General features: G+C 42.8%; 2 protein-coding genes and 1 pseudogene across 4 annotated transcripts; 1 reads left to right on the top strand and 2 right to left on the bottom strand.

Moving 5' to 3' along the window:
* Positions 1-30,913: 30,913 nt before the first annotated feature.
* On the top strand, positions 30,914-44,694 carry ZFAND5 (zinc finger AN1-type containing 5). The gene is made up of 6 exons (XM_075931714.2): positions 30,914-31,311; positions 35,644-35,801; positions 36,232-36,340; positions 36,918-37,018; positions 42,638-42,763; positions 43,052-44,694. The coding sequence occupies exons 2-6, from the start codon at positions 35,651-35,653 to the stop codon at positions 43,198-43,200; spliced, it is 636 nt and encodes a 211-aa protein (XP_075787829.1). The 5' UTR covers positions 30,914-31,311; positions 35,644-35,650; the 3' UTR covers positions 43,201-44,694.
* Positions 44,695-73,032: 28,338 nt separating this feature from the next.
* GDA (guanine deaminase) lies at positions 73,033-143,335 on the bottom strand. Of its 3 annotated transcripts, none has more exons than XM_075931713.2 (14): positions 142,910-143,335; positions 117,639-117,727; positions 113,049-113,220; positions 110,852-110,939; positions 101,424-101,529; positions 99,108-99,135; positions 95,710-95,817; positions 92,549-92,656; positions 90,980-91,077; positions 87,558-87,625; positions 86,415-86,561; positions 81,234-81,352; positions 80,465-80,492; positions 73,033-79,697 (listed from the first exon to the last, which is right to left on the bottom strand). In XM_075931713.2, exons 3-14 carry the CDS (start codon positions 113,208-113,210, stop codon positions 79,627-79,629), a joined length of 1,131 nt encoding a protein of 376 aa, XP_075787828.2. In that variant the 5' UTR covers positions 113,211-113,220; positions 117,639-117,727; positions 142,910-143,335; the 3' UTR covers positions 73,033-79,626. The 3 variants fall into 3 exon arrangements, with proteins under 3 accessions (XP_075787828.2, XP_075787827.2, XP_075787826.2); XM_075931712.2 differs by lacking the exon at positions 142,910-143,335 and adding an exon at positions 131,534-131,870; XM_075931711.2 differs by lacking the exon at positions 142,910-143,335 and adding an exon at positions 130,681-131,503.
* LOC112543835 (U5 spliceosomal RNA) lies at positions 76,601-76,663 on the bottom strand (annotated as a pseudogene).
* Positions 143,336-144,179: the final 844 nt, after the last annotated feature.

The raw sequence follows: 144,179 nt of genomic DNA, 5'->3' as shown, positions 1-144,179 counted from the left end.
TTCAGCAAATGTCATGTATGTAAAATTAGGCATTCAAAGGCACTAAATCTCAGCTGGTGTAAACTGGTGTCCAGGAAGCTGCACCAGTTTACACCAGTTGAATGTCTGGGCCTTTGAATGTATTAGGCTATGTCTACACTGCGGAGCTATTATAGCTATTCCATGTCTTTTGAGCAAGCTCGTTATTTCGAAATATAACAAGCTCACTATTCCGACGTCCCTGTAAACATCATTCCATGAGGAGTAAGGAATGTTTCAGAATAGTGCTCTATTTTGAAATTAACTCAAAATATGCCACACAAGTTGCTTAGCTCAAATTGCATAGTTTATTTCAAGCTCCAGATGCAGTGTAGAAGCACCCTTAGAAATCAGCCATAAACTTCTAATACACTATTAGGCCCAATCAGACAAGTACCACTATGTGGGTGATTCGTGCACCCTTAATGAGCTCCATTGACCATTTGGACAAAGAAGTCTGTAGCTGCAGAGGCACTTGCAGAACCAAAGTCCTAGAAGATGACCATTCAACTACATATATAATGTCATTCAAAAGGTAATTTTCATGTCTTCTATAAAACATGACTTCTATAAAACACACAGAGAAGAAAAAGGTAATGCTTTTGTTTTCTACAGCTGCTAGATATTGATAATGTAAGTTGATACATTATTATTATTAAAATGGTCAAAATCCACACACGGGTGCTGTGTAGGCATCAAACTGCCCACAAATCAGTAGTCTAGTTTAGCAACTTGCAGCGCTAGTCCGTTTACATAGATAGGGCACTGATGTGGTCTCCTTTGCTGTAGAGTCTATGCAACTATGCTGATGAAATAATCACATTCCAAGCCTGACATAATTATGATAAAAGTTTTAAATGTAGATTAAGCCTAACACCCAGTTCTTGGGCTTTTGGGCTATCATCCCTCATGTCACTCTCACCAGCATTTCACTCCCAGGGTATGTCTACACTACAGTGTTATTTCGAAATATCTTATTTTGAAATAATGCATCTACACACAAAATGCATTTCGAAATAGCGTTTTGCTATTTCGAAATAGCGCATCCACTCTCTGAGTGCATTTAAGGCCGGCCGGAACCAGGTCCAGCAGGGCATCAGGTCAGGAGTTACTTTGTGTGGCTGCTGCCTGAGGCTATCTGAGGCCTGTGCTTAAAGGGGCTCCCTCTCCCCCCTGGACAGCCAGTTCTCAGGTTTCCCTTCTTGCTTGCCTACCTCAATATGGGACAGCAAAGCATTTTGTCTCTGCGTGCTCTGGTTACCCTCACTCAGGACACGACAGTACTCTGCAACATGGAGACAGACCTGCCCCTGGGTACTCTGGTGCTTCTCTTGGATGCGTTGCTGTGAGCCTGGCTGCACTTTCTGCAGGCTGCCATCCGGGAGGTCCATCGGGGGGCTGTCAGTATCCAGGAGGCCCTGTGGGAGAGCTTCCACCCTGAGGAGCACTCAGAGCCTCCCTGATCTGCCCCACCAGGGGCTTATGCCTCATTCCTCCCTCACATCCTTCCACTTTCCCCTCCTTAACCCCCCTTCCTGATGTAAAATAAAATACATGTATTTTTATGAACACAAACTCTCTTTATTTAACAAAACGGGGGGAATGAAACTCTGGTGAGACAGGGGAAAGAAGGCGGGAGAGAGTGGGAGAGAGGAGAGGGAAACCTGGAAGGAGGGAGCTGGAAAGGGGAAGCAAGGGGAAGAACGGGGACGGGAAGCTCAGGGCTCGGGGTGGGGGTCTCGACGGACCAACTTGATTTTCATGGAAACCTGCTCCTGAGTTTGCATGTGGCCTTTGGTGGCCACGCTGGCAGCTATCCTGCCATAGGTGGCCGCATTCCTCCATCTAGTGCGGAGATGATGGACGTTGGGGGCATCCCCCCCAAACCTGAATAAGGTCCATGATCTCCACCCTGCACCAGGAAGGCGCCTGCCTTCTCCGGGCCCTGGCAGGATCTTGGGAGCTGGCAGACTGCTCCTGGGCTATTTCAAATTTGGTGTTATTCCTCGTGAAATGAGGTTTACCCAAATTTGAAATAAGCGTCCGCTATTTCAAATTAATTTCGAAATAGCGGTTTGGTTGTATCGACGCTAGTAAAGTTATTTCAAAATAACGGCTGTTATTTCGAAATAACTTTGCTGTGTAGACGTACCCTCAGGATGCTATCTTGCTAATTGCTGGCATTAACTGGGCTCAGGGGGGGTGAAGAGTCTGCCCACATGGAGCAACTTTTGTGGAATCGGGGCCTTTGTTTCTTTCCTTATTTTTTGCCCCCTGCAGATCATCACAGGATGAATGATGATTTCCATAAGCATTCCTGGAGCATTTTTTATAGATTCATCACATACACTCTTGATTTGAATTACAAGCAGTAAAACTGAATAGTATATTCCCTCTGCCATCCCCAAAGAATTTTTCTTCAAAGGTTTGTAGGTTTTGATTTTTAAAATATGTTGTTCTTCCTCTGAGCCTTTTAAAATGACTGTGTGTTAAAAACAACATTATCTTAGCCTGTCTCCAGGATTTTGTTTAAAAGTTAATTTCTTTTGTCTCTACATATTTTTCATCAGAGAAATATGTTCTCGTTTACCCCACACAAACCTGAACCTATGAGAAGATCAGCAACTCCTGCAATGTGCTAATACTCAGCTCCTTATAGGAAGTACTGAGCACCTTGATGGATTGAGCCCGACCTCAATACTAGTGAGCATAATTTTGAGGAAAGCTGCATGAATAGTTCAGAAAACTAGGAATGGGTGAATAGACACCATGGGAACAAATGAGGTATAAATTCATAAATTAAATTAACTCCTTTTGCCTAATTTGAAACTACTCAAGCCTCACTGGTTTGGAAATTTGATTCAGAGTTGAACACCACAATATTCGTGTTCTGTTTAAGGAAGGATTTTGAAGGTGAGAGAAGAGAGGAAAACATTCTAAAGGAAAAAGAGATACATTGTATTGTAGATGATGCAGGTGGTGATGCCTATAGTTAAGGTTGCCCAAGAAATTGCATTTTAACACTCTCTTTTCAATTGCTTTTAATTTCACACTGAAACAATTCAAGCATCTTTTACTCCGTTGTCTCAAATGGTAGAAGACGATGCTGCGGTTCTAAAGAATTTCAGCTCTGCTGATGATAGGCCTGTATGCAGTGGGGGTGTGAAGGGTGTGAATGCACACATCCCCTATGGTTCTCCACATAAGCGTGAGGCTGGGGTGGTGCATTGCCCCAGCCTCCCTCCCTCCAAGTCCCTGCTGGCCAGGGAAAGGCAGAAGCATCATGTTGCCCCAGCCTCCCTCCCCCTTAATCCAGCCAGCCAGGGGAAGGTCAGGGCTGATTCTCCCAGGAGTGAGGCCAGGGGTGGGGCTAGGCCATGGGGGCAGCCACCAAACTCTCCCAGGGCTAACAACCTCCCCCCGCCCCTAGAAATGTCAGCATATAGGCCTGGATGACCTATGAGTAGGAGCCGAGATCGTTCCACATTCTGATAGGTTTGATCCCGGAGATCCCCTTGAGACTGTCACCTGATGTGCTGATCATACCACTCAGCCCATGTCGATGCCCTCTGCCCCCTTCCCCTCGCCACCCTAGCCTGCTGGGCCAGATGGTCTGGTCTCTCTAAGCAAAAGCACAGAGTTGTGTAACAGCCCCCCAGCAGAGTAACAGAAATGCTGATAACCACTCAGCTCAAGGAAGGGTCAGTTAGAGGAACTTGTCAGCACTCAGGAGCAGAGCCCCAAATAAATCCATCTTACTCTGTAAAAGTTTTGCAGAGAGCAAGCTCACAAAGATGTTTACCTCCTTTATCAGTGAGAGATATGCACAGTGGTAAATAACCCCCTAGACATTATTTACACTGTGTTTGATAATAAACAAAAGTGTTTGATTAAATATAAAAAAGTAGTATTTACTTGATTGCAAGTGAAAACAGATCAAAGTAAATTACTCAGGGGGGGAGGGAAGCAAAATGTGCCACCTAAGCCTAATACATTAAGCAAAGTTGTTGCAAATCATATTTCTCATCCTAGTTCTTATCTCAGATGCAATTTTTCACAAGCCAGAGCTGAACTTTTTTTCTAACCTGGTCCCAGTAATGCTCCTTCACCCTTCCTATCAGAGTTCTATTTTTTTCAAGGTGTTCTTGTGTATCTCCTAAGATGGGGAGACAACTTTCAAAAGCCAGCTGAAGACAATCCTTGTTTGCTCCCTCTTCCTTAAATAGAATCTCCTCAAGGTGGGAATCTTTTGTTCAATTCTCCCCAATCCTATGGAAAAATATCAAATTCAAAATGGAGCCCAACACCAGGTGGCATGGTCACATAACTTTGTAGGATCAACTGCAGTTTGGGTTTACAGGAAAAACAAAGCCATGTTCAGATCATTACCTTTAGCCTTGGGCAAGTAAGTCCCTTAGGTATCATTAATGGCTTTCACTAGAAATTCTAGATTAATAAGCAGACTGATACAAGCATACAAACAGAGGCACACATTAAAGGGACTATAGGCTCTTGAATGATACGGTACTTTTCCTGTTTTGTATAAAGCATATTCAATTTTACATATTCAAAAAAATCCATAAAAACATGGGGGCACAGCATCACACACATGATGACATTTTTGAAGGTGGAGGGTTCTTCAATTTTTAAGGTTTTACAAATTTTAGGAAATTTATATTCTCCCTTCTAATCTCTCCACAAACAAACAAAAACACCCAACTAAATGTAAATTAAAAGAACATTAATAGTGCAGTGTCAAGCATTCAAAAGCTTGCCAGGGAAGAATTTCCTATGGGAAAAAATAGCATGTGATCATGTAATTAAAGAGTGTTTATGCACAAAGGGGATGAATTAAGGTTGCACCAGCAACCTGAGTTCTGGCATTTCCTAGCATTAAAGTCCAAAATTCTGCAAGCTTAATACACCTTTAATACTGTGTTTTGTTGAGTTGGATTTATTTATTTATGTGTGTTTGTTTGTTTGTTTTGTTTGTTTGTTTTTTGATGCAATATGTTTACCACAGGGCACCTACTTCTGTCAGTCTTGCTTGAGGGGGTATGTGAAAAGCAGAGGCCTCTCTTCGAAAAACATACTCAGACACATGCTTGAAAAACATGGATGTTAAAAATAGTCTGAATCATTATTGTACAAAAAAAATACCAAAATATACAACACTACAGTAACAACTCCAATTAGTTTGCAAAATCTCAAAGTGCATGAGGCTCACCTACTCCTAAAGTTTGCCCCAAAGTTAACATAATGCCTATTGCTGATGTTAAACTAATGATTCCCTTTTCTAATTTTTGAAAGCCAATGCAGAACTGTTCTTTTTGTAACTGTTCTTTTTTTTGTTATGCAAAATATGCAGTCACTTGGATGATATCCTGGGCAAGGGTCTCCAGAATTAGAACCTCAATTCTAAATTTTTATTTAATTAGTTATCACAGTAGAATTTTGCTAATCTACAGTTTGCTAAACTGCACAATATAATCATCACAAAAATTGGTGGTCTCTGCTCTAAGCAGAGACAGATATCAGCTGTATACTAGAAACTTTTGACAGCATAATAGTGTCATTTGGAGGTATGATTCATGATATCAGCAAAAAAATTCAATGTAGATGCAATTATACCCGACCAAAATATTCTTTTGCTGGTGTATGGTTTTTCTTTAGCTGCGGTATCTATACTGATAGGCCCTTTCTAGTGCAGAAAAGATTTTAGTATCAAATACTGTAGTGAGATCCCATACTACTAAAATGTCATGGCTTTTTATAAAACATAAAACAATGCACTTGCTACTGTACCCTGAATTATTATCTTAATCAGATACTGCTAACTTTTGTTTTAATTAACTGAGGTACTGCCCACTACAGCCCTGTAGTCTTCAATAGCTAAACCAAAAACAAGTACTAGGATCAAAAAATATTCATATACTGACCAAAGGAAAGAGAACCACTGAAGGAAATCAGACACACAAATGGGAATTTATCACTGCTGCGGTATCTAAAATATAAAGCTCGTCCTCTACAAACTCTGGAAAGCTTTTAAAACAAGTAAACCCCAAAAGGTCAAAGTGTCTGAATGCAGCCACAATACTATGTCATTTGTCACTGAATTGGGAATGTTGTTGTAACAGCTGGTTGACCTCAGGCAATACTGTACACAATCAGCCTTCTTCAAAGATAACCTTTTAATGTAATGAGGCTGACTTTCTGCCGTATGAAGTACTAAAAACAGACTTTCAGCAGGTAAAACCAGCTGCAATCTACTTTAATAATTGACAGTTACTTCATCCTCCAAAATGTTAAACTACGGTAATACAATCACAGTGTTTTGTGTATATTTAATGATGGCAGCACACAAATGTGATATCATGATGCAAAAAGTATAGCCTTTGAATTCCCCTCTTGTCAGCAGTTTTGAGCTTGTTTTGGCACTAGTAGTCCACAGAGTACTGATTTCCTGTGAGCAAACCCACCATCCAGAATAAAACCTACCCAAAGCCACTGAGTTGACAACAGTACTTACAAGCATGACTAATTTTGCACTTGAAATAAGAAAACACCCTCCCCCCGCACACAAAATTGTGGAAAGCCTTCACAAAGCAGAACTTTTTGGCTAGATCTACACTACAACTTTTTCCAAAAAAAAAAAATTTTTTTTGGAAGAGGCTTTTCTGAAATTTGGCCTGTCTACACTGGGCCAAATTTTGGAAAATCCCCCTCTTTTGGAAGAGCCCTTCTTCCTCGTAGAACGAGGAAGACAGGACTTCCAAAAGAGCGCATTTGCTCTTCCACAAAAAAAAGTGGAAGAGCCAGCGCATTCCCTGGACACGGCGGTATCCCGGAAAAACCCCGCAGTCTAGACATACCCCTTGAAAAGAAGCCATGTACAGGCAAGCCCTGCCCCTTGTTTTCATTTGTTCCTAGGAACACTCACAGGCACCACTATGTTGACTAAGGGGTTGGTTGGTTGGTTGGTTTTGCTGGCATAGAAATAGTTTAATTGCAGTCATGTAGTTTCAAAATATAGCCTGGGATATCATTTCTAGGCAGATGACAATCACCGTTACCTTTTTATTTTTAAAATTCATCTTACTCAAATAAATCCACCCTCTCTTCATTCTTTGATTCTATCAATACTTACCTTCATCTTCACTTTTGTCATGACAGGCCTAAGCTTGATAATGAGCACACAGTTCACATAACTGAACGGTGTGCTCAAAGCAACTCAAATGAGGCTGAGGACCACGTTAAATCTTTAACCCCAACGTCTGGTAACTAACAGCACCTGATGTATAGGCCCGTTGATAAGAGGTGTAGCAAATGCGACCTGCACAGCCCTACCAGGTATAACGGCAAGTGGATCATGTAGTTTATGAACTCGCTGGCCAATCCCCCATCAATCTGCTCCCCATGTGCTGTGACACATTAGCCACTGGGTCTCTGGAGCCCCTGCCCATGGGTTCCCACCATCTGGGGAGTCCCGAGAAAAATCCACCATCCAGCAGCTGGAGCATAAAGGTTAGGTCCATCAATGGCTATTAGCCAGCATGGGCAGGGATGGTGTCCCTAGCCTCTGTTTGTCAGAGGCTGGAAATGAGAGGGATCACTTGATGATTACCTGTTCTGTTCATTCCCTTTGAGGCATATGGCATTGGCCAATGTCAGAAGGCAGGATACTGGGCTAAATGGATCTTTTGTTTGACCCAGTATGGCCGTTCTTATGTTCTTATGCACCAGGTTTGGGGCCCCACTGCATGTGGGGGGCAGAGGGGGCACAAATTTTGCCTTTGCCCCCGGGCACATAACATTCGCGACACCTCTGAGTTACTAGACTTAGAAAAAGTTCACACAAATATAATTTCAACTTCTTGTTATATTTTTAGACATAGATTTCTCTTTTACCATCAAAGACAGAAATCATGAAGTTGTCCCATTTTCAGACTTTCTATTTACTTTGTATACTTATGAGATTTATAAATAACAATTGTAATAACAGTATTTATACACAGAATTGCCTTTGTCTTGGCAAAATCAGTTTATTTGGAATGGTGGTAGAGGGAAAGATACTGCTCACAATAACATGCAGCACTCTGAGGTTTGTAACTCCATTCTGCCTTTTAAATGTTTATGTGACAGATCATCTGGATGCAGTGGAAGAGTTAGTGAGTGTTGATGAATCTGATTGATCTGTTCAGCTTCCCCCCAAAAGATGTCAGACCTGAACTAGAGGGAATGTGTCATATCCAGAAGAGAAGAATGTCTGGGCCTTTAATTATCCATTGAAAATGTCACATTTATGGGTAAGTAACAGGCTAGTGAATGAGCTTCCCCCAAGAAGAGAAATCTTGAGCACATTGAAAAAGAGGGGTTATTGGGTAGACATCATATTGTCGTGTTTGGTGGTGTAGGATGGAGTACAACACTTTTGTTAAATCTGATAAGCTTCAGAGAAGTATCCCAAGGGCATCTACCTTGTTTAGAACCTCTGTGGTTTACAGATCATTAGTCTTACGATGAGAAAGTCTTCTAGAATAAAACGTAAGTCTGTGGACAGAAAGTTAACCAGAGTTATGTTAACTAAGAAAACACAACACGAGAAGTAGTGCGAAAAGTTCAAAGATGAATTAAGGAAATAAAATGACGTTCAATCAATGAAAGATAAAAAGGATAAAAAGAGGGAGTAAATAAAAATGCTCAACAGAATGCAGGAAGCAAAGACAGACAAGATAAGTACAGAAGCTTCAGGGGTAGCCTAGTTAATCTGTACAGAAAAAAACAACAAATGGTTTGGTAGCACTTTATAGACTGACAAAACATGCAGATGGTATCATGAGCTTTCGTGGGCACAGCCCACTTCTTCAGATGACTGGAGTTTTGAGTTTAAGATGTGCAGACCCAAAATAATTAGGAGAGAAGCGGGGGTAGGAAAGAAAGGAGGAGTGTGGCAGACAGGGAGCAGAGGGTATAGAAAATCAGGTAGGTAGAGAGAATCAGTAAATATTTGAAGATTGGGCAGTTAAAACAAAAGGAGATAAGAATAAAAGTCGATTGATAGAATCCTTCCTGACATAAGAATCTACACAAAGAGCTGTTTGCAACCTTCATTGACTGTTAGGTTGATAGTGTCCCAACCAACCTTCATGATAAGTACAGTAAACTTGCCTAAAGAACTGAGGTGAAAGTAAGGTCTTGGTGCGCTGCTCTGGTAAGATAGCTGCACTCTGGCAAGAGCCACTGGAGCGCTTGAGCCAGAACAGACAATTTAAAGGGGCTGGCTGGGGGCACATTGTAGGGGAGCTGTGCCAACGGGAAGGGCTGGCAGCAGCCCCCATCAAGCCCCGGCAGCCCAGCCCCAGCCCCGCTCCTGTGGAGGATGATGGAATCTTCCTCCATCCCGCGGCAGCTGTCAACCCCCACCTCACTCCTGCCAGGGAGAGAAGGGTGGAATAGGCCCTTGTCCAGAGCGGGAAGGCAGAATCATCCCTCATCTGGGTGCCACAGTCTGTCCCTGACTGCCCTGATCCTGGGGCAGGCCGCCCAGACTGCCCAGTGAATGCCTCAGCATCCTGGCCCCAGTCACCCTCTGGCCACAGTGGCCTGACATTGACTCCTATCTGGCCCAAATCTGGCCAAGGGAGCGACTGGCGGAGGCACCCCTCCTGCTGCAATGGGGATATTAGGGGTGGCAGAATTGGCCCCATTCGGCCACGGCGATCCTGCCCTGGCCCCTCATCCAGCCATGACTGCAGCTGCAGTGACCCAGTTCCAGCCACGTAAAGTAACCGGCCCCAGGCCCCCACACACTCCATTCCTCACCGTTAGCCCCTGACCTGCCTCCTGCACCCCTCCACACACCACAACCCTTTACCCTGAGCCCCTCATATACCTCAACCCTAACTCCTGCACCCTCCACATCCTCAGCCTCTGACCTACGTCCTGCATACACCCCCCCTCCTCCCCCAGCCCTCTGCCCTGAACCCTCCACACTCCACTCCACACTTAAATTTCTTACAGGTATTGTTGTATGTGGTGATCCCTTCCCCCACCTCCCACCCCCACTGTAAACCCCAGCCCCAAAAGAGGAGCAGGTTGTGATAGGACAGTACCTGTAAGAAATTTGAGTTACTTTCACCCCTGAAGTAAATACCAGCCTCTTTTCTACTGATAACACAAAAGGGCATTTTGTTTTGTTTGACTTTTGGGATGTTTATTTTACAAGAAAATGAATTTGCTTTGTCAGGCTGAACAATACAAAGCATGCAAAAGAGGTATGGTTAGACCATGGCAGACCCAGCCTAAACTTCCCTGGGGGTTCCTGGAACTGTTTAAGAAAGAATCAGTAATTTAAATTAGGATTGAAAGACATGGCGCTAACTTACAAGGGAGATTCTTTCTGTACTTCAGACTGCTATAATGGCTTTTGAAATCTGAATTACAAAGCAATCAAATTTACCTAATGGTACAATAACTAAGGGCATGTCTACATTGGGGAGTTATTTCAAAATAATTCCACCTTTTTCAAAATAACAGGGCAAGTGTCCACATGACCAAGTCTGTTATTTTGAAATAATAGATTTATTTCAAAATAATAACACCTGTTTGTGAAAAGCAATAAACTTATTCTGAAATAGATATTTTAGGAGTTCATGTTTCAAAATAATTTCTTTCAAAACAACCTGAAGTGTAGCCACAGCCCAAGCTGTCAATTAACTTAAGATCAGGATAGTATAAATAGTGATCCAACATTATCAAGAGTCACATTTGGAAGGGCACATTTTCTGGAGATTGTCTATACATAGATTTGGTGAGTGAGTGTAGACTGACATGGATTGTCTGGGCTAATGTTTCATTTTAAGGAGTAGCATAGTCATAGAAGCCGTATTGTCTTAGGACACATCTCTGGGCATCAAGATTTCTGGATTTTCTTCCTGACCTTGCCACACACATTCTGGCTGCCTTTGGGCAGGTGATTTAGATCAAAATATTCAAGACTGGGTGACTGGTAGGTGAATGAATCCATATTTAGGCACTTAAATAAAAGGGACTTCTTTTTGGAAGTTTAAAACAGAATTCCTACTTCTACTGGCAGGGGAATCGCTGCAGCCAAGGAGGTGATAAATGGATTTTTCCCTTGTAATAGGCTTGTTTATTAAAGACGTCATAAAATAAAATATATAAACTACTAAATTATGAAACGACTATGTAAGTAAAATCTCAGTGAAAAGGTCACTAATGCGGTTGCTATTTTTTGATTATTTCGTGGGCCAGACCCACTTCCTCAGATCAAATAGTGGAAGAAAATAGTCACAACCATATATACCAAAGGATACAATTAAAAAAATGAACACATATGAAAAGGACAAATCACATTACATTATATCATTAACTCACAGGCATTTACCTTCCCTTCCCCCCGCCCCCCGCCCCCCCCCCCCCCCCCCCCCGCATCCTCCCTCTGTTCTGTAATGTGATTTGTCCTTTTCATATGTGTTAATTTTTTTTAATTGTATCCTTTGGTATATATGGTTGTGACTATTTTCTTCCACTATTTGATCTGAGGAAGTGGGTCTGGCCCACGAAAGCTCATCGTCTAATAAACCATCTTGTTAGTCTTTAAAGTGCTACATAGTCCTGTATTTTGTTATAAATGCTGAGAGATGGTGTGACAACGCGTTGGGGTTCCCCCGCCTCCTGCACCCCCAGAATGGCACGGACAGACTCCACCAGCCGGTAGAATAGAGGTGGTTTATTGCTTCTCCAGCATACAGCACAGCACAGATGTCATCAGGTTACAGGGCAGGCCTAGGATGCCTCAGCCCCCCTTGATATGGGGGGGGTCTCGGCTTCTAAACCCCCCAGCCTGTTGTTGCGGCTGCTTCCTCCATTCTCCCAGACAGAAACTAAACTAACTCTCCTCCAGTCCTGCCCCCCAGCCAGGGCAGCATCCACCTTCCTTTGTTCCTCTCCATGGGGGTTAGCTGGTCGGACAGGTTGAGACACCCTCTTTGCATATTGACTCATCGCCAGTCTTGCTCCGTGGTGCTACAGACAGTGGCCAGTGAGTGAGCAAGTTCCCCCCACTACGTCACAGATGGATGGGAAAGTTAAAATGATGTTTTTCTAGGCTTGTTCCTTTGGTGTGTACTAAGGCAACTGCTTGGCCTGGTTTGCTAACGTTACATATTCATCATCTGTCACACTATACAGGAGAGCTTTGTGGAAGCTCTTTTTAAAAAGTATCTTATCTCTGAAAATGTAATGTGACCGATATTCTTAGAAGTGCTAGTGACAATTTTTTTTCAATCAGAGCTTAAAGTAGGCTGGGTCATGCGGGGTTACTGACTAGCCAAAACAGTAGGTTCTTCTGAGGTAGGACTAAAATAAACTTATGAGTGAAGAAGCATTGTTAATGTTTTCAAATCCACTGCTATCATGATCTTATAGACAGAAAAATGGTCTAGGAGTCAGGAGCTGATTGTTTTAGAGGGGCCAAGAACCCCCAAAATTCCAGATTAAAGGGATTTTGAAAAGGCTGCAAGAGACCAAAGTTCTATTGGTGGGCAGTGGTCTCTTGAGCACACATCAAGGACCTGGGGGTCTTGAACACTGGCCAACACAGGGCTTTTAAGCCTTAATATGGTCCAACTGGCTGTGTAGTGGCTTGCTAATAGTTAGTAAAAGAGGTACTGAATTCTGATTGATGACTGCAGTCCTGGGATCTGATTGGCAGAATGATGGAAGACCTGATTGGTTCCCAGCTTCTATTTAAACCAAGCATAAAAACAGGAAACCAGCTGTGCCATTGGGCCCTCTCTGATTAGAGCTGCTTCCCCCAAGTGATCTCCTGGTAATCTGACTGTGCCTGCCTCTCAGTTTACCCTTTGGCCTGTCTTGGATTCTGAATTCCTAGTATCTGACCCAACCTGACTCCTGTTCTGACCACTAGGTTAGACTTCTCGTGCCCGAGTCATGATGGCAAGTCATTTATGCTAAGTTTTTTACTTCTGTTTGTGTGTCCCGTTTTTTAGAGGCTGACCATGAGGCATTTGAAGGTAACTGGTTTTCCAAGTGTAGGTGCTGAGAAAATTCTGAAAATCAACACTTTCAAGATATCTCAGGTAAGGCACCTCAGTTTTGGAGTGCCCACAGTTGCTACTTATTTTTGAAAATGTAATCTTAATCTGGGCCTCAGTTTCCACTGTAAACAATGGTGATAATAATGCTTACTCACTATTGTAAAAGTCAATATTAAAAGTGCTAAATATTACAAAATTAGTTTTTTTATGAACTAGTTAGATTCTGTGTAATGACACACATAGCACTGCTCTGCAACCATATTAAGTTACACTTACATTTGTAACAAGTTTTACCAGACTATGCCAACAATTTCACTTAGAGTAAGTTAAAATGTGAATATTGTGTATTTCAAATGGCACATTCAATTAAACTCTGTTCAATAAATAGACTATTATATCTCATAAGTCTTACCATTTTAATTTAAAAAAGATGTGGGTGGCATATGCTGTCAACTTCTGTGCTGAACAACTTCAGTATTGGTGCTTTTGAAGATTAACATGCATTATACAATATAAGCCAAATTTTCAATTGGCTTTAACGATCCCAGAAAAAAAATCATCATAAAAACCTATGTTTGCAGAGGGAAACTATGTGAATGGATTTTTTTTCCCCTTCATCTAATTTGCATGCACAAATTTTGCAGGTATAATCTTAGGTGCCTCATTGAAAGTAGGGTCCCAAATTAGGGATGCAAATGGTTAACTGGTTACCTAGTAAGCATTCATGTTACCAGCATGCTTACTGGAGTAACTGGTTAACCAGTACCCTGCCAGACCTGAGCAGCCCCAACCTGGGGTGCAGTGCTACAGGCCCAGCCTTGCCACAAGTGGGAGTCTGCACCAGGGGCTCCCCCACCTGCAGCGTGACATGGAAGGACAGTTAACTGGTTAAACATAGTTTAACTGGTTAACATTTTAAATGGCATTTTACATCCCTACCCCAAATGTAAAATTTATTTGTAAGCAGGTAATACAACAGTATCATCTCCATTCATTGGAAAAGTGTGATTAATCAAAATTAATGGAGTGTATCAAGTGAAACCCCTATGCCACTTCTTTCCCCTTCCCCTTTTCTTTCCCTTTTCTCAGTTAGCTAGAGGTTACTGGATCAGTCTTTTCCAGGCTTTGCCAGTCTAATGTTTTAAATCAATGGAGGTGTCACCCCAGCCATTCCCATACACAGTCTATCCATTGTTTTCTTGCCTGTGGCCACTCTTGTCTCTGCCTGCAAATTCTAGTCTCAAATGCCTTCCAGTTCCAAACAGGTTTCCCGCATCCATCTTCCTCTTTTACAGCTGCTCTATGATACTGTAGACCAGGGTAGGGTTACCAGATGGTATAAAAAAAAACCCAGAAACACTTGATCTCAGATGGGGGGTGGCAACCGGCCCCATCCACCTCCTCTCTACTGCATAATTGCGTATTGCCTGGCTGGTAGACACACTCACGCAGCATGAGCGTGTCTACCAACCAGGCAGTATGCAACTACATACTGATACTCATGATGATAATAATAAAAACTTAATTAGAAAATACTGGACATTTATATGTCCAGTATTTTCTCAATTTGTTTTCCAGAGAGAAAGCTGAAATACCAGATTGTCTGGTTCAAAACCGGACACCTGGCAACACTAGACCAGAGGTGGGTAATATTTTTTGCTGGGGCCACTTCAGAACTTTCGAAGTGGCCCCAGGCTGTACCAGAAGAGGTGGGGCCAGGATATGTCTGGGGATAGAGGAGCACATGAAGTATTTGCATCCCGCCAGATGTTCTCCCTAGGTGTCCATGCCTCCGGCAGTGGGAGGAGATTTTGTGCACTTCCCCGTCAGCCTCCAGGCCAATCAGGGCTTGGGGGTGGGGGAGCGCGCAACGTCTCCTCCCACCCTGCCAGCAGCACGTGGAAACTTCATGTGCTTCCCCCGCTCCCAGACCCTAATTGGCCTGGGAACAGGGGAGCAGCAGAGCCTTGGTGGGCCAGATCAACCCACTTGGCAAGTCGGATCTGACCCACCGAGGCCCTTTTGCCCACCCCTGCTGTAGATCTTTGTCTCACTCCTCTCATATGCTTTATCCAAATCAGGGAAAGCTCAACCATCCTTTCCCTCCAACTTTTTTTCCACCAATTGTCTCACAGTGAACTTACCATCTGCTATTCTTTTTTTCCTTTCTAAAACCAAGCTGCAGTTTTCCTGTAATGGCCTTCATTGTTCAGTGAATGCAGTTATTTATGACTCTAACAGTTTCAGGCTCTGAAACAGCATCTTAATACCCCAGTACTTTGAACAGTCATGCAAGTCACCTTTTTATTTTATATAGCAGTACAGGTTGGACCACTTTTGTCTGGCACTGTCAAGACCTGACCAGTCCCAGAAGAGGGAATTTGCCAGACAACGGAAGGTCCCCTGATACCAGCCCCTTAGCCTACTGTCCCTCCCTGCTGCCGGCTCCTTCAGCCCAGTAGAACTGTCTGCAGGCCAGCCCCCACCCTGGCTCTACTGCTGGACAGCTGGGCTGCTCCAACCCCACTGACATAACAGCATATTGCCTGATCAGGCTGCCACAGCCCCAACCCCACTGCCAGGTGGCACGTTGCCCCAGCCATGCTGATTCTGCCAGGCTGCCATGGTTGGCTTTCCCTCCTGGGCTGCTGTGGCTGCAGCCCCAGCTCCACTGCTGGGCAGCAGACAGTCCCACTTCCACTGCCACCGCTACCGCTGCCCGGGCTGCTGCGGCCTGCCTCCCAAGCTGACATGGACGGATTCCCCTCTTGGGCTGCTGTGGTCCCAGCCCCACTGCCAGGCGGTGGACAGGCCCAATCGCACTCTGCCCAGGCTGCTGCAGTCCCTCTGCTAGCAGACTCATAGGGTTGCACCAGGCCTCCAGCTGCTGGCCCTCCTGCCCCAAGTTCCTTTCATCCAGGAACATCCGTGGTCATGTCGGACCACTGATTTTGCCAGATGAGAGAATCCTGGATTTGAGAGGTGCAACCTGTACTAGCAAGGACTTTCTCCATTGTCTTGGGATTTTCTTCCCTCGCCCATCTCTGCACAGGGCTCACGTGAGCCAGTATACTCCAGTCTTTTTCAAGGATCTTATCCTTTCCACCGTGCTTTTTTCCAGATCAGCTGTGTTTCCAGATGTCATCTTCAGCAGTGTAGCTTTGTGACACAAAATTTGCTTTCACATATCAGATGTAGATATCATTCACTTCATGTTGTCTTGATTTATCTCTCATAACATTAAAGTTTTTTCTCTGGTCCAGGATTACGCAAGTTGCTGTGTACTCTCAAGTCCCATTGAAATCCATCTAGTAATACCTGGTTATTGGTAATAAACAACATTTCACCCTCTGCAGAGGGTTATACCAAAGTCTATGCACCAATGAAATGCTATATAAGGGCAGTTTTGAGAACTTCGATAGGATGTATATTTTGCTTAGGCCTTATCTGACCCTCTGCACAGGGGGTGAGTTTCACCCTTAGGGTACATCTACACTACACGCTTATTTTGAAATAAGCTATTTCAGAATAAAAACTCCTGAAATGGCTATTTTAAAATAGCACAGAGCTATTTCGAAATAGAGCGTCCACATGCATTGGAGGCTGAATTGCATTTAACGCCCCCCCCCCCCCCCCAGAAGTACTTTGGGCAGGGAATCTGGACAGCAATCACTTCCTGTAGCTGCCGCCTGAGGCTATCTGAGGCTTGTGCTTAAAGGAACCCCCTGCACAGTCATGTCTCAGGCACTTCTCCTTTGCCTGCCTCCTTGAGGGACAGCAAACTCATCTCACTGCATGCTCTGGTTGCCCTTGCGGATGCCACAGCAATCCCAGCCTTAGAGCCGGACCTGCTGGAACGCAGTTGCTGGCTCTTAGAACTGCTGCTGCACCTCCTCTCCTCTATCCATATGATGCTCATGCAGCACAACCCCTCCCAACCTCCTCTGTACACCATGCACCACCACTTCTGGTAATGGGACACCAGTTCTGACTGGTGGGACTGCATCATCATGGAGCAGTGGGACGACCAGCAATGGCTCCAGAATTTCCACATGCAGAAGGACACCTTCCTGGAGCTGTGCAAGTGGCTCGCCCTTGTCCTCAGGCAATCGTATCACCCACATGTGACCCGCCACCCCCTTCCAGAAGCAGGTGGCCACTGCACTGTGGAAGCTCGCCACACCAGACCACCATGCTCTATTAGGAACCAGTTCAGTGTGAGGAGACTGACCATTGAGGCCATGCTCATGCAAGTATGACTCTCTTACTATTGTCCTAGGAGAGTGGTGAATTACTAGAATGGTGTTCCCTAGGAAAGGGAGGCGGGTGGAAGCTTCCTCACCAGAAGGTTTTTCAGTCCCACCTTCACAAAGCCCGGCCAGGGGATGGAGTAATTAGGGGTTGGTCCTGAGTGTGGGACGGGGGGTTGTGCTCGGGGATCTTCTGAGGGCTCTGGCAACCCTGTGATTCCCTGTTTGTCTCCTCCTACAGGTGGTGAGGGCCATCAGCACCATCCTGCTGTACAGAGTCATCATCCTGGGCGATGCTGACCCCATTGTTTCTGGCTTTGATGCCACGGGCTTCCCCAACTGTGGGGGGACCACTGATGGCACCCACATCCCCATCCGGGCCCCCCAACCACTGGACCTCTGATTAAATTGAAGGTGTACATTTCAATGGGGCTACAAGCCCTCGTAGACCACCAAGGCTGCTTCATGGACATTAACAAGGGGTGGTCGGGGAAGGCACACAATACCCGCATCTTCAGGAACTCCAGCCCATTCCAGAAGCTGCATGCTGGCACATTTTTCCCTGACCACACCATCAGGGGCGGGGACATGGACATGCTGATGTGCATTGTGGGAGACACAACTTACCCTTTTCTCCCCTGGCTAATGAAGCTCTACATGGGACACCTGGACCCCACCAAAGAAGGTTTCAATGGCAGGCTCAGCAGAACATGCACCATGATGGAGCGCACCTTCTGGTGTCTGAAGGGGAGGTTCCATTGTCTCCTCACCCATTTGGACCTCCATGAATGGAATGTCCCTCAGCTGGTGGAGGCCTGCTGTGTCCTGGGTTAGATGTTCCTGCCGGGGGGGGGAGGGGTCGGGAGAGGCTGAGTGGCTCACAAGGGCCTGTGAACAGCCATGCACTGCTGCCATCCAGCAGGCCCATCAGGGAGTTGTGCGCATTCAGGAGACCCTGAGGGAGAGTTTCAGACAAGTACACCTGTGACACTCGGCCCTGGGCCTCCCCACAAGGACCTCTGCATTGCCCCTCTGTGCCTTTCCTCCCCTACCCCACCTTTCCCCTTGCTTTCCCTCCTCCCCTCCCCCCAATACAATAAACTGGACATTTTGTTTTGAAAGAAAAAACTAGGTTTTTGTTTTATTTGGGTAAATGTAACTGAGGAGGGATTGGGGAAAGAAACTGGGAGGGAGAAGGTGGGAAGTGGAAGAGAGAGGAAGGGAAGGAGAGGCTCGGGGTGGAGCTGGTACTGGTGTCTGCCTTGGGTGGTCCCACTGAGCCCTTGGTGGCCATGGGGGAGCTAGGAGGAGAAGCTGGAGGGGCAGGGACTGGAGCTGGAGTGGGAGCAGGAGCGAGATGGTGGGCTGCTGGATTGCTCAATGGTGGCCACCAAGCTGTCAGCAGTGGTAATGTATGCCACACACATGCTCTGGGAGTCCTGGGCCAGCTCCTGCCACGTGGTGCAGCACAGCTCCTGGTCAGCATGGCACTCCTCCAGATTGGCATCCACCTTCTGGTCCTACCACTCCAGAAACTGCTGCAGAGCACACAGGCAGCCAACATGTTCCCACTGCAGGTTTCCCTGGGGTTGTCTGCAATGGCAGCGACTTTCACGGGGTCGTGAGGCTGGCACGGGAGGTGAGAGACACGCCTCACTTGCAGCAGGTCTAGTTGTGAAGAACAGAGAGACGGGCAGTCATCCCAGGAGACAGGGTGCCTGAAGCCTAGCCCTTATATGTGAGCAAAGCCATCTGTGGCCCAGACAGAGGGCACTGTCCTGCAGGGGAATGGATGTCTCAGGAGAGCCTTGCTACTCCCATGTCTAGGGGACAAGCAGTCATGAGAATGTGCCGGCCAGGCCAGGAGCCTGCAAGTGGGAGGGGACGATGGAGTGGCTGGGCTTCCCTCCGTGCCACACACATGGGGGCTACGTCTAGACATTATTTTCCGCAAATGCTTTTAATGGAAAAGTTTTCCGTTAAAAGCATTTGCGGAAAAGAGCGTCTAGATTGGCTCGGACGCTTTTCCGCAAAAGCACTTTTTGCGGAAAAGCGTCCGTGCCAATCGTGCTTTTGCTCAAAAAAGCCCCGATCGCCATTTTCACCATCGGGGCTTTTTTGCGCAAAACAAATCTGAGCTGTCTACACTGGTCCTTTTGCGCAAAAGCTTTTCCGCAAAAGGACTTTTGCCCGAACGGGAGCAGCATAGTATTTCCGCAAGAAGCACTGATTTCTTACATGACATCGTCAGTGTTCTTGCAGAAATTCACGTGGCCAGTGTAGACAGCTGGCAAGCTGCTTTTGCGGAAAAACTTGCCAGTCTAGACACAGCCATGCTGTGTCTGGCAATGGCGGCATCCCACAGGGAGAAAAGTTGTATCACTGCCCGCTGGAAGAGAGGGGGGCAGTGTTGGGAGAGATGCCACTTGCCGGGGAGGGCGGTACTGGGGTCCCCTCCACTTCTTCCCTCCCGACAGGTTCGCATGCAGAGGATAAGTCTCTTCGTCTTGTCATTCTGGCTCAAGAGTGGATGCTGCCCCAGGAGTGTGGGCATGAGCCTGTGCCATGTATAGCACTGCTGTGTGTGTCCATGACCCCCATCCTCCTTCGTGGTGGCTTGTGGTGGGAAGGTATCCCGCCGCGGGGTTGGGAGTAAGTCAAGCCTGTGCAGGAACCCTGTAAGCAGGAGTGCAAGGTTCCTGTGTGGAAACCTCATTGCATCTGTGTGCTCTGGACTGAGACTCCATGTGCACCCACATGCACAGGGCTGCTATGTGATCCCCAGGCCGAGAAGGCCAGGTAAGGAGCGCGCAGTCCCTCGCCACCCACTACCTCCCCCCAAGTGAGTCTAAGGAAAATAATAGAACTCACCTGATGAGCTTTCCCTGGCCTCGTTCAAACCCTGGGTGACATCCTGGGAGGGGGGTACCGGCTCCAGGGACAGGCTGACCTCCTAGCTCTGGGAGGCTGATGACGGATGTCTCCAGCCCAGAGTGTATAACAATGGGGGAGGGAAGGGACTGATCCCCCTCCCAGGATGCAGTGGAGCTGTTCATATTACTGGTATGACTGGGGTGCCGCTCTGGAGCGGGAACTGCAATCCCTGGCTTTCTTGTAGGCCTGCCTCAGCTTCCTGACTTTGATGTGCACATGTGGCCCTTCTGGCCTGGCTGTCGGCCATCCAGCCGAAGATGTCGGCATTCCTGCTCCTGGTGCGGAGATCCTGGAGCTTAGTCTCCTCTCCCCAAATCTCAATGAGAACCAGGATCTCTACACTAGAACAGAGTGGTCCTTCCTCTTCTGCCCCCAGACAGGGGCTTGGGAGCTGGCTGCTGGCTCACGTGCAGCTGTGGGGAGTGAGATGGGAGCGCTGGGGTCTGCCATGGTAACAGGGAAGGCAGAGCAAGGCACTGCTGTGCAGCACGATATTAGCAGGGCTCGTGCCATACCACAGACTGTTTCCCCTATGCCTGCACCTTTAAAGGATGCAGGGGAAGGGGAACTGTATAGTTCTGATGACTGTAGACAGAGGCTACATCTGCATAGTCACTTTTTATTGGAAAAAGGCATACCTTTTTCCGTTAGTTTTGTCGGAAGAGGCTTTTCCAAAATTTGGCCTGTCTACGCAGGGCCAAATTTCAGAAAAACTTCCTCTTTCGGAAGAGCCCTCCTTCTTCGTGGAAGGAGGAAGACAGGGCTTCCGAAAGAGTGTGTCTGCTCTTCCGCAAAAAATGTCAGACGAGCAGACGCATTCCCTAGACATGGCGGAGTTGGTATTAAAATGTTCCAACAGAACAGGGAACTGGCAATACTGTGACCTAAATGTTCAATCAAAACTCACCAACAGTTCTTGAATTTAAAATATTTACAAGAAATTGCTCATGAATGATTAGCTGCTCAAGATTTATTCATTAAAACTATTAAATGAATAGTTTTGAATGGCAAATAAACTTGCGAATCTAATTTCATGACAGCATTCACCAACAGACTGATTTAAAGTACAGTGTATTTAAAGTAAAGTGTAGTGACATTTTTAATCTCTCTCTCTCTCTCTCTCTCTCTCTCATATCAATATAATGAAAAATGTCTTCAGCAGACTGTCCATCCTGTACCTCATGTTTTTTCATAAGCAGGAGGAAGAATGACCTTGTGATTAAGACATAATGGGGAGTTTGGAGTTCTGGGATTTATTTCCAACTCTTCTGCAGACTGCTATGTGGTCTTCAGCAAGTTACTTAACCCCTCTTTGCTTCACTTTCCTTTCTCTGTTAAACTGGGATAATAATACTTCAGAGGAGTGCTGTGAAACTGAACTTCATTCATATTGGTAAAGTGGACTGAAATCTTCAAATGGAAGGCACTATGTACATAAGTGCATGTCATTTTGTTGTGTTGAATTATGATTATTGTTATACGAGGAAGGATTATATGGTTATGTGATATATCTGCAGATATACGTATCAGACAGAAGTGGTTCATAAATGTTGTTGGTCACTTAATTTTTTTCTTTTATCCATGCCATTTATAATATTATTTATACACCCAAGAGGCAGCGCTGTTCCCATTAATGGCAGTGGTAACACCTCCATTTACTTCAATAGGAGTAAGACCTAGCACAGTAGTACAGGCAGTCCCCGACTTACGTGGATCCGACCTACGTCGGATCCGCACTTACGAACGGGGCTTTCTCGCCCCGGAGGTCGAGGTGGCGGATTGCTACCTGCGAGCTCCGGGGCGAGAAAGCCCCATTCGTAAGCTGCTCCGGTGCCCCTGGTCTGCTGGAGACCGTCTCCAGCAGACCAGGGGCACCAGGCGGGTTCCCACACTTCTGAGGCTTTGCCAGAGCAAAGCCTCAGAAGCGCGGGAACCCGCCGCTGCTGCGGCTTCGGTCCCGATGCCTGTGGTCTGCTGGGGACGGTCCCCAGCAGACCACAGGCACTGGGACTGAAGCTGCAGCAGTGGCGGGGTCCCGCGCCTCTGAGACTTTGCCAGAGCAAAGCCTCAGAGGCGCGGCACCCCGCTGCCGCTGCGGCTCTGCTCCCCGTGTCCCTGGTCTGCTGGGGGGGGGGGCGCAGCTAGTGTGCTCCCCCCCCCCCAGCAGACCAGGCTTTTGTTTTGGACCCTGGGGCAGAGCAGGTGGGGCGCTGCCGATTGGTCCTGCAGCGCCGCTCTGGGCACTACTGGACCAACCCAGCAGCACCCCAGCTGCTCTGCCCCAGGTCCTGATTCAGCCGCTGCTGGTCAGTTTCAGCAGTGGCTGAATCAGGACGCCTGGGGCAGAGCAGCTGGGGTGGTCCAGTAGCGCCGAGGAGCGAGGAGCGGTGCTACTGGAGCAACCCAGCAGCACCCCAGCTGCTCTGCCCCAGGCGTCCCCAAGTCAGCTGCTGCTGAAACTGACCAGTGCTGACTACAGGAAGCCCGAGGCAGAGTTGCTCTGCCCCAGGCTTCCTGGAATCAGCCGCTGATCAGTTTCAGCAGCAGCTGACTTGGGGACGCTTGGGGTTCTTAAGTTGAATCTGTATGTAAGTCAGAACTGGCGGTCAGTTTCAGCAGCGGCTGAATCTGAACGCCAGTTCCGACTTACATACAGATTCAACTTAAGAACAAACCTACAGTCCCTATCTTGTACGTAACCCGGGGACTGCCTGTATATTAGATTTTTGAATTCTGATGGAAAGGAAACTAGCCTCAGTCTATCAAATCATTGTTAGAGCAGGATTTTATTTGAACTTGACAAATATAGGTTGTGTGAATGAAACTCCTGAACATATGTGCTTTGTGATGAATAAACAGGGCAAAGGTCACAGCTGTTCAGCAGGGAAAAGACGACAAATGGGAGTAAACCAAACAATCTCTTATTGTTCATATCTCAGTTCCCTTTTTCCATTCATTTTGCATAATAGTTACAATTTTGAGCACTGAAAAAATATATATGTTTCATTTACCCTGAAAGTGCAGTAAAAGCAGATAAGGACAATTGAAGTTATTTCTATTATTCATTCAAACATGACTACAGATGAATGGTTCAGTGAAATAAATATGGGTTTGTGACAGAAAGAAAACATTAATAGAAATCAGGGAATGTGTTGATTTCAATGGGAGCAGAAGCAGGTCTGCATTTCTTCTATTTGATTCATTCTTTTTTAATTTAATTGTGACCTCTTCCCTGACCAAAAAAATCAGACATTCAGGATTGTGTAACATAACTTAAGTACGCCAAAATGATTTCTGTATGTCATAATTAGATGTGTTTTTTAAAATGAAAAACCACAATTAAAAATGGTAGAGTTTTTTTTACGTTTTACAAGATTTGAAATTGACACTTTTTCATGTTTTCTCAAATTGTATTGAGATTTATATTAAAATCGTTATCAAAATGGTTATCAAAATATTTCATTTACTGAGAACTGAGCAATCAATAACAAAATTGTCTATAACCATTTCTCTAATAATTTAAATATTTTGACAATGATTTTGATAAAATGTTCACAATATTTTTAAAATGCCAAGTTTTTATGAATATTTTTGTTTTGCTTTTTAAATGCTGTTTTGTTGTGAAATTTTTATTTCAATCGCTTCTACTCTTAATATAACATTTGTACACAATCTAGCACAGAATGAATGTTTTAGAAGCCAAATAGATAGTTATATTGCTAGCAACTTTATATAGCTTATGCAATGTATAGTAATGTATTTTTAAATATGTTTCAGGCACAAAGTATTTTATCTGCTCCTGCCCGTGGACACAAACAGACCACGCTGAGGTACAGGCAGACCATATCTAATCCACACCAGTCTAGCACAGTTCCTGTCAGTAACAGACTGATAGGACAACTGTATTACAAGATTTAGAAAGGTGCCCAGCTATGGAGCTGCAGGCTATGAATTAATAAAACATTGTTCTACATCTAGAATTGTATAGAAACTATTTGCTATTCAAACTTATTGAGAAGCTGTGGAAGCTACCCTAGTATTCAGACTAGCTGCGGCTGTGAGCAGTATCTTCTGAAACATCAGCGGACACAGCATGGAGTATCAGAGAGCAATCCTTGGATACAGTTCATGACAACTAAGCGCAAGACAGATAGGCAAAGCAAATGGAATAAGAGGAGAGACAGAAAAGAGACTTTCCAGACTTCAGTCTTCACGGCTGAGGATGTTGGGGAGATTCCTGAATCTGCACCATCCTTTGTGGGTGATGAATCTGAGGAACTGTCCCGGATTGAAGTGTCATTAGAGGAGGTTTTGGAACAAATAGAAAAACTTAATGTTAACAAATCTCCGGGACCGGATGGCATTCATCCAAGGGTTCTAAAAGAACTTAAATGGGAAATTGCTGAGCTATTATCTGTGGTTTGTAACCTATCCTTTAAATCGTCTTCCGTACCTAATGACTGGAAGGTAGCCAACGTGACACCAATATTTAAAAAGGGCTCTAGAGGCGATCCTGGCAATTACAGACCGGTAAGTCTAACTTCAGTACCTGGCAAATTAGTCGAAACAATAGTAAAGAATAAAATTGTGAAGCATGTAGAAGAACATAATTTGTTGGACAAAAGTCAACATGGTTTCTGTAAAGGGAAATCCTGTCTTACTAATCTATTAGAGTTCTTTGAAGGGGTTAACAAACATGCAGACAAGGGGGATCCAGTAGATATAGTATACTTGGATTTTCAGAAAGCCTTTGACAAGGTCCCTCACCAAAGGCTCTTGTGTAAATTACATGGCCATGGGATAAAAGGGAAGGTCCTTTCTTGGATTGAGAACTGGCTAAAAGACAGGAAACAAAGGGTAGGAATAAATGGTAAATTTTCAGATTGGAGAGGGGTAACTAGTGGTGTACCCCAAGGGTCAGTCCTGGGACCAATCCTTTTCAACTTATTCATAAATGATCTGGAGAAAGGGGTAAGCAGTGAGGTAGTAAAGTTTGCAGATGATACCAAACTGTTTAGGATAGTCAAGACAGAAGCAGACTGTGAGGGACTCCAAGAAGATCTCACCAAACTGAGTGATTGGGCAGCAAAATGGCAAATGAAATTTAATGTGGATAAGTGTAAAGTAATGCACATCGGGAAAAATAACCCCAACTATATGTACAGTATGATGGGGGCTAATTTGGCTACGACAAATCAGGAAAGAGATCTTGGAGTTATCGTGGACAGTTCTCTGAAAACTTCCACACAGTGTGCAGCGGCGGTCAAAAAGGCAAATAGGATGCTAGGAATTATTAGGAAAGGGATAGAAAATAAGACCCAGAACATCTTACTGCCCCTGTATAAAACTATGGTACGCCCACATCTTGAATACTGTGGACAGATGTGGTCTCCTCACCTCAAAAAAGATATTTTGGCCTTGGAAAGGGTTCAGAAAAGGGCAACTAAAATGATTAGGGGTTTGGAACAGGTCCCATAGGAGGAGAGGCTAAAGAGACTGGGACTTTTCAGTTTAGAAAAGAGGAGACTGAAGGGGGATATGATAGAGGTCTATAAAATCATGAGTGGTCTGGAGAGGGCTGATAAAGAAAAGTTATTTTTTAGTTCCCATAATAGAAGAACTAGAGGACACCAAATGAAATTAATGGGTAGCAGGTTTAAAACTAATAAAAGGAAGTTCTTCACACAGCGTGTTGTCATCCTGTGGAACTCCTTGCCAGAGGAGGCGGGGAAGGCTAGGACTATAATAGAGTTTAAAGAGAAGCTGGATAAATTCATGGAGGTTAGGTCCATAAAAGGCTATTAGCCAGGGGATAAAATGGTGTCCTTGGCCTCTGTTTGTCAGAGGCTGGAGAGGGATGGCAGGAGACAAATCGCTTGATCATTGTCTTCGGTCCACCCTCTCTGGGGCACCTGGTGCTGGCCACTGTCGGTAGACAGGATACTGGGCTAGATGGACCTTTGGTCTGACCCAGTACGGCCGTTCTTATGTTAGGTACCCACCAGATTCTGCAAATGAGACTGAATCCAGACAAGACTAAGTTAATAGTGGTATAGTGGAGAAACAAACCTGAAATATTGGCTGGGTGATAATGTCATCCTTAACTGAGACAATGTGTCTGCCAATTGTTGCAAAAGTCTACAAGAACAAGGACTACTCTTGGATGTTCAGATAACATCCATAGCCAAGAATACTTTTCCTTTCTGTGCCTGATGCAGAATACTGTTTCTGTCAGATGCAAACATTGCAACAATTACCCATGTTTTGACTACTAGATCATTGTAAGAGGCTATCTACCTTGAGACTGCTCCAACCCAGAAATGAGTGCAAAATGTTTGAATGGCTTTTCACCATTATTGACCATTGCTCTGTAATCTGCACTGGCTACTGATTAGGTACCAAAGATATTTCAAGGTGTTGGGGTTGGTTGTTTTTTTTTTTGTTGGTTTTTTTTTTTTTTTTGACATCTAAAGACCTAAATGGTTTAGAACCTGATTACCCAAGAGACCATCTCTCTCTCTGTATGATACTTCATAGCTCTGATAGCAGAGATTTTTTAATTAGAGTGTCTTCTGCTCAAATGAGAGGGGACTGGCAACAGGATATTCTCCATGAAGCTCACTCACTCTGGACCTTACTCTATATTCATCAGCCCCCAGTTTTGTTAACCTGAATACATTGCAATGCCCATCTGCTGCCCCAGCACTGTGATATGGTGCTTTTAATAGGTTGTGGAAATTGGATAACATTATGGTCATTATCTTTAGATGATTGTGACCCAGGGAATCATCCAGAGCCAAATGGCAGAAGGCACACCATTACACAACTCACATCAGGCCTTCCTCTCTTATTGCCCCAACACACTGTTGTCATAATCTGTATCTAAAAGATGTTGTGACCTGTGAGGTATCATATGCAAACTGGTAAACACACTGGTCATTAATATAAGTGTGTTATATGTCTAGGTGGTGTATAAAAGTTAGAGATGTGCAATGAAAATACATCTTTACATGGTTTGCAATTAGTGCCTCTGCCCACTGTTCTAGACAATGGAATAGTGTCCTCCTCTGTCTCCAATATAAATTGAGCCAGGTTATAGCTCCAGAGGACAATGAGAAGTACATTCATATATAAGAAAAACAACCAAGCTTTGCAAAGGGGGGGAGAGGGGAGAGACGACTGCTTACCAATCACAGTGGGGGATAAATCTTGCTTTCTGACTCTTGAAGCAGACCCTATAGATTTTGGGAAATACAAACAAAGGCAGAAAGCATCCATCACTGGATTGACGAAAGAGAGCTTTTGCAATCTGAAAAAGACAGATCCTACAGATAAGGGAATAGAAGTCTCTGAGAACTGACTCTAGGTGAGAAAACTGTTTAGACAAAGGTAGCAAATTGATGACGTTACATTTTAGGCAATAGACAGCATGTTTTGTTTTGTTTGTAACCTATTCTCTGTTAATTACTCTTGGGGAAATTCTACACCACTGCAGGTGTGCAGAATTCACATCCACTGCAGACTTCCTTGCTTCCCCACAGAAAAATTATTTTCTGAAAGGGAAGCAGCAAGAACAGTCTTGTGCTCCTCTCCAATTGGCTGGCATTTCATTTTGGGTGGAAAGATAATTCTCTGCTGAGGGTGGGAGGAATCAAATACCTTGTTGTGGGCCAAGTTAGATCATTGGCCCATACCTCACCATTATGCAGAGAGCCCCCTCTACCAAGCCTTATCTAGAGTCCTCTTGCACCTAGAACCCCCTGCCAAGCCCCACTCTTCCTATACCTGGGTCTTCACAACCAATAGTTCTTATGCTGTGCCAGGCTCAGCTGCCAATCGTGGTTGGGCTGAGGGTGGAGAAAGAGTACACATCCCCTGAAAGGAGTGGCCAGGTCAGATCTACCCCCAGAAATCTTCCTTGGGTCCATGCACACCCCCTTGCTTCCTACCCCTATCACTCCTCAGCCACCTCGGGAGTGGTCACTGTATGGGGAACTGCTGTCAAGTCCACTCAAGCCCCATGTATCCAGTCCCTCCCAAACTCAGACTGCCCTGACAAATCCCTCACTCATCACACACCTGGTCCTACCTGTTGAGCTCCAATCCCCCACATCTGGACCCCTGGAACCTTTCCCCTATGTATCTGGACTCCTACACCCAAACCCAGACTCCCTTGCAGCTATCTCCCCCTGCCAAACCCTTCCCACATCTAGAACACTACTCCCTGCTGATACTCACCCCTTTGAAACCAGAGCCCTCTGCACCTGGAGCTTTCCTGTTGAGCCCTTTAACTAGCAGCCAGACCACCCCACACTGATCCCCCTGCACTGCAACCCATACCTGTTGAGTATACTTGATCTCATCTCACTTCCTGCACCTGAACTTCCAGTCCACTGAGCCCCCAAACAGCTGCACTTGATCTCACCCCACACCTTTCCCCTCACATTAAGCCATTCCACATTTGGACGCTGTTGGGTTGATCCTGCCTACCCACATTTGGTGCACCTGCTGTGGAGAGGCAGACCTCTGAGGTATTTTGGGGGCAAGCCAGGTACCTGCAGTCTGTGGGGGGTACAGCCCCATTGCCAAGTCTGTCCTCCAGGGAGTTGGGTTGGAGGCTGCAAAGTGATCTGCAACCTCTGTGCAACCAGAGTCCTGTGTTCCCCATGGCCAGGCTGGAGCCTTCACAGTCATTTATTGACAAAATTAGCAGAACTTTAAAATATTGTGAGCAGAATTTTTTTCATGCAGATTTCCCTCAATAGTTAATAATGTATATTAAACTGATGATGGATCCTCAGTTAAACTAATAGGCAGGGAACTTAATAAATTGTGACTACCCAGTGAGAGAAACTGGATATTGCAGGGGAGACAATAATAATTTTTGGGGAAACTCAGGATTGAAAGAGCTGTTGTTGCTACCCTTCAAGGAGAATCTAGGCTGGTGAAAGTCAGGGTAAAGCCACTGTACTGTGAGCAGGCTCCTAGTCTCAAGACTTTGAGCCAAAGCTGCACAACCCAAAAGCATCTACGGTTAAAGGGCAGGCAGTGAATGAGTCCCTAGCTGGTGTAGGTGAATCCCCAAGGATCCAGTGATATTCTTCAGTTTTTACATGGTTCTGTCTGGGTAGCTCATTTCTGTCATAGTTTATGCATTGTTGTTGAGCACCTATATGTGCTTTATAAATTGACATAAATATTTGAAAGAGTAGTACAAGTATTTTCATTAAACTAAATACAGAAAATATAAATTTCCCTTTGAGCTCTCTTGCATGTTTAATTTTATAAACTGTTTAGACTAACAGAGAAAATAGCAAAAAAAATTGTCTGTTTCTAAATGTCATGGGAATATCATTACATTTTAGCATGACATATTTTACTTTATTTTTTCTAGTAGGCCTCTATGACAGAGTATTTTAAGAATCAATTATTTTTGTATCATCAAAAATGTAATTTATTATTAAGAAGGACTAACAATCTTTCCAGCAGTTTATTACTTCATATTAAATATTTATTAGGAAAAAATTAGAAGTAATAAGCACATACATTCTGTTTCAATAATAATGAATTATAGTATAACTGAAGTTAATTTTTTACAAACTAGAACTAGAAATGCTTATTAAAACTGATCCTTGAAGCAGAGGCCTTCAACATTGCAGCACCAACTGTTACAGCTTGAACCACAGAACTAATAACAAATAGTTCTGCAGCGCCTTAGAGACTAACAAAAAATGGAGATGAACCCACTTCTTCAGATGAATGGCATAAGGGGTCCAGGGTACCCCATTCATGTGAAGAATGGGTTATACCCACAAAAGCTCATGATACCATTTCCATTTTTTGTTAGTCTCTAAGGTGCGGCAGAACTATTGGCTGTTTTTTACGTTTTTTTCAGTTACAGACTAACAAGACTACCCCTCTGAGAACCAATAACATTAGTGGCGGGTATAAGGCAGTTTTGGGGAGGGAAGAATGGGCTGCTGCTAGGTCTGCGAGCAACTCATGATGACATTAATCACTTGCTCTCTCTTCCCTACCTGGGAATTGGGATTTTGGGGAAGATGCTCCCCTGGAGAAAGAGGAAAACTGGACTGCAGCCACAAATCTACTCCTGTCCCATTCACTGTGCACACCCGGTGCCTTCATCACTCCACCCAACTGCCCCTATCGCTGACTTTGTATATGTACATAGCCCTCGCTGCCCTGATCGATGCACCCCGCCCCTCCCCCTACTGCCCCATGCCCATGCATACCCTGCTGCTCCTGCCCCATGCACACCCTGCCCCCGCCCCAGGCACTGCACACACCTCGCTCTGCTTCCCACGCCCTGCTATACACAACCCGCCTCCGTCCCGCGCACTCTGCCAACTCTGCTCCCCATCACTGCCCCCCCCCCCTTCCCCTTACTCTGAGCAAGGCTGACCCCGCCCCTACCCCGGGAAGGAGGGGGGGGGGGTGACCGTGACGGTGACTATGAGATGTCTATTCCGCCACTCTGCACACGGCCCCACCGCTCTCCCAGGCCCTACAGTTCGGTGACGTCACGGGGAGCCCCGCCCCTTCCTGCCTCCGCTTCTCTTCCTCCCTCCGCCCGCGCGCCACTGATTCTGGAGAGCGCGCGGCGGCGGCAGCAGCAGTAGTGTCGCTACCTCCGAGCGGCCGCTTCGCGTGCAGCCGCCCCCACCCCCCCCCCTCCCGGAACAGCGCGCGCGGCGGCGGCCGTACAGTCCGAGCGACACCCGCGCGCCGGTTTGTGCGCGTGCAGCGGCGCTTCGGTCGGGTCCGGGGGCCTCGCGGCGCAGCAGCGCGAGTCCGGCGCGCGCGGAGCGTCAGGATCCGCTTCGCCCCCTCCCCCCCGCCCGCTCTTCTCGCGCCTGGCTCCGCGCGCCGCTGCTAGAAACAAAGGAGAGGAGCGGCGGCGGCGCGAGCTCCTCCTCGGGCCGGGACTCGCCCCGCTCGCGCCGGGACAGCCACCCGCCCCCTCCCCCCCGCCGCCTTTGTCTGGACCGAGCCCCCCTCGCCAGCAGGTCAGTGGCGCCCCGCGGGCCTTTGTGTCTCCGCCGACCCCCCCCCCCCTTCGCGTGGGCGGGTGGGAGAGGGACGGAGCTGCGGGGGGGGGGAGGGAAACGCTCGGGTCCGTGCGCCGAGTGGAAGGGCCCGTTATCTCCCCGCCCCGCCATGGGTCGCGGGGGGCCGGCGCGCGGAGCCCTTGGCAGCCGCATCCCCGCCGCCGGGCCTGAGGCAGGCTCCGGGGTTCGCGGGCCGCGGCTGCGGGCGAGAACAAAGGGCCGGACGGGCCCCTGCTGGGAGCGGGCGGCGGGGCAGCGTGACTCAGGGATTTGAGAAGGGCCCAGGCCTGGGGCGGCGAAGGGCCCGGCGAGGAGCGAGGCACCTGGCAGCGCTCCCTGGCCTGTGGCGAGGGGCTCCTGCCGGCTAGAGGCGCCCCCTTTCCTTTTGTGTCTTTCGCCGCCTCGGCTCGACTGTGCCCTTGTCCAGCGCGAGCCATGTTCCCCGGCTGTCGGGGGGGGGGGGGCGCAACCTCCGCACCCCCTTGCTAAAGCGCCAAATTCCCGCGGTCAGGCCGGTTTCTGGGGTCTGCTTTCTGCAGAAGGATGTCAGGATAAATAAGGATTTAGGATAAATAAATCCTGCCCGTTCTGCCCCGCCACTGACGCAATTCCCATGGATTTAGTATTGATTTAGGAATAGCTTTGATTTTTCTCATCTTTTTTTCTTAAGTCAATTTTAAAACGTAAATTTATTTGGTGTTCATATTTTAATGAATAACAAAGTGCTCTTATGTGGCGTTCGTTGCTGCTTTTTGTGTTATGTTAAGCCCGCTTCTGAATTCACTGTTAATTGTATTATTGAAGGGCCCTTAAGTTTAGCTGTAATTCACATAAAAATACTTCATATATGGTCTGCAGTTGCTTATCTATAGCTATCAAGTATTTTTCTCCCCTTGTTTAACATGTGTAACTAGTAGCTATCCAGATTACTGTAATAGAATATCTAGCTGAGCTAATGCAAGTTGCAAAACATAGTTTCTTCTGTAATGGGAATTAACAGAGTTCAACTAGAATAACCAAATCTTTTAGTCAGTCTCTTCCTTCCACCTAAAAAGGAACAAACTGGTGCAGGCAAATTCTTCTGTTGAAACAATACACCCAATCCCTCCCAAAAAACAATGCTGAGTATTGTGTATGTGTATGCAACAGTCATTTTTTGGGGCCTCAGATAACACTTCTGTATGTTAAAAATGGTAATGGCTGTTTTGAGATGACTAGCCCATGATGCTGCATTTTCTAAGTAGAATTTAAGAATGTCTCCCTCTCTCTTCAGAGAGGAAGCTGTAAGCATCCTGTTAATTGGATTTTATATTTCTCCATTACTGTGGGTGTATGCTTTGCTGCTTCAGTTCTGTGGGTTGTGTAGGAGTTGGCAACCTTTTGAGATATAAATAGAAGCTGATTTCAGAGGCCTCTGTTGATGAGGTTTTGTGTCTGAGCCTCTAGCTCAGCCTGTCACATTGCAGCCTTGTGACAGGCGGAAGCTAATGCATTCACCCATATGACCTAAGCTTCTGAGAAATATTAAGGAAAGCAAGCACACATGTGATACTACTATAATCTGGCTTTCTAGAGGAAAGCCATCTCTGAATGCATGAATTGAAGTGGGTGACTGCTAAATTATGAAGCCCCATCCTAGCTGGTGCCTGCTGATGTGTGTCAAGCAAAACACTCCTGTTTTAAAGGGCTTGAAACAATTAGGTTTAAGAAACCCATAGTCATTTACACTTCCCCAGTATATTAATTCAAAGGTACAAGAGTGTACTTTAGTTTCTGGTTGATACTACTGATTGATGGTATATTTATCTTTATGCTTTTCAAAGGAAATGGTTAGTCAGGTGATAATTTGGACCTGGTACAAGAAAAATGAAACAGCACAATAACAACTTGCCCTTTTAATTAGGGACACATTTCTAATACTGACATGAGCTGTGAAGGTTTTTCTATTTACATGATATCTAAAAACTATTCAGAACCTGAAAATAGGTTTTAAATAGTAAGTGCTGAAACATGCTTTACAACGTTTGTTTTTACAGAAGAGCAAATTGAGCTACTGGAGACTCATAATGGATGCTGACATCCTTAGAATTAAAAGGGACTCCATTCAAAGTCTGCACTCTTATTCTCTGAATATCTGATTTGTGAAGCCTGAAATTACAATGGGTTAGAAGAAAATATTTTCTGTATGTTTAGTTCATCTAGCAGCATTTCGTATAGTCCGCTGTCTGTATTGTGTAGCTGATTGGTTCCAACTGCATAATATAAAATAAGAAAGTTGTAAAATCATAGTTTGGTAGGAGTCTGTGGCACTTGAAAATCAAGTCTAGTCAAACGACCAAACTATCTAGATCAAGAGATGTCACAAACTACATGAGTGACCTTGGGCAAATCACTTAATTTATTTGTCACAGTCCCAGATCTGCAAAAGGAGCATGTGATTACCCTTCTCTGCCACCTTGGTATGCCTTGTCTAGCTTGTACATTTTCTAGGTCAGGGATTGTTTCTGTTGTTATAGCACTTGCTATAATAGACCCTCAGTCTCTTTTGGTGCTATATGGTGATTGATACTCTAGAGAAGTTTCAGCTACTGTAGTGTATCTCTAAGACCTATTGCTCATGGAAGATGCAGATCTTAATTTACAGAGTGTATGTTGGTCCATAGCAAGCACTTGTCTATTGAGTTGCTATGAACCTTAATCTAGTCTTTTCAAATACCTGTAATTAATTTGGGAAGTTATTAAAGGAGACCCTACATGCCCCAAAAAGTATATTGTTTTAAAATATCTGATCTGAGGAAGTGGGTCTGGCCCACGAAAGCTCATCATCTAATAAACCATCTTGTTAGTCTTTAAAGTGCTACATTGTCCTGCATTTTGCTTGTTTTAAAATGTTTCTACTGGCAGAGTATAACATTTTAACTTGTCCTCAGTTTGTAGTAGATAACTTAGTTATACTGTGCCAGTTAGTAGTAGTGTCCTTGGGAGCAAAGGATTCATTGTTGTAGCAAGTTTTCTACTAAACTTGCATTGCAGAGAAACCACTAGTGAAGGTGAGATTTATATTGCTAATTTTTACTCTTCATGTTATGCAGAGGATGAGAGGTTTTATTATGCAATGCCAGATATGGATACCTAGATATAAACTTGTGAGCCCGAGTACTTAGTTATGCATATGGAAATAAGTAGGTAATGTAAGTGGGTGTAGGTTAGCAGCAAAATGCATCAGTTCTTTCAAGAGATGTGCTCTAACTTGTTGTAAATGCGAGTTTTTTAAAGCACTAAAATTCATGAAATTTCAGAAATGCAAGTTGATGCTGCAAACTGTAGGTTTTGCACACATGTTGCTGCCACAGTTAAGTGTCAGCTTCCGTGCACAACAAGACAAATTTGTTTTGGAAACAACATCTGTAGTTAAATGATTGATTTCAGTATGTCCTTTTACTAGTACTGGTGGTAGACTTCCCTCATTTGGCTTCATTTGTGGAATTTCTGAATATTGAGGCTACATGTACACTGCAGCTGTAATTGACACCCAGAGATCGATGTACCATCAGTCGATTTGGCAGGTCTAGTTAAGATCAGCCAAATTAACCACAGCCCACTCTCCATTTGACTCCCTTACTCTACCCTGACAGTTGATGGGTTTTCTGTTGACATCCTTCCCTCTTTTTTCCCCTTTACTCCCCCCAGTGGCTGTAGACCCTGCAGTAACTTTGGACCAATGGTCCATTGACTAAGATACCTTAGGTTAATATAGTGCCATAGTATAGACCACCCCTGACATAATTAAAGATCCACATGTCATATAAGCAGTAAAAGCCATTTATTTGCTGTTTAGTCCACTATAGATTAATCAATTCTGGAAATTAATGTAATGTACAAAGATCTGGTGTGGCTTATCCAGCAGATTTTACTTCAGGAATAGAAAATAGCCAAAGCGCGTAACAGGTAATACATTCAGGTGTTTGTGTTTTTGTTTTTGTTTTGTTCTGATCAGTGATGAGTAAAGTGAATCTGTTCAAAAAGTTGCATTATTATTTGTACTCTTCTTACAATATGTGGTATAACAACATGTGGTATAACTGAATTTTTTTGGGTGGAGGGATTTTATAATGGCATAATATCAATGCTTTCCATTACTGCAATTTTATGTAACACAAGTAAATAATAGCCTTTGTTAAGAACTCTGACCTAATTTGTAGCAAAAAAGGATACTAATGCCCGTACCAACTGAGATTGATTTTTGATGATGTGCCAGCTTCTAATACAGTTTTCTGGTTTTTCTTACAGTACAGAGATGGCTCAGGAGACGAACCAAACCCCAGGGCCCATGCTATGTAGTACTGGATGTGGATTTTATGGGAATCCTAGAACAAATGGAATGTGCTCTGTCTGCTACAAAGAGCATCTTCAGCGACAGCAGAATAGTGGCAGAATCAGTCCAATGGGTAAACTTTTATTAGGAGAAATCTTGTCTGAGAAGATGGCAGGAATTGTAGGACAAATGTTGGAGGCAGGGACATCTGCAGTGACTGTATTGGAAACCAGCAGTAATTGGAGGGGGGGAGGGGATGGTGAAGAATGTCAAAGGAAATAATGCTTACGTGGTTGGCGAGGAATAAAACTGTTCGTACGTTCTGGACAACTATACTTGCTTCCCCGCCTCATGTCTCTGCTGAGCACTTGATCCGTATATTTAGATGATCGTTTTAGCTGTGTTTCACTGGCATGCAATTTTAAAGACACATGAAGCAATCTAATCAAATATCAAGTAATTGGGTGAGGACAGCTAAACTAATTATACAGAAGTGTTCTTCAATAGTTGATTTTTAAGTAAATGTGTAGAATATAAATAACTTTCATATTTTTGTTGCATAGGAACAGCCAGTGGTTCAAGCAGTCCTACCTCAGACTCTGCATCAGTACAGAGAGCAGATACTAATTTAAACTGTGAAGGTGCTGCTGGCAGCACATCGGATAAATTAAGGTAAGTTGTAGATTAGTGTTATGAACGTACACTGAGTTACATCCATAAAACAGAGGGACTGTAATGAAAACAGTCATGGTGTAAGCATACTGATATTACCACATTAGTTTCTGAAGGAATATGTGCCTGCTGGAGAACTGTCCTCAACAAATGCTTTGAAGTTATAGTGGTAGCATTTGAGAATTCTTGTGTAAGTAGTATACAGTGCTTTAGCTTTGGAATGCTAGACATTACAAGAATACTTTCTTGACTCTTAGCTGAGTAGCAGTTGGCTTCTAGAGCAGTATTTCTCACCTCTTTTGATACCAGGAACCAGATTGCTGCCATCCTAAATTGTGTCTGGGAAATCTCTGGGACCAGTGCTGATCCACAAACGAGCTGTTGAGGGAACCCTGTTGCATAGTGAAGGAATTATTAAAAGAAAGTAATGAAAGAATTCTTTTTATAAGATGGAAGCTACCTCTAATGTTAAACCTAGTTTCAAGAACTGAGAAGTCCAAGCTCTATGCAGGTCAACACATGCGTTTAGTATAAACTTAAAACTAACTTGAATTGCTTTTCTCATTGAACGTAACAGAAATGTGCCTGTTGCTGCCTTGCCCGTTACACAGCAAATGACAGAAATGAGCATTTCAAGAGAGGAAAAAGTAACACCGAAAACAGAAACAACAGAGCCAGGTGTGCCTTCAAATTAACTATGAATACAACTAGTGCCTTAACAGAAGTTGACAGTTTGTATTTTACCTTCTCTTCCCTCACCATCATAATACTGTCAAAGAAAATTAATAAAAACCAAAGGTCGTTCTGAATATTTAAGTGTTTGTAAGGCTAAATTTGGCCTTCGGATACAAACACAATTCCCATTAGACAGGAGGGCAAGTTTGGCTCTTAAACTTTTGGTTCAAATTTGGAAATACTTAGTACACTATCTTTGTTTTAGAATTGTAAGCAAAAAGAACCAGGGTGGTAAAATTAAATGATTGAAACTTCTGTTGAAAATCTAGGAGTAGCTTTGTCTCAAATGTCTGTTGGTGTGGGCAAGAATATGGCTTCTTGTTTTCAGATGTATTAGAGAAGGAAATGTTTTTAAGTGCAGCTTTACAGAGGATAAATATTACTTGAACTTACTGGCTAAATAGTTTTAAGTATATTTTTCTTTAACAGTGACCCAGTGCTATGATTAGTCTAATGCCTGTGACACAATCGAAAGGACAGACTGATCAAATGCCTATGTGTATAATTAATCGGTTCTTGAATTGGAGTGAATTTCATAGTTTAGGTCCTTACGTTTATAATGTAAGCAGACTTAAGTTCTACTTGTGTTGGGATAGGTTGCACATACCTTAAAATGGTATTTTTACATTAAAATTGGAGCAACTCTGTGCTCTGTGAAAAGGTCTACACCAACAGCTACGAAATCCTTGAACCAATGTGTTTAAAAAAACACACATTGGTTCAAGGATTTTGTAGCTGTTGGTGCAGACTTTTTCACAGAGTACTGCTTAAATTTTAATGTAAAAATACCATCTCCTACAAGTTTGAGTAATGTGTACAATCTATAGCAGCTAACATCAATGTTGTCTCTTTCCTTTCTCCTGTTTAGTGTGGCTACTTCAAAATATTTGATTTAAATACTTTTATAAACACCAATTTTAGAAATGCTGCCACTGTTTTACAGGAAACTTTTCTGTGATACTTAAACAAAATTACCACTTTTGGAAACTGGATAAACCCAGAGGTGAAGAGTTGAAGAAACATTAAATTGAGTCGCTTATTGCTATCTGTGTGGGGGTTTTTTTTTTTTGTTTTGTTTTGGTTTTTTTTCTCGTTTTGAGCAGCGATAATGGCTTGTATTCATACTTAGGCTCCTGCTACTGGGGATGTAAAAAAGGTGTATCAGTAATATGGTTCTGTGACCTGGATTGATGCATACAAGTGTATATATTGTATACATCCCAAAAACATCAGTACACAGTTTAGGGAGACTTTTTATAAGTGTTTTTTTATCTTCTATAATTCAGTCTTGTGCCTTCTTTAAAAAAAAAAAATGCATGAGGTCATACATGCGTGCCAGTGAGGAAAGAAATAGAACATGCAAAATATGGTGGCAATAGGTGACAAGTGATTTTAACTATTAACAAATTAATAGTTAACTATTAACTAATTAATTTTAACTATTAACAAGAATTTTCAGTTACCACGTTGCAGAATTTGTCTTTGAAGTTGGTAAGTTGTAAGCTTCTGGACTCCTTGGTGACAGATGACTAATTGATGTAAAAAAACCTATTATGTAAAATAGTACTCTAGTGTTTCCAATTCTAACAAGCTGCTTTGTTAGTAAATGCCTCTGGAACTTAAAACTCCAGGTTTATGGCAGTTTAAATGCAAAGGAACAAACTGCATATTGGAAGTCCGTGTAAATACAGTTTAACCTCTATAATCCGGGTTTCTAGTCTGGCAACACTGCCAGACCAGAGACTGTGGGTGCCGGGAGCAGAGCTGTGAGGCTGGCAATGATGTCCCTTGGGCTGGCAAACTCCCTCTTTTGTGATGTGCCAGATTCTGAGTGTGCCAGACCAGGGAGGTCCAACTGTACCTGGAAAACCATAGTTTATTTCCTTCTCCCACCCCTACTTTGAGATCTTTTACTGGCACTCTTCTGACACATTTGGATCTTTAAGAAAACTGCTGTCCTGTGCGTGTGGTTTTTTCTTTCAGTTCATATGCCATGAACTTCACATATGGCCACTCAACAGGTAACTTGAAGCCAGTTTTGCCAGATCATAGAATCTAGCCTCTAATTTTATTATCGTGTTCTTATATTGTGCCTGCTAAAGTGGTGTCTGAGCACTTTCCGAAGTTGAATAACTCCTGTGTAGGCTATTCATAACTTTCTTCTCTTCCATTCACCGGATTTAGGATTTCTTCTTGGAAATATTCTTATGGGGAAAACTAAATCAAGGAGGAAGGATTTGTTCATCTTAAGTCATGTCAAAATTTAGGGTCACTGCCATTCGCTGTTAAGAGAACATGAGTGGGCAGGCTTGCTGAAAAGGCTCTGGCTGCTCCCCTTCTCACTTTAATTTTGTCCTATTTGATTTTGATAGTCTACAGATATCACAGTTTGGAGAGGCCATGATCACAAAGGAAAAGGGTCTTCTGAACCAACTTGATCAAAGCCAATTTAGCATCTTGAAGATAAATACTAGAACTTTGATCCACGTGCCTTGGTCTCAGACCAAGAGAACTAATGTATGTCCTTAAACTTGTATCACATGCATTTGTGGGTGTGTACCCTGATAAAACAGTGTGGTGGTTACAAATACATGGAATATGATGACTTGGGTCAGAGTTGGAATGACAGGCGCAGTCTTCTGGCCAGCTGTACGTAAGAGTGCTTTTCTTGCTCCTGTTCCTTTGGCGGTCCAGTATCACGAGTCCAGAACAACATGCAATTTTTGTGACAGTAGGAAAGATGTCCTCTAGGGGTGTGTCTAGACTAAATTCCTCTTTCAAAAGAGGAATGCAAATGAGGAGAAATCAAATGCAAACGAAGCTCTGATTTGCGAATCTCGCACTTCATTTGCATCATCTCTTCCAATTGCTTTTTCGGAAGATATTTTTTTTGGGGGGGGGGGGGGGAAGCGGTGTAGACGCAGTTCATTTGAAAAACATCATTTTTTCGAAAGAACCCTATAAACTTTTTTAAGGAGTAACGGTTCTTTTGAAAGGGTTTTTTTGGAAGACCCCTATCTAGACTGCTTTTTTTATTGGAAAAAATCTCTTCTGAAAAAGCGATTGGAAGAGATTATGCAAATGAAGCGTGAGATTTGTAAATCAGCGCTTCATTTGCATTTTCAGTTTCTCTCACTTTCATTCCTCTTTCGAAAGAGGAATTGGTCTAGATGCACCCTAGGGAAAAAAAAATTGATCTTCTCGTTATTTCTCTTCAACCGCTATCACTTCAGTTTTCCCAAGATTGAACTGTCAGCTGCTCCTCTAGAAATATTCCTAAGTAGTGTAGCCATTTAATAGCTTTGGAGTGAAGATTTGAGAATCCTGTATCATAGCCTTGACAAATTATGGCACCTGGCAAGCCCAGAAACGTGTAGATCTCAGAGTTGGGGAGAGAATGGGTAACACTTTTTAAGCAGCCTATCAAGAAAGGGTAAGCAAATGGGGCTTACCTGCTTCTACATGTCCTAGTATTTCATGTAAAACTTACCTGGTAGTTCAATCTGTTTTTTGTCACATCTCTAGATTGTAAACTATTCATGGCAGGGACTGAACATGATGTTGCTTAGCATGTTTTCAGATGTCTGTAAAAGTCAAAACAGACCTTCAGAATTACTCTGAAGAGGAACTTTAAACTGTTTTTAAACTTTGATTAAACTTGTCTTTCAAGTAGCAGTCTTAATGCTCATAAAACTACAATTCACTTCTGAACATACAACTCAAACTTCTTAAATGAAATTAGGCTCAACTGGGACCCCTAATTTTCATGGGAGAAACTGAAAACTAGCTTTAGAATGGGTCAGTATCTATCGTACCTCTACTGTCATACTAAACTTGCTGTAATACATGAATGTCTGGGTTCAGGATAAATGTGGGCTGTTTCTCATTTCTAAATTGTAGGAGTGCTTATATAGGAAAGTGGAGAGCACTCGTACGCAAAGGTAACTCTTCTCTGACTGAAAATAGAGCTCACAGCAGGGAACAGTGAACAATTGGTGTAGTAATTCAGAAATTCAACTGTGTTGCAGTCTTAGACCTGGCCTTGACTATACATGTTACTCTGACATGACAAATCCTTACTCCCATACAGCGTAGTTAAGCAACCTAAGTCCTTGTGTGGACATTAGTAGGTTTGTCAATTTAGCTATGGTCTCTTGGGGAGATGGATTATTTACACTGACAAGAGAATCCTTCCCCTTGCTGTAGGTAGTATCAACACTGAAGTACTACTGTCTCACCTGGCTGCTATTAGATTGGAAACCCCATATTCATCTCATTATTACAAATAGTAGTGCTTTACTCTGCATTGTGTTAATTGTGCAGTAAGTATTGTATAGATCAATGCTTTCTGTGTGGTTTTTATTTCAAATATAAAATGAGATTACAATTTAAATTGTTCAAAAACCAAGTGATCAAAATGCTCTACCTATTAGATCTCCTCTTCTCCTCCCATTTAAGGAGTAAGGAATACTAAAAAGCAAAAGTCACGTTATTTATCATGTGACCTTAAATTTTCCAGTATGCATGGATATTGAGAGTAGGCCTTATGACTACATAGTACTTACTAGGAATGTGAACAACTAATCGACTATCCAATAAGCAAATGTTTATTGGATAGTTGACCTGCTAGTCGACTAGTCACTCTCCTCCTTCCTTCTCCCCTCCCCTGGCTGCCTCTATCAGAAAAAAGTAGCGTGGGGGCTGGGAGAAGGGGGCGCTTCAAAGCGGCAGCGCCTGGGCTCCCTGCAGCATTTCAAAGCAGCAGCACTGCAATGAGCCCAGGGTCAGCTGGGGATTAAGTCTCTAGCTTTGCTTTGAAATGCCATGGGGAGCATGGGGACTGCTTGAGTTTCCTGCTGTCCCCGTGCTCCCTGCAGCGCTTTTGCCTTTGAAGTGTAGCAACAGCACTGGGGCTGTTGGTATACTTCAAAGACGGCGGCTTACTGACTAGTCAATGCAGATTGCACTGATTCTTCGATTAGCCAGTGAATCTAACTTTAACATCCCTAATACTTTGCACTTAATGGCACTTTGCATTCCTAGACTTTTCAATTTTTCATGGAAGTATATTATATAACACTTAGTTTCCATTCCCTTCATATTTTTTTTGTATCTACATGATGAAGTGGCCATATTTCTGACTTGCAGTCGTGCAGTTGATTGTACTCGTCATAGCTGTAAGTTTATAAAGGAACAGCTTAAAGACAGAAGTAGAAATATAAAATAACCTTACTCATATTGTAGATGGTACCGTGCTTTTGTGGGCACAGCCCGCTTCAGATGTATCATGAGCTTTCATGGGCACTTCATCTGCATATTCCTGATTAGTCTCTATGGTGCTGCAGGGACTACTTGGTGTTAGTTTTTTCAGCTAGACTAACGCAGTTACCCCCTGAAACTCATTATATTCTGCATATTATGAATTTTGCATAGCTTCTGGGAAAGGAATACAGTGTCTTGGGCTGTACCTAAATTCTTGAATACATGTCTGAACTATTTGAAATTAATCTGGCACTCATTTCAGTTTACATCTTTTGGTTTTCTTTTTTTCTTTTTCCATAGTGGTTACTCAACCAAGTCCATCAGTATCTCAACCCAGTACTTCTCAGAATGAAGAAAGAGCTCCTGAATTGCCCAAACCAAAGAAGAACAGATGTTTCATGTGCAGAAAGAAGGTTGGCCTTACAGGTATATGGAACGGATTTATCAATAAACAGCTTTTGTTGGCTAGCACTTCCATTTACAAGTTCTCTAGGTTGAACTTTGTATTTATTTTATAAAACTCACTTTGGATACAAACAAAACTCATTGGTATGAAACCCTGTGAAACAGCTGTTCTGAAATCCATGGAATCTTTGTTCTCCATACACTGTTCACAGAATAGTTGTAAGCATTTGGGGTATTTTGTAGTGACTAAGATTTAAAATCATAGCTTTGCTGGCGATGCAATGACACTGCTTCCTTTTGTCTGTACAGGGTTTGACTGTCGATGTGGAAACTTGTTTTGTGGACTTCACCGTTATTCTGACAAGCACAACTGCCCATATGATTACAAAGCAGAAGCTGCAGCTAAAATCAGGAAAGAAAATCCAGTTGTTGTGGCTGAAAAAATCCAGAGAATATAAACTAACCTACTTGTGAAAAGACTGACTTCGTTTTTATTTTAATATATCCTAGGAAAACATTAAAGAGCAGATGCATGGCCATTTTCTTTTGATGTTCTCCAGAGTTTTACTTTAGTCTTGTCTGTCTTATTGATATTCAGGATGTTTGGGTGTTTGTTACAGGCAGAATTGGATAGATACAGCCCTTTTAAAATGTATATGCCCTCCCCAGAATAAAATTAGATTACTTAAGACCTGCACAGGAAGATAGAAATGCACAGAGGACAAATTGTCTAGTTCGCATGTGCCAAATCTGCATGTCTGCAGCAGATCTGCCTTTTGGAAATGTAATTAAGGTATATCATCTTTGGCTAGTGTTATGTGCCTGTTTGGGGGGAAAAGCTACACCGAAAAAAAGCTGGCAGTCTACTTCTACCATAGTTAAATCTACTCCTAATTTTAATTTCCACAATTCATTTTTGAATCAGAATGTAAGCTTATGTAGGACCCACCTTTCATTGAGGAGAGTTGGTGCTATACTTAAGATATAGTTAAAGTTGCTTAATACATGCAGCAGGAAAAGTGAGAATTTCTGAGACCATGGGTGAACAGTCCTGGAAATGACTACATTAAATAGTTCAGAGTAACCAGAGCAGGTTCTCTAAGGAAATGTCCTCTTAGAAACTTCATGAACTAGCCTGCAACAGAAGGTTTGCCTGCTTTACTCTTGCATACCTAAAAATGTTGTGTAGCACAATGCTGAAAGATCTTTATTTATAAAAGAAAAAAGCTATTTTTAGATTTCACAGCAGTTCTATCAAGTAACAATATGTTTGAATATAAGTTGCAAATAATTGAGCAGTTTAATTTGTCATGTGTCTTCATGTTGAGTTCAAGAGAAATAAGAGCTTTTTTATTTCATAGTTCTTAAAAATGTAATAAGATGGCACCATTCTGCATGGAAAATCATACCCAACATGGCTGCTGTAGACTTAAGTGGTACTTGGCACCACTCTGAGGGCTGCTTTATCATTTTTAATTGTATTGGATGTAGGACTGTAGTGTTCTTGGGTGTATTGCATGGGCTGCATTATCTACAGCATTGTACAATAACTCTAGAAAAGGCAGTATACTTCACTGATGCTTGTCTGGTAATATCACTTCTGTGTTATAATGGAAGTTTTTTTGTGATGTATGAAACTTGTGTTTTTTATATAAACCAGTACAGTTTAGACTAGTGTTGTGGTAATGCCTGTTATCACCTGTAAATAGTTAACTGTGTACACAGGGCAATACTGATTTTTTTTTTTAAATTCTATTGCAGTGTTCAGTCTTAGTTTTTACTTCACTATTAAAAGCATCAGCTTTTTTGCTTTAACTTTGTCCTTCAGTTCTGAGTTATTAGATATGCAAATGTGTACAGATAGTTCATATTTATGTATTGCACATCATGCTACCCAGCATTTATGCTATATTGTATTATGTAAATAATAAAATCATGTACAGAGGGAAATATTCCTTTTTGTTATAGTTTATTGTGTAACTGGAGGCTGTCTCATGGATGTGGGGCTGCAACTACTTAAGTATGTGAATATTTGTTTTCTATATGCCTGAAGTCTGCATAGTCTAACCCATTTGGCTTTCATTTACCAATTTTTAAGATGGCTTCTTTGAGTGGAAAGCATGGCAGATGGAATACAAACTAATTTTTCTTGATGGCCAGATAATTTCAGCAAATAACATGGCTACAGGGAAGAAGGAGAGCATTAGCTGTGAACTTCAGGCTGCTTTCTTTTTTGCTGCTTTGCCTACACCTCTATTGCCAATGGATATCTGGGACCAAATAAGTAGTATACTGTACCACACCATTCTATCCTCTGAAAGCAGGACCATTTGCAGTGGGCCCCTCCATGGGATCTGTATCTAAATGTGGATTTTTAAATATGGGGCTGTGCATAGCCCTTCCTAAGTACGACAAGGAGCAACAGGTGGGTGTGCATGGCACATGGTAACTTGTTGGAAAGCAGGAGCCTTCACCAATGGATAAAACTATTGAAACTTCACCTAATGGAAACAGAGCTGTCGTCCGTCCAGTCTACTGGCTCTGAATGTGCTTGCTTATTGTCATTGCTCAGTCATCCGACATGGAAAAAGTGCTTGTTTTGGAGTTTCACACGCCAAGATTCATATTGGTATCCGCCAAAAGGAACCACACTAAAGCCGTGAAAGTACTATTTCTCCAGTCCTGGAATTTAAAGTAGAAAACATAATGAGATCTGTTACCTTCTGATCCTAAGAAGTAGAGATTTGCAGATGGATATTTGAAGAGAATTCAGGTGGGCGCTGGGTAGGGAATCTTATTGATGCCATCAAGGACAGTTTATGAAAATGTTGGTAATATGGGTTAGTATGACTTTGGGATCATCCTTTCGACTTGTAGGATGACAAGTTACAATTTATAAGGGAGTGTAGTGGAAGAGGAGTAAAAATCCCACTCGCTGCTCCATTGAATCATATTTAAGAATCTTACAGGTGGAGTTGGAGTATGTATGAACATTACATTGGGTGTGTTTTAATTCTTTGGACTTGAATCTTAAGCAAATAAGCGGGTTAAGATACCATCTCACATACAATTAACTGCAAACCAAAGTGCTTCCCCAGTGGATGCTGAACAGATCCTGAAAAGCAGTTACAACATTGTGTAAACTTCTCAAGTCATGTGAATTGGTGCTATAAAACAATTCACCCAAAGCTTTCCATTACATGAGAGTCTGGGAGGTGAATATGGCTACTTAACTCTCCTCTCCTCCTCTGTCCTGCCTCACTGCAGTAGCTCAAGCTGCTGGATGCTAGGCTGTAGCAGGTAGTTGTACCAACTGAGGAAATCCTCAGTACTGCTGGAAGCATCAGTTTCTTTGCTATTTTTGGAATAAGGGATAGGGTGTCTCATCTGGTCGACTGATGAAAGACATTCAGGTATATGGGATATTCTGTATTAGGACCCCTTTATTTGGATTGTACAAGTACTGAAATAACCATAATGCTGACTTTTAGAGCAACAATACCACTTAGAGCTGTCCATTAAGAGACTAGCTTTCATTTCATTTTCGCAGTGTATCTTATTTGTGGCGTCAAACTGATTTTCACAAGTATGAATATCTATATTCCAGCAAGGCAATCAATAGAATACTTGAACTATAGGTGAATTAAGGCTAAAGCTATAGGTGAATTTTTATGGTAGGTATATTCATTATATACTTTGCCTAATCATACAGGTTAAACTCTAAATTCAGAAGACAAACGTCAAAGCGAGAGGAAGAACTGTTTAACATGCAATATTACTTGGAGTATGTAATTGTCTAATTCTACTAGTGTAGATACCAAGGATAGGGAAAGTGAATTTAAGTTGTCATGAATGGTACAACAAAGAAAAGGTAACATCTTACATGAACTTACTAATAATCTCAGTACTCTTACAAAGAAAATAGTGGCAATTCATTGCCTGAGGCCTTAAAATTAATCTGGATAAATGGCTAAATGTATTATTGAGTAATCTGGTATTGGCAAAGGTATGACAGTTGATGCTTTGGATTTAAAGTGGCAAATAGTGACAAAGGAAAAACCTGCTAAGAAACCTGATCACTTGATACTAGACCTCATTTAACGTTAGACAACTATGCTGACCTGTTTTAATTAACTGGAGAATGCAATATACAGGGCTCGACAAACTGCGGCGAGAGCCACTTGCCAGCCCCGCACTGTGCATGCATGCGCCAGTGAATGGGGTGCACGGAGCAACTAGCTGAAATCCACTCGCCGTGGGTGAGTAGAAACAGCGGTTTGTCGAGCCCTGGCAATATAAATATGCTGCCTTAGAGAAGAGTTCTTTTTAAATGCCCAGTGATCAGTTTACTTTGATAGTGACTAACACTTGCTAATGCGGTGCAAAACATGGGAAAATACAGAGGGGAATGTGTAAGCATAAATCTAAGTGGTCAGGTTGTCCAGTGCAGATATATATTTTTTTATTACTATTTTGAGAGCTCTAGGTTCCTAAAAATCCACATGATGTGAAGGGGTTAGGGATTTCTGTAGTTTTCCCCTGGCAAGCTCTGCTATCACCTAGATGGAAGGGACAGGACAGACCCCTACAACACTCCTTTCCTAGTTGCCAAAGGAGTACAGGCTGCTACTGACTTGTGACACTATCGGTTATTGGGATAGCATTGCAAGTTGGGGGCACCGTGCACGTTGTAAACGTGGGGCTTCTGCTATTACAGAAAAGGTCATAAGCACGGGGGGTGGTAAATTGGGCTGTCATAAAGCGGGGCCCTCCTGTTTCTTTCCTAAACCTTCAGTGATTGCTAGCTGGCTTGTTGGCCCTTTAGGGCTCCTAGGTACAAAACAGAACTGCGAAGTGCTGATTAGCTCCTAGTAACCCCTCTTCTGTACTTGGTGCTTTGGAAATGCTTCTTTTAAGTAGGGATGTTAAGGACTAGTTGACTGACAAGTTGTGCGGTGCTGCCCCTTTAAAACACCAAAGCACTGTGGAGCCCGGGGTTAACTGGGGACTCCCCAGAACCTAGGATCAGCTGTGCTGCAGCTGCTGCTTTGAGACACGGAGGCAGCGTTTCCAAGTGGCAGTTGTGGAGCCTGGGTTCCAGGGAAATGCTGTGTGGGACCTGTGGTTAGCTGGTGAGTCCTCAGCTGATCCTGGGTTCCATTGAAATGCCATGTGGAACTCAGGTTCGTCTGAGGAGTCCCCAGCTGACCCTGGGCTCTGTGGCTTTGAAACGTACAAGAGCCCCTGCTGAGGACTCAGGCTGCATATGGGTGCCTGCTTTGAAACATACAAGAGCCCCACCTGCGGATCTTGTATATTTCAAAGGAGGAATGCGGAAGTGCCTATTGACTAGTAGAATAATGGATGGAAATTCCATCGACTAGTCTATTAACTGCAATTTAACATCCCTACTTTTAAGTAGAGATTTTAGGAAAACTACATTAGTCATGAGTAAAACATGTACACTACAGCACACTTTTGTGTATTCTGTACACATTCCTTATGCTCATTTAACCAAAGATTAGTTACAGGATGTCTATTATATAATGTGAGACGTGATGCAGAAACAAACTCTGACAGTTGCTCAGCATTCTTAAGAAATCTGACAATAGCAAACCAGCATGGGTGTTGGAGGAAGGAAATACACTCTGGCCAAGTTCATCTATTTCTGCTTAAAATATCCAAGTGTGTTAGAAATTGCTCCATGAAACTTAGGTAGGAGGAGCTAATGAGTTATAGCCTCACAAAACTTCAATGTACTCTATATAATGGGCAATATAAAATTACTACTCAACACTGAAAATAATAAATGGCAGATCTGAAGAGTCTACTAGCACAGCAGTCTAAAAGGATGACTAATGTGGAGTAAGGGAAGGAATAAGAATGTCAGGGAGTTTCAGAAATCAAAGTAGGGAAAGTGCAGTTAGCATCAAGTATTGTAGTGATAGGGATCAAAAACCAGAAAAAAATTCTATATAATCTTATTCCTTGGAATATTGATATAAATTTTTTCTCCCTGGCATTGTATTATATACACTTCAGCAGAATATGTTGGCCTTCAAATTGCCAATTGAACTTGCTAGGGGACTAGAAGTCCTAATTTTGTTTTAATGTTATTGTTCTGTTGAGGGTAATATAGAAAAACTTGTGCTCAGCAAATTCTCTAAGGAGACAACTGTGTGACTAATGGTAAACAAGGAGCATCACCAGCAAGGAAACAATACCAATGTTCAAATTCTTCCCTCACCCACCCGTACTGCCAAACTAGTTCAATGGGAAAAGCAGGTGTTGATGTGTGAGAATGAAAGTCAACAGAATTTTGCCTGAGGCGGTAATAAAATATGTGGTGAATGATTAAGGAAAAGGAGATAGTCCAAATGCTTTAAAGGCTCAGGCCGATTAGGAGGACTCAGTGTTATCACACTGTAGACAGGCTGTAGCAAATACAACTTGCATTTAAGACTATGTGCTGGGTAACACTAGAGCTGTGATGAGGAGGCTTGCTATCTAAGGGAAGAGAGTTGTGAAAAATTTAAAACCTCTTGTGAGAATAAACAGCTGAAAACTGATCTAAAATGGGAATAGTGATACAGAAGGAAAACTCAACACATGTACTATACATTCAGAATCATGGCTAGAGGGAAGAAATGTCATCCAGTGCATATTACTCGCCAGTAAATCAGCATTCTATGGGTTTAGGATTATTCATGAGACAATGAATCATAGCAGTAATCACTTTGCATGAATTAGCTGGGAGAGTGCCCAGAGTGTGCTTTTCTTGCATAAATTACTAGTTCTATTATACATTGTTTTTGTTCTGAATATTTTCCTTACAGGCCCTGCTGGAGCATAGTGGAGGATTCCTAAAGCAAGCAGGCAGCTGAAAATGTGATGATTTGAGTATTTAAGTGCTGTATTGATATATTACATCTCTATTTTTTTAATGAAATATTGATGATTTTCAAAAGGAAGCAGCTCATACATTATTGAAACCCTGATTTTCCTGATGTCTGTTTTTATATGCATCAGGATGTACACTATGTAAAGAATTTTTTAATGGCCTTTGTCTGTAAGCCCTAAATAACCAGAAATGTCTATATCAGGCCAGAAGTTTGGGTTGTGGCAGAAACTACCTTTTTCACAAACGACACATGGAATGTGTGGGTTAGGGAATGGTTCCCTCATGCTTCATTTGTAATCTGTGTGTGTGTGTGTGTGTGTGTGTGTACACGTACACACACACACAGATACATTTTTTCCTGAGATGACAGTGATGTCATGATGTCACTCTGTATCCCACTTGCCTCCTTCCTTCCTCCCTCACCTTTCCCCAGTGCTTGGCTGCTGTGCAGGGTCTGAGGAGGCCCCAGAGTGGCCTTCCTCCCCATAGGGGGCTGAAGCTGCGTGTCCTTTTCTCTCTCCACATTCCCTGGTGTTCTGGGAAGGGGTTGAAGCCAGGAGCTGCATGCCTTTTCCCCTCTTCCTCTCCCTGGTGCTTTGGGGGGGGGGGGGGGGAAGGTGAAGCCACAGGCCTGGGAGCCATGCTGCCTTTCCTCTCCCCAATGCTTGGGGAGTGAAAACTGTGTGAGAGACAGCCTTTCCCCTTCCCTGTCCCCCTGGTGCTCAGGGAGGAGGGGCCACACACCCTCTTCCCTTCTCCCTTCTCTGGTGATCCAGGGGGGCAGGAGTCGCACCTCCTTCCTGCACCCAAGTTCTATCACACACATCCGAGGGAAAGTCAGGATAGCCTTGCCCCAGCTCCCCTCCCTGGCAGCCGGGGGAGGGAGGGGAGGAAAGAGTCAGGCCGGTGGGTGGGGATGGAAGAGGCTGTGGAGGGGTAAGAGCAGGAAGGCAAGAGCTGGGGTTGGGGCAGCCTCGGCCCCTCCTGGGTGGGCAGAGCTTAGCCTCAGCCCACCCCGGCAACCAGAGGAAGAGAGCCAGGCCTGGGTGAGTAGAACTGGGGCTGGCCTGACCTTGCCTGGCCTGGGGGGGAGGGGACTGATGACAGTGGAGAGAGAACCAGGGCAGGCTAGGGCTGTCATGCCTTGGGCTGGCCCTCCTTGGACTTGGGGGAGGGGAAGCAAGCCAGGGCTAGCTACCCCCAAAGAGGGGGGGTTGGCAAGTATAGTGAGCAGGAGGCACCGTCCCCTAGTTTCATTAAATCTTTTTTAATCGTGTGTCAAGAATTGTTAAACAGTTTTTCATCCTGCTTTTTTACATAGGTGTCTTGTCTCAATTTTCAACAGCGGCTAATGATTTTGGGTGACTTAGTTGTTGAATAACCAACTTGATACTAGAAAGGGGCCTGGCTTTTCAGAATGTGCTGAGCCCTGCCCTCTAAAAATCCTTTTATGGTGTCTCAAGTTTCCCAAAAATTGAATCATCCAAAGCTAGACACACCTGAAAATTCTGGCCATATAATATGTTTTAGCTCTTTTCCAGTTATCACATATAGATAGTCTAGGTAGGACCTGAACTTAATAAATTATAAAACATTTCTGGCCCTCTTTGTATATCTAACAAAAACAAAAAAACACAAGGATTTGGGAGTGTATGGGGGCAGGTGTTCTGCACATCACTTGTAACTTCTTCTTCAGGTTCACTCTCACATAGTTTCAGGCTTTTCCTAAAGCACTGTCTGGTTTCATAATGAAACTAGCGGGTGATGGAGGCAGTATGCCCAAAAGGAGAAGCCAAAAAACTAGACTGGGGTTCAGTTTTTAAACTTATTGTATGATGTTAGAAAAATCACTTCTGTGCGCTTCATCTTCCCTATCTGTAAAAATGAAGATTATGGTGCTTCAGTATTTTTAAAAAAGTCTATCTAATGAAAAATGTGCTATAAATGTTAGTATTTAAAATTATATATACACACTTGCTATTAAGACTGCTGTCAATTTTGGGATTGATTTCACTTCACATTTAAAGTTTATGGACTATAGTTTTTCTCACATTTTATTTATCACATTTCTTTAAAGGTTTTTTGTTTTGTTTTTTTCTGTTTGACAGTTTGTGGGTGAACAGAGCACATGGGAAAGAGAAGAACTAGCAGCACAAACAAAAGCTAAGTACAATGCAGATAGGGACTGTGAAAGCTTCCCTACATGGCTTTGGCCAGGCACCTTAATCTGGACCTGCAATACCTTGGTTTTCACACCAAATTGTGTTGTGATTTTGCAATGTAGAGAAAAATTAGAATGAGACCACCCAGTTCATCTTCACTTGTAATTATCAGTGAGGATTTGAGCCTAGAATTTCACAGATGAAAACCTAATTCATGAAGCCATTGTTCCTCCTTTATATACTTGTTACAATATCCTGATCACCCTCTTTAAATGGAAGGATTTCAGTGAAGGATTTAGAGCTTTATTAAACACTTCCAGCCAGCCTAGATATATCGCTAGAACTGACTGTAGAGAACATTCCTAAGTATCTTGTCCCAGGATATGTTGGATTTAATTTAAAACCTGAGATTGATTCTTCAGGGTTGATTGGCCTGAAGTCCTAGTCAAGAACTTCCCTGTATATGAGTCTACTTTGGCCTTTTTTAAAATAGATATAATAGGTCAGCAGGATGAGTGGCATACTCCTTTGCCACAGGTTCCCAAGCACAAAGGAGTATAGAAAATATAATGTGAATAGAGCATTTGAACTTCAGCATTTCTGGAAGACCAGCTCAGATTAGATTTAGATTAGAAAAAGGTGTTTTTGTTGTCCTACTTGAAATAACATAGGGTTTAAAGAGGGGAAAAGAAAGTTTATGACCCTGGATAATCCTTGATCCCTCTTAGTTTTCAGGCCTTGGTGTAAAATGGAGATGGAGTTTTCAGGCCTTGGTGTAAAATGGAGATGGAGTTGGGCTATCTGGCTAATCTCTTCCTAGCCACAGACCAAGCAATTGATCCATGTTGAATCTTTAATTTGTCAACAGCCTGATACCATTGACCATCATATTTTGTGGAGTGGGTGGTATCGCGTGTGAATGGTTCTGTTCCACCCATCTAGACAGAGCTCATAGAGTGGTGTTTGCAATTGCTCATCAACTCATGGGTCTCCTCAGTAGGAATTGGAAAGTTCTCCTTTGTAATCTCTCATTAAGAAGAGGGGAAGGCAGTGAGGTGATTTGAGTTATAATGCCCTCACTGTGTAGATGAAACAGCTCTGTGCCTCTTTGTCATCAAACCGAGGGGTCTGCAATGTAAGTGTGCTCATCCCAGCTGTTCCCGTAGTTCCAGGCTGTATCAGGAGCTATGATTGCTGGTTTCTATTGGCACTCCTCGCTGACTGACACTATTTTTTCCTCATCTGTGGATCTTGCTATTATCTTCCATTCCTTTCTCACCTCTGTCATTAGATTACTGCTAGGTATTCTATATGGCAGTGTTTCCCAAATGTTGTTACGTGGAACTCCAGGGTTCCATGAAGTGAAAATAAGGGTTCCGCGAGATAATTCCATTGCAATAACATTTTATGATTTAAAAATATTTAAGCATTTATTAATTTTATTGAAAACAATTTTCATTTGTGTTTTCCATGATAAGTGTCCCTGTGTAATGCCAGCTTAGCCATATACTGGGGACGATGATGTCACTACTTAGCGCTGTGCGTGCAGCGCAGCCAATGGTGCAATCACCTGTTATATACCACCATAAATCCCCATACTTGCTCTCAGGGAGCGTGGATCACATGGGTGACTGAATACGAATATACTAGTGTCACGTCAGACAATCAAAGCTTCAGCTGTCAAACCAGTTGCTCATATGGGAGTGCGCAGGCCGTGCTCTCGTGAATCACTTCAGTATAGTCGCATGATTTCTTGTATTTAAAAATTTAACCATGACACACATAAATTGACTATGATAGATTAATCTACATATCTACAATACATCATAATAATACTTATTTGTGGTCTACTTTTTCAGCTCCAAAAATAAGATTGTTATTAGGGGTTCCGCAAAATTCTTTCGAGTTTAAAAGGGTTCCGTGGCCAAATAAAACACTGCTGTATGGTATGAACTGCGAAGCACATGCAGAAGATACAGTTTAAAGAGAATGTAGCTTAATGGGGCTGGCTGAGGAAGCACATTACACCAGCATTCCACACATTGCACTGGATCCCTATAAGCTTCTAAGTGTGTTGATCTTTCAAACATTATCACGTGAGCCCAGATCCTCAGAGCCGTTGAGGCATGTCCCTCCCACTAAAAACAAGGGGCCTGAGGGGGGTCCCTAAATACTTCTGAAGAGCTTGTTCATGGTGCCTAAGAGACTGTCTCCCCTTACCCTAGATCACAAACAGATAACATCTAATGAGCTGGGGCTGCTGCTATATGGGAGTGGTGGTAGGCAACTTTGGATAATGTTCCATTCTCCCATTTGTTTCAGATAACTTAAGTCCACTGATCTCTAGAACGTATCTTCTTTTCCTTGGCTTTTGCTTTAGGCAGTGGAGACAATAGGTACCAGTCTTATGTTTACCTTTGATTCTGAAAACTTCAGAGGGATAACTGAGTTAGTCTGTAACTGGAAAAACTTTTTAAAAAAAATATTGTTTTTTTATTTGAAGTTGGCATTTGTAGCTGACTTAGTCTGACTAGGGTTGTTGGTTGTTCTTTTTAATGTATATGCACCCAAATTCATTTGGGACATGTGCTCTGTTATTAATATAACTATAAACAAATGATTGATAAGAGGAATGAAAATGTTTCTTTGCTTAGATTTTGTACATCTTTCGTGTGTCTCTCATTGGGAACGTACATTGTGAGAAAATGGCCCCAAAGAGTTGTGATAACATACATGCTCAGTGTAAACAGTGATTGTACATTTAGCATTGCATCATGTGGTGGCAGAGAGGAGCCAGCCAACCAAACAGATACAATTTCTTAGGGTGGGCAAGCCCGAGCAAGAACTGACATTTAAATCACATATACAGACCAGAAGGAAACTGAATGGCCAAGCAAGTGAATAATACTTAGTGTTTATATAGCTCTTTTCAGCTGTATGTTTTTAAGTGCTTTGAGACGAGGTAAGCATTATTGTCCCTGTTTTAGGAATATGGAAGCAGTGGTTAACTTGCTTCAGCGTACACAGCACTTTATTGCTAGAATTGGGACTCCAACCCAGCTTTTCTGGCTTGTAGTGTTACCCCATCCATGAGGCCACATATAAATTTACATAGCTATCAGCTGTCATGGCTACCGCTGATCTGATTTCCTCAGATACCTATATTAAAACAAATTACCACCACCCTCTAGAAATACCCAGAATTCCACTGTTCCCTTCAAGGCACCACACTCCACAGATCCATCTTCCTCCAAGCTAGGGCAAAACAGCAGCTACTTTTCAAGGTAAGAAAGGGATTCTATTCGATTTGGTTGTACACTACTTGTTGCCACAGAGCAGACCTCTAAACTGCAAGTCATGCTTCCAAGACAGGCTGTAAATAGATAAATTGTAGCCTAGATGCAATGCTCCCTGTTAAGCAGAAAGTATACTTTCCATTCTGTCTCACCAAAAATATCCATTGGCTCCAATGTTCTTGAATGAAGACTGAAGGTGTGTTCTTATTCCACCTCTCCCCCAAATATGTCTGAGAATAACCTTCAGTTGTGGCATTTGTTGTACAGGAAATGACTACACCACACCCCCCCAAATAACAATGAAAACCACATTTAGCAGCTCTCTTACCCTTGAGGTTTTTGTTTGTCTCAAATTCCCTCCCTCTACCCTTTCCCAAAAATGTCCATCTGTGCCCAGCCTGTTTTCCTGCTTGTCCTGTTTGTGCTTTACTCTGCTGTTCAGAGCTCCTCAGTAGCAGATTAACAGGATCTGGAGCAAATTTGCCAAGACTTATTTAAAGCAAGCAGACATGTGGTTTGAAAAGCTGCTGAGTGGGTTTATTTTTTAACTAATGAAACAGAAGCAGAAGATTGCCAGGAACACATCTTTATAAAATTGATTAGTACTGGAGAATATATGTATCACTTGCTTCTGAGTATAAGTAGAATGCTATTTTAAGCTATAAATACCAAGCTACTTAAAAATAAACTGACAGAAGAAAATCATTAGTGGTGGTAAATACCAAGTGATTTCTTTTTGGTAGCATCCCTTTAATGTATAATGTGAACATTTTTTACTGGTGTTTCTTAATACTTTGGTAGATTTTTGTCTTGTTTTTCAACCGAATATAGTTTTTGCTTTATGTAATACAAAGTGTGCAAACATGAGTCCATATAGTCTCCTGGAAAAAAAAAACCAAATGTTTCCTATTTCTTCTTGTTAATTGATTAAAAAATGTGTGCATTATCTCTCTGTTGCTGTAGTGCTTGTCTTCCTCCACTTATGGGGTAGTTCTAGATTAACACGAGTATTGAAAGCCCCTTTCTGTTTCAGACAATAGTCTTTCTACTCTCTCTATCGATTCTCATTGCTTCCTACAGAGAGCTAAATCACTGGAGTTCAAAGTTCAAATGCACTTTGTAGCTTTTCATAGAACTTTCCTGTGCCATGTGTTACAGCTGTTTCTGGCTGGAGGAATCTTTGCAATTGGCCACGCTGCTTCTCTGCACAAAGGGGAAAAACAAAATCAGAGCAGAGGCCTGACAAGCTAAAATAGCTCCCTTGTGACTGGTTTGTTGCTTCTGTAATTCCACTGACATTTTTAAGGGTGGAATTGAAGCCTTCTTGGGGGCAGATGCTGAGGTGATTGTATGACAGGGTTGCCTGGGATAGCAGGAGACTGAACCCAGTGTGACCCAGAAGGTACTTCCAGTCCTGTATTTCTGTGTGTTTTCAGTTGCCCTGGGGACATAGGCAACTTTCTGTCACCACCTCCTTTTATACTGTGGTACAAGTTAGTGCAGGCTTAAGGCTGTTCTAACTTGCCCTGGTTGAAAAAGTCCTCTGTGGAATGTTCTGCTAGACTTAACGAGCATTGCAATCTTTCCCCTTCTTATCATTGTACCCCTTGGTGAGAAGTGCGGCAGAGTCTAGAGCTAGGGCCAAAATATTCATCACAGACCACGTTTTTAAAGGTATTTAGGATGAAGATAGCTTTCAAGTGGGATTTTCAAAAGTACCTAGACATCTAATTCTCAAGGAATCACTCACTCCTGATCACAAAGAGCCAGGTATCTAGGTGCTTTTGAAAATCCCCGTAGCTGTCTATCTGCAGCTTTAGGTGTCTAAATACCTTTAAAAACCTGGCCCTAAGGACAGAAGGGAGGTCTAATTCACTCTCTCAGCTGTTGTACAATTGGCATAATTCCATGGAAGTCAGTCCGGAGAGCACCATTTGATCTTGTGCCATTGGCTGGGCGGTTTGTCTGCACAAGACAAATCAGTTTAAACAACATGACAGTGAGTTTGAATCATCACCACAATGATTCATTCTTAACTATTTCCTCCAGCAACTTGCAAGCAGCCCCAGTGCCTGCAGCCTCTGAACTTAGCCCATGGCACCCTAGTTTAGGAGAAGAGCTTTTTATTTACACCAGAACTGAAATGAAAGAAGACAAATGTGATTCATGACTTTTACCACAACTGCATGGTAAATACAAAGCTGACCAGCTTGCTTATCAATTAAATTGGCCTAGAATAAAACCTGTAATTCCTATTTATCAAGATGTATCAATCAAAAACAAGCAAATATGCTTGTGTATATTCAGGTTTGATGCAAGGCCAACTAGGGTTGCCAGGCATCCGGCTTTTGCCCAGACATGGTTTTTTTTCTCAGACGGAAGGCTGGCTGGGACATTCTTCCCCTGCTGCATCTGGCAGGTGCGAGGGGAATTCAGAGCGTGGGGATTTAAAAGTGCAGTGACTTTTTTTTCCCGCTCAACCAATTTTTCCCCCTGCCATGTTCGGGATTTTTTGTGAAAGTATCTAAGGCCAGCCCCCAATATTACTAAGTCTGTACACTCCTGTACCTACTTGAATCAGCAGAGGAAATTCAGGGAGGCAGGACAAACTTGCCTGAGCTGAAATCGAACCAGAATGTCAGGTTTATACAATTACTAAAATTGGTTCCAACCTTTTGTTCTACCTGCCATTCAAAAACCAGCAACCCTAGCATGTTATGCTCCCTGACACTAAGCTGATTTGTTACTGCTGACTCAGAGGGAAGAGTGCCACCTACTGAATCACTAATCTAAGTGCATGTAATTCTATAGAGTCGCCCCCCCCCCCCCCATCATCTAATGTACATGGAAGTAATCAAAACATTTGGCACTATTATATACACAATTAACCTTTCAGAAACCTAACTAAATATTCACCCCCCTCCCCAGTGTGATCATTTACTAGGAAGTTACAATCAGTCCGTGAGATCTCCAAGCACCATGGGCTGTGTTGGAACAGTCAAGGGGGAATAATTCCCTTTGCATAAATCATAATAGCAAAATAAGTTTAATTAGGGCAGCAAAGTTATTAATTTCTCCCCAAAATAGCTTAGAAATTTAAGATTAGAACTGTACTCTGTTATACAGAATAGGAAAAAAAATGTATAGCAATGCTAGTTATTCTGCTCTAGGCCTGATCCAAAAAGCACTTACTGATTATGATTATTATTAGTTGTCTTTATTGTGATAGTATCTAGGAGCCTTAGTCATGGAATATGATGCCATTGTGCAAGGCATTGTACAAACAGAGAAGAAAAAGATGGTCCCTGCCCCAAAGAGCTAACTGTTTGTTAACCATGGGTTAAATGAGACTATTCAGGCATGTATATTTAAAGTTAGTACAGTACAGTAATAAGGTAAGCCATAGTACTCCTAACAAGGGACTTGATTCTATAGCCTGTACTCATAGAAGCCCTACTGAAATGAATAGAGCTTTTTGTGTGGGGAAGGGTTGGAGGACTGGGCTGTAATACTGGACACTGAAAAGTAATTATAGGATCCTATCCTTGTTACACTCTACTATAATGCAATTAATATCTATGTATGTCTGGGTCGATCCTCCTCAGGCCTGTCACTATGGTCTGAGGGTTCTTGCCTATGTGTGCTTTTGGAGGATAATTTAGAAAACAAAATGTAATCAATGCACGTGTTGGTGTGAATAATGATCTGAGGCAATCTATTTGTATTTTGTTCATCTATAGGAAATTAACTGCTTTAATAGAAAAACATAATGCTGTTCTTTATTAGAATGACAGCTCACCGAGAAAATGATGTATTGTTTCATATGCTTTGAGTTACTCTAAAAGATAAGACTATATTTTGGCTAATTCTGAGAATGGTACATGAGGCACAGTGAGTGGCTATAGTCATGAGGTTTATAAAGTTAAGGGGAACTAGTTAAGTGTGTGCAATTTTCACTCTTACACTCATTTCATCATCATCAGAATGAATGTAGCATCATTTTCATTACATTCTTTGTCACCAAACAGGGGTCATATTTTTACATCAAAGAGGTAAATATTAAGTAGGCTTTATATAGGGAATGTGCATGCGGAAGACAAATTCACTTGCTGACTTTGAGATCACTGTTAGGGGCTGCAGCTCAGCTCTCTTCCTCACAGCTCCTCTTTCAGTCTATGCACTAGATAAAGCATACTTGGTTGCTAGACGTTACAGAGCAACTAAGATAAACAAATTAAAACCCAGAGAAAAGACTCTGGGCACAGAGCTAGATGGTAAATGGGGAGGGGAGGCATAGATTCACATAGAGCAGTTCAAACCAAACCACAAAATAAAGATTACCATGAACATGACTAGATTCATTTTTCCACATACATACTTTCACTTTTCTCTTTGTTCAGTGCTGAGTAAAGCACGAAATGCCTTTATCAGTATGAATAACATCTGGAAATCCTCAAAGTACAGCGTGCGCACTAAGCTGAAACTATACAACAGCTGTGTTCTTCCAGTGCTTCTCTATGGAGCAGAATGTTGGCGCATGATACAATGAGACCTTACTAAATTGTCTACATTCCATACCAAGAATCTTAGAAGAATAATCAGGATATTTTGGCCAAATAAAATTTCCAACGAAGATCTACTGTCTCAGTGTAAACAAGAAGACATGGCCACTATAATTATGAAAAGACGCTGGCGATGGATAGGTCATGTGTTACGAAGAGAGGACGGATCTATTACGAAAATTGCACTCCACTGGAAACCAGATGGGAAGAGAAAGAGAGGAAGACCAAAAGCAACCTGGCGCCGAACGGTAGAACAAGAATTAAAAAACCATCATCACACTTGGGGAACAATAGGCGCTTTGGCCTGTGACCGACAGAAGTGGAAGGACTTTGTTGCTGCCCTATGCGCCATTGGCGTAACGGGCAGTAAGTAAGTAAGTAAGTTTGTTCAGTCCACTCCCATGCCACAAGTTCCTTGGAGGCCTGGTAGTCCTGCCTGGGTTTAAATCATTCTGTCTCTCTCAACTCCTGGTTTTTCTCTCCCACACAAAGAAAGCAGGCAAGGAATCTATATCCAATTCAAATTTCATCCTTCTATCTCGATTGGTTCTCCCGCCCCCCTGGCCAACACCTTTGCTAGCTACCTGAGTTTAACCCCTTCATCACCAGCTGCTGGTCAGCACTCCTCCTGTCCATTACAGTCTAGGACAATCGTGGGCAACCTGCAGCCCACTGGGGTTCCACCTGTGGCCCATGGACCCCAATTCTGCTCCTCTTCTCCCCCCCTCCCCCCATGCATTGGAGTACTTGAACATGGAACTTTCTGAATCTGATGCCAAATTTCACCAAATTCACCCCGGTCTCTGAGTCCTGGCAGGGTCTGCTCAAAGATTTTTGCAGTGGCAGGCAAACTGGAAATTGTCTCCCCTCTTGTACAACTATCACAAAGCTTTCTGAGGTGCCTAACTGCTGCTGAGGACTCCTGTCTGCTCTGCTTGTGTGGCAGAGATGGCTGTTACTCCATGTCTAATACGGGAATGAGCTCATTTCACTTCATTTTTGCTGATCTGGATTCATGAGTTTCTTTCCTAGCTGAATTGCAACACTACAGTATGAAAACACCCTTTTGCTAAATCCAAATCAAACTTTGACAAATCCAAAATATTCGCAGTATTTCCTTGCAGCTGATTTCTTCCCAAAGTGAATGGAGCTGTACAAACTGGTTCATGTTGCACTAGTGTGTCAAATCTTAATTCTCAGTGTAAAGGGGTAAAACTATAAACAAAATTGTCTTCCTGGAGTAATGAGCTGGTGTCACTTAAAACCAATTCTTTTAAAACCAGTTGTTTGGCTAAAGGAGATATTTGTTGATGTTGAAATGTGAAAGTGCCAAACTGGTCAGATTGGTGGTTGAAGTCCCCTACTTATTACCAGATGAAGTACAGCATAGGCATCAGTAGCAAAAAATCAGAGGGGTAGCCGTGTTAGTCTGAATCTGCAAAAGCGACGAGGAGTCCTGTGGCACCTTATAGACTAACTGAAGTGTAGGAGCATAAGCTTTCGTGGGCAAAGACCCACTTCGTCAGATGCATGTAGTAGAAATTTCCAGAGGCAGGAATAAATATGCAGGCCAGGATCAGGCTGGAGATGACCAGGTGGATCCAATCAAGGAGGATGAGGCCCACTTCTAGCAGCTGATCTGGAGGTGTGAATTCCAAGAGAGCAGAAGCTGCTTTTGTAGTTAGCAAGCCATTCACAGTCTTTGTTTAATCCAGAGTAGATTGTGTCAAACTTAAAGATGAACTGTAGCTCAGCAGTCTGGTCCTGAAGTTTTTTTTTGCTGCAGGATGGCTACTTTTAGATCTGCAATTTTCCTGGACACACAATTGCAGATCTAAAAGTAGCCATCCTGCAGCAAAAAAACTTCAGGACCAGACTTCAAAGAGAAACTGCTGAGCTACAGTTCATCTTTAAGTTTGACACAATCAACTCTGGATTAAACAAAGACTGTGAATGGCTTGCTAACTACAAAAGCAGCTCCTGCTCTCTTGGAATTCACACCTCCAGATCAGCTGCTAGAAGTGGGCCTCATCCTCCTTGATTGGATCCACCTGGTCATCTCCAGCCTGATCCTGGCCTGCATATTTATTCCTGCCTCTGGAAATTTCCACTACATGCATCTGACGAAGTGGGTCTTTGCCCACGAAAGCTTATGCTCCTACACTTCAGTTAGTCTATAAGGTGCCCCAGGACTCCTCGTCGCAGTAGCAAAAAAAGACACCTCTGCAATTGCTCTGGGCACTCTGACACTTGATCTTATAACAGCATAATACATCCAGTTGAGTTAGTTTAAAAAAATCAGTAAGAACAAGGCCACTGAACAATCATCAAGATGGCAACAACTTTTGGTTCCTGACAGCCAAGGTTAGCTTCAAACGGATAACCTAGATACAAAAGTCTTTATAGTTTAGCACCAAGCCCTGAAATCACCCAATCACTCCTGAACAGCTGAAGAATGTGGCATGTTGATAGGCTTCCAGATCAAAATGAAACATGTAAAAAGCAGCATATTAGTTGTGAGCAGATTGCTGCTGACTAATGTGCCGACGCTGTGGAAGGGCCAGTGTTGGAAAGGAATTCAGTAATTAGTCACCTGTTTGTCTCCTTTTTCCTCCCGTTCTATCAAGAGGTGAACTGGAGTTCCATCTTGAACTACCCAGGCAGAATTCCTGGCAGAAGTTTCAAATTGGCAATGGCTTTCCAAAGATGAAACATTCTGCTTACTTACTGATGTGTATATGACAGAGTGTAGGTCAAAACCTGAAAACTTGAGTGTAGTATCTTTGGTATCTCAAAGCTTTTTTATCTCTGTCTATGAAGAGAGTTAACATCAGATACTTCTATGACCAAGATGCATATACCTGATCACACGGTGCTCAACATTTTGCTCAGTGATTGATTTCTAGCAGTTGTTAGAAATGCAGAGGGTCTTTTTGGTTGCAAATGGCATGCACCGTGTGTCAACATCTTCGGGTGGCCATATTGTTTTTAAAAAATGGCACACTTTTGTGGCAACACTTTGCAGTTTCATGAAATAATCAGACCAAAAAAAAGTACACATTCTAAAAATATGTGTGATGGGGTTTCTGCCAGCTTCTGACTCAACAATGACATGGGCATATTTCTCAGATAAGAGGATTTTTTTTGCCAGCGAACTGGTGCTCTGAATGAGTTTTTCAGGCAACACTGAACAAGTATCATTAACAGTCACCTTGAGAGAAAAACAAAAAAAAACTGAGAGTGGCGATTCCGATTTTCTCCTAATCATTCATCCTATGGAACCCTCGATGATCCCAGGGCGCATTAATGTATCACTGAGTATTAAACTAATAGTTTGTAAAATAAAACAGACATGATTAGTGAGATGAAAACTTGGGGCATTTCTGGTAATCTCAGTAAAGTTCTTGGAACTCTGGTACTACATATGAAAACCTAAAACTGTCCAAGTACAACTGGGACCAGGCCCAGATTAACTCTTCTAGAATGCAGGACAAGGGTGGGGTATGGGGGCTTGGCAGGACGTAGGGTGTGGGAGATGGCCAGGGTTTGGGGTGCCTACCTGGCACAGCTCTTGGGCTCACAGGAAATAATTCCTGGCCAGTGGGAATGGCTGGGATGGAGCTTACAGGCAAGCGCTATGAAGAGCAATGCACACAGCTCCAGCTGTGGGGGGGAGGGGAGTTGAAACCACAATGCACAGAGCTGCTTTTCCCCCCACACACACGCCGGCAGGCAGAGATGTAGCATGCAGGGGCTTCAGTGGCTGCATCCCACGGTCCCTGGCTGCATCTACTAAAGCTGCTTTGCTTTCATAGTCTGGTCCTTATGGGGACATGTGGTCACTTTACCCAATCTCCCCGATCTCTGCCAGAGTTTAATTAACATGTGCATGCAGCTGCGGCAGCATGAACCTTCATGAAACATTTTCTAAATTTTTTTTTCCTGAATTTGGACAAAGAGACTTTCTAAACAGAGATTTATTTGTGGCCTTTTGTGGAAGATACTATGGGAGGACCAGGAAATGCCAGACATTTGAATTTGTAGAACTTTCTCTCTGAATCATCCAGTCAGGGGATGGGTTACAGCTTTTCCCGCCATCAAATGATCAGATGCAAACTTCCCTTAATCCGCAAATACCACAAGAGCCATGGGGAAATTCCATAGATCTCAAGGCATCTGAAGAGTGCTGGTGCATTGGTCTAGAGCTGTGGTCACCAACCAGGAGATCGCGATCTACCGGTAGATCTCAGGGGCTCTAAGAGTAGCTCTTGAGCCCTCTCTGAACTGCGCACCTGCACAGTACATTTACATTAGATTTCCTCATGTAATGTAGGCGGGGCTTCAAGGAAGGGGCGGGGCAGTAGATCTTCACCTGTTCTGAGACTTAAAAAGTGATCTTGGGTGTAAAAAGGTTGGAGACCACTGGTCTAGAGGCCTAATCTCCCCATACTACTGTTCAGCTGCCTCTGACTTCCTGGAGCAGCAAACGTAACTCAAACTCTGCTCTCATTGATTCCATGCTCTGCCACCTCATCCTCACAAGGAGGGTGAGACTCTAGGGCACAGCTGTGAAAAATACCTCGCAGACTGTAAAATAAGTCCTTTTTGTGAAACCGGCTCTTCCCAGTCCAGCTGAACTAGCAGCTTTACGGAAGGGACAGACCTTGTCCTTTCCCTGCCCCGGCATGATGGAGGAAGGCCAGACCACCTCCACATACAGCTCAGACGTGTGTGTGGGACACCCTCACGACAGTGCTGCAGCAGCCCCCGAGCAGGGGTTGGGGTGCCAGGGCTCAGGGCTTCTGCCCCCCTCAGCTCCTGCCTGGGCTTGAGACTGCTCACTTCCCCTCCTCCAGCTCCTGCTTGGACTCAAGGCTCAGGTTGGGACATCCACCCCATGCCTCCTGCCAAAGCTTGGGGTATCCATTTTTCAAATTGCTCGGTCCCACATGTTCATCTGCCACAGTGACTAGGAGCTAGGAGACCCTGGCTGAGGTGATTCCAGCAGCACTGGGGAGATCAGATCTACCACTACCTCCAGGAGCCTCCTCCAGCTCCACAGCACTTCAGTGAGGGTGGAAGTTCTGCGATCCCCCTACAATAGCTGTGGTACCCCGGCACAAACCCCTTTTGCGCTGGGACCCCTGCAGTTACACCTTCAATCTTCAGATTTGAAATTGGGGGAGGAAGTGGGGAGGCGATAGACTTGCTGGGCCCCTGGGCAAGGTTAGCAGGGCTGGCTCCATGCTCCTGGAAGGGGGCAGGGCTTTGGACTGAAGGAGCCAGCTGGATCAAACAGACTAGGGTAACTGCCCCCTTTCCCTTCCCATTGGTGAACCTGCGTGAAACTAACCAATTAAAAAAATCCTCTGTCCATGAAATTAACCCATGCATTTGGTAGGGACCTTTTCTGTAACAGAGAAGTGGAGTGACCCATGTGAGTTTGGACAGGGATTGTCTCCTGGCCCTGTCCAGTGCGCCCTTGTAAACCACAAAGCCCCACTGCTATCAGCAGACATCTCAAGGTAGAGTTTCAGAAGAAGGAAGGTCTTAATGCTACATTAACCTAAAAAAAAAGAAGAGGCCAAAGTATGGGTTTGCTTTCATCCCCTGAGGGACAAAAGGAAGGAGAGAGTATTTTCTGGCTCTTAGTACAGAGAGGATATGAAGTGAGGCGCTTGGCCTTGATACTGAACTTTTTTTTTTTTTCACACGGAGAGTGAGCTAGAGACGATAACTTGGTACCTGACACACATTGTCCTTCATCGCCTGAATGTACAATGTGTCTGTGTAAATAGCACAGCTGTTTTCTGCAGTTCCTCCCCTCTTCTGGAGAGCTGCTTTCAGTGACCTCTCTAGTATTGTTCCCTTTCAACTCCAGCTCATCTGGTGGCAGTGAACCAAGGAGCAGGGAATGTTCTGAACAGTTCCAGTGTGCACTGTGTGTTTTCTTACATGCATCACAGCCTTCTCATCAGTTGAATAATGTGCTATAACACAAATGTGTTTGCCTGGCTCATTCCCATTTTCCACAGTCAATTTTTTTTTACTTTGCCAGTAATGTCTGACCCTCTTACACAATCAGCTGTGAGAAAACACAGACAGCTTGCATTATTGCTGGTCATCAAGCATGGCAACTAAAGTTACCACTGCCAACATTAAAATCAGATGCCCTTTATTTGTCTTTGGAAGTGAGACACACACACACACATCTAAGGTGTATAAAAAGATGTAGGGATGATTTACTGGAGACAGTTACCATGTCTGTGGCTTGTTTGAAAATCAGCATTTATGGGTAAGTGACATCTCTCAGTCTCCCTCTTGTTCTCAAACCTGCCTTTGCCACTGTCAGATGTTTCTTATTTTATTTTAAATCGTAATTAAGTCATACAGCGTTTTAAAAGTTTCAAAGGCGTAGCTGTGTTAGTCTGTATCTTTAAAAACAATGAGTAGTTCTGTGGCAACTTAGACTAACAAATGTATTAGATCATGAGCATTTGTGGGTAAAACCCACTTCATCAGATGTGTTGGAGTGGAAAATACAGAATCCAAGGGGTGGGTGTGTGTGTGTGTGTGTGTGTGTGTGTGTGTGTGTGTGTGTGTGTGTGTACACACACACACACACACACACACAACAGCAAAAGCAGTCACCTTTCAATTGTAGGACCTGTGTTAATGAAGTGAATTAAGTAGATTGAATGTGTCCTATTCATAGCAATTGATGTGAAAATGTGAATATCAAAGGCTGGAGAAATTGGCTTTGTGGTGCGTTAACCAGTTAAGATCTTTGTTCAAGCACAAGTTTACAGTGTCAAACTTGTAAATGAATTCCAGTTCAGCAGGTTCCCTCTGTAACTGTATGATAAAATTCTTTTGTAGAAGAATGGCTACTTCCAAATCCATTACTGAATGTTTAGGGAGGTTAAAATGTTTCCCTACAGGCTTATATGTGTTACCATTCCTGATGTCTGAATTGTATACATTTTATCCTTTGTCACAGAGATTGTCCAGTATACATGGCAGAGGGGCATTGCTGGCATTTGATGGCATATATCATCATGTTAGAGAATGTGCAATTGCATGAGCCCCTGATGTTGTGGCTTATGTAGTTAAGTCCTATGATGCTATCATTTATGTGGAGAGTTGGCAACAGGGTTTGTTGCAGGTGTAGGTTCCTGGATGAGTGTATTAGGGGTGAGGTGTGTGGCTGCTGGTAAGTATTTATTCAGGTTGGGGGAGGGGTGGGCTATCTGTAGGCAAGGATGGACCTGTTTCCGAAGATCTGTGAGTGAGGGTTCATTTTCCAGGATAGGTTATAGACTGTCAGTCATGCACTGGCAGGGTGTAAGCTGGGGGGCTGTAGGTGATCACTGGTGTTATGTTATTTACCTTGTTGGGCCTGCATTGAAGTAGGTGACTTCTGGGTACTATCTGGCTCCTTTAATCTGTTTCCTCACTTCCCTGGATACGTATTTAAGTTTTAAGAATGCCTGATAAAGATCTTGTAGGTGTTTGTCTCTGGTGGTGGTATTGGAGCAAATCCATTTGTATCTTAGAGCTTGGTTATGGACAACAATCATATGATGTGTCCTGGATGGAAACTAGAGGCATTTAGGTAAGAATAATGGTCAGAGGTTTCCAGTATAGGGTGGTGTTTGTGACAATAATGTATTTGTAGTGTCAAGGAAGTGACTCTCTTGTGTGGACTGCTCCAGGCTGAGTTTTATAGTGGTGTGGAAACTGTTGAAATCCCTGTGGAATTCTTCAAGGGTCTCCTTCCTTTGGGTCTATGGGATGAATATGTCATCAAGGTAGTGTAAATAGGAAGGGTGCTAAGGGACGAGAGCTGAGGAAATGTTCAAGGGCAGCCATAAAAATGTTGGCATATTGTGGGGCCATGCATGTACCCATAGCAGTGCCACTGACTTGAAAGTATAAATTGTCTCCAAATCAGAAATAGTTGCGGGTGAGGACAAAGTCACAGAGCTCAGCCACCCCGTGTGCTGTGGCATCACTGAGAATCACGTTGCTGATGGCTTGTAGTCCATCCTGGTGTAGAATGTTGGTGTAAAGAGCATCTACATCCATGGTGGCCAGGATGGTGTTTTAGGAAGATTATTGATGGTCTGTAGTTTCCTGAGGAAGTCATTGGTGTCTCAAAGACAGCTAGGAGTGCTGGTTGTATAGGGTCTCAGGAGAGAGTCAACATAACTGCTATAAGGATGCCAATGCCTGAGATGATGGATCATCTGGGATTTATAGGTTTATCAATCTTGGATAGCAGATAGAATACTCCTGGTTGGGGTTCAGGGGATGTAGTTGTGTGGATTTGATTCTGAGCTGTAGCAGGTTGTTTCTTGAGCAGCTAGTGTAGTTTCTTTTGGTATTTCTCAGTGGGATCAGAGGAAAGAGGCTTATAGAATGTGGTGTTGGTGAGTTGTCTGGCATCCTCCTCTTTGTAATCTGACCTATTCATGATTGTAAAAGAAACCATTTAAAAAGAAATCTTACAGACTGCTATCATTTCCATACTATTAGCTGGAGCCAAAGCTCTGTCTTCGTTTCCCTGTTAAAAATCTTCTGCATAAATTTCTCATGGGTATGTCTAAACTACATAGCTCCCTTGACGGAGCCATGTAGATTTGTTTTTTTTTTTTGGCAAAGGCAAATGAAGCTGCGATTTAAATGATCGCGGCTTCATTTAAATTTACATGGCTGCCGCGCTAAGCCGACAAACAGCTGATCAGCTGTTTGTCGGCTCAGCGCACTAGTCTGGACGCTCCCCTGCCGACATCAAAGACATTTGTCGGCAGCCCTGTTATTCCTCGTGGGATGAGGTTTACCGGGGCTACCGACAAAGGGCTTTGATGTCGGCAGGGGAGCGTCCAGACTAGTGCGCTGAGCCGACAAACAGCTGATCAGCTGTTTGTCGGCTCAGCGCGGCAGTCATGTAAATTTAAATGAAGCCGCGATCATTTAAATCGCGGCTTCATTTGCCTTTGCCTATCTGTCTAATCTACATGGCTCCATCGATGGAGCCATGTAGTCTAGACACAGCTATACTGAAACTAATGGGAACCAAAGCATGAGCAATTTATAGCTGGATGCATAATACTGTGGTGCTGGTAACAATGAACTCCAAAGCTACATTTAAGTAGCCTTAGGAATAAAAACACTAAAACCCAACACTCTGAAACAGTTTTAAAGATGAACTGCAAAGGAGTGTTTGTCGCTCCCTAGCACTCCACCCACTCATGGCACCTTTTGAGATGGGATTTGCAAATCCCTTGTATGCTCAGACAATTACTTTATTGTTCTCTCCACTCCTGGAAAGTCAGAAGTCAGTTTTCTTCCCCTCCCCCTCTCCCCCCCCCCCCTCGCTCTCCCTAAGTTAATAGTTTAAACAACTAATCCTGAAATTCAATCAAAGTTTACTGGTGGAAATAGAAAATCACAAAATAAGAGTCAAACACAAATACACCTTAGAGTAATGCTGCTGAATACTGCACGTTGGTGGCAGAGTCAGAAGTTTAGGTTACAAAGTATGGCTCTGAGCCTGCAAAGGCTGCTATACAAACTTTACACAGGCACTGAAGTCACATACACAAAGTTAAGCATGTGTCTAAGTCTTTCCAGGACTGGGGCCTATGACACTGTTGCTTGATGTATCTTTTGCTTTTTACACAACAGACACAAACTAAAGAACCCCATGAGCACAGTGAGGACCAAATAACTATGTTTATTAATTACAGGCTATTTTCAAATCCTGGTTACTTCTATACATTGCTTCTCGGGCGGCCTTTTAGGGCTTCTAAAGCACAGAACACAGTGAATGCCACTAGAGGGCTGGCAAACTATTGGCAGGGGTTATTATCCAATTACTATTACCTAAAATTCTCAGTCATTTTCTAGACTAGATTTTCAGCCACTGGTTCAGCTGTAGGGCATGCACGCTCCCATAACCTTGCAGTTTTTAAAAGAAAGATCTGTAAACTTTCGGTAGCAGATATATATTTCTTCTAAGATACTGCTTATGTATCTTTGTGCACCATTCATGTGAGGATTTAAAAGTGCTCTACAAACATTAATTCCCCATAATGCCATTATGAAGTAAGGTAGCATAAACTTTATTTTGCGGCTAGGGAAGTAGAAGCCCAGAGAGATTAAATGAATGGGCATGAATCTCATGACTTCCAATACCCTGCTCTAACCATAGTCCTTATTGTCTTCTGATAGCTGTTTCACATTTAAAGTCAAGCAGAGCAGAAATAATCCCCTCACTGTGGATTCCACATTCACCATGACAGGTATGTTCCAAGTTTCAGAAAGAGACTCTTTACTTGTGAGGGGCAGAGGAAACAACCCTTTGGTTCTAACCCTTGCCGTAGCTTCCTAAATATGCTGTCCTAAATAATACGGAATAGATGAGCCCAACACTATATGAAGAAAAAGAACAATTTCTTCTGGGAGGCAGTGAGCTATTTTTTTTTTCATATTCAGACAGCACAGATAAGAAGTTCCCAGGGTTTATTGGCTGCCAGCCAAGGAGCCCCAGAATACACTAATGCAAGCTGTTGTGCCACCAGGTGGAGTGAAGTAATTAAAATCACGGGAGCAAGCCATTAATTAAACTGTCACATGCAGAAATCTCATCCAAGAGTCACACGTAGCCCAATAACCTGGTTGTCCTCCAGATGCCTTCACATAGTCCATCATAATTGAGTTCCTTGCAAAAATAATATATTCATGCAGCCGAAATCTAAGAACCAGTCCTCCCAAAGAGCTTGAGATACTTTCTAGTAGGGGAAAAAGTGAGGGAAAGAAACTGTAATAATTAAGTATACAAAATGCACATCCAAATATAAGCAGTGGGCTTCAATTCTGAACTGCAGCTGAGCTAAGCTATGTTTAACTTGGGGATGGGAGCACAGGTTCTATCTTTATGGTCTTTGGGAATGGCTGGTTCAGTCCTTGTTGTAAGTTAGGGAAGCCAAAGGGTTTGTATTATTAGGCGCTATGCTTTGGCTACTCTTGGTCTTTTCTGGCCAAAACAGCGAGAGGGGCAGCCAGCTCCCCAGCCATGTCTTCTCCCCACAGAACACCTCCTCAGCAGTCCCCTATTCCAGGGAATTGGGGGGGGGGGGGATGAGACGAGGGATCAAAATGTTTTTTCCAGAAGCTCTGGGCTGTCCAAGGAAGCCACTTACCCAGGGGTATGTACCAGAGCCCAGATCTAATTTAAAGGGGTTATAACAAAGGCCTAAACTTGAGCTCTGAGTCTTCAATTTGGACTTGAGAGGACAGAAGTTGGAGCCTGATTTGGATCACGTTCAGAACCTAGAGGACAGATGCTGTCAAGATAACCTACAGCAGTGGTTTTCAAGCTACAGGTCACGACCCAGTACGGGGTTGTGGAGTGCCTGACACTGGGTCTCATTGCTGCAGAGGGATCAGGCTCTAAGGCAGGCTACCTGCCTGTCTGGGCACAACAGACTGTGCTGTGCCCCAGAAGTGGCTGGCAACTGGCCCAGCTCCTAGGTGGGGGGAGAATACACAGGGCTCCATGTACTGCCCCTGCCCTGAGCACTAGCTCCGCACTCCCATTGGCTGGGAACCTGCAGTAGGCTGCTTCTGAGATGCAGCCTGGTCTGAGGCAGCCTATCTTAGCACCCTCCCCGCCCCCGCACTGCTGAATGGAAGCTACTCATTGTAAATCCCGCCTGCCCCAGCCCTAACACATACACCCCAAAGTCAGAGTCCCCTCCTCCACCTCAAAGCATTCATCCTCATCCCTATCCTGGAGCCCACACTCCAGTCAAATTATGTTGGTGCACGGGCATCAACAATTTTCTTCAATTGGGTCATGAGAAAAAACGTTTGAAAACCACTGACCTACAGCACACAGGGAACTACCGAGTTCTGTACAACTTTTGTAGACATCAAAAACTTTGGAATTAGATGCTTAAGTGACTTGTGGCTGCTACATGTAACATCTAAAAGGTGCATTACGCCATCCAGTGTATGAAACACACATATCCATTCCAAATGCAAGAAGCAACATTTGCTGTCCGTGACATACCTTGTTATGGAACGTTAACGCTTGATTGCTTTTGAAGCCATATAAAATCCTGCTACCCTGTTCTTTCATAAGAATCAGTAAGAAATATTTTATTACATGATCTTGTTCTGCTCCCTTCCTTTTAATTTTGGGGGAAGCCTTTGCTACTAGATATGCTGATACGTAGTCCGACCCCGATAGCACCAGCCAAGCCAGAAATTTGTTGGTTAAATTAGAAAGACATACTGGGGTTATTTATTTCTCCCATTCAGTTTTTTGTTTTGGTAATGGGAATAGTTTTATAACTGAACTATAATAAAGTCTGGGGAAATGAATGTAGAGCGAGAGAATGGCACATACAGCAGGGGACCCTCAAAGCAGCAGTATGGAGCAATAATTTTGGCTTTATTTTCCTGCCAAGAACACAATGCAGCAGATGCCTGATCATAAACATGCTTGAATCTCTCTGCTCAGCTGGGTATGCATTTGTGTGGAGAGCTGTGCACCTCCAGCAAACATTTAGTAAATCAGTTATTGCAACTATTTTTAAAAATGAAGCATTTTCAGAAGCAGAATTCCTGTACTACAAAGTTTCAATGGGCCTTTTTATTGAGAACTGTAGGAAATGAAAGCATTTTGGTTTCAGTATTTTTCTGACCAGTTTGCATTACTTCCGTTGACAAGCTGTTTGATTTTTTTGGGGGGGGAGGGTGGGGAGGAAGATTCATCTGCACATAACTTTGCATATTTTAGTAATCACTTGTGCATAATTTTCAAAACCTTGATATAGAATTCTTCAGAGTGTAATTAATAGTTCTCCTGAGGGATTTTTGGTTTAAGGAAATCCATGTTGACTGTGCTTCATAGCTGCTGAAATATGAAACTCTTTTACGCCTAAATGTTGCAAAATTATAAAATGAAGAAAAATAAATAAAAAAGTGACTCTTTGTATATTTGCTGCCAAATGCATGAAAGAGGCAGTTCAGATTGGTATAGTGAAGCACAAAATAATAAAAGTGTCAGTGAAGCAGTTATATTGATTTATCAAGCCTGTAAACTTGGTAATAGTCACATAAAGCACAACTAACATTTTGATTCTAAACAAAGAGATTGATAGCGCCCATAAGAACAAAGTTATATTATTAAGAGGGTTTCACCGTTTACTTGTAAGGTATAAGTCAGAGATCCATAGGGCAAAATGTAACTTCTGTGCACCTCACTAATAGTCTGCACTGTACTATGATCCTCATGGTGTAAGTTTCACACAGTGAGCTAGCAAGTTTATCAGTCAAACACTGGATCACATGGTGATTAATGTAAACACAAGGCCTCTTTATTTTATTTCAGCAGTACATGGGTGCTCATTCAGCACATCAGAAACAAGCAGAATAGTGCAAAAAGCAATTACCATTATTCCAAATACTCTCTGAGACATACACAATTAGAACACAAAGGAGGAACCAAACAACATCATTTGTGTCGGGTGTTTTCCTCAGACTCACTTGCAAAGAGAGAACTGGGACCTATGTACAACAGGATCCAGGCAGACAGAACCATTGGCCAGTTTGGGTGAAACTCCCCCAACAATGTATAAATTACATGCTGGGGAGGAAAGGGTGTGTTCTCTATGGCAGTATTGCTACCACAAGCCTCTCTCTCTAGGGTCTTGCCAACAGCTTCAGTTGCACTAGAACTTCCCCAGCAGGACCCTTTGAGGGGATGTGCTGAAGCAGCACATTGCCCCATGTGCCCAGCACTGCTGCTTGTGCTGCCTGTGGCTGCTTCAGCCTCGTAGAGGCTGTACGATGCTTTGCACAGCTTCAGCCTGGTCACCTAATGTAAGCCACGTACTCTGAGGCTTGTGGCAACACAGGTCAGAGTCACCCTGGAATGAACCTTACCCACTAGCTTGGAACCTTACTGGACATGGAACGGGAACGTAAAGGTGGATAGTCTCTGTGCAGATCCTCTGGGATAGGAATACACCTTACAAAACCCACGACCATTCCCTGCGGGCCATCTTAGCAGACAAGCCGTTGAAGGCTCATCTGCATTAGAAAGTGGTGTGTTTCAACAGGACTGGAAACACTTGAGTTAGATGTGATGATAGTGGTTAGCATAGGCTAGGGCAAGCCACGCTAGAGCACTCACCTAAGATGTGGGAGACCAGAGTTCAAGTCACTGCTCTAAAGACTACCACAGGAGGAACAATGTCAGCAAGAGAAAATGTCCCCTAGCTCAGGGCACTCTGGGTTCATCTACACAGCAACGTTATTTCGGAATAACATCTGTTATTCCCAAATAAATTTGCGAGCATCTAAACAGCAGTTCCATTATTTCAAAATAATATTGAAATAACAGACTGCTTATTCTGGATTCTGTAAACCTCATTCCACGAGGAATAATTCTTCTTCTGAAACAGCTATTTCAGAATAGCTGTAGTATCGATGCTCCACTGCAGCTATTTCGAAATATTTCCTCCCCCAGGCCATTCAGAGTAATTACTCCCCAGTGCTTCCTGGGGCTTTAAATTAAGGTAGTGCATTCACATCAGGGAGCCTGCCTTGGACTAATTTTGAGGCTTCCCTGTAGTGTAGATGTGCTATTTAAAATGAACTATTTGGAGTATTTCTTCTGGAATAGCTTACAGTATTCTGAAATAAGTGTGCAGTGTAGACTAGCCTCTGTGATACCCAAGTTAAAATCTCTTTTCCACATCAGGCATAGAGGGGAATTGAACCTGAGTCCTCCCCAACCCAGGTGAGTACTAACAAGTCTGCTAAAAGTTATAAGGAGGGCACTCCCACTGCCACCTTCTGCTCCTGCAATCTAAAGCATATTTTGTGACTTTATCCCTTTAAAAATATCTGAAACAAAACATAATTACATGGATTTTTTTACTCAACATTTTTTGAACATTCTGGGTTTGGGTTGACTCAAATGCAGTTCTTTTTATTTTTCAAAACTGCCAGGAATCAGTTATTCATCCACTGCTAATTATAACTCTGGATATTCCTGACAGCTATATAAATGTCCAGTCCCTTTTTTAATCTTGTCACGTTCTTGGCCTGAGTGACTTCTGTTTCACAAAGTATACAAAGAATTTCATTTTATCTTTTATGAACATCCCACATTTTAATTTCACTCAATGTCCCTTTGTTCTTGTGTTATAAAATAGGGAGAAGTTCTTTATATACCTTCTCAGTGCTATTCATTATTTTATATTCTGTTAGCATTTTCGCTCTTGCCTCCTTTCTATGGAAAATAATCCCATGTTTTTCAGTTTCTCATCATGTGAGTTTTTCTAGGCCCTTGATCATTCTTGTTGGTCCTCGTTTCTAATTCTGCAATATCCTTCATGAGAGGAGATGACAGCACTGCATACAGTATTTAGATGAAACTGTACCATTGATTTATTCAAAGCTGCACATCCCGTCATGAATTATTGATTACCTATGGGAACATTTAAGACTATCCATGTTTTGAAGGACTTGTCTGGTTATGCTGGCAATGTCTTTGATTTTTAGACCTGAAATACTCTTTAAATAAACTCTAGTTTTACTTTTATCCATTTCTGTTGTGCTTCGCTGTCCACAATACAGGCTAAATTTAGTTTCCACAGAACTTTTCTTTATTCATATCATATTATTTATAAATGCATTAAAGGCCCTTCCCCTCATTTCCCCACAATCTTCACTTGAGCATAAACAGTTCATTAAACTCTAACAATAAAAACGTTCAGTACAAATGAACAAATACAGAATCTCTCTCCCCAGTCTACAATGCTTTCTGTTCGCAAAAATCACGGAGTAACTATAGACATTTGGCCAAGGCAACATTTTTAAGTGCAAATCACCACTTGCTTCACATTAATAATTCTGCATAAAGCATAGGCAATATTTAGTAGCAATTTCATTAAGAACCAAAGTTAAAACAAGTGACACAGTAAGATAAAGACAGATAAACTTTCAAATAGATTCCCTTTATAATAAATAAAAAGTGCTGGTCTTAACATAGTGCACATAAAGCATATTGGCCCAGTAAGCTAGCCTCCTGCAGCCCATCCTTTTTTTCTGACTTGCATGCTGTCATTGTACGTACATGAAAGATGCAAACAACACAAAGATTCCATTGAGAGTCTAGGTAGACAACTGGCAGCAGTTGGGTATATGTGTTCCCAAGGTTTTTGCCTATTTGTACTTTTTTGGGGGCAGATGCTCAGCAGAAGTTGAGGATCTGGCCACATTCTTAGTTCTGTTTCCCTTTATACCTTGTGGCCAACTCATATTTTGCTTCGTTTTTATTTTTTGTGGGGGTTTGGTGCTTTGATTTGTCTTCATTTAGGCAATTTTGTGCAAATGGGGAGGGGTTCATAGAAAGACTTTGTGAGGAATAAAATTATACAATAAGATCCTCAATAACTTTTCCCAAATTGTTCTACTGTTGTTTGGCAGCTATATCTTGCAGATCTTTAGGGTTCCTCTAAGGCACAAAGCCTTCCACGTTGAGTCCCTCTCTCTGAACTAACTCCATGGGGCACCTGGAGAAGCTCCAGATACAACTCCTCTTTTCTGGCCTTGAGTACTGCTATTTTGCTCCCCTCAAGTCTATTCAAAATATTGCTGCTAAAATAATCACTGTGCTTGTCAGGAACCTCATCAACTTCCCTTTTGAGTTTTTGTGCTGGTTTCCCCCCAACCTCTCGTCTACCTGTAAGGCTTTTCCCATCCTGCCTAATTTTAACCTCTGCTCCCCACCCGTGTGCAGAATGTCTCCGCTTGATGTGGGTCTGAGCATGTTGTTGCAGGGACTACTCCCCCACATCCTTATGCAGGAAGAGGGGATCTACAGGCAGTCTTGTTCCTCTGTGGGACAAGCCGTGGTCAATTTCCATGGAAATCTTTAGTAAAGGGCGAAAGATTTATATGATTTGAAAAGAAACCAATTTGGTGTCTGCCAGCAAGTAGTCAGATGTTACAAAGGGCTTAATCCAGAGGTGGGCAGTAAAAAAGCAGCAGCCCACCAGGATTAGTCCCTGGCGGGTCACTGCTCTGTTTACCTGTGGTGGTGCAGCTATCAAATGATCGCAGCTGTTTGTGGACCAAGACACCACTCTCATTGGCTGTGAGCAGCAATCTGTGGCCAACAAGAGCTCCGATCACCTGATACTTGCAGAGGCAGAGGTAAACATTGGCGGGGGGGGGGGGGGGGGCACCAGGGTCTAACCCTGACAGATCTGGCCTGTGGGCTGGTATTTGCTCACCCAGTGTTCCCTTTAAGATTGCCACAGCACAGCTTCACAGGTGACTAATCAGCCCCACCCAGTCAGCCAGCTCCTGAGCCTCTGACTGGGACCACCCTGCCCACCCCTGGCTTAATCAGTTAGCAGGTTCCGCATGTTGTGCCTGAACTTGCTGAGGTACCACAACCAAGTCTCAAAGTGGAACACTCACTGGCAGTAGCTTGTAGTGGAGAGCCTCCCAGTAGCTAAGCCAGCTCAGTGTCATGTTAGGTTCCTTTCATTGTATTTTATATCTCTAACATCTAGTACAAGTAAACATTAAAAGAAGAGCTAATTTCCACTGTTAGTTGCACTAGCGCAACTACACAGAAGGCCAGAGAGGTATAATCAAGGGCAGTACTTTGCCTATGGCTTAACAGAAGTGCTTCTTTAGTCCATAACTCAGACAGGATAAAAGTGCCGAATAAAACTGTGTGTCACTTGGTACCCATGTAGTCAATCTCTAACCTAGAATCCATTCTTATGGGGCAGCCACAGCTGCAGACCACACATTTTCCTAGAGATTGCCTCAAACAATAGCTAGGTAGATTGATTTAACTGGCCTTATTTCTCCCTTTCAAAATCAAAGATTTGTGAGGAAAATGTTTCAATGTTAAAAACAGTGGGGAAAAAAGCTACCTGAATCAATCCAGGTATCAAGGCGCTGTCTTGGCCAGGAAAATGTTTGTGTGGGAGATTGGAGCACAGGAAAAACAGAACTTTACATGTTCTAGGAGTACCTGCTAGAGTGGAGAGTGAAAAATGTTAATCACTTTCAAGACTAGCTACAACTAAACCTGATCCCTTTGATTCTCAGTGCCAACTGAGCACTCTGAAACCCAAGTAATTTAAATTGGAGCATATCTATTATCCGCAATATTGGTTGTAATCCATCTCTTAGAACAAACTGTGTGATGAGATATGGGTCTCCCCAAACCACTGAGGACAGCTTCTCTGTGGCATCAAGCAATGAACTAAAGTTCTGTTCCAAGATTACAAAAAAGATTTGATTTTTTCAAAGGGGTTTGGATTATGCATGAAAACCATTAGTGAACAATTTAATTTATTCAACAAGCGTTGTCTACAAGGGTCTGGCTACACTTAAAGCTCTGCTGGGGTGCAGGTGCACTGCATCAGTGAAGACACTACCTATGGCAATGGCAGGCTTCTCCCATCAGTGTAGGAACTCCACCTCCCCAAGAAGCAATAGCTATGTCAACAGGGGATTCTGTTAGCCTAGCGCTTTATACGCCTGGGGATTTTTGCATACCCTTTAGCAACATAGTTATACTGACCTAATTCGTAGTATAGACCTGGCCTGAGAGGAAAGGTCTCTGAGGGCATTTAAGTTCAAGTACACTTCTACTGTGCTACAAAGCAAACAGAAGCAAAATGGCTACGCTAAAACACAGGGAAATGTGATCTTGAAGGGAGGAGTTTAGTCACATAGCGTTTTTTTTTTTAAACAAAAACAAAAAGGTCAGCTTTAAACTGGAAGCAAACCAGATTGGGATTATGCCTGTCTTTGTGCTCAAACAGTGTTACTGACAAATATTTGCAGGAACAAGTAAATTCTGTAAATTTAGACTGCTCTGGGTTTGCTATTAAAAATCCATCTCCGTTCAAATCACTACGGCTTTTGCCGGAAGAGGCTATGCAAACAAAGCGCTGATTAGCATTTTGTCTCACTTCATTTGCATAATCTATTCTGAGCCATATTTGTGCAAGGGGTTTTTGCGCAAAAACAAGCAGTGTGGTCGTGGCCATTTTGGGCAAAAACCCCTTTTTGGGCAAGATCCGTATGCCTCCTCCATTTGCATAGCCTCTTCCGGCAAAAGCCTTAGTGCAGATGAAGTCTAAAGGTATAATAAATACTGTGACTAGACAAGGATAATCTGTGGATCCTTTGTTTTCTAGCTACTCGTTTTTTCTGAATTAAAAAAAGGAGAGAGCTTTTTGTACAAAGCTTCTAGATCATTTGGAAGCTCTGACATTTTGGGTGGGAGAACTTTCCTTTTTCTGGCCTTCATCTACTCATTTTCTTTACCAAAACTTGGTTCATGCAGAAATCATGGGACTTGAGTCTGATCTCTCACCAATTTAAATCAGGAGTAACTGCACTGAAGTCAATTCAGTTCACTGGTATAAATTGTTGTGTGCAAAGAGAATCCGGCTCTTGGGTTCTAGGTTTGTAATAGAATTAAAACCATGAAAGGTTTGAATTCCATTTGGTTTCAGCAACCAGTGAGTGCCAAACAGCAGCATGTTTTTTTTTATTTGGAACCTCTGACAGGGTACGGTCTAGAATGCAAGTGAAGATGTGATTATAGCGCACACAGGTATGCTGCACTAGCTTTAATCTAGCTGCCCCTGCTTTCTCTCCTTCCGCTGCTCATGGATGTGATTTGTGAAGATGGACTTAAAAATCTTTTTCCTTTACAAATCTGATCATCTTGGTAAGGTAATCTTGTAATCTCACAAGGCTCATAACGGTTTTGCAAATTCATAGCATTAAACAAAGAAAGAGAGGTGTCGCTCTTGACAACGAGGCACTGCATTTAACCAATCCGTTCCCACTCAAATGCAGAATGATCCATAGAATGTTTTGCACAAAAGAAATGAAATTATACTGAGCTTGAAAAAGGAACCACTTGCTTGCCTGCCACATATACTTCACTAATATTCCGATCATCACCTGAAAAAACAAAGCCAAAAGATTTTATTGCAGAAATCTATATGTCTTATGGCAATTAGCATAAGTGACACAATACTCAATATCAGATCTGGAACTGATCACTTCCACAGCCTGTGGAAAACACACCCTCTTAGATTGGCAAAAGGTTCATATGGCAAGCGCCTTCTATTCACAAGAATTCCCAACCTTCCCATAAATCTTACAAGAAAGAAATTGGCAATGCTAGTCCTGTAGAACTAAAGGCTGGTCTACACTCAGTTTTTCCACTGACCGAACAATTTGGCTATTCAAATAATTTCATTAAATTGATGCCAGAAGTAAGCGTAGGCTTGCCCTTAGTCCAGCCAATCCCATGGAAAGCATGTGTATGTTCTCATGAGAAGTGACTGTTCTGAATGAAGGCATGTTAGTGACCAACTCGTGAACGGGTGTTAGGTTTTATATAGACTGGGCAAGTGCTTTATGTTTTAAAAAAGTGTTAGCATTAATACCTTGTTAAATACCACTGAGCTCAAATGTAGACACAAATAGTCATGGTTAAAAATCTGCTAGTTGGTTGGATTAATCTTAATCAAGCAGAAAACAGGATATTGTATAAAACATTTTAACCATATAAACATAACACAAATGCTGTACAGTACTTCTTGATTCTTATTTAAACATTTGTTTTAAAAACAACAAGGAAAAGCAGTCCAGCTCTATGTTTGAAGATTATCTAGATAAGTATGAGATAAGAAATTTTCCATATAATGAAAATTGAGACTTACCTAGATACAGGAACTTCTGGATAATATCCTGAAAATATGGAAAAAGAACACACTTCAGAAAGCCATTCCCGCCTTCCCAAAATACAACTGTATGAAACTAGAAGAAGACTGCAAAAACAAATTCATACAACACATGCTTTTAACTGAAAAAATAAAATTTGTCTATTTGCTAATAACTGTGTTAGTCAAGAAAAGAGCCAATATAAGAGAAGAGCCAATATCAGAAAAATGTGGCACTGTAAGTTAGCGAATACTTCACAGGTACATTGGTCAAGTCATAATATTTCCCTCTCCCCACTTGTTTGTCTTCCCACTGATCATCTAATAACCTTGTTTAATTCTGTTGAATAAAATCTTTGTTCTTTTCTCTTTACTGAATAAACCCAGCTAAAAGATTGCTAGCATTAAAATATAAGTTTTATGTCACTGGGATCAACAGGTTCAAATTCATGTCACTAGATTTCAGTGGAACAGACCTAGAGATTAATGTGGCTTATTGTTTTTACCAGAGGTAATGGGACCATGCGAGCATTCAGGAGCAACTGGTCATTAAGAACTCATTGAGCTGAGCATCACCAGTATTGTCACTGAGTTGTGTGGCTGATACACTGTAAGGTGCAGTACCCTAACTGTCACTTAAGTACTCCCAGAAGGACTGGTGTTGCTTCAGCCCCTAAAGACTACAGAACCCCCATCTACTTCTCAGATCTATAGCTTGTTGTTTACAGAAGCTTTCTGGAGCATTTCAATAACTCAATGCTTTGATTACCTCTGAAGTGTCTGCAGCAAATAAGTCAAAAGGACTGTCTGAAGCCTTGGGGTTGATCAGCAGTGCATCAAATTCTTTTCCAACTTCAAAGTTTCCAATCACATCATCTAATCCTAGGACTGTGAAACAAATGTAGTTAATAAATGAGCCTCTGGCCTTCTGCACATTCCACTGTGTACAAGCATCTGGCAACTTGTTTGAGAGCTATGTCCAGATGGAAACCTGCAGGTGTTTAGATTGCTATCAGAAAAGCAGGCCTTTAAAAAGTGGAATAACATAACCTCTGAATTCTTAGGAGACTTTTTTTCATAAAAATGTGTTGCTTGTTATTAGAGAGAAATGATAGGCAAATAAGGCAAGTGAGAATGAAATTTATATCACCTTCTTAAATTTAATCAAATGTCTTTTTGTATTGCCTTTTTAATATTATCCTTAGTGTAGGTTCCACTGTGTCACAAAGTGATTGGTTGTTAATTTTAAACACCAAGAGTAAGTGATCTCTTATATTTCCAAAAGTCTCTTCATCCTGAAGAATCCTAATGCACTTTAAAATTAGATACTTACACCAAAATGCATCCACTTATGGGGATAACATGGGAATAATAATTGCCTGCTCTGCAATTATTATTCATTAGTTCATTAATGTCTGTAAAGCCCTTGAAGGCTGAACTTTTCTGACAGGTTATATAGACTAGAAAGTATTTATTAAAACTATAATTTAGGTGTATATATTATTATTCTGGGAGGTATAACAACCAATAAGCACTCAGAATATTACAATTAGCAAAAATTTTAGGCCAGGACAAAGGAGCACACCCCCTACTTTTTCATTTAAAAATGTCACGGGATGTCTAATGTCCACACAGAGAAACTGTTTCACTTCATTTTATGTAACATGAACCCACTCAAGCATCATAGATGCAAATGTTTGTTTTCAAAAATGGAATGACTCTTGCAAGATCGTGGTCTTAAACCACAAATAAAAATTGATCTGTATAGTCAGACTAGCTCGGCAAACCCTTCTCCCCCAAAAACTGTCTGAAAGGCTTGCACAACCTCACACTTCAGAAGGTTCACCCAAGCTCGATTTTTTTTTTTCTCTTCAAGTTTTGATCTCCCAAATCCTCACAAAGTCAGATCATGAACTGTGAGGGAGGAGTGCCATTAAATGGCAGCTGAAAGTGCTGAGTACCTCACAAAAGGGCGTGGAGCTCTTAAATCTCTAGCTTGAAGAGTGTAGAGCTCAACTGACCCTGCCAAGATTTGAACATGTGGTGTGAGTAGTGTAGCTAATGCAACCCCTGAACTCAAACACAGCGTGGCCTCAGTCCTGAACCTAGATCTGCATGGACAATGCCTGCATACAGCCCCACTGCCTCGCTACGTCTAGACTGGCATGATTTTCCTCAAATCCTTTTAATGGAAAAGTTTTTCCGTTAAAAGCATTTACGGAAAAAAGCATCTAGATTGGCACGGACGCTTTTGCGCAAAAGCACTTTTTGCGGAAAAGCGTCTGTGCCAATCTAGACGCGGTTTTGCGCAAGAAAGCCCCGATAGCCATTTTCGCCATCGGGGCTTTTTTGTGCAAAACAGTCCTGAGCTGTCTACACTGGCCCTCTTGCGCAAATGTATTTGCAAAAGAGGGCTTTTTCCCCGAACGGGAGCATCATAGTATTTGCGGAAGAACACTGACAATCTTACATCAGATCGTCAGTGTTCTTGCGCAAATTCAAGCGGCTAGTGTAGACAGCTGGCAAGTTTTTCCACAAAAGCAGCCGCTTTTGCGGAAAAACTTGCCAGTCTAGAGCTATTTGCAGGATTGGAGTCTAAGCCTTCTCTAGATAAATCATGGACAAATTCCAGTCGTTTAGTTATTACTTTTTGCCTTTACTTTATAGTGCCAATCAGATAAAGTATTCTTCACTAGAGGCTAATTCAAAGTGTGATGAAGCCAATGAAAAGACTCAGCTTGACTTTAATGGGCATTGGCTTAAGCCCCGTAGTTTCAATGAAAGGTGTCTAGATAGATTGTAATTAAGGTAGGCATGTGTGCAGACTGCTTTGAGATCTCTGGATGAAAATGCTCTTTACAGAGTAATTGGCTGTCAAATAACACAACGAAAATTTTGTTGGGAGGTTATAGAGTCTGCTACCAGTTTATATTTTTCTGGTTCTCACATTCTGCTCATTCACTGAGTTGGGTGAATATCACAAGAAGGTGCCAGATATGAATCTTTGCTGAAAAGAAGCTCCAGAGTCATTAAAGCTGTACGCTGGCTACAGAACTGTTCTTTTCACTTGGATCGCAGGGCAGGAAGTGAAGGCCAAATAGAGGGCAGTGAAGTTTGTTTTATTTGTCACCAGGCTCCTTCCCTTCCCTTTTTTTCTTCTTTATTATTTTGAACCTTGTACAGTAATATAAAATGCCAGCCCTTTGGGTCTGATTTGTTCAGAAGTGCTGAGCATCCATGATACCTGCTGAAGTTACTAGGATTTGCTCGGTATCTCTAAAAATCAGGGCTTTTGTCATTTCAGTGGCCTTTGAAATGATCCCGGATACTTTTATGTTTGGATGAATAATATGTAAAGTGAAATAAACTTTACAAACACCCCCAAATCTTAGAAGTCCCTGGGCATTGGAACTGCATCAGGTGTAATTACGGAGACAGAATTTACTCTTGTCTTTTTAATAGTTAACAGATGGTCATGGAATTTCAGTGTCTGAAGGAATTTGAGAGCCACTGGCATTTCACAGCATTAGATAGCTGCTTTTTAAAAATATCAGAAATGATAAAACATCAACTTTGCAGAACATGGTTTTGGATGTAATTAAACACACCTAGACAGCTACTAGACACCTGCAGCTGGCTTTTGCCAGCCAATTCATCTCATGAGACTTATGCTGCAAGATCATTTTAAGTGCACTATAGATGTCCATGTTCAAGTTGCAGGCCAGGCTTTAGGGTGGATCTCAGAGCTCCAGCTGCACCAGAAGCTCAGAGGTCTATGCTGAAATGAAACAGCCCTGAGCCCTGACATCGGCCAGCTGTGAGTTTTTCTCTGCAGTGCTGACACAATCCTAGTTCACCTGAAAGGGTATAGAGAGATTTTTCTCTAGTGTGCCTTGTGCAGTTTCTAATCTAAACACAAGAGGGTGTTGAAAGATCAGTAGTCACAGCAGGCACACCTAATAAGAGACAGTAGCTTATGTCAGCAAAAAGAAATCGAAATACTCTGGAGTTTCCCAAATTACAGGTGTTTGAAAGATAGTGGGAGGTTGTGTAAATAATTTAGAAATGAGAAAAAGATACATCAATATGTAACCATGAGCCCTATAATTATGACCCTACCAAATTCACAATCATGAAAAACACGTCTTCCCCCATGAAAACTGATGTTTTGTGAGCTTCTCTCCTATTCTGGATAGATAGCTTGAGGGGAAAGCAAGCATTTCTCAAATTGGGGGTCCTGACTCAAAAGGGAGTTGCAGGGGGTCACAAGATTATTTTGGGGGCAGAGGTACTTGCAGTGTTGCCACTCTCACTTCTGCATTGCTGCCTTCAGAGATGAGTGGTCGGAGAGCGGCAGCTGCTAGAAGAGAGCCAACACTGCAAAAAGCAGCGCAGAAATATAGATAGCAATGTCATACAATGCCATCCTTCCTTCGGAGCTGCTGCTCTCCAACTGCCCAGTGCTAGGCAGCACCACCACCAGCAGCAGCAGCAGAGCAGAAGTAAGGGTAGCAGTACTGTAACTCTCCATACAATGACCTTGCGTAACAGCCCCCTTCCCATACAATGACCCCTCCTGTTTGGGACAGGACCCCTACAATTATGCACTTTCCCTTAGTTTCAATGATGGGTTTCTGGATAAACTAAGGCTGGGTCTAGACTACATCCTTTTTCTCGAATAGTAAATTTCACTTCGAAATTGCAAATGAAGTCGGGATTTTAATTTCCCTTGTTTCATTTGCATTTCAGAAAAAAACGCAGCTGCTATTATGCAAATGAAGTACGGGAAATTTAAGTCCCGGCTTCATTTGCAATTTCGAAGTGTCATATTTACATTCCTTTTTCGAGAAAAGGGATGTAGTCTAGACACAGACTAATTAAGATGGACATGTGTGCAGACTGCTTTGGGATCTCTATGTGAGACTACACCACCATGACATTTCAGATTTAAAAAGCTGAAATAATGAAATTTACTATTTTAAAAATCCTATGACCATGAAATTGACTAAACTGTGATGTGAATTTGGGAGGGCCCAACCTATCATGGTGTATCTCCTTAAAGACAAAATATTGCTGGAACCTGAGAACCTCAGTTAGTGGCTAAATGTAGACTAGTGCCGGATGTGACAGAGGAGAGTGCCTCTACTGGTTAAGCAGTACTAAATCTGTACTATTTGCTTTCCATTAAACAGCAAAAACTATATTAAAACCTTATTATAGAAAACATGAAGTATAAGTATGCATTCAAAATGTATCATTAACTGGAACTCTGGATGTGCTGGCTATATTGCTACAGGTTAATGTCACTGTCACTGTGTCTCAAAAAACATGTGCCATATGTTGTGTTTACTTTTCTGGAGCTCAGGTTTGGCTGAGAAGTGATTTGACAAGAACTGTTTTGTGAAAAAGATTGTGACAGTTTGTCCCAATAAGAACTCAAAAAGGAGAGAAAGAAAGTATGACTGACAAATATAAGACACATGGTTATGATTGTGCAATGTTTTGAAGTGTTGGCTGCTAAGAATACAAAGCATTTTAAGCTATTGCAACAATAAACATCCATCATCTGCCAGTGAAAGAAAAGTCTGAGCATTTTTTTTTAAGTAAAGCATTTAGAAATTAACAAGGTTCAGTTACTCAAACTGGCAATGAAAATATCAATGCCCTTCTGTCAAAATATGGTGTCTCCGTGAATCATCTACCAGTACCTAGTCCACCACTGCAGAGAATCTTCTCTTTCTCTGCACAATAGATGTGACTGTAAAAGTTAGAGCCTAAAACAGAGGACAAACTGAAAGCAAGGCAGCTACCAAATAATTCCATGTTGGTGCCACAAGTTTTACAATGGAGGGACCCTAAAATCTGGCTCCATTTTGAGGACAGTATATGGCAAAGTTTTAATCAAAGCATCACATACATGTTTTAAAGAATGGAAAAAAAATTTCTTTACCTTCGCTGCCTCCAAGAGTTGCTAGTCGGAAAGCTTCTTTAAGGGTTAAGCCTGTCTCATTTACTTTATTGAATTTAAGGGTATTAGAGGCAGACATTGATCTCCTGATAGCATCAAGCATGGAAGCTGAATACCCACCAGCAACATCTACAATAGATCAAAATATTAAAACTTTGCTTTTGGGGACAATTTGTGAGTGGAAACTGTATGAGCTTTCATTTAATAATACATAATGGCAGGCAAGATAACTAGGGAAAAGTTCATCATCATGCCCGTCTTCAGACTCTATTGAAGAGGTGGGCAAAAGGGTCTCCGTGGGCAGGATCAGGACTGCCAAGCCAGTTGATCCAGCCTGTGGAGGCCCTGCAGTTCCCCCGCCCCCAGGCCAATTAGGGCCTGGGGGTGGGGGAAAGGGCACAAAATTTCCTCCCTCCCTGTCAGGAACATGGGGCGCTTCTAAGTGCCACATGCTCCTTGCAGGGTTGGGACAGGGTGGAGGAAACTTTGCGTGCCCCTCTTGCCCCCAAGCCCTGATTGGCCTGTGGGCAGAAGGGGGAGCATGCAAAGTCTCCTCCCACCCCAGGGGCATAGGCACCTAGGAGGAACCTCTGGAGGGGGGCAAAGACTTCACGCGCTCCCCCAACCCCAGACCAATCATGTTCTGTGGATGGGGAAGCAGGGAATATCCTGGCCCTGCCCCTTCCAGTGCAGCCCAGGCCACTTCAAAAAATTTTCTAATGTATGAAATCAGCGCTTCTTGCGCAAGAACCCAGACCCCCAGCAAAAAATTATTGCACACCTCTGGTCTATTGCCTAATTCCCAAAAGACGGTTTTATTATATCTGTGTGAGCATCTGTATAAGGGTAACACAGTTCATATACAGAATAATATGTCTTTCTACAATCTAGAAATAATTCCAGACCCCACTCTTAGTTGTTTTGGGGCTAATGGAACCAAACTATCCTCATTCACTTTCAAAACATTTCTCTAGAGTGAGTTTGTGTTTGGGTCTATGGTTTGTTTTTGTTTTTTGGCTATTTCTAGATCCAAGACAATGGAAAATCAGGCACACTGGTTGGGGGCATGTTAATGTGAATATGTGGCTAGACCTTATTACAAAGGGTCTAAAATAAATTACTAACCTGTGCCAAGACCAACCTTCACATTGTGCTTCAGAACATTTTGTACGTTTAAAATGCCACTGCACAACCTGGATTGGAAAGAAACAGATCCTCCGTGACACACACACACACACACACACAAAAAGATTTAAGGCTCATTCCTGCATTCAAGCAGTATGTTGCCAAGTTGCCTCAGGGACAACTAAAACAGTTTCATGCCAAGATCTTTTCCGTATACAAAGCATTCCCCAAAATGTATATAACAGATGATGCCTCCACAATCGAAATAAAAAATGTATGTTCATTAACCTGAATTATAAAATCTTCATAATTAAAAGGATAAAGTAATTTTAAAATAAAAACTCACTATGACACTTCTGTGGCCTCATATTCACTGATTGCCTCCCTTACTGAAAATCAGAGCCTTAATATATTCAAGAAGGAAGATGGCAAAGAAGGCCAAAGATCTAAAGCAGAGATGAAGCAATGTACATTACATATTGGTCAAGTGGAACTTAATGCCATAAACGAATCAGCTGAGCAGGAAGGGAAGGGTCCATAGCAGTTGGAAGGTGGTTGGTGGGGATTAGTCGGTGTCAGACACGGACAGGATTGCTTGGATGATGGTATACTTGGCATGCTACCAGGGACTGTTTCGGGGTCGAGATTGGTGACCACAGCTCTCCATGAAGGGATGATGGTTACATAACACAAGATGGCAGGAGGCAGAAGAGAGTAAGTGGTGGGAGAAGCAACTGAGGAGGCTATGAATTAAGGCAAAGATGGAGGTTAGATTCCCTGCTTGTTTAACTTGCATGCCCTTTCAGCCTTTGGCATGAAAATAATACCAGCACAGACTTCTTTAGGACCCAAGTCTAACCTTGCTTACACCAGCATAAGTCAAGAGTCAATAGGAGTAGTTGTGTGCTTTGGAAAATCAGGTCACTTGTTTAGGTACCTAAATAGAGCCTAGCTTTTGGCTTCCATTTTTAATATCTTGGCCTCCTTTTTTGTATTATATATAAAGTGCTGTGTTACTGTAGAAAGTCAAAGATGGTTGATTTATAAATATGAAAAATAAACAAAAACTAAATCCATGTTATGATAAAATCTATTTCAGGAGAGCAGTTGTAACAAATCTGGGATTCCTTATTAAGCCAATTAATTGAGATTGTTGGGCTTCAAGGCTTGATTAGTTGGAAAATTATGCAAAGCTCTAATGTAGAGAGCACTGCACAGGAGCAAAATGGAGCTTATCCCAGCGTGACTTCCCTCGGGCAAGTCACACCTGTGTAAACCCAAATATAAACAAGCATGGTATTAGAGATGTGCAATAACTAGAATTTCTGTTTTCATTCCAAATAAGAACGTAATCAGAAAACTGATAAATTTCTTGCAAAATATGTTTGAGTCAAACATTTTTGTTCAACTGTTGACATTGGTTTTTATTTTGTATATATTTATCTATTTATTTTACAGTGCATTTTGAAACAAGGTTGCTTTGAAGTGAGAAATAAAAACATCCCATTCCAATGAGAACACTGTCAGAATGTCTTGTTTCAATTTTTTACAAAGAAATTTAATCAATCGATAAATTCAGAAAACTTCCATTTTGATGAAACTGCATTTTTCAAATGAAAAGACTCCATTGGAAAAATGTTGGTCATTTCTACGTAACACATAATTCACTAATTTAGACAAGCTCTTGGTATGCAACATTCTTCCCTCCCTCACCCCGTACTTTCTCAAAACTGTTTGTCAGCTGGGTTCTATTGAGTCCTACAAGGAATATGAGGAAGGAATAGGAACGTATATCTGAGGCCTGGTCTACACTAAGGCTACGTCTACACTGGCCGTGAGTTCTTGCGCAAGTACACTGACGTTCTAATGTATGAAATCAGCACATCTTGTGCAGGAACTCTGACGCTCCCACTCAGGAATAAGCTCTTTTGCGCAACCGTTCTTGCGCAAGAGGCCAGTGTAGACAGGTAACATGAATTTCTTGTGCAAGAAAGCCCAATGGTTAAAGTGGCCATCAGAGCTTCCTTGCGCAAGAGAGCGTCTACACTGGCATGGATGCTCTTGCGGAAAAGCACATCTCTTGCGCAAAAGCACATGCCAGTGTAGATGCTCTCTTGTGGAAGAGTTTTTCCACAAGAACTCTTCCACAAAAGAGTTCTTGCACAAGCTGCCAGTGTAGAAGTAGCCTAGGACCTTAGTCCAAAATGAGCCCCCAAGATAGAATCTGTAAGCCATGTGTTCACACTCCCATGTCCATTATTCTGGAATAAGGTGCTGTGGAATTCTAACTCAGTAATCCTGCTTTTCATGAGGAGTAACAATATTCCTGAACTTGTAAGTCCGAAATAACGTTACTGTGGACACTCTGGTGCTGCTAATTTTAACTAATAGGCCTCTGGGAGGCCTCCCGCCATTCCCCAGAGTGCTTCTTGAGGCTCTGTGTTTGAGGCAGTGCATCTACATTAACAGAGTTTGCCTGAGACTACATTTGATTCTTCTCCGTAATGAGGACACACAATTTGAAATTTGTAAAGTCGGGTGCCCAGAAGTTAAACTTAGTAAATCTGAAATAATCTCTTAGGGTACATCTACACTAGCCCCCTAGTTTGAACTAGGGAGGCAAATGAGGGCAACCGAAATTGCTAATGAAGTGCAGGATTTAAATATCCCGCATTTGCTTAGCATATTCCCGTCCGGTCGCCATTTTGGAAACTGACTAGCCCGAAGTAACTGCCCGCGTCTACACATGGCAGAGAAGCGCGATTCCGAGATAAACCCCTTAGTTCGAATTAACAGTTAAACCTCATGGAATGAGGAATGGGGTTTAACTGTTAATTTGAACTAAGGGGTTTATCTTGGAATCGCGCTTCTCTGCCGTGTGTAGATGCAGGCAGTTACTTCAGGCTAGTCAGTTTCCAAAATGGCGACCGGCCAGGAATATGCCAATCAAGCACGGGATATTTAAATCCCACGCTTCATTAGCAATTTCGGTCGCCCTCATTAGCCTCCCTAGTTCAAACTAGGGGGCTAGTGTAGACGTACCCTCAATGTTAGTTGTGGCCTGAGTTGTGGAGAAAGTGAGGGGAACAGTAGATAGGGATTTCCTGTAAACTAGAGATGAGAGAGGGGGTTTGCTGCTAAATCTGTCATGTGCTTCAACCAGGGCAATGTACAAAAAGGGGAAGAAATCCCAGTTCTTGTAGTTCAATGTATGACCAAAGAGTTCTCAGTAGCACAAAGCAGCTCCTGCTCCACATCATGCAGCAATTGAAAATGAGCAAGTAACTCTCACTCTAGTATTTTAGACTATGACTGATGTCTAATAAACCAGGACTCTTGGTCATTGCTGCCAGGAGAATTTACACTACTGAACTACAGTATACCATGGTCTGTTGTATACCATTAGCTATTTCTTTACTTACGAAAAGTTTGAATTGGGGCAATGGGCAATTGCAGCTCCTCGCAGATTAAAAAGTTTCAACTCTTCATCAGAGAGATGGCAGCCATGGGCCATCACAGTCTAGAGAGAAACAACATAACACAGAAATTACTTTTTTTGCCTGTTTTTATTATCCAAAATGTCATTTCCATTGCCAGAGGTGAAATGTGTAGTAGGGACATGACCCAAGACCTATTGAAGTCAGTGGAAAACTCCCATTAACTTCAGTGAATCAGCTTTGAATCGGGCTTTAAATGATTTAATCACTTCCCCTGGCTTCCTTGCTTTTCTTTAGAGGAAAAATAGTAGAGTTGACTCTTGGCTCTAGAGTTGTCACAAGGGACTGGGCAAGAATTCCCCATGTGCATGAAGAGTATAGGTATGCTTTAGTCAACTTCATGCTGCAACCCTAACAGGCCCAGAGATAGGGAATATGCTGTGATAAACAGAACAAGAGGCTATAATATTACCAAGATTCTGGGTTATTTTCTAGGAATGTCTTGTTTTCTGTAATCCCCTCTTACGTTTTGCACAAGTACGTCTTGTCTGAAAGGTTTTTAAATTTAAGTTTGGTTTAGAAATTAGTGGGGGGGTTTTTTTTGTTTTAACCTCCTAAAATGTGGATTTAAAAAACACAAGCTCTTAGCATACTATAGAGATTAAAATCCTTTATTTGTATATTTTACGTTATTTAACAGGGACAGCTTGTTTTTTTGAAAGTACTGGTTGTAATCTAGACTCTTTCAAAAGAGGCTTGCAGTCTAGACGTAGCCTAAGATTTTAAATGTCTGAAAATTTTAAATAATATCTGCACATTTCTCCCCCAAATTTACTAAACACAACTGTATTCATTGATAAAGCAGAAGTTGATCCTGAACCCTGAAAATATGGTTTTGAAAATACCACATGCCCAAGATGTGTGTGAAAAATTGGAGAATTAAATTGCCACTGGATCAAACACACATGTATATAAACAAGTTTCCATGCAACTTATTAGGAATTTGTAAACTTATTTAAAAATATCTTGAAATTGCATGTCTCCTTCTCAGCTAAAAAAACTCTGTGGGTGGGGCAGGAGCTAGTAATAATTATAAATGTGCAATCCATACAATTTGTATATGGATCATACACAAGTCTGTATGCCAAACTCAGGCAACACAAAGGGATAGGAAAACTTCTGTAGCAGGGAAGGGGGAGATTCCTCTGAGGAAATTCTGCATCTGCTTCGGTCTCCTCTCCACCCCACTTCTCTAAGGGGCCATTACAAACCATACTCTAAGGGAGCACAAATTGTCTTCACCTTTGTCGTCTCCTACCAGGCGCTGAGCAGATCTCTGGCATGCTTAAAGATTTAAAGCTTTTATTGCCTGTGATCAGCAGTCATCCTTATAGTAAATATTATTTACATGATCTTCTCTCAGATTTCACTGCCTATCCTTGGATGAATAGCAATGCAACTCATTTAAACCTCAGGGCAGTGAATAAAATTCACCAGTACATTTACCAATCTTGACAATCATAACATATACTATAGAGTGTTCTTGAATGCTACCTTGCTTGTAAGTAGCTTGTTTTTATCATATAAATCCGTATAATGTTTATAATTAGGAAACATTTGCGCCACAAGTTCGATTTCTCCATCATTCTCGCTTATATGACTCTGTAAAGATGGGAGAAAAAAAAGTCGTCAGTAATTGCTTTTTTATTTAGATTTTATATGGGTAGCACTCTGGGTGGCCTAATATTTAACTAGACTTACAACTGTGATGCTGGCAGACCAAGTGCCAGCTCTTGCCAAGGCTCCAAGCTCAGTGAACACTGACAAATACACATCTGGAAACCAGTTTGGTGTACCTGTATATTAGCATTGCTAAGATGAATATTAAAATTGTAAAGAATGTGTTTAGTGTCTAGGCCTTATGAATAGTGCAGGATGCTGCATGTATCAATTTCGCTCATAACCTCTGCAGCGCATTCTATAAAATTATATTGAGTGTTTGCATTGTAAACATCTATAACTGTAGCTTCAGGGGGTAGCCGAGTTAGTCTGTACAGGATAAACTTAAACAAAAAATGGTCTGGTAGCACTTTATAGAGTATCAAAACATGTTAGTCTATAAAGCTCACGATACCATCTACATGTTTTGTTAGTCTATAAAGTACTACCAGAACATTTGTTGTTTTTTAAGTTTATCTATAACTGTAACTCACTGAACAGGAAAGAAGTATTAATTGATGTAAAGTACTGGTCATGCAGTCAAGAGGGCCTTTGAAACCAAATGAGCCATTGTAAGACATCACAATGGCAAAGAATTTGTTGATTGCTCTCCTCACTCACATGAAGAGGAATTGGGTTCTACAGTTTGGACTCTGGGAAAAAGGGGATGAAAACCCCTAACTGGTGTTCCCATAAGCTGAGTGCTTGGATGGCCACCCAAAAGAGATTCCAATGATTGTCAAAGTGCCCACGGCCAGCAGCATGTGTTTCTACTGGTGGTGCACATCTGCACATGACTAAGTTCACACAACAAAATTTATCCTGCACATGGATGGAAAAAATTAGAGGAAACTGCCCCTGACAAGGAGAAACTGGACCTTTATGCTACTTCGCATCTGAGGAGCAGATTCCTAAAAGTAAGCAAGAGATCCCCATGCTGCTTAGTATGGGCCAGCTGTAAAGGGCATGCATTCTTCATATAGCTCATATTACCTGTTTAAAATCTAAGATTCTAACTCATTGGTGTGTGTTTTCTATTTAACCGTGTAAATCTCTCATTTCTTTGCTTAGTTCTTAAATTGTTAATTAGTTCATTACAGGATAGTCTACAAGCTTTGTTAATGGTGTGAGATCTAAGATGCAAAATTTACCTGGGGAAAAGTGACTAGCCCTTTGGCACTGGGAGTAACCTGAATATTTTGTGGTCTTAGTCATTTTTACACCAATCACAGAATCAAGCTTGCCTGGGTGGCAAGATAGATTGGAATGCCCACGGGTACTATCTTTGACCCCTTGCTATTCTATAGAGCTGGAATAATTTACACTAGCACCTGGGTTGGTGAAGTCTAAGTATAGAACATGCAACTGTTTGGGGTTTCTGTCCTTTTTGACAGTCTGTCCTGAGGTTGGCATTTATGGTCATAAGCCATTCCAGACAGTGTGACAACTTGATACTGGATACTTTGTGATGCTATACTAGCACAAAGCAGTTCTAAACCTGTTGGCCCTGTCCTCAGAAGCTTTCTTGCTATAGGAGAAATCTTCAGATGGCACAGCACTAGTGTAGCAACTCCTACATGCCTCTTTTCCTAAACCTGACATGACTGGGCCCAGGAAAAAGGAGTATAGCAGGGGTAACCCAGCACAGCAATCTCAGATATCACAATGGCCTGAAGGTCACTGGTACCTGACAAATATTAAAGTAGTACTTTGGACTTGTCAGATGAGGTACCAGACCAACCCTGAATAGACCCAGGTTCAGGGCAACACAAAGGACACCTTTGTCCCCACTTTCTCTGGTGTGGATGAAAATCTCATCAGTTTTGTGCTGTCTCTGGAATATATGTTTCCAAATATCCATTCTTGTAATGTTAAATTACCCAAAAGCGGAGTAGTTTTAATGTGCTATGTAATTAAGACTATGTAACCAAAAAAAAAAAAAAAATTGTCTCCCAGCTTTAGCACAGCTGTAAGCTTTAAAAAGTACTTTAATTCTAAATTGCAGCAACTTAATGACACAGTAAGATGCACTTGTCTTTTTAACGATGTTAAAATAAGATACTCTGAATACAAAGGCTTATTCTTTTCTGTGCTGAGATCTGCATCGTGCAGAGATGAGGCCAATGGTTATAGTTCTCCAGGATGATCTCACCTAGGCCAGGACTGGAACAGGTAGAGAACAGAAACCTTAAAAAAAACAACTGGTTATGGTGCCCAAAGACTATGCATTAGCCGGCACAGACGAAGCACACAGTGGCCTAGCTATGATCCCTAGCCCATGCTGTGTGCTAGAAATTGTAGGGAGGGCATGAAAATTTCATTGCAATTTAATACAGGGTCAAAATTAAGTATGAGGATTAAGTAGTTTTGCTGAATTGGGCAGTATGATAGATATGGCAATTTCCTGCAATATCTTTGGGAGATCTTACTGAATTAAGTTTATATATTTTTGAAGTCCCTCGTGTTAAATGCAAAGATTATGTATGTATGTAAGGGACTCAGTGATCAGTGGACCACAGTGATGTGGCAGACAAGAATGAACTTCTTGGACAATATGCATGAAGTGGTTTTACTGGAAGATACCTAGGGGGAAGTTAATGCAAATCCCCATCGCTGCCTCAAATTATGCAAAATCCCTTCGCACAATAGGGACTTATGCTGGAGGAAAAATCAAAGCAGGCTTAGGTAAGCAGTCTGACTTGCTGGGGAATGCAGTTTAGGAAGGGATCAGCACATCCAGGTAAAACCCCAGTCAAAGAAGAGTGTGAGAGAGAGATAGGCGCATGTATACTCCGGAGACAGGTGACAGATGTGCTGTGATTCTAGAGCAGGTGCCCTTGCTGATGTGTGAGAGGGAATACAGGTGTGGTTTCTCTGAGCTATGATAGGTAATATCTGAAAAACAATGACGCTTTAGAAATAACTTCTCATGCAAATTTCCTAGCCTGTGGATTTTTTCCCAGTGAAAAAAGTTAGAGAGCGCTCACAAATCCTACCTGCACATGGATATCACGAGCCTTCGCTAAGTCACCAAGTCTTCTCAGCAACTCCTCAGTGCAGGAAGGTCCAAAACGAGGTGAAACTATAGGCTGTACCCTTTGATACTGAAATATTCAAATTGCACACTTGAGACTGAAAATAAAAATCTGTGTAACATCACCAAGAGTGCACTGACCCACAAGTTTACATGATGATGAAAAAGGATTGGGCTTGTTTTAGCAAGCTATAAAGATTTTTTTTCAAATACAACCGTCCCTGAAATCACTGAAATTTGAATTGGACAGCTATGCATTAGCCAGTGAGTTGTGAATTAGGTAATTTAACAGGCTTTTCCTAGCTCTAATTTCTAAAATCCAGATAGTGCACTAAGCTTATGTCTACACTCCAATAAAATGCGGTGGCATGGCCACTTGGGTTTGTGAGGATTGGGCTGTGTAAATAGTAGTGTAGATGTTTGGACTCAGGTCATGGGGTCTTAGAGCCCTGGTTCCAGACCCAACCTGAAGTCGACACTGTTATTTCTAGTCATGCAACTTGAGCAGCATGAGCCTGTGGTGGGGAGGGGGAGCTGGGCCCTGAAGCCCCCTGCTGGAGGCATTGTGGTCTTGCCATGCCATACCCTAGAAAAAGGGCAGTAGAAAGGTCCTCCAAACAGGCTAGAGTAGATGAAGGGTAGCAGCCAATCAGGGTCCAGGAAGGCCATATAAAAGGAGCTACAGAACAAAGCAGTAGTTTGCTGCTGTGTAGAGCTTAAGTAGTGAAGACAGGACGGACACCCAAAGAGTAGCAGTGCTGTGGACAGCTCTATGTGGAAAACTCATGGCAAACAAGACAGCCCTGAGGTACGAGCAAAGATGGCACATGGCTATGGGGAGGTGGCCCAAGGAGTTAGAGCAGCAATAGAATGAACACAATAGACAGCTGCTATCTACTGCTGTGATCCATAGGCTGGATATTCACAACCCCACCCCCCAGAAGCGACTGGGGCTTCGTCTACACTGCAGGCTTCTTGTGCAAGAACTTCTTGCACAAGTGTTCTTGCGCAAGAGCACGTCTACACTGCCATGTGTTTTTGTGCAAGAGTATCCATGGCAGTGTGGACACTGTTGTGCAAGAAAGTTCTGATGGCCATTTTAGCCATAGGGGTTTCTTGTGCAAGAAACCTCTGTTGCTCGTCCACACATGCCTTTTTGCACAAGAGCTCTTGCGCAAAAAGGCTTATTCCTCATAGAAAGAGGAATAACTCTTGTGCAAAAAGCCCTGTGTTCTTACAATGTACTGTACTTTTTCTTGCACAAGAACGTGCTTGTAGTGTGGACGCTCTGTACGTTTTTGCGCAAAAACTCTGCAGTGTAGACACAGCCTGAGGGAAGTGGCTTGGATCTTGAGGCATACCAGAAAGGGAGAATTGGACTACAGTGACTCAAGAGGGCTCAAAGAGGGTGAAAATGTTGCCACCAGGAAGTGGGAACAAACTGAGACACATTAAAGTGGGCACCAAGAGAGTCCCTGTTGGACTGGTATCCTGGGAGGGGTTTTTATTTTTGCACGCAGACTGTATAAGATTTGGCCAAAGGATTGAGTCACCAAAGAGCCTCTATAAACGGAGAGAGTGTGTGGGTACATGCACTTGGTCATGAAGCACTCACGAGAGGGGAGTGCAATCTCGTTACAGAGCCCAAATCAGCTGACCCAGGCGCTTGGATTTGATGCTTACAGGTATTTTATTGCAGTGTAGAGATGAGTTAAGATATAGGTTAGAGTAGGGGTGGATTTCCTGCACCTTCCTCTTCTTCCAGGGTGTGTCTGGACTACATCTCTCTTTTGACAGAGGGATGTAAATTAGACACTTCAAAATTGAAATTGAATTTCCCGTGCTTCATTTGCATAATTGTGTCATGGCGCTCTTTCAAAAAAGCGTTATTTTGAAATTGAAACCGAGGTAAATTGAGGTTTACAGGATCTTTCAAAAAAGCCTTCTATTTTCAAAAGAACCGGGTCTAGACTGCGGTTTCAATTTCAAAACAGCACTCTTTTGAAAGAGCGCCATGATGATTGCATGCAATGCAAATGAAGTGCGGGAAATTCAAATCCCAGCTTCATTTGCAATTTCAAAGTGTCTAATTTACATCTGTCTGTCAAAAGAGGGATGTAGTCTAGACACACCTTCAGTGTCTCCACTCTGTGAAGGTGTTGTATGTAGGAGCCAGATAATAGCCAGGAAGTTTAGTTAAATGACCAGATATATAAAACAAGGAAAGCATTTGTGACCTACGAGCTACAGGAGATTAGAGTCGTCTTAAGCATCTCAAACTCCATGCTTTTAAAATATACTCAACAAACTACAACTGGCCATTAAATTTAGGCATTGCATTTTTGAGTCGAAGACTGTCAACAGAACAGAAAGAGTAGCATACCAGTCAGAGGGGACGCTGAGGCAAGTGCCAGGCAACTACTGCTTTCTCTGATGGCCTTCACATGCAACACTGCAGCCCATCACTGTTTTATTGTGCATGTGACACTACCAGAGAGTGACAGACATTTTGGCCTTCAGTCCCTTCACCTCCCAGCTGCAGTTGGAAAATCAGGTCACTTATTTTGGTAACTATATATGGATTTGGGTGCCAAACTTTAGACATCACGTTTGAAAATCTTGGCACCAAGTGTCAAACAAATGAAATCACAGAGAAAGAAAGGTTAGCACGGAAGCTGTAAAATTATTTGACTATAGCAACAGTGCCATAAAATGTATCTGCAGAATATTTTTAGAATCTCTTTTACACACATAACCCAATGTGCTGATACCTTCCACAGTAGTTTTTTTTTGTATTATTAACTGCAGTGTAAAGCTGTGGCCTTTATTTTAAAAGGCAACTATTTTTTTTAGTTAAACAAAGATTTCTCTTTATAGCATGGTTTATAAACAGTGAAATTATTTATTAGCTTATTTCTTCCTAAGACCAAAGAATTATTCTTCGTAGGTAGCTGAGCAGCTTTTAAGAAAATAAGGGTTATTTTCCAAAGTATAATATTCTGCAGTGCTCTGACCAAACAACCAACACTGACATTTGCCAGCCCAAAGCCACAGCTTCCAAACAAGTTTGTGCAGACTCAGGCTTAAATTGGCCATTAAAGGCACTGTCTTGTATTTATTTAAATCTAGTAAAAGACCTATCCTTATTGATTTATCAGCAGCATTAACAATTGTATTCATTCAAACTGAATTGTTTTTTTCCAAATTTTTATTTTATTTCCATAGAAAAAATGAAATGCAGAAGTGAATATAAACAAAGGAGAAGTGAATTTTTGCCATTTCATACAGCAATCAGGGGGGAAAGTATATGACAACACAGAATATGGGTTATGTTGCTGATACAAAAGCAACTTTACTTACTTTCTTTTCTAGTAGTTCTCTAACAAACCTGAAGGGTAAAAAATTATTTGTGTTATAAATTAAGAAATTTAGGGAAAATATTTACTTCAGTGTATTATTGTGTTGTACATGAATCCGTTTTATGTAGAAAGTTGGAAGCTGTAAGGACCAATTTCTCAACTAGTAGAAATTAGCAGAGATCCATTGAAATAAGAAACTACACCAATTTTCACCAGCAGAAAATCCGGCCCTAAACATGCAGAAGTTTTATCATTTGTAGTAATTAATCCCAGACATGTGGTAATTACTCTGTGCTCTCACTGGAAACCAAATATATGTTATATTAAATCAACTGAAAGCATAATTATATGCTATAGCAGCAGTATTAAAAAGACACTTTAATTTCGGCTGTACGTGAATTTAAATCAGAGCACTGAATCTATTCTATTATTTAAAATCCTATTTTTAGCACATTGCAGTATTTTATGTTTCATTTACAGTAGCTGAACATATTGAGGTTTAAAGTGATAGACACCCCATCTTTCATTCACTTAAAATGCCAGGAGCCGTATCCTTTGATTTCCTTTTTTTCTTTTTTTAACAGGAAGCATTTATGGAGGTTTTCAGAGTACTCAATATTTACACAAGTGAAAAAAATAAACAAACTTGAACTTGCTTGTTACATTCTACTCTTTTGTTTTGAATGGAAGTGACTATAAATATTTAAAAAAAAATCAGGGTCAGGACATTAGAGGTGAGTTAAAGCTGGCCTCCTTGCCCCCACATTTTGGAGGGCTGGTGCTGCAGGAAGACAGGATTTTAACATTCCTGTACGTGAGAGTCCTGGAGGCCCACCAGTGGATGGGTGGGTAGGGAAAGGAAAGGTCCTTAGCCCGCACTAGACCATTAGCTATTCACCAGGGCCAGAGGTTCTTGCAAATCCTTGACAGTTCAATGGTTTACACTGAAAACTGAAATCAAAGAGTTTTGCCTAGTTTCAGGGGTAAATACAGCTTTTTTTTTTTTTTTCAATCTATACTTGAGACCTTCCCACCTATTTCCTCCCTCCCTCCAGTCCTGTCCACCTACTACTTTCTCTCCACACTTTGGTTACAGATAAATGCAAAGTAATATATATCACCTCCTATATATGTAAAAAAAAATTAGTTGTAATTTACTGGAATCCGTGTGATAAATTATGGGTCTACGTGATAAACTACGTTTATTTCATTCTTGTGCGATCATAACCTTAGTATGCTCACCAATTTATTTTTAACATTTCTAAATGCTGAGCAGTTCTCAGAGACAATATTTTTTTAAAAAGATATTTGAATATGGCAAAAAAGTTTCCTTTAACAGAAAGGAAGAGTTTTCTCTCATGGTTCATGGCTGAAGTCCAGGTCTCAAAAGCAAATCTTCCAGGCTAGACAAAGCTATCTTCTCCACAAGAGCTGGAATTCCTCTTTTCCAAAACTATAGAATATCCATTATTACCACAGTCATGAGATACTGGATCTCAAACCCATGATATATTTTCTGTAAATTCCTGTTTGAAATTGTTATGTTTTAAACAGGTACTAGAACTAAAGGTCCTCTCTCTTTTAGGCCTATACAACTGGAGTTGGTCCTGAGGAAGCCTAGGTTAACAGCCAAGGGAAAACAAACATTAGTGCAGTACTAATAAAATAAATTAAACTTTTTAAAAATCTCTCCTCAATCATATTGCATTTAAAAAAGCATGATAGTTTGCAGTAGTGAAAAGATATCACTGGCAATCATTTGGGATAATCTGCATAAGTAATGCGGTAATTCCAAACTCACTCCATGAACTATTCAGATTGTTATATGCTACCTTATTATGTATTTCTCTATGGTCCTGATCCTGTGTGTGACTGTTCATATGAGTAAAATATTATATGTTTGCATGATAGTGACTAATATATTTACAAAATGGCTCCCAGATAACCATGCTTCCATACAGCAATCTGGTGCCTATATAAACTATTATAGTAGCAAGTCCTTCATGTTAAGACTCAGCATTTTCAGATTATTAAAAGAAGTATAAATGTAAATTTGTGAGTATAATTACGCTGTATGGACCATATTCTTCTCCCACTTACACTGCTGTAAATTAGGAGCAATTCCACTGAGGCAAATTTTGTTGCTTTGGTGGAAAACTGGTATGAGAGGAGAATCAGATTTTTTGTAAATGGATGAAAAAAAATTACTACTTGGATCTAAAAGTTATAAGATTAATCCTTGACTTGCTTTCCTGTCCTTTTTCACTTTTATTAAGCAAAATTTCTAAAGATAATAGTATCAATATAATCATTTTACCTTTCCGTCTCCTTAACAGATTCATCAGTGTCTTCCTTGTATTCTGGAACAAATTCATTGAGATCCATGCAAACCTTGCCAACAAATGCTCGCTGACCAAATTTATCTGTGAAATGTATAAACAAATAAACTCAATCATTTGGTTTCCACATGAAAACTGCTAGCAAGACCTGCATTTAAAACCACAGTACCAAATCCTAGCCCAGATAACTTAATTTAAGAATAACAATGTCCATGTTCTTTTCTTCACCTTTAGGCTCACACTTTTTAGCCCAAAAGGAAAACATTCTGAGATGGAGGGGAAAAAAAGACTGAAATAGAAATTACCTAGGACTCACTACTGTAAACATTATAAATAAGAGCTAGATCATGCTGGTTACACACAGCCCAGGAAGAACACTGGTAGGTAAAATGCCTCCCAAATTTTCCCAACCAACCCACAGAGAGAGCATGCATGCCACCACACTATGCCTACAGCCTGCTTCCTCTATGCTAAATGTGGCCAGAGTGCCACATCAGAGTCCAGAAATGGTATGGAGGACCCGGTAGGGGCCCAACACCCAATCTAACCCTGTTTCCCACTCTCTGACTGCCCTGTGATCTCTCTGCCCCATCTAACCCTCCTGATCTTCAGCCCCAGACCATGCTACCCGGAGCACCAGGGTAGGCAGCACAGCAAGCTGAGGCTGCAGGGAAGAGGAAACGGAAGCAGAGGAGCTCAGGATTATCTTCCCTGGGAAGGAAATTGGGACCAGACAGAAGGGTCTGGCTCACAGGCTGTAGTTTGAGAACCCCAGCTGTATGTCATCTGACTGTATAGGTCAGCTGGAGACCACAGCCTACCTTCCTGTTCCCTTTACACAGTGTTTAATTTGCAATGAAAGAGATGCCAGGGTTCAAGTGGATGCTGGGATTGAACCAATTTTTTTTACATTCATAATTGATGCAAAAAAAAATTGATGCAGAGGTGCCAAGGCTATGAACTGTCAAGCCTACACGTGCCAGGGCTCAGCCCTGGCACAAACAAGCACTGTTTTGGGGCACTGTGTATCCATTACATATTAGCAAGGATTGCAATTCTGCCTGGACTTTCCATAGGCCACGCCCGGGTTGTTTAAAGGGGAGTCTTTGTCTTCCCCAAACCACTATACAGCTGTGAAAGAGCCCGCTAGTTTACACTGCATAATGGGCAGATACAGATCTATGTGTATTACAAATGCAGTGCTTCCATTTGTAAGCTTTTGTACAGACAGTGCAGCATCTAACCTTGCTGGCAATAGGTTTTAACTTGTAATTGGTTATGTATATGGGACTAGCCTTTGAAATATTATAAAAATTAGCTTTCGTTCAATAATACTTATGCAGCCTCAATCAAATACTGAACTATGCATGTTATTATTTAAGTGTTCACAAAACAAAAATAGTCATTTTGAAACTGACATAAAAACATAATGGTGATACTGGATCAGAGTAATGATCCATCTACCCAGTATCCTGTCTTCCGGCAGTGTCCAATATCAGAGGCTTTAGGGGGGGTGGAGGGAAGAGGGGGAAACCTAAGCCCCGGGGGCTAGATGTGGCCCCTGGCTTGCCTGCATCCAGCCCCCAAGGCTCAGGGCTCCACCCCCAGTGTTGGGGAGTCCACGCTGGCGCTCCATCCCTGTTCCCCCGCTGCCCCACTGTAGGGCTGGAGCACACAAAATCTCCCCTAGGCTCTGTTGTGCAAGGTGAATGTCTGGAGTCAATCTCTCCTTTTCAGTTAGGGACCATGTCAGTAATGGTTTATTTGTCTTTTTGCTTTTCACTTGTGTATGGCCCCCAGTTTCACTTGTGATTTTTTCTGTGGGTGAGCCGCCCCTGACTCAAAAAAGGTTCCCCACCCGTTTTACAGGGAATGAATAGAACAGGGCAATTACGGAGTGATCCATTCCTAGTTGTGTGATCCATGCCCTGTCATCGAATCCCAGCAACTCGCAGTCAGAGGCTTAGGAACGCCCAGAGCATGGGACTGCATCCCTAACCATTGTGGCTAATAGCCACTGATGTACTGAATCCTCAAAGAACTTATCTAATTATTTTTTAAATAGTTATAGTTTTGTCCTTCAGAACATCTTCTGGCAATGAGTACCACAGGTTGACTGTACATTGTTTGAAGAAATACTTTCTTTTGTTAGTTTTTTTTTTTTTTAAACCTGCTGCCTGTTAATTTCATTAGGTGACTCCAGTTCCTGTGTTGTGTGAAGGGATAAATAATGATTCCTAATTGACTTTCTCCATACCCTTCATGATTTTATGGACCTCTATCATGTCCCGCATTTGTTGATCCTTTCGCAAACTGAACCATCCCAGTCTTTTTCTTCTTGCCTCATATGGAATCTGTTCCATAATCTTAACCATTTTTTTTACCATTCTTTTTAACTTTTCCATTTCTGATGTATACATTTTGAGATGGGCTGACCAAAACTGCACATAGTATTTAAGGTGCAGCCATAGATTTATACAAGAGCATTGTGAAATTTTTTGTCTTATTATTTATCCCTTTCTTAATGCTTCTTTATAATCTGTTAGCCTTTTTGACTGCGGCTGCATGTTGAGCAGATATTGGTATGTATAGTTGGTATTATGTTTTACAAAGTGCACTGCTGCGCATTTATCAGCACTGAATTTCATCTGCCATTTTCTTGCCTAGTCATCTAATATAGCAAGACCCCTTTGTAACTCTTCTTAGGTAAGTCCAAAGTAGACTATTTTGAGTAATTTTGTATCATTTGCAAATTTTGCCACCTCTCTGTATACCCTTTTTACCCCCAGAAAATTATGCATATGTGAGAAGCACTGGTGTCAGGATGGATTACTAAGGGTCACCACTATTTACTTCTCTCCATTCTGAAAACTACATATTCCTATCCTTTTCGTTACTGTCTTTGAACCAGTTCCTGAAGATCTTCCCTCTTATCCCTTGATATCTTAGTTTAAAAGCCTTTGGGAAGGACCTTGTCAAAGGTTTTCTAAATACACTCTTGTGGTGTTTTAGATGCTGCTTGTAATTATTAGAACTGGGAACATTGGCTGTTGGGAATCTGGAAGCACAGGAAACAGGAAGGAGGGCGGAGGAGATGGGCCAGGCCTGAGTGAGTATTAAAGAGGGGAGTAGCAGCAGCTTTGTAAAGAGGTTTCACCTTTGGTAAATAAAGGCCTGTTGAAGTTTGTTACTACCTTGCTTGCATGATACAACACTTTGATGATGAGGATGGGGATCTTCTGCCTCTGAACCCACCTGCACCCTTTCTGCAAAGGCCAGGTGAGCCTCCAATTGCTTTTACTGCCTGGTTCTGCAATGTGATTTGTCCTTTTCATATGTGTTCATTTTTTTTAATTGTATCCTTTGGTATATATGGTTGTGGCTATTTTCTTCCACTATTTGATCTGAGGGAGTGGGTCTGGCCCACGAAAGCTCATCATCTAATAAACCATCTTGTTAGTCTTTAAAGTGCTACATTGTCCTGCATTTTGGATCCATATGTTTGAGACTTATCTGCTTGCAATCAGTACTACAGAGATTTCTGAAGTAAGAAAGCGTGCTCTGCTAATCCACTGCCTTGGAGCAGAAGGGCAGTGTATATTTTACACTTTCCCCCTTGCAGATGATAAATATGAGACTACACTCATTGCATTAAAGAACTTTTTTGTGCCAAAAGTGAATGTAGTAGTTAATCGCTACAGATTTCGCCAGCGTGAGTAGAAACCAGGGGAGACTACAGTGCAGTATGTTGCTTCTCTGAGGAGTCTGATTGTAACTTGTGACTTTGGGAATATGGCAGATGAGATGATTAGAGTAGAGACCAGCTCATTGAGAAAACAACGTTTATTTTATAATTGGTAGAGCTTCTTAAGAGAGGAGGGAATGTGGTGTTTTAGATGCTGCTTGTAATTATTAGAACGAGGAGCACTGGCTGTTGGGAATCTGGAAGCACAGGAAGGAGGGGGGAGGAGATGGGCCAGGCCTGAGTGAGAGCTACAGAGGGGAGCAACAGCAGCAGCTTTGTAAAGAGGTTTCACCGTTGGTAAATAAAGGCCTGTTGAAGTTTGTTACTGCCTTGCTTGCATGATACAACAACTCTTTTCACTAGATCACCCATGCCCATGTTTCTGATCCTCTCAAAGAATTCTAGCAGATTTCCCTTTACAAAAGTCATGTTGATGATTCCCCAACAAATCATGTTTATTAATGTCTGATAATTCTTTTCTTTATTATGATTTCAATTAATCTGTTCAATATTGAAGCTAGGCTTACTGGCTGTAATTCCAAGAATCACTTTTGGAGCCTTTTTTTAAAAAATTGGCATCCAATTAGTGATCCTCCAGTCATCTGGCACAGAAGCTGATTTAAGTGATAAATTACCCTCAGTTTCAGCCCATCCTGAGGTAAAATGTGCCCAGTCATCTAATGGAATGTAGAAACTTTGCATATGCATCCCATCCTGAGATAAAATGTGGCCAGTCAATATGAGGATAGTTGAAATCCACCTTATCATTAAATTTTCTATTGCTCTAATGGAGCATTTCACCATCACCATCCCAGACAAGTAGTCCATAATACATTCCTACTCCTATACTCTTATTATTTAAGCATGGAATTTCTAATTGTAGAGATTCTGGGCTATAGTTTGATTCATACAGATCTAATTTAATACATGCTATATGCGCCAAAGTCTTTTGGGTCTCTTGTGGTACATCTACACTGCAGAGGAAGATTGAAGGTGCTGCTGTCGATCTTCCAGGGTTCTAACTAGTGGTCGAGTTCAGACAGCTAATTTGAACAGAGAGGGGCACTCCTCTTGAAATGAGGGTTACCAGCATCAACAGGAGTAAGGGAAATGGAAGGAAGAGTGTTCTTCCTTTGACTTCCTATGGTATAGACAGTGCCAAAAGCTGAATTCAAATATTTCAAGTTCAGCTACGCAATGAACACTGTCCCGCAGAATAGACATACCCTTGGTATCAAGTGAACCATAGTAATTAGATCACTTGACACAGGTTCTTGTCCTTCCAGTCACTGCTTCCCAAAAATGGAACACATACATATCATCGCCCCAAGAGGCGGTAGCTAGGTTGACAGAAGTCTTCCATCAACCGTACACCATCTACATGCAGGGTTAGATAAGTTTACCTATGCTGGTCAGAGGTGCAGATTTTTCATGCTCACTGAGATAGTAAAGCCAACTTACTTTTCTAGTGTAGATCAGGTCTCAGTACAGTTATTCTGACCCCCTACTATGTGTTTCCAAACAGTATTTGTCTATTTAGTCACTAATTCAGAAAAAGATGTAAGCATGTGCTTAAGCCCATCGCTATTTAGCATAACGCTTCATTCTAAACTTTGCATCTGCTTAAGTCCCACTAAAGTCAATGGAAGGTGATCATGAGTCTAAATGCAGCATGTGTTTAAGTATGGCACTTAACAGGGATGACTTGCTGTCTGATGAATTAGATTATATTGTAAACTCTTAAGAGCAGTAGATAGGTCTCTGTATGCCTTGTACTACACTGATCATGATGTTGGTGTTTATCAAGTAATAATGAGATCAAGCAGATCCTCTACCTCTGTCATTTTGAGCTCTTACATTTCCACACAATAATTCCCACCATACACATTCTATATTACACTTAATATATAGTTTGTCTGTGGAGTAAATGCAAAATTTGCATCCTCAAGCAAGGCAGTAGTTAATCATACCTGAAAAGATTAACCACAATAGACAAGTCATGTGCACCTTGAGGCATTTTCCATTAAAAATGATGAGAGAATTGAAAACTGTGTTGGAGTCCATGCCCCTTATAATATTAAAGCATAAGGCCCAGGTGCCCTCAAACTTAAGATCCCACCCAAATGAATAATCAGACAAAACTATGGGCCACATGAGTCTTTTGTGTTACTCCACCGGGTTATTTTTTATATTGCTCCTAGAAAATTATATTAGTCCTTTATACTGAAGGCCAACCAGCAACATATATTGAGAGGGGGAATTCATATGCAAAAATTAGCATACAATTGTGTACTAATATTTGCATGTGTGATTTACCATGAATGCACATAAACTGGGCATTTGTACAGATAATTCTCCAATTAGGGTTTGATTCAGCAAAGCTAAATGTATATTGTTTCACTCTTAGGCCATGCCTACACTGGGAAATTATTTTGAAATAGCATGCCCTTTGTCAAGCCACAGGGCCAGGGCACAACAGGGTTGTGGATTTGCTTCAATACAGAGTTGATTAGGGATAGATAGTTGCTTTTATTAATCTCACTACATCACTACTATTACAGGCTTAATACTGCCAGGTGGTTACATAGCTACTGCAAAATAATACAATACCTCACTACAGGCAAAGAAATGCATATAAAAGTAACAGGCACTTGTAAATGCTTAAGCCCGTTCAGGTCTGTGGTTACCTCACACCCGGCCGCAGTGGATGTGGCTCCAGCTAGGGGGATTCAGGACACCCTTCGAGGTCTTGGTCCCTGTTGAGACTCACTGGACACAGAACTTTCTACACTAGTTATACTACAGTTGTTTACTGGGTGTGCATGTACCTGGCTCAACGCCATTCGTATCACTCTTATGAGCTGAGACCGAGGTCAAACTTGTTTACTGCTCAGTAATTTCCCAGCTCAAGGCATGGGTTAGAGCTGATAAAGCACAGCTGCTGTTTGGGCTTGCAGCGTCTCACACTATGCTAAGCTGGAAACTTCCATCCCAGGCCTGCTAAGCTGCAGGACCCACACATGACTTTTATGTGCCATCCTTACTACAAGACACCATCGAAATAGCGTAGAATTATATCAAAATAGCATGTCCACACTCATTGGCGTCTGAATTGCAATTAAAGCTCCCCCCGCCCCCGGAAGGACTGCAGGGAGAGCGTCAAGAGAGCAGTCACTTCCTGAGGCTAGCTGAGACTCGTGCTTAAAGGGGATCCTCTCTACAGCCACATCTCATGCTTCTCTTCTCCACTGACTACCCCCTCAAGGGACATTGAACTCACACCGTGTGCTCTGGTTGCCATTGCGGGTGCCACATCACTCTCATCATGGAACTGTAGCTGCTGCAAAGCAGCCACCGGCTCTTGGGCCTCCTGCTGTGCCTTATGGCAAGGTTCATGTAGACGGCCCGCATGGTGCTGCAGGAGGATGATAATCAGCATGGACTGGAGGACCTCTTCACCCAAACCCTGACACTCCTCACGCACCCCATTCCTTTCCATCCTCCCCTGCACACCATGCAATGCTGCTTCTGGCACCAGGACACCAGTTCCGACTGGTGGGACCCCGCTGTCCTTCAGTAGTGGGACAACTAGCAGTGGCTCCAGAACTTCCACATGTGGAAGGCCACCTTCCTGGAGCTCTGCAAGTGGCTCACTCCTGCCCACAGATGACAGGACACCCATATGAGACCCACCATCCCCCTCCAGAAGTGTGTCCCTATCACGCTTTGGAAGCTCACCATGCTTGACAGCAACCGCTCCGTCGGGAACCAGTTTGTCTTGGGGAGATCAACCACTGGGGCCGTGCTCGTGTAGGTTTGACTATTTTATTAGGAGGGTGGTGAAGTACTGGACTGGGTTCCCTAGGGAGGTGGTGGAATCTCCACCCCTAGAGATTGTTCAAACCCACCTCGACAAAGCCCTGGCTGGGATGGTTTATTTGGGGTTGGTCCTGCTTTGGGAAGGGTGTTGACTCTGTGACCACTCAAAGGCTCTTGCAGCCCTATGATTCTATGTTTCTATAGGTGGTCAAGGCCATCAATGCCACCCTGCTGTGTAGGGTCATCACCCTGGGCAACGTAAACCCCGTTGTCACTGGCTTTGCCGCCATGGGCTCCCCTAAATAGGAGGAGGTTTTGATGGCACCCACATCCCCATCTTTGCCTTTGGATCACCAGGCCTCTGACTATCACTTTTCAATGGTGCTGCAGGTTCTCGTGGACCACTGCGGTATCTTCCCAAAAATATTTCAGTCCTGAGCCGTTTAGTTCACAGATAATTAATTCTACATTTTAATTTACACATTCACATGGGCTATGTCTAGACTGGCATGATTTTCCGCAAATGCTTTTAACGGAAAGTTTTTCCGTTAAAAGCATTTGCAGAAAAGAGCGTCTAGATTGGCACGGACGCTTTTGCGCAAAAGCACTTTTTGCGGAAAAGCGTCCGTGCCAATCTAGACATGGTTTTGGGCAAGAAAGCCCCAATCGCCATTTTCGCCATCGGGGCTTTTTTGCGCAAAACACTTTTTAGCTGTCTATACTGGCCCTCTTGCGCAAATACATTTGCACAAGGGGGCTTTTTCCCGAATGGGAGCAGCATAGTTTTTGCGCAAGAACACTGACAATCTAACATTCGATCGTCAGTGTTCTTGCGCAAATTCAAGCGGCCAGTGTAGACAGCTGGCAAGTTTTGCCAGTCTAGACGCAGTCTAAAACTTGCCAGTCTAGACGCAGCCACGATGTTTGCAACTGCAAACCAATTTACATTTTGTGTGCGTATGCAAAAGCTCCACTTCCCCAGGCCTACTTGGAGGGGAGGGGAGGGGAATATCCTGGTGCACCTCTCACCTGCAAGGCCTGACTGAGAGGAGATTGAAGATCCTGGCATCCTCTCTCTCAGGACTGATCACCCTAAGCAGTCAAAAATCCTGAGTACAGCCTAAAAAGGCCCCATGAGATTGGCTTTGAAAACTGATCAATTGGCTTTAAAACAATAAAACACTGGGTTCTGTGTCTCTGTCTTCAAGCTTCTTAGCTTTCAATATTCATTCCCTTTTAAGTTTTCACCACAAGTAGAAGGGTTAGGAATTTGCTTTATAAAGATGAAAACTGAGATTCTCACAATCACTTGATTCCAGAAATAGAGAACTTAAGAAAAATTCCAAGTAATCACATGTCTTGTAATAATAGAGTTGTCAACACTGATTTCCCTGTAGATTGGAGAGACAATCCTGGCACTGCTCCTTCTCCCCAAACTTGAGGGGTGAGTGAAGATTTTTGGTACTAATCCCCACCCTTATGCCCGAGAAGATACTATTTTTCATGCTATTCAGGCATATGGTGGTCTTGTACTCAAGCAGCAACAGAGGAGGAGAAGCAGAGCCACATAAAGAGGCGAGTGAAATATTAACTAATTTGGAAGTTGCTACTGTTTTTTGGGGACATGAGGTGGCAGTGGTGGTAATTGATGGAGCAAAGGGTAAATGGGAATGAATGAGTAGTGGGAGAAGGACTAAATAACTGAGAGGGGACAGTTGGATTTCAGGGAGAGAATAAAGAGAGGGGGCAGATTCTCAACTGGTGCAAATTAACCTAGCTCCACTGATTGGAGAAAACTATTTCAGCTGATCTCTCTATTACAACTCAGTCATCTGTTCTTACCTATAATTTCAGCAAGTAGCAAAGAAGCAGTTGTGTGAATTGTTGCAAAGTAGCATGCTGTAGTCGTGCCGTTCTTTAGTGTTCTTCTCTATAAAAAGAATTCAGTTTTCAGCTATATGAAAAAGTGACAGACTGCCAAAATGACAGAACATGCAATCAGTGGATTTAATTTGCAAGATGGCTCTACTGAATTTTGCACTTATTGGGTCTGTATAAGAAGGCGGGGAAGAAAAATATACTCATTTTATTGCAGAGTCTTATTAATGTGTTTAAAGGGGAAACAACAGCTAATATTAGTTTGAAACTGTAAGGCTGTGTCTACACTGGGCCACTTATTCCGGAAAATCAGCCGCTTTTCCGGAATAAGCTGCGAGCTGTCTACACTGGCCCTTGAATTTCCGGAAAAGCAACGATGCTCTACTGTACAAAATCAGCTGCTATTCCGGAAAAACTATTCTGCTCCCGCTCGGGCATAAGTCCTTATTCCGGAACACTGTTCCGGAAAAGGGCCAGTGTAGACAGCCCAGTGGTCTTTTCTGGAAAAAAGCCCCGATCGCGAAAATGGCGATTGGGGCTCTCTTCCAGAAAAGCGCGTCTACATTGGCCACAGATGCTTTTCCGGAAAAAGGGCTTTTCCGGAAAAGCAGCCTGCCAATGTAGAAGCTCCTTTTCTGGAAAAACTGAAAACGGAATAGTATTCCATTTTAAGCATTTCCAGAAATTCATGCCAGTGTAGACACAGCCTAATAGTTCCCTTCATCCCACAATGGATCCTTTGGATTCAAGTCTTCCCTCAAGGGTGAACTGCCAGGAGACTATCAACATCTGCTTCAGGGAGTAGGCATTTCTTCAGGATGCTGCTGTGAGGACTCCCCTCAAGAAGCCAATGTGATGCTGACAACACGCTATCTAATCTTTCATGGTTGGGTAAGATCACAGAGTAACTGTATCTAGGTGCAGTCTCCCTGAAATAGATGTTAAGCCTTCTTTGGCTTGGGGTTGTGCAGTACTCACTGACTTGATTTATTTTGATTGTATTTTTAAATTTTGGCAAAAGTGTCTAGAGCCTAGTATATGTGACTTCTATAATAGTAGTTGCCTATCATGTAATTTAAATGAGTTCTCATGTAAGCAACTAGGCAAAAAGACACACATACGTTAAGTATAAATTCAAGCAAGTTATCCATAGGTAGTCTTAAGTGAGAATTTCCCAACTGTTTCATATTAGATTTTATGGACTTTTATATTGTCCCCATCACAGTTGTATCTTATTGAAAAATACATTATGTAATTAAGGTGAGACATCGTAGATTAAATGCTGTTTCACTGAGAAATACATACTGTACTGACAGTCCATAAAGCTGGTATTTTCAAGTAACAGACTTGTGCAATATAACTTTTTCATTCACATTACAGTTTCATTGGAACTACATTGTTGTTACTATACATTTAGCTGACTGCTAAACTTGAGTCAGCTTTGCAAACCACTAACACCTTAGGGAAAAGAAAGAGAGAGAAGCTAAGAATACTTTGAACTTTCCTGGGTTCACACATCCCTAATTATTCTCCTAGACATCAGAACTAGAAGGAGATACTCTTAGTTGGCACTCTTGGGCTACGTCTAGACTGGCCCCTTCTTCGGAAGAGGCATGCTAATTTCTAACTTTGGAATAGGGAAATCTGCGGGGGATTTAAATATCCCCCGCGGGATTTAAATAAACATGGCCGCCGCTTTTTTTCCGGCTTGGGGAAAAGCCGGAAAAGAGCATCCAGACTGGCGCGATCCTCCGGAATAAAGCCCTTTTCCGGAGGATCTCTTGCAAGTAGGAATAAGAGATCCTCCGGAAAAGGGCTTTATTCCGCAGGATCGCGCCAGTCTGGACGCTCGTTTCCGGCTTTTCCCCAAGCCGGAAAAAAAGTGGCGGCCATGTTTATTTAAATCTCGTGGGGGATATTTAAATCCCCCGCAGATTTCCCTATTCCAAAGTTAGAAATTAGCATGCCTCTTCCGAAGAAGGGGCCAGTCTAGACGTAGTCTTGGACAATGACAATATTTCTAATTTTTTTTAGTTCTTATGCCATTTAAACAAAATTAAAATACTGTTATTTTTTAGAGATACTGTCAGCTTTAGCAAGCTGACACAGTTCATTAATGTGCACTTTATAACAGTAGGTAGAAGACATTTCTTGTACTTACTACAACTCTGGTGTATACCTCTTCAGCAAAGTCATTATCTTTGTATTTCACTTCTGTTGGGAATGTATATGTGTTTAACCAATCCAAAAGAGGTAGATCTACTCTTGATCCAGCAAATGAATACTGAGGTGCATGAATATGTGTATCAACCATTCCTGGCATGAAGAATTCACTGTTTAAAAAAACATAGTAATTTATATGGATTTTTAAAATTAAAGAACTATTTTTAAATAATAACTTATGTTTTTTGTTTTGTACAACATGCTTGTTTGATGGCCTGCCAGTAAATGTCAAATATTTTAAGAACAGTAAAAAATGCCCTCTTGTTGTATCATAAGACTCTTATTCTTATGAATTCTATGGATATAAATATTTCTTCCTAATGACTTAAAAATAGATTTGGCTCAGGGTATGTCTACACTGCATTCCTCTTTCGAGAGAGGAATGCAAATGCAGCTGAGCAAAATTGCAAATGAAGTGCGGATTTGAATTTCCCACGCTTCATTTGCATAATTGTATCTGGGCGTTATTTCGAAAATTACCCTTAAACCTCATTTTATAAGGAGTAAAGGTAATTTAGAAAGAAGGGGTTTCTTTTGAAATAACCACGTCTAGACAGCGTTTCTTTTTTTTTAAATAGGGTATTTCGAAATAGCGCCTGGACGCGATTATGCAAATGAAGCGTGGGAAATTCAAATCCACGCTTCATTTGCAATTTTGCTCAGCTGCATTTGAATCTCAAAAGAGGAATGCAGTGTAGACATATCCTCTGTGAATAGTTCATAATGCATTTGCTGAAGTACACTTTTCTGATTATGAAATATCATAAAAAAAAGTTTCAGATTTATTCTAAAATATTCACAATTATTTTTCATGCAATGTTCTCTGTGCATTGTTTGCGTATTGTTGATTAAGAACACTTTATATTGAAACTTTTGAAATTTTCTGTGTTGGTTTGTTCCATAAGTTACATACCACAGTTTCTGTCCCTATTGGGTGATACATGTAACCAAGCTACAGAACACATCTTTTGAATATTACAATTAAGTATAAAACTCAACATTCATACTTACCAAATATTCAAGCATTTTTGTTTCAAATTTGCTTGTCATTGCTATTTTGATAACATTGACAATTTAAATGCTCTCAAAGCATGAACACTAAAGAATTATAAATACAGTTGAATCAAAATTCATTTTTGAATTTGGATGAATATTAGCTGAATTTTGCTTGTAAGTATTATTCGCTTAACTCTGTTCAATAGTGTGAAACGTCATATATTTAAATCTGTCCCTCGGTCTTATTAGCTACCTGTCTGATGCAGACACCATTCTGAGCCAGAATTTCAAAGTGAAGTACTACCTACACTTTATACACTTCTTAACTAACTGTGGATTTTTCAGACAGGATCTATTGGCATAGCCTACTGCCAATAAAATAGATAACAGAATTCAAGCATAAACTACTTGGAAAAAAAAGAGATTTTTTTTTTACAATATTCAGAAAGAATAAGCTAGTTGTAGAGCAGTGGTTTTCAACCTTTTTACACCCAAGACCACTTTTTAAATCTCAGAACAAGCGAAGATCTACTGCCCCATCCTTCCCCCAAGACCCCACCTCTTCCTTGAAGCCCCTCCCTCTCTATTCTCCTCCTCTCCGTCACTTGCTATCCCCAGCCCTTATACACTTTACACTGCCACTTTTTTTCCCCCAGTTCTTCTGTAGGAAGACATTTTTCCAACATTTGGCCTGTCTAGACTGGACCAATTGTCAGAAAACCCCCTTCTTTTGGAAGCCTCCTTATTCCTTGTGGAACGAGGAATACAGGGGTTACTGAAAGAGCATGTTTGCTCTTCCACTAAAAAAACAAAAGAACAAATGCATCCCTGGACGCGGAAAAGTTTTTCCGGGATATCTCTTGAATCCTGGAAAAACTCCTGCAGTCTAGCCATACCCTCACTGGGTTGAGACAAAATACAGGACTATGTAGCACTTTAAAGACTAACAAGATGGTTTATTAGATGATGACCTTTCGTGGGCCAGACCCACTTCCTCAGATCAAATAGTGGAAGAAAATAGTCACAACCATATATACCAAAGGATACAATTTAAAAAAATGAACACATATGAAAAGGACAAAACCCCGTTGCCAGCTTTGTCCACATATTCACTCTGCTGATACCATTATTGGACCTAACCAAGTGAATTATAAGATCAAGAACACATTCCTGCGAATCCAGAAATATAATTTATGCTATCATGTGCCGAAAGTGTCCGTCTGCTATGTACATTGGACAAACGTCTCAGACACTTCGCCAAAGGATCAGTGCCCACAAAACAGATATCAGACAGGATCACGAAGAAAAAACAGTTTCTTGCCATTTCAACCAGAAAGGACACTGTCTCAACGACTTAACTACCTGCATCCTGCTACAAAGACCTTTTAAATCTGCACTTGAAAGAGAATCCTCTGAACTGTCATTCATGCTAAAATTCGACACTTTACATCTGAGTCTAAACAAAGGATCTAGTTATCTTACCCATTACAAAGATAGCTTCCCCAATTATCACCTCTAATATCATTAGCCCACAGACATTCACCTCCCCCCCCATCCCCCTTCTGTTGTGAAATTTGATTTGTCCTTTTCATATGTGTTCATTTTTTTAAATTGTATCCTTTGGTATATGTGGTTGTGACTATTTTCTTCCACTATTTGATCTGAGGAAGTGGGTCTGGCCCACGAAAGTTCATCAGCTAATAAACCATCTTGTTAGTCTTTAAAGTGCTACATAGTCCTGTATTTTGCTTCAGCTACACCAGACTAATACGGCTACATTTCTATTACTATTCTGGGTTGAGACAGGATGTGTGGGCTCTGGGGTAGGAATGAGGGATTTGGGTGTGGGAAGGGGTGAGAGGTGCAAGCTCTGGGAAGAAATTTGGATGCTGGAGGAGGTGGAGAAGGGGACCCTGGCTCAGGGAGGGGGCTCCAGGCTGGGGAGTGTTGGGGTACTAAGTAAGCCACAGGCTTGTGTAAGTGAGGGTGCAGGAATTTGGGTTGGGGTATGTGAGGGGCTCAGGGAAGAGGGATCCAATGTATGACAGGCTCAGATCTAGGGTCTGGGGGGTGCAGGAGTGTTATAATGCTATGGCCAGATGGGGGCTTGGTCCCAATTGGGGGTTTGTTGGCCAGGTTTCATTTTTAAATAAGACCGTCAAACACAAAAAGATTCTGCATTGTCTTTATTTATGAGAAGGGCAGGGAATCTGTTTTGAGTCAGGGGTCACTGACCCACAGAAAAGTCAGTTGGGGCCATACAAAGGAGATGCAAAAAAAAACCCAACCTCCTCCAAACCCCCCCCAAGCCTCACTAATGTGGCCCCAACTGTGCTGGTGGGGGCAGGGAACATGGTACTGGGGAAGGGTGCTAGTGGGTGCTGGGGCAGGGAAACAAGGTGTCAGTGGGGGCAGGAGACAGGATTCTGGGGTGAGGACAGGGTGCCGGTGGTGGAGAGGGGATAGGGTGCCGGGGGGGGAAGGGTTCTGCAGCAGGGGACAGGTGCCAGTGGGAGCAGGGAGTCTCCTATACCCACCTCCTCCCAGGACTCCTCTCCTCCGCCCCCTTGGTGGAGCAGGGAAGCCCCAGCACGTGCCTCCTCTGGGGCCAATTCCCCGCACTTGCGCAGCAGGAAAGCACTGGTGTGCACTTCCTCTCGTGCCAACTCCCCCCTCCCGCAGAGAAGAGTGCACCTGGGCTGAACACCATGGTGAGCTGGCCGGGCAGCCCAGCCCAGCTGCCCTGAGCTCATCCTGGGGAGGCTGCGCCATGCTCCTGCTGATCGGGAAGCCCTTCCTCTTTGCTCCAGCCCAGCTGAAGCGAGGCACAGCCTCCTCGGGCTGAGCTCAGGGAAGCTGGGCTGGAGCAAAGAGGAGCGGCTGCCCAGCCTGCTGGCCATGGCGCTCAGCCAGGGTGCACCACGCTCCACATTGGCGGGTGCAGAGGGGAAGCTGCCTGGCAGGTAGCTATGGAGTTCAGCAGATGCAGAGACTGCGCTGTGCTGGAGCAGAGGGAAAGTCACCCGATCAGCTGGAGTGCAGCGCAGCCTCCTCCGGCTGAATGCCACAGCCAGCTGGCCAGGGTATTTCAGCCCTCCCAACCCACCACACCGCCACGGCTACTCACCTGCGTTGCTGCTCCACAAATCAAGAGTGCCAATATAAAATTAGTGTGCAGGTGTGCAGTTCAGAGGGAGATGAAGATTGACTCAGAGCCCCTGTGATTGACCAGTAGATCGCGATCTACCCATTGGTGACAGGTTGTAGAGCCTAAATATGGCTTTTGAATTTGTGAAATATGAATCAGCTAGTACAATTCACTGATCGCTAAACTCCCAACTCACAGAATGAAAAAAAGCATATTCACTGTCCACTTTTAAAGCCCAATTCAAAATGTCTTATATACACATACACCGCGCTAAAAGACCTAATGCAAGTCTGCATCCATATGTGCAAACACATGTAATTCTTCAGTCATCTGGGGAAAAAACTGAAACCCAAATGACTAAATGAACTTAAATACAATACCTACTGATTACTAAGCTCTCTTATGTCAGATGCTTTGAAGCCCCACTTCTTCGCTAATTGCTCTTGTTGATCTGCTTTTTCCAAAAACACAATCTAAGGAGAAAAACAAAATAGTTAATTGTTAAATTTTACACACACACACACACACACACACACACACACACACACACACACACACACACACCGTTTAACATCATACGATGACTAAATAGCAATTTTACAATGCCTGATTTTGTTCAACGCAAACTTCTTTACTGCAGAAATGGGCTTGTATTAAAACATCTGATCCACCTGATTTCCGAGGCCTGACTTTGAAATGACAACTCTGGGTTCACTAAGCAAACCAACCCATCCTCCATCTGTAATTTCTTACGATAAATTAATGCAGGCACTATATACACTCAGGAACAAGTTTATCACTGTGTCATTTGCATAGGAGCAGATCCACCCTCACACTTCATAACAGCTGGTGTACAGCAACTCTGCTACCAGTACTGGCTTGCTCAGGACAGTTCTATGGATCCATTTTACCCCCTATGCTGTTTAGTCTTTATATCAGTGACTTTGGATTCACATCATTCTGTAAATTCATTGATGCAGATGAGAGAGTGCTAGTAATGCAAGCACCCTCTAAAAGCGGTTGTGAAAAACTATCTCCAGACCAGGCGTGGGCACTAATTTTTGATGGGAGGCCACTCCAAGATTTTGGAAAGTTGTTGAGGATTGCCCTCTTCCATGATATTAATGGAGGAGATGCAGAGTCTGGGATGGAGGCTGAGTGCAGAAGAGAATTTAGGGACTGGAGTGCAGGAGAGCCTGTGAGGTCTGGGAGGGAGTTTGGGTTAAGGAGGCAGGTGTGACCTGGGGCACAGGACTGCGGTACAGGAGTCTGGATTGTGACCTAGGGCAGGAGATGGTTGTGACCTGGAACAGGGGACTGCGGTACAGGGTTTTGGGCAGAAGGGGAATGTAATCTGGGGTAGGGGATTGGGGTGCAAGGTCTGGGATGGAGTATGGGTTCAGGAAGGGGCAGATGATTTGGGTTATGTGGGATGGGGAGCAGTGGGTTGGGGGAAGGGAAGGGCTGGGGTGCCAGAAGGAGGCTGTAGCCAGAAGACTTACTTGGGCACCTCCTGGCCAGCAGCCCAGCATACGTCTCAGGCAGCCACCCTGCCTGCCTCTACGTAGGCTGTAGCAAGCATGTGCCAGCTCCCACTGGCTAGAAGTGGCCAATGGGATTGTGCTGGGGTTGGGGGCAGTGCCCAAAACCTCTCTTTCCCCCAGCTCACAGCTGAGAAACACAAACAGCTAGTAGCCACTTTTCTGAGCAGCATGCGAGGGGCAAGCAAGGAGTCTGCTGAAGGTTTCTGGTGGCTTGGCAGGCCGAATTTGGCCTGCAAACTGCATTTTCCCTAGCCCTGCTCCAGACCGCTGAGCCCTAACACTTGTACATGAACAACCATGAGGCCAAAGTGCTATTTAAAGTGCACTTTTGTGGTCTGTCTTTATTGCATGACCATAATCCATGGTACTTTGGAGTTATTCTTAATCTGACACTGAGCTATTGCCAATACCTTCACAAAACAAGGGTTAACATCCTTCAGAAGCTTGCAGGGATGTAATGCATGCACACATCAAATGGCAGTATGTGTCCTTGTTTTATCACCAGTGGAGTATTGCATAAACTTTTGGTGTAAGGGCTCCCTCACCATTCTTAGTGACACTGAAATCAAGGCCAAGCTCAGGATTGTTAGCCTTTCTCAAATCAACACCAATACTATGTCTCCCAGTTTTGGCAGGCACTGTGCCAGCCAACATCAGGCAAGATGCTGCTGCTGTGATCCAGGAGTACAAGAAGATTCTGGCTGCTTTGGATCTGCTGATACACCAAGATCTCAATTCACTTCCACTCTGCATATCCAAATTCAAGAAGCCTTTCTGGATACATGCATCAACACTCCAGGCCAACCAAAAGGACATCAGCACTCACTGACCTGAACTGTGAGCCACTGGTGATGTTACAAAGACTTAGCTGAAGTTCCAAAACCAGAAGTTGCAGGATTCTGCCTTCCCTTTAGGAAGGGGCCAGCATCCAAATGCACTCTGACAGTGCACAAAAAGTATAGATATTTTCTCTACAAATGCAAAATCTAAGAACCACCAAATTATGACTGTGATGAGGTACAAAGCCTACAACCCATCACAGACAAACGCCTCATTCACACAGTGGTGTACAAGGGGAATCCACCTAGCTACCCTAGAAGCATCAGAATGGCTTTCAAATCTTAAAATTCAATTACTGTATAATTCAATCCATTGTTTTTCAAATGCCATATGAAAGAAACAGCAGCTCTATTGTGGCCTTACTGGAACAAACACTTGCAATATCCAGCAACATAAGTGTCAGAAGAATTGCCTAGAATAAATATAAAGGAATAAGCTATACTTTTGTAAGCAACTTTATACTGGCATAATTGCATCCACATTGGTGGGCCTGAAACATTAACTATTCCTGTTCCTAAATAAGGATGTTAAAATGTGGTTAATTGACTAATCGATGGAATTTCCATCGTCTAGTGATAGGCACTTCTGTATTCCTCCTTTGAAATGTACAAGAGCCCCTGTGGGGACTCTTGTACATTTCAAAGGAGAAATGCGGAACTCCGAGTACAGCCTCGGGCCAGCAGGAAGTCTCGCTGACTCTGGCCTGCATGAGGCGTGCCACTTTGAAACGCACAAGAGTCCCCAGCAGAGTCAGCTGAGGACTCGCCCGCTGACCCCAGGTTCCATGCTATGCTGTATGCCATTAGGAGCCTGGGGTCAGCGGGTTAGTCCTCAGCTGACCCCAGGCTCCACAGCAGCTGCCCTTTGAATCACTGTCTCCGTGCATTTCCAAGGGGCAGTGGAGCCCAGGGTCAGCTGGTGAATCTCCAACTGATCCCAAGCTCCCCTCGGCATTTCCCTGAAACCCGGGATCAGCTGGGGACTTCCCAGCTGACCCCAGGTTCTGGGGAAGTGCCACGCGGAGCCCGGGATCACCTGGGGAGTCCCCAGCTGATCTTGGGCTCCACTGCCCCTTTGAAAGGCGCAGAGGCGGCGATTCAAAGGGGCAGCCACCTCACATCTGATCCTCAGATCAGCTGTGAGGCGGCTCCCCCTTTAAAACGCCACCTTGGGTTTTCAAAGTGGCAGTGCCACACAGATGTGCAGCACTGCTACTTTGAAGTACCCCTTCCCTCCCCCCACTTTGCTGCCTCTAATAGAGGCAGCAAGGGGGGGGGGAAGATATTGACTAGTCAAAAGACTATCCAACAAGCAAATGCTTATCGGATAGTCGACTTGTCAACTAGTCTTTAACATCCCTATTCCTAAACCTATATAGTTACAGTGGTACACAAGTTATACATTGATCAGTCCTTAGAAAAGATTTAACATTGATGTAATAAAGATGGAGCAGGGAAAGGAAGGACTAGGACAACATTACAGCAAAAACCAACAAACCTCCCCCTCCCCCCATTGATTAACATGGACCAACTAGGTACCTGGATACATGGTGGTTATAAGTCAGTTTTATTTAATGAAAAAATATAAATAAGGATCTTCACGAAGAAAATAGAAAAATTTGTAAACAATCAGGAAGACTTAAACTGAAAGATTATTTTTAATAATGTCTGCACAATTTTCACTAAGATCCTGTGGAACCATAGGACTCTACAGCAAAATAAATATTTAACAATAATAAGAAAAGTGTAATAAAAATCACTGACACATCAGCTAAAGCTATGCCCTTCCCCCTTGATCTATTTGTTGATTTTAAAAGCATGTTTGGTGTGTTCAGTCAGTTCAATCAATTGCACTTCTGCAGGTGTTTAATAATCCATAAGTACTGAAATGTGTGATGAGCAATAGCGAAAATGTCAGATACTGAAGTAAAAATGGATGGGGAATGACTAATGCTAGCTGCTGAACAAAACTAGAGAGAGTAAGTAACAGGGAAACGAACTACCAGATGGTAAATGCTGGAAACAGACTTGTTGCCATGGAACAGGAGTGGGTATTTTATTCATAGCAAACCATTACTCAAGATGTTTTGAAATGATTCAGTTCTGGAACAACAAAAAGCATTACTGTAATCAGTCATACAAAATCCATCCAAGCAGGAATACAGTCCCTAAAAACAGAAAAATTAGGGAATAACATATGGCTGTATGAAAGGTTAGTCTAGAACCATGAATGAAATTAAAGCAGAGTAAGGCTGGCTTCTAGCCCTTCCCATGAAAATCAACTTAGGTCAATGAATATTCATAAACATGGATTGTTGCTATTCACCCAAATATAGGTTCTCCCCAAGGCATAACCTCCACAGCCAGCAAGTATTTTTGTACCTGTGGATAATGGATACCTAATTAATAATGGTCGCTGGGTCATGTGACCATTGACCTCATTGGAAATTGAATGCAAAATGCTGCCAAATCAGAATGGTAACATATTGCACTCGCCTTGCACTAGTGTAAATAATTACACTGGAAAATCAAGGTCTCTGTGTCTGAGAGAGAACTAGAGGTCAACCACGGACTTTGTGATGCAAGCAAATTTAATTATTTCCTTACAGTTTAAATAGGTGAATGCACCAAGAAAGCTAATTTAAAAATATGTTGTTTTCGAAGGAATTAGATAGAGTGCCCACTCTAGTACAGTTACATGATCTGAAATTTTCCAATTTGGCCAGAGTGTATTGGCTGTACCAATGACAGAACACTACATTGAAACTAGTGTCCAGTTTCAATCTAGTGCATTGTAACAGGAAGAAATGGAACAGCCCCCATGGTTAAATAGCTTCAGACAAGATTAACCCAGATATCAATGGTATTTCTGTTTGGTACTGATAAGAGATTACCAATACTTGTGAATACTTTTTGTGTTTCTGAAGCTATTAAAAATGTGGTCTGAGTTGATAAAACTCTCTGTAATTCACAACAGAAATGAAATTCTCCACATCAGAAACCTTAAGTGCTTGAAACACATCTTTTGCACTGGAGAAAACTAGAAGAGAAAATTTCTTGACAGGTCTATTTGTAGATGAGGCTCTTATTTCATCAGAGTAATAAGTTGACATCCCACACCCTTGCTTTTTTTCACTGCATACTATTTTGTATGTACATACTAGTCATGCAGTATTGTAGCAATGATTATTGCTAACTGGAAACTTGACCAAACTCCTGTTTGCGCATACTGAAGTACAGTAGTAATTGGCTCTCGACTGCTGAATAGAAGTAGTAAGTCATTTATGTACCTTTTTTAATAAATAAACCTCTCTTAAATAAGTTGTCACCCATGAGAGATGAATTTGAACATGATTTATTTCAGAGTATAACTAGTCTGAAGTTTGCAATTACCTTCCAACGTATTATTTATATAACATCCATAACCTTGCTTGGCACCTCACAGATGAGAATGCTTTCTTTCTCTTTTGGCTGTAGAAAAATGGTTTAGAGATTTTCTATAATTTTATTAATGTAAAATATGAATAGTTGAAATTTTAATAAAAATACAACCGTGTGGAGAAAGAAAATGAGAGTACATAGAAGACAATTTTTAAAAAAATCTTTCAGCCCTCTGTGAGCATAATCCACATCTACTGAGTTGACTCTTGAACAACAATGGTTACTAGTGAGTAACCCTTCTTTTTGAGCACTGCAGCTTTTCCAAACTCATGCCACTTTATATTATACCTTAGCACCATGCATTCTCTATTGAACTTGTACCATAAAGTGTCACCTGCATTTTACTTGATAATCTCTTTAATTTGGGGGCCAAGAAGCTTTTAAAAGCAAAAAACCAGAATTTCCTTCTTTCCTCTGAATACAATTTTTTCCACAAAACTCTACTGGTCAAAGGTCCAATATGGATAATATTGACCCCTGGTTCAGTTCATACATGTTCCACTATCTCACAAAAAAAACAAGGCTAGCATTTGGTCTTGAGACTCCATCACTCCTCATGCTTCTAACTTTGTCAGATTATGAGATTTAGATTTGAAAATTACCACATTAGAAAAAATATTTTAGAACAAAATAGTAGATTTTTAATATCCAAAATCTAAGTAATTTTTCTTGCCATCCAAGGTTGGTATAATTATACTAATAATAGTAATGAAAAGGAGTTTTACAAGTTTCTAAACATCAGAGGAGTGAAGTCCTGGAACAGCCTTCCAAGGAAAGCACTAGGGCAAAAAAACTCTATCTTCAGGATGAATCTTGATAAAATTTGGGGGTGGGGGGAATGACACTGCCTACAACGGCATTCTCTGGTCCAGCTGCCTCTGTGGTCTGGCATGATTTTAGATAACTGGATAGAAGTCCACTTACCATGGGTGTGGCCAAGTTTATCATGGTCCCATAAAGTTTGTTTACAGCCACCAGTCTTTGTTCTCAGTGTTCTGTGTTATTTAGTTCTAATTTACTCCTAAATGTGTTCTAAGAGCCCAAGAAGCAGGAAGTGTTGGCAATGCTGCTAGCCAATAATGACCTCCCGTGGTCTGGCAAATTCTGTCAGGTCCTGAGTCTACCAGACTAGAGAGGTCCAACCTGTACTACAGAGAATTCTTTCCCAGATGTCGGGTTGGTCGGTCTTGCCCACATGATCAGAATTTCACTGATCACAATATTTGGGATTGGGAAGGAATTTTCCCTGGGGTCAGACTGACAGAGACTCTGGGATTTTTTTTGCCTTCCTCTGCAGCATGTGTCACTTACAGGTTTAACTGGTGTAAATTATGATTTTTTTTTTGTAATTTTAATCTTTAAACCATGGTGTGAGGACTTTAGTAACTCAGCCAGAGGCTAGGCATGAATTACAGGAGTGAATGGGTGAGGTTCTGTGGTCTGCAATGTGCTTGAGGTCAAACTCGATGATTGTGATTCTGATGTCTCCAAGGGCAGGGAGATGAAGAAATTAAGACCATTAAAAAAATCTGCTAAAACCTCTCCACAATATGAAGTGAACAGAATATATCATATTGCACAAAGAAAGTAGTAGATTTTTGGCACTTGTTTTAGATGACTTATATAACTATTGAAAAGGAGTCATCTTAAATTCATGCCAATAAAATAATCATAAAACCCCACAATTATGTAATTGCAATACACATTTGAAATTATATATTGAGCATGCACAGCATTACATTCCATGAAATTGTTAGCTGCTCATTTAAAGATCAACATACTGCACATCTGTGCATAGTTTGTTAAATGAGCAACTGGTTAGATACACAGTTGCTGGCTCAGTGAACTGACTAGCTGAGATGGTCAAGCCAGCAAAGCATGTACACTATGCAAAACAAAGGACAGGCAGTGGTACTCACACAATCCTCTAGTGAAGGCAGAAATGTCTGTGAACTTCACAATTAAATTATGTTCCACTTTATTAACAATAATAGTATCACAAACTTGATTGCAAAAGGATGTTTACTGAAATACTAAGGTTGTCAGTCTAAGCATTCAAAGGTCAAGAAATTACAAAATTAAGGTTGCCCTACCTAAGCTAATGTCAGCTATAAAATAGTTAACTATAAACCTTAATATATTATTTTTATTATACACAAGATTTGTAATACAAATGAGTTAGTGTTGCTGGACCAATATTAGAGGTGGAATTTCCTGATCTTCAGTGCTTTTTGTGTGCCTGATCTCGCAGCTTTGGGGCTTCATTATGGTTCTTAGAAGTTTGCAAGAATGGGATGAGCTGTAGTGTGTGCACGGCAGTAGCTAAAAGCATTATGCCTACATAGTGCAGAGACAGGAATAATACCGTTGGGGTGAAGTGTTTTCCTCAATGACATGGCTAAAAAAGATGCAGTGTCTCTTCCCCTAATGATGGCTTCTGGGCACGGCCTTGGTATAGGAAGATAAAGACCTTGGCTATAACTCAAACCACCCACCCATCACTACTCTGAGTGTGCAGTATCACTGGCAAAGCTAGTTATGGCCCCCGCTGATGCAAAGAGAATGCAAATTATCATTCTGGAGGGTTGTACAGCTTATGAAGACTAAGCTGGAAACTCTAAAGGGGACAACAACATTTTAAGTTGGTTCCTGTGATGTGTAGATTCCACCATGGGCACTACAGACATTACCTTGCCTTCAACACAAACTGGCACTTTGTGGGCCTGATTTTCCTCCCTCTCACACCAGAGGAAATTAAGTCTTTTTGTTGTTATTTTCTGATTTTCATCCAAAACCATGAGGTTCTGTCTATTGGACCTTTGAAAATCCCTGGACATTTTGAAATTGATTGGACGGGGCAGGCCAAAGCTTATGTGATTGCTAAGGAGCCACTAGCATTGTCTGTTGCAGAAGGTGGGAGGGGCAGAAACTCACTCTCTATCCTTGAACCAGAATGTCCTGTTCCCCTGGAACACTACTCAGCTGAAAATCTCAAAGAGCTTGATAGGCCTTAGGGAAGCCAAGCCAAGCCCAACTGGATGCAAAGGAAAAGAAGATTAATTACTGCCAGTTCCTACTGCCTTGATTCCCCTCCTCCTCCCTTTTCCCTCCCTCTGTCCTGAACCTCCCCCATGTCAAGTCATGCCACCTCCATAGTGCCCACATACCCAAGTTCTCAATAAATACTCTGTTCTCCATCCCTGGCTCACATGCTAACTAAACACTATATTCTTCTTAAGTCATCTCTCCCCTTGACTCTTGCAGCCACTCATCTTTGGCCTTGCTAAGTTGTGCTCCAACTTGGCTCAGCCAAATGCTACTGCTAAAATCACCTTTCTTCTCTGTTCTGTTCATATCACTCACATCTTCATAGTCTCCACTGTTGTCCTTCTCCTTCCCAGCTGCATCTACACTGGCATCATTTTGCGCAAATACTTTTAACGGAGAGTTTTTCCGTTAAAAGTATTTGCACAAGAGAGCATCTATACTGGCATGTGCCTTTGCGCAAAAGATTTGCTTTTGCGCAAAAGCATCCGTGCCAGTGTAGATGCTCTCTTGTGCAAGAAGTTGATGTTACCTGTCTACACTGGCCTCTTGCGCAAGAACACTTGCACAAGAGAACTTATCCCTGAGCAGGAACATCAGAGTATTTGCGCAAGGAGCACTGATTTTGTATATTACAATGTCAGTGTTCCTGCTCAAATACTCGTGGCCAGTGTAGACAGGCGGCAAGATTTTGTGCAAAAGCAATTGCTTTTGCGCAAAATCTTGCCAATGTAGACACAGCCCCTGTGTCTGGGTCAGCCTTCTTCCCTACCCAGTTCCATTGCTGCTTACCTTCCTGCTTCTATTTTGCTCATGCCCCCTCTCACCATCCCTTTGTAACCTTCTCCCCATCACCTTTGCACTGTCTTCCACGCTTTCCCCTTCTGCATGGGTAAATTCCCATGGATTTTTCTTCCCATGGATCACATAATTTCCAGATCTTCTATCACATCCTTTCCCAGTATTCACTCCTTCCTACAGTGACCTCTGTGAGATTCCTGCACACAATCCTGGTGTACTCTGTGAGTCTGAACTGTCCCATTTCACAATCTTATGTTTTAATTCTTCAAAAGAAGTACTGAAATTTTCCAAATGTATAGAATATGTTTGGATGATAAGGCTAATCAAGTTTTTAATTTTGCAGTCTTTACACAACCAATTTCTCACTGATTGTAATGAGAGCTCTGCATGAATCAAAATTACAGAATCAGGCACTCTGTGAGGAACAAATACAGTGATTCAGCTAACATGTTTTGTTAGTGCAGTAACAGCAGTGAGTTAAATACTTTAAATGTCTAATTTTGCAATATATTAAGGAAACTTTTTTACCACAGTTGGCAGCCACCCAGAAGTATAGACATTTAAGTTTTTAGCCAGTGCCCTTTCAAGTTAATAAATCTTTCCATTGATTTCAGTGGGTTTTACAACAACCCTTAATGGGCCATACGAAGACTCCCGCAGTGGCACCTGTAAAAGGAAGTTAGGTCTTAATCCTGCAATCAAATCTGCATTTGATGAAAATCGATATAAATCAAAGTGCAAAATTCAGATCATAGTGAGAATAAAAAGTGAGGAAGTGTGGCATGTGTTTCAAGGGCTCCAAAGTTCAAAGTCTGCTAGTCATGTCTGTCATGCAAGCCAGACACAATTTCCTGTATTCTTTCTTCTAAAAAAAAGGGGGGGAGGGGCATGATGATGAAGATGATCTTTCCATAATTTATCTATATATACACTGAAGTTGCCACTGAAGTGGGACTCTACAAGGCTCACGGATCTACTTGAGCAAAGCTCATAGTAATATTGAGGCCCAGATTTAGTATTGTTTGAGACAATGACATTGCTTCCTCATCATATTCACAATCAGTAAAAGTAATTATCTTTTTAAAAATCAGCTCACATTGCTGAATCAATAATCCATTAGTTATATTAATACATATTTTATAGAGTACTTTTTATGTTCAAAGCTCTGTATAATCGGTTATTACTCTGTGAGTTTGTATGTATATTTTTGCTTCTGACAAGAAAAATGCCTAGGGAGACTATTCATCACTATACAAAGAATAATATGTGATTCTTTCAAAATGTCTTTTTAAAAATTATTTCTATACTAGAAGATTTATCCAACATTGCTTGGGTCTTTAAATCAATTTGTTTTGTTTTTTTAAATAAAATGAAAATGTACATTCTTCATTTAAATAATTGTTTGAGCCAGGTGAGAAGCAACTCTCCATGGCTGTCACAGCTCCAGCAGGTATAGCTGAACTAAGGGTGCATTCCCACAACTAGAGGAGATACAGGTTCATTCTAATGTGAGGAACACAGTAAACTGTGCACCTTCCCCTTGCTCCCTGATGAAGGGAACAGCCAGCAATTTTCCAATATGAATTGGTGGGAAGGAGGGCTTCAGGGCACCTGGGGGGAGGGAGGCTCAGGGCTTGGGGGCAGTCCTGGATGGGGGGAGGGTGCATCCCCAGCTAGCCCTTTTCACCTGCCTGGTAATTCTATCTCCTTTCTGTATGGATTTATGAGAAGCAATACTATTCCAAGAATATCCCATTTTCCTGGAAAAACCAAACCCTCACCTTTCTTGAAGTTATGATAAGAGGTGGCATTTGGTGAGCCTAGAGCTCTTACTGCTTAGAAGGAGTTCATGAACAAATTCTCTCAAATATACAGCGGACTTTGTTTTACTGAGAATGGTAAATCCAACTTAAAAACTGGAGAAAATATGTATGGTCCAAATTAATTGCTGTTGTGAAAATAAAATGATCTATATATCATGTGCAGGTCCTTTCCAAAAGATGCCAAGTGGCTTATCCTGTCTATAGTTAACTCTTTGAATTACCAGTTACATCTATATAACACCTACCTATCATAAAATACTTTCTTCTGTTGCTTCCCCTTGTTTCCCTAAAGACTTTCAACCTTTTCCTAAAGATTTGCTGTAAAAGAGTCTGGAACATTTTCCCCATTATTCTTTGCAGAAAATGGACACAAGAAATCAAATGACAATTTCAAGCCACAAGCAGGAGCACAACAATACTTTGGAAGTCATTTGTATAGCTGGAGATGAATATACCATCGCATTTCAAATCTTAAGGAAGAGAGATGCCAAAAATTCATCCACAGCATTTATGTCTGCTTTTTGACAGCTCTCAGTCCACTCTGCTTTATGCTCTGGGCTAAAACCTCATTACATCAGAAAGAGAATTTATTTGTACCTCTGGACCCCTTGCTCCATTCATCTGAGCAAGTGGGGTGTGCCCACCAACGCTCACGATACCATCTACATTTTTTGTTAGTTTCTAAGGTGCTGCAGGACCATTCCTTGCTATTTTAGTTTTATCACAAAGAGAGTTACTTAAAAACAGCATGCATGTGCCCACGTTATCCACACACTTGATGGCATGCAGTAGGCATGTACATATCCCTGCTAGTCCACACATATATACAATGCTGCAGAAAACCCACATGGCACTACAAGCAAATCTCCAGCTGTACAGCCACTCCCCAACACTGTATCCTCCCTTATACACCCCCCTACAGAGGCACCTCAGTATTACAGGCCTCCTCTCATACCCTGGGCAATACCATACACCTGCACACTTCCATATTACCTAGCGCGCGCACACACACACACACCTGCACCTCATACCTCACCGCCATTCCAGACCCCCTGCACTCCAACACAACAGAGACCCTCCTTATCCCGCACCCCAATGGAACACGGAGACCCCCCTTTCTCCGCACCCCAATGGAACACGGAGACCCCCCTTTCTCCGCACCCCAATGGAACACGGAGACCCCCCCTTTCTCCGCACCCCAATGGAACACGGAGACCCCCCCTTTCTCCGCACCCCAATGGAACACGGAGACCCCCCCTTTCCCCGCACCCCAATGGAACACGGAGACCCCCCCTTTCTCCGCACCCCAATGGAACACGGAGACCCCCCCTTTCCCCGCACCCCAATGGAACACGGAGACCCCCCCTTTCTCCGCACCCCAATGGAACACGGAGACCCCCCTTTCTCCGCACCCCAATGGAACACGGAGACCCCCCCTTTCTCCGCACCCCAATGGAACACGGAGACCCCCCCTTTCTCCGCACCCCAATGGAACACCCCCCCCTTTCTCCGCACCCCAATGGAACACGGAGACCCCCCCTTTCTCCGCACCCCAATGGAACACGGAGACCCCCCCTTTCTCCGCACCCAATGGAACACGGAGACCCCCCCTTTCTCCGCACCCCAATGGAACACGGAGACCCCCCCCTTTCTCCGCACCCAATGGAACACGGAGACCCCCCCTTTCTCCGCACCCCAATGGAACACGGAGACCCCCCCCTTTCTCCGCACCCAATGGAACACGGAGACCCCCCCTTTCTCCGCACCCAATGGAACACGGAGACCCCCCCTTTCTCCGCACCCCAATGGAACACGGAGGCCCCCCTCCCCTTGCCTCGCACCCAAATGCTCCCGCCCAGCGGGCCGCGCAACATTCCCGCTCCCCCATCCCACACGTGGCCCCGGCCCCGCGTCTTTCGCGCCTCGCACTCACTCTCCCGTCGTCGCCCACGCCCAGCAGGTGGCCGTGCAGCAAGTCCATGGGCGCGGAGCGGCTGGCGTGCACGAACGTCCCTTTGAACAGGTGAGCGAGGGCCGGCTTCTGCGGGGAGCCCATGGCGCTGGCTGGAGGGCGCGGCGCTCGGACCTGCCGCGGGCTGAGACGGGACGCGGGCGGTGGCGGGATGCTGCCGCTTGCTCTGCCTGGCTGCCTCCTACACTCAAGGAGGCTGCTGCTCCCCCAGGGGCTGGTGTCTGTATTCCCTGCGTACCAATCGCAGCTCCCCCTTCACCTAGCGTGTCTCTCCACCCCCTAATGACCGTCCCTTTGGGGAGTGGTTACTGGCTGCAAGGCTGCCTTTCTCCTCCTCCCGCTGCAGCCTGGAGCGCTACAGGTTCCCCAGCTCCTGCCTGCGGAGAACAGAGTCCGCTCGCTTGGCGAGCACCTGGGCTGGGAGCCACGGATCCTGCGATTGGGAAGAGCGGGACCTGGCAGCGATTCCCCTCCACTCCCTCCCGGCTGCAAACCTATCCCCAGTCGCCCCGCTCTGCTGCTCCGGGTCAGCCCTCCGCGCTCAGCGAAAGAAAACGTGTGTGCAAACCGCATTGGCTACAAGTCTTAAAAACAAAACCAGCCGTAAAAGGAAGGGGAGGGGACATCTGGAGCCCAACGCCTGCTCCAGTGAAGGTTGCAGATAAAATGACTCCTATCTAGAGTGGCCAGAAGATAGCAAGTGTGACACATCAGGAGACTTTGAAGGGGGAGGGCATAGTTACCTGTATAAAACAAAGTCCCTAATATCTGGATGGTCCTATAATATCAGGATATCTAGTCACCCTCCTCTTACCTTTTCCAGACTACCAATCTCTCCCCTCCTAGAGACTCCTTTCATTCCAAAGTACTCACAAAAGTGATTTTTTCCGTACATTTTAAACGGAAAACTTTTAAATGATCCCAACTTTTGGAATCCTGATGAATCCCTCCTTCTGTGGGCTAGATCCTCCGCAGCGGCCAAGATGCTTTTAGGGCAGAGTGTAGTCAGGGATGAGGTGAGAGGACAAAGATGTTTCTAAGCCACCAAGATCTACCAAAGTATCAATTTAAGAGCTTCTCTAATAGAAGAAATGCTGCTTTCGCTTTCTTAGCATGAAAACTCAGCCAAACAAGTCACTGCTAAAATGAAACCAAACCGCTTCTGGTTTGGCACCTCTCTAATATACTTGCGTACAGTGATGACCTGAAACCATTGGATAAGAAAGGAAGCATGTGGCTGTTTTAATTCTGAGACATATTGTATATTTCCTGCTTTTTTCTTTCAGTGTATGAAAAATGACCTTTTGGCTAGACTGAAAATGATCACATTATTGTATTTGTATTATATCATAGTCCACGATAATTCAGTTTTAAAACAGCCTCTCACAAAGTACAAGATAATAGCCAGTTATTAACTTGGTTACACCTTGTTTTTTTGTCTTTAATAAATTGCTTTAAAAACAAGAATGTCCAAGGTTTCAAGAGGCATACTGTATAATGTGGGAACATGGGAATGGGATAGGCTGCATACTTTGTATAATGATTGATGTTTAAAACTTATTTTTCACTTTTCCAGTGAAAACTATGAGATAACTGCCAAGGAGACAACAATCTGTTGGCAAAGCCAGGGCCGGCCCACAACATTTTGGCACCTGAGGTGGGGAGATCACATGATGCTCCCATGCCCCTCGGTTGGGGCAAAACTTTGAAAGGTCTCAGTTCTCTGGGTCCTAGTGGCACCCTCCCACAGTTTGGCACCTAAGGGGGCCGCCTCAGTTCACCTCATGGTAAGGCCAGCCCTGGGCAAAGCATCTAGTAAACAAATGGCGTAAGGCAAGAACAGGAATAAAACCAGTTATAAAAAGTTCTTGTATGAGGTTTGTTTATTAGATCCCAGAAGGTAAATTTGGGACCCTGGCCTACAACTATGAGTCCCAACCAGTAGGAGAGCAATTGACAATGTCAGTAAAATAGACCTAGTTTTAACTGGGCTGTAGTTCTTATACTACATTTGCCTACTAGCAGCTATGCTCTGTTCAAATTCATACCCTGCACTAGAGCTTTGTGAACAGGGGCAGCTAACAGTGAGTTTCAAAAAAAACAACAAATGGTCTGGTAGTACTTTATAGACTAACAAAACATGTAGATGGTATCATTAGCTTTTGTGGGTACAGCCCACTTCTTCAGATGACCGGAGTTATGAGTTTAGGATGTGCAGACCCAAAATAAATAGGAGAAGAGGAGGGGGGAGGGAAAAAAGAAGGGGGTGGGAGACAGGGAGCTAGAGGGAATCAGTAAGTATCTGAAGATTGGGTAGTTAAAATGAAGTAGATAAGAATCAAATTCAATTGATAGTATCCTTCCTGACATAGGAGTCTACACAAAGAGTTGTTTGTACCTTCAAGGAGTGTTAAGTTGATAGTGCCCCAACCACCCTTCATCACAGTTGAGTCCATTAGCATGTGAACTGAGTATGCGGATGAACTCTAATTCCAATGTTTCTGTGTGTATCTGGCTAGTAGAACTGGTTTCTGACAAGACAGCCACTTGAAGGTCTTTTAAACAGTGATTTGGAAGATTAAAGTGTTCCCCAATAGGTTTCTGTTTGTTTCCTTTATGTATATCTGATTTGTGTCCATTGATTCTTTCCTGGATGTGCAGTCAAATTACCTTTTGATTTGGTAGCTTATGTTGTTGGCTCCAGTGATGAATTCACTAGTATAGATATGTGGGCAGAGTTGGCATCGTGTTTGGTTACAGGGCTGGGTTCCTGGATGCTTATGATGTGGTTGTGTGGCATGGTTACCGGAAAGAATTCGTTTCAGGTTGGGGGGTTGTCTGTAAGTGACAATAGGCTTTTCTTCCAAGGCCTCTGAGAGTGAGTTTCGAGAGGGAGTTTTGAAGGGGATTTGGAAGAGGGTGAGGTACACATGCCATTCTTTAAAACTTGTAAAGTAAACTAAAAATAAAACTTCCTGATTTAAATAAAAACCCTATCAATAACCTAGGTAGCTGTAGGAGAGAATGCAGGCAGAAGCCCAACAGCAGAGTGGGGGATATCCTGTTTATTGCACTCAGTGTAGCATGGATGATTACCTGCCCTATGGACAGGTGGCATATGTATGCATTCGGTGCAAGGAGCTCCTGGCCCTCAGAGACTGCGTACGAGCTTTGGAGGACAGGGTGGCTGAATTGGAGAAACTAAGAGAGGCTGAGAGGTACGTAGATGAGGCTTTCCAGGACACTGTATAACTGTCCTACCTCCGGTCAGACAGCCCCTGTGCTGTTAAGGAGGATGAAGGGCTCAGGGAAGAAGAACATTCAACTGGAGCAGAGGGAAATGATCCCATAGTTGGGACCCTCCTTCCAGAGGATGTTATAGTATCCTCTCATACTGAGGATACATCTCTGGGGGAGGGAACTTCAGTCGTTAGGAAAAGGCCAGTGTTAGTAATGGGGGATTCAATCATTGGAAACAGATAGCTGTGTTTGTGATGACCTGGAGAACTGTATGGTGACTTGCCTGCCTGGTGCAAAGGTTGCGGATCTCTCGAGACATCTATATAGTCTTATGTGTAGTACTGGGGAGGAGCCGGTGGTTCTGGTACATGTAGGTATCAATGATATAGGGAGCAGTAGGAGAGAGGTTCTGGAGACCAAATTTAGGCTGCTAGGAAAGAGATTGAAATCCAGGACCTTTATGGTAGCATTCTCTGAAATGCTTCCAGTTCCACCTGCAGGTCCAGTAGGCAGGCAGAGCTTCAGAGTCTCAAGGTGTGGATGAGACAATGGTGTAGAGAGGAGGGGTTTAAATTTATTAGGAACTGGGGAAACTTTTGGGATAGGGGGAGCCTACACAGGAAGGATGGGCTCCACCTAAACCAATATGGAACCAGACTGTTGGCACTTAACATTAAAAAGGTCATAGAGCAGTTTTTAAACTGAGGGAAAGCTGACAGATGCGGAGGAGCACATGGATGGGACAGAGACATCTATTAGGGGAGGTTCTATTAATAGAAATGCTCTATGTTCTAGTCAGGAGGAGAGGATGAAAGTATGGGTCACATCAGGTGAGACACAATCAAATGAAAAAGAGTCTAACACATCAGGAAATGGCAGACAGATAAATAATGACAAATTATTAAAGTGCTTATACACAAATGCTAGAAGTCTAAATAGTAAAATGGGTGAGTTGGAGTGCCTAGTTTTAAAGGAGGATATTGATATAATAGGCATCACAGAAACTTGGTGGAATGAGGACAATAAATGGGGCACAGTTATATCAGTGTACAAAATATATCAGAAGTACAGAATAAGTCATGCTGGTGGGGGAGTGGCATTATATGTGAAAGAAAATGTAGAATCAAATGAAGTAAAACTCTTAAATGAGCCAAAATGTTCCGTAGAATCTCTATGGATAGTAATTCCATGCTCCAATAATGAGAATATAGCAATAGGGCTATATTATCGACCATCTGATCAGGACAATGATATTGACTATGAAATGCTAAGGGAGATTAGAGAGGCTATCAAATTACAAAACTGGATAATAGCAAGGGATTTCAAATATCCCCATATTGACTGGGTGCACGTCACTTCAGGAGGGATGCAAAGATAAAATTTCTTGATACATTAAATGACTGCTTCTTGGATCAGTTGGTTCTGGAACACACAAGGGGAGAGGCTATTCTTGATTTAGTTCTAAGTGGAGCACAGGATCTGGTTCAAGAGGTAAATATAACTGGACCGCTTGGAAATAGTGACCATAATATAATAAAATTTAACATCCCTGTAGTGGGAAAAACACCTCACCAGCCCAACAGTGTGGCATTTAATTTCAGAAAGAGGAACTACACAAAAATAAATAAAAAGGTACAGTGACAAATCTCTGCAAGATGCACGGAAACTTTTCAAAAACACCATAATAGAGGCCCAAATTAAATGTATACTCCAAATTAAAAAACACAAAAAGAGAACCAAAAAAGTGCCACCGTGGCTTAACAACCAGGTAGAAGAAGCAATGACAGATAAAAAAAATCTTTTAAAAATTGGAAGTCAAATCCTAGTGAGGAAAATAGAAAGGACCATAAACTTTCTCAAATTAAATGTAAAAATATAATAAGAAAAGGCAAAAAGGAGTCTGAAGAACAGCTAGCCAAAACTCAAAAAGTAATAGTAAAATGTTTTTTAAAACCAAATCAGACTGCAAAGAGCTTCAAAAAGATCTCACCAAACTAAGTGATTGGGCAACAAAATGGCAAACTCCTCGCCGCTTTTGCAGATTCAGACTAACACGGCTACCCCTCTGATAAAATGGCAAATGAAATTTAATGTTGATAAATGTAAAGTAATGCACATTGGAAAACATAACCCCAACTATATATACAATATGATGGGGACTAATTTGGCTGCAGCTACTCAAGAGTGAGATCTTGGAGTCATTGTGGATAGTCCTCTGAAAACATCCACTCAGTGTGCAGCAGCAGTGAAAAAAACAAATAGAATGTTAGGAGTAATTAAAGGGATAGAAAATAAGACAGAAAATGTTTTATTGCCTCTACATAAAAGCATGGCACGCCACATCTTGAATACTGCATACCGATATGGTTGCCTCATCTCAAAAAAGATATATTGACATTGGAAAAGGTTCAAAAAAGGACAACAAAAATGATTAGGGGTTTGGAATGGGTCCCATATGAAAGATTAAAAAGACTTGGACTTTTCATCTTAGAAAAGAGTAGACTAAGGGCGGATATGCTAGAGGTCTATAAAACCATGACTGGTATGTAAAGAGTGAATAAGGAAAAGTTATTTACTTTTTCCCACAATATAAGAACTACGGTCACCAAATGAAATTAATAGGCAGCAGGTTTAAAACAAACAAAAGGAAGTTTTTCTTCACTCCGCGCACAGTCAACCTTTTGGTCTCCTTGCCAGAGGATGTGGTGAAGGCTAGAACTTTAACAGGGTTCAAAAAAGAGCTAGATAGATTCAAGTAGGTTAGGTCCATCAATGGCTATTAGCCAGGATGGATAGGAATAGTGTCCCTAGCCTCTGTTTCTCTTTAAGTGGGTGACAGGGGAAGGATTATGTGAGGATTACCTGTTATGATCCCTCCCTCTGGGGCATCTGGTATTGGCCACTGTCAGCAGACAGGATACTGGGGTAGACAGACCTTTGGTCTGACCCAATATGGCCGTTCTTATGTTCTTAAGGGTACTTATACATTTACGTTATTCCAGAATATCATAGTCGGCATCTATACTGCAAGCAGTTATTTTGACATAATTTAAAATAATGTCAAGCTAGAGGACTTCTTGCTCCGAGTCCTGTAACCCCCATTTTATGAGGAGTAAGGGAAGTCAGAGGAAGAGTGCGCTTTCTGGGTATGTCTACACTGCAGCACTAATTCGAACTAACTTAATTCGAATTAGTTAATTCGAACTAAGCTAATTCAAACTAGTGCATCTAGACCTAAAAACTAGTTTGAATTAGCATTTTGCTAATTTGAACTAGCATGTCCACATTGAGTGGACCCTGAACCGAGGTTAAGGATGGCCGGAAGCAGTGCCGGCAGGGCATCAGATTAGGACTTAGAGCGTGGAGCTGCTGTCTCAGGCTAGCCGAGGGCTGTGCTTAAAGGGATCCGACTCCCACCCTGGACAGACAGTTCTCAGGGGTTCCCCGCTCGCTTGTCTAACTCGATGAGGGACAGCAAAGCAGTCCTGGCTTGGAGTGCCCTGAATGCCCACATTCGGCACATCACAGCACTCGCCCATCAGCCCGGCTGCACTTGCTGCAGGCTGCCATCTGGAGGTGAGGGGGTCAATTGGGGGGCTGCAGGAGAGCTTCCACCCTGAGGAGCCCGCAGAGCCACCCCAGTCCTCCCCATCAGGGGCTCGTACCCCATTCCTCCCTCACCTCCTTCCACTTACCCCTGCCTAGCCCCCCTTCCTGATGTACAAAATAAAGGACACGTGTGTTCAAAAATATAAACTCTCTTTATTGAACAAAACTCGGGGAGACTGGGAAAAGGAGGTGGGAGAGGAGAAGAGAGAGGGTGGGAGAGGGGAGGAGGAAACCTGGGAGTATAACAGAGTTTAAAGAGAAGTTAGATAAATTCATGGAGGTTGGGTCCATGGAGTGGTATTAGCCAGGGGGTAGAAATGGTGTCCCTGGCCTCTGTTTGTGGAAGGCTGGAGATGGATGGCACGAGACAAATGGCTTTGTCATTGTCTTCAGTCCATCCCCTCCAGGGTTCCTAGTGTTGGCCACTGTCAGCAGACAGGCTATTGGGCTAGATGGACCTTTGGTCTGACCCAGTACGGCCATTCTTATGTTTTTATGTTCTAAGCTCAGGGCTCAGGGTCGGGGTCTCACTCGACCATCTTGATTTTCATGCAAACCTGCTCCTGGGTGGCCAGGCTGGCAGCTATCCTGCCCTAGACGGCCACTTTCCTGTGCCTAGTGTGGAGGTCGTGGACGTTGGAGGCTTCCCCCCAAACCTCGATGAGGTCAACGATGTCCGCACTAGACCAGGCGGGCGCCCACCTCTTGCGGCCCCGGGCAGGCTCCTGGGAGCCGCCAGCTCAGTCGCAGGAAGAGGCGAAGGGCTGGGTGGCAGCAGGTGGCTGGCTCGTGCCGTGCCAGGTGCAGGGTCTGCTGCCTGGGTGCTGGCAGGCTTACACCTGGCACGGGCACCGTAGCCAGACCGTGCCCCTTTAAGGGGTCTGGGCCGGGAGGGGGGCAGACGAGTTTCCTTGGTGGTGCCCAGAGTGGCCACCAGGGCAAGCTGGGGAGGGCTAGCCTCCCACTAGTTCAAATTAAGTGGCTACACAGCCCTTAATTCGAACTACTTAATTCGAACTAGGCATTAGTCCTCGTAGAATGAGGTTTACCTGTTCGAATTAAGCGCTCCGCTAGTTCGAATTAAGTTCGAACTAGCAGTTTGCCTGTGTAGCACCTATGAAAGTTAATTCGAACTAACGGCTGTTAGTTCGAATTAACTTTGTAGTGTAGACACACCCTCTCAGGCTTCCTGCTGAGACTTAAGCGATACAATTGACATAGCTCAAGTTGTGTAGCTTATTTTGGCTTTAGGCCTGTTGTGTAGACAAGCCCGAAGATATTTTTGTATCCTTGGTGAGCTGATAAGGTTGTTCCTTAGTTTCTGTGCTGTACATGAGAGTAGATCTCTCATTCAGGATATAGGACACAGAGATGCTAACGGGCAGCCTGAAATGTAAGGAAAATGCAGTTGAATCAAGACCAAATAGAGAGGGTCTATGGGAAGAGAGAAAAATGAAGGAGAATATTATGGAAATGAAAGATGAAAAACACCATGATGTGCTGGGGAAAAGAATGTGGGTAATGGAGGAAGCAAGAAATGGGGTCTTAAAAAGATTCCATTATGCTCTATTGACAGATGTCTGCTCTGATTCCTTCTTGTCCCAAATACCATTGATAGGAACCCAAGGAGCCTCTGCCCTCTAGAAGAATCCATGGTGGACATATAAAGTGTAGAACTTGATTTCAAAACCAAGTAGCAAGTTAAACTTTTTTAAATAAAAATAGGTTATCTGTGATTCTTTATAGCAGGACTTTTTGCAAAGTTGTGGGAGTAGTCAAGAAGTCCTTGAACGCATCATGCTGAAAGGTCTGAACTCACAGAGATTTCTTACCAACAAAAGGCACCACATGCTCTGGACCAGGCCCTACTTTCATTTAAATCATGGGGAAGATTTTAAGTGAGGATATAGATGTGTGTGGAGTGGACCATTGAGTGAGAATGTTTTGAGCAGTGTTTCCCAAATAGTGCCCTGCAGAACTGCGAAGTGAAAGTAGGGGTTCCGCAAGAACCCGTTTCCCCTTCCCCCCCCCCCGCCCCCGAGCTGGTCTTAGGGACGGGCGAGCTGGGCAGTCACCCAGGGCTGCCATTTTCAAGGGCCTGCTGGCCACTGTGGTTTTCGGTGCAGGCTGGCATTTTTTGTGTGTGGTTTTTTTTTCTTGACAGTTTTTTTGGTCGACCAGTTTCCCCTGTGTTTTTTTTTTAAAGAGTTCCATGGCCAAATAAAATTGTGAAACACTGGTTTAGAGCATAGTCCTAGGGGGCATAGCAAAACCTCACTGCAAGAAAAGTCAGGAATGTTATTCTAGAGCTGATCAAATCATGAAATTTCTGTTCTGTGGAAGCATGTGGCTGCTCTGGACTATAGAGGGGTTTTTTTCCTCTGTGACCGAATGACTATTAAGTGTATCAGTCATTGGGCCAGAGAGAGAGAGGGGGAATGATCTTGTAGTCCCATGATTAGTGTAATGTGCATGTGTGACAACACCTAAGGATTTTTAAGGCAAAATAATTTATGTAAGCTGGATACCTGTAAAAGCAATCAAAACAAACAAAACCTCACCACAGTGAATGATTTGCAAGGAGTGATAAAAAAAGGGCTGACTTCATCCTGCTTATACATGAATTTAACAACAACAAAAAACATCTATATGTTTTGTTAGTCTATAAAGTGCTACCAGACCAGTTTTTGGTTTTTAAGTTTAACTAAACAAAAGTTTGGGCAGCAATAGTTGACATTAATGAAGTAAACAGAAATACTGGCCAGCTAGCAACTTTCTACTTCCCCCCAAAAGGCCCAAGTTCCTAACTCAGAGGAACCCAAGTACTTCCCAGCACAGCATTCTTATAGTTTTCTGGGGAACTCACTTAATTTAATCGAAGTTCAGTATTCTTGCTTGAATCACTCTTTCATTATTTATTCCCAAGGGAACATCTTCAGCAGGAGATAGGAGGCCCACGCATAAGAATGTCCCAAAGTTTAGTGGTTAGAGCACTCTCTTGACAAGGTTGTTGCCGGCACACAGTGCCCGAGGGGGGCAACAGCTGGGTTCGTTGCCCGGTGTGCACGCTCCAATAAACACACCGGTGTGGAGAAGCAAAAAAAGATTATTTGAACGCTCAAATAGGTGCCAGGAGACTAGACCTCAGATCAAGCACACCAACGTAAGCAGTTTTCCCTCCTTATATACCCAAGTTGTTTACTTGCAGGAATATAGTGAACTGTAGCAAGTTTTCCACGCTGGGACATGTTCCTTCTCCTCCCCCTCTACAGAAACACATCTGAATTCTTCTTGTACCGTACTTCTGGGAGGGCGATTTGAACTTTACTCCGCGCTACTTGATATTCTCGGAGTTCAATAAAGTTCAGGAGGCTCACGGTGGCTTTAAGGCAGGGGGTTAGGCCCACAGCGGCAATTAACAAGTCATCTACATATTGCAGAAGTAGTACCTTGTCCTCATTGTCCCACTTGGCCAGGTTTCTGGCCAGAGCCTGGCCAAAAAGGGTGGGGGAATTTTTAAATCCCTGGGCCAACACTGTCCAGCAAAGCTGTTTCTTAACCCTGTTTGTGTCTTCCCACTCGAAAGCGAAAATCTCCTGAGAAGGAGCATCAACCGGAATCATGAAGAAAGCATTTTTCAAATCGAGAACCGAAAAGTGGGTATACTGTCCTCCTATGGAGGCCAACAGTATGCACGGGTTTGGGACAAGGGGGGGTGCAGCGTCTTAACCCGTTCATTAACCGCCCTTAAGTCCTGGACTAGTCGATATGTGCCATCCAGCTTCCGGACAGGCAAGATGGGGGTGTTCCAGGCTGACTGACATTCCCGAAGTGTACCGCAGCTTAAGAACCGGTCTATAGTCTCCTGCAACCCTTCTCTGGCTTCCCTCTTCATATATTACAACAATCGCTTAATTCCTTCTACACTTCCACAGAGTCCATTTTCCACCTTCACATACTCTCAAATCACTTGCCTTGTCTTTCCAAAGAAAACGTTTCTCATTCCTATTAATTTGACTTTCTAATGACTGTATTCTTACTTTCCTTATTCTTTCCACTATGCCCATAGGGCTCCAAACCTTTTGCCTTCCCTTTTCACATGCTTTTTCCTTCTCTCCCTCTCTCAGGGAATAAGCCCTATTTGCAGTTTCCAGAATCTGTGCCATGGACATGCCCATTAAGTCCTCCTTTTTCTGTAATTTCCTGTTAATATCAGGGGCTGCACGGCTGGTAAAGATCCCCTTTATAATTGCCTCAGTTGCCTGATCATCGGGATTTGCGTTAGTATTTTGCCGGATAGCGTCCCGAATCCGCTGCAAAAAGGCAACCAAACTTTCCTTTGGCTCCTGTATTAACTTATACGGTTTTGCCCAGTTGTTATGTCAGACAGCCGAGTGCCGGAGACCATGTAAAAGCAACTCCTTGTAGGAAGTGAGACGGGTGTACTGCAAGGGGCCATTAGGATTCCACCTAGGATCTGCTAGGGGAACCATGTCTGCAGGCTGAGGGAGGTTTTGTGGATCCCTTTCATGTCTCCGCTATGCCTCCTTCCTTGCTTTGGCTATAACCTGATTCCGCTCCACCTTAGACAATAGGGTCTTCATGAGGATATTACAGTCATCCCAGTCAGGCTTGTGGCTAGCCAGACACCCCTCGAACACTGAGATAAACCGGCTTGGGTTCGTGGAGAATTCCCCAGCCTGTACTTTAAAGGCTGCTAGGTCCACTGGGTTAAAAGGCACATGGGTGTAAACTTGCATAGTAGTGGCCTGGCGCCCCTCGGCTCCTTGGCGGGCTACCACAGTCTCGGTAATCAGTGGGTAGAATCCCAAAGAGGGGGCAACCTCTGGGACCTGAGGCACCTGTTCCTTATATAGTGGGGGGTGCTGAAGCCAAAGGGGACACTGAATCTGCCATTACAGCTGTAGGAGAGCTCTGGGGGCTCACATTAGCTACTACTGCACCCGATGGAGTTAAATTACACTGTTGCAAAATATCTGTTCTATTTCTTAAAGCCATAAACAACTGCGCATATAAATGTTCATGCCATTTACCAATTCGCTGACAAAACAGGTAATTGGAGGATCGTGTTATAATTGATTGATCCTTCCAGTGGCCACCTTTCCTGGTCCTCTAGCTGATATTGAGGCCAGTCTACTGTACAGAACCTTTTCAGTTTACTTTTAGTCATGGGATTTGATTCAAACACTTTCCAGTTCACTAGAATGCATTCTAAAGGCGTACACCATGCCCTGCCTGTCGCCTGCCCCATAACCTCAGGAGACACTGGGCGTCCCCAGGTCTTAACAGGCGAATGTCCACCCCACTGGACTGTTCCTACCTTATCCACGGGACCGATTCCGCACCGTCGCCCGCAACTGCTTCTCCACTATTTGAGCGCGTTGCACCGTTGTGCCCTCCGGGGTCGATCAAACTGTGTCTCCGCCGAGGCCCCCGATAAAGTCACTGGTGCGCGCTGGGCGTCGGTCGTTGCCACAATTCATCGACCACCGGGAGGGGTCCGGGCAAGGCTAAATTTCAGCCTTAAGTCCCTTTGTGGTTGCCAAGAACTGTTGCTGGCACACATTGCTCGAGGGGGGGCAACAGCTGGGTTCGTTGCCCGGTGTGCGCGCTCCAATAAACACACCGGTGTGGAAAAGCAAAAAAAGTTTATTTGAACGCTCAAATAGGTGCCAGGAGACTAAACCTCAGATCAAGCACACCAACGTAAGCAGTTTTCCCTCCTTATATACCCAAGTTGTTTACTTGCAGGAATATAGTGAACTGTAGCAAGTTTCCCATGCTGGGACATGTTCCTTCTCCTCCCCCTCTACAGAAACACATCTGAATTCTTCTTCTATACCCGATAGTAACTAGGCAACTTCAAGGTCTTGCTGTTCCCAGCTGTTAGTGAGCTAGAGAAAAGTTATGTCTGGGGGAGAAAGAGCGGAAGGGGGGTAAGGGGGCTTTTAGGGTGCTTGGGCCTAAAGCGGGGGGGCTTCATCGATCCTTGTGATCTTCCACTCCCCCGAGTTACCTAGGATCATGCCCAGTGACCCCAACAAGGTGACCCCTGTTCAACTACTTTCTCATCCTCTGGCAGAGAGAGAAGTTGCACTTGCACATCCCAAGTGAGTGGTCTAACCATTGCGCTAAAAGTTATAAGGTGGATACTCCAGTCACCCCATTTTGTGTGGAGCAAGGTAGGCACTGTACTTGTTACTACAAGAAATGGCTTAGGCACCTAAACCATCAGACTCTGTTCTTGAAATGCTAGGCAGAGATAGGTCTGTGAGAGAAGGGTAAGGTTTAGCACATAGCCGCTGTGTCTAGACTGGCCAGTTTTTCCGGAAAATCAGCCGCTTTTCCGGAAAAACTTGCCAGTTGTCTACACTGGCCGCTTAAATTTCTGCAAAATTTCTACTGTAAGAAATCAGTGCTTTTTGCGGAAATACTATGCTGCTCCCGTTCGGGCAAAAGTCCCTTTTGCGCAAAACTTTTGTGCAAAAGGGCCAGTGTAGACAGCTCAGATTTGTTTTCCGCAAAAAAGCCCCGATCGCAAAAATGGTGATCGGGGCTTTTTTGTGGAAAAGCGCGTCTAGATTGGCACA

This window comes from Pelodiscus sinensis, chromosome 6, assembly GCF_052426305.1.
Source record: "Pelodiscus sinensis isolate ZL-2025 chromosome 6, ASM5242630v1, whole genome shotgun sequence".
Lineage (NCBI taxonomy): Eukaryota > Metazoa > Chordata > Testudines > Trionychidae > Pelodiscus > Pelodiscus sinensis.
The sequence above is the reverse complement of the archived record's forward strand: the minus strand, read 5'-3'. Positions and strand labels throughout refer to the sequence as shown.

Bases quoted from the DNA above. Each gene is read 5' to 3' on its own strand.
- ZFAND5 (XM_075931714.2), top strand. From the start codon at position 35,651: ATGGCTCAGGAGACGAACCAAACCCCAGGGCCCATGCTATGTAGTACT. The intron at 35,802-36,231 runs GTAAACTTTTAT...TTTGTTGCATAG, and splicing joins TGGCAGAATCAGTCCAATGG to GAACAGCCAGTGGTTCAAGC. The intron at 36,341-36,917 runs GTAAGTTGTAGA...TGAACGTAACAG, and splicing joins AGCACATCGGATAAATTAAG to AAATGTGCCTGTTGCTGCCT.
- GDA (XM_075931711.2), bottom strand. From the start codon at position 130,803: ATGGGCTCCCCGCAGAAGCCGGCCCTCGCTCACCTGTTCAAAGGGACG. The intron at 101,530-110,851 runs GTAAGAACAGAT...TACATTTCACAG, and splicing joins GCTACTTGCTGAAATTATAG to ATAAATTTGGTCAGCGAGCA. The intron at 81,353-86,414 runs GTAAAGAAATTT...TTTGTTTCACAG, and splicing joins AACTCTTGGAGGCAGCGAAG to TCCTAGGATTAGATGATGTG.